Here is a 121,896-nt window from a genome sequence, read left to right as displayed (position 1 = left end):
GGATAAGGCTGGTTTAAGCAGATCCTTGGGTTTTCTCAGCTATACAGGGCTCTGAATGAGCAAAAATCCAAGTTTCTGCCAGGAACAAATGTGTGTTTGCACAGATGGGAGGGTTACCTGGTTCTCTCCATCTGAGATGGGTTATTTACCATAAACATGTTTGCACTGGAGTTGTGAAATGAAGGCATGCTGATTGAAAACCTTGGAGCAGCTGTTGTCTCGGCATCCCCCAGGAAACTGTCACTGCCAGCTTTTCTTCCCATGGAAGTGACACTGCAGATCAGTCTAGGGAATGAGTGCTGTGTTGAGGAGGGGCTTCTGTCATGCTGCCAGGGGAATAGCAAATTCCTTTTTGATGCATTAAGCAGCATGTAAAAATTTAATCAAACCTGCATTTATTATACATGATAGTGGGGAAAAAACCTGGTAAGGGCTTCTACTCTTCATTAACTGCCTTTAAATGACTCAAGAGGAGAGGGAAAGTGCTTCAGCTTAGCAGAAAAGCTTGAAAATAAGAGTGTTGCCATTAGTATTGTTGAGGTGACCCAAAAAGCGTTTGGAGGAAATAAACTCCCCCTGGATAAAGTGCAGTTCCTGAGCCAGAGGTTCGGAACAACCCAGGGGATTGGGGTGCACTGGGGTCCCTCCCTTCTGGCTGGTCCCTCCTGTGTGGCACTGGCTGGAGCAGGAGAGGCTCTGTCTCTGGAATTGGCTTTTTCCATGCTGGGTGCAGTGGCACGGGCACAGCCAGTGGCTGTGACTCCCTGGGTGACTTTTGCTTCTCCTCCAGGAAAGGCAGAGGTGTCCCCAGGCTGCACCAGGTGTGGGCAGGTCTCCTGCCTGGGCTCAGGGTGATCTCAGGTGGAGGATAGGGGGCTGCCACTGCTGCTCACAATCCCCTGGGTGCTTCTCCAGCAGACAAAAAGTCTCATCCCCCTTGTCTGGCAGTGGGTGGACTTGGCTGCTCCTCTGCTCTGTTTTAGCAGAGGTTTGGTGAGCACGGTAACTGGGCAAACAACGTAAGCTTAGGAAGGTAAATAACTGTTATTCCCAAGGTTACAGCTGAGTGGAGGCATGGCAGCCACCTTCATTGGTGGAAGGGAAAACCAGCAAGGAAGAGGCTCTTGGACTAGCTCAGAGCAGAGCGAAAGGAAGGAGGCAGAGCCTGGTGAGGGATGAGGGTGAATGGAAATGAGGGAGGTCTCCTTGGTGGCACTCCTTGTGCTCAGTTTGTCCCAGTCTCCTTTTCTCCCTGGAGCTGAGGGCCCTGAGCCTGGTGCTGTGGAGCCCAGGGGAGGGGAGGGCTCATGCCCAGCCCCATCCAGGCACTGCCTCACCGGGGGTGAGGAGCAGAACCTCACGGGAAGCCATTCCTGGGAAAGCCTCCTGGGCTGGTGTCCATCTTGCTGGGACAGCAGGAGCATGTCTCCAGCTTCCTGTAGGGATTTAGGCATGGACAGGAGAGTATGGAGCACAGGAACTCACTTCTGGCAACTGCTGTTCTGTCACCATGATGGGCTCAGAAAGTATGGACAGGTTTTTATGGAAAGGGTAGAAGCCTGAAGTGCAGATTGGAATTGTTAATGGAGCACTGCCATAAGCCTCTTTCCTCATGTATGCAGCAGCATTGCCAGGGCTGAGAGCTGAGCTGTGCTTGTCTGAGCATGGCTCAGACGGCTGGAAGGGTCTGGAAGGCTCAGCCTGTAGGAGGGATCGGGGCAGCTGCGGTGCTCCTGCCCTGCATCCCATCAACCATCAGATCCCCTTCATGGGGTGAGAAAGTGCCCTCTCCTCTTGAATAACCCCCTTTGCATTCCCTCCTCTGCCTCCTCTCTGCGCCTGCCGCCCTGGGGCAGCAAGGGAAAGGCTGGGGTTGGCACCACTGAGAAATCAGATAAATCAAGAAAAGAAAACTTTTATTTTTTTCCCAGCAGTTAAAGAAAAGAAAAAAAAAAAAAAAAAAAAAAAGAAAAAAGAAATGAAAGGAGAAAAGCTGGTGAGAGGAAAATTAATCTTGAAATCAGGTCTCTAGGAGTCAGGGGGAAATTGTTTTGAGAGAGAAAATTATTGCAAAATACTGCATGAATAGGATTTTACCCTGTCAGACAAAAAATGCAGCTGAGGGAAGGCTGGGCTGGTGGCAGTGGTAATTGGTTCTGACTGTAATTTAAACAAGGCAGAAGCTGCTGGAGCGGGGCCTGGCGAAGGCAGAATTCTCCTGCTTGTGAGAGGAACTGGGTGGCCTATTGCTGGAAAACAACTTTGCTGAAGTGTTTAATTTTGTGTTTTTTTTAAAGGAAAACAAGCCTATTTCTCTTTCCAAATTGATGTTCTTAAATGCGATGTGGGGTTTTTTTCAGAATAAAATGAAACAAACCCCATCCCAATGAAATAGTTCAATAAGAAAATGGTAATACTCCTATTTTGGAGAAATCCAGAGTGGTTTTATTTATTTTCTTACTTTAATACTGGGCTGAAAAAGAAATACTTTGCCTTGATCTGGTGTGTGTTTGTGGGGGTGGAGGGGTTAGCTGTGCCAGCTGCAGAGTCTGAGAGCCCTTTCTGTACTGAGGGGAGAAAATGTTGAAATGTAGAAAACACATGTCAAGAACATGATGAGGGGTTAGGAGGTTGTTTGGCTCTGGCTGTTTTGTTGGGTTTTCATCGGAAAATCAATAATAATCTTGTCCCCATGTGTCAGCAGCAGCCACTCAGTCTCTTGCAGGTCCATGGGGATGAGCTGGTCAGTCAAGTCATCTAGATCTAAACCCTTGGAAGGTATGTGGAGAGGGGGGAACTCATTCAAGGCCAACACGATGTTAAAATGTGTTTTATTCTGCCAAGACTCCATGCCAAGGGATCCCTGTCCCCACCACATCCCTTTCACTCCATCCCTGACCCCCTTGCCTGGAGCTCCCAGCCAGCACCAGGCAGACACAGGAGCTCAGGAGAGCTGTGCCCAGGCACAGGCCCCTGACCAGCACAAGCCTTTGCTCCAGGCCAGCAGCACCAGAGGGCTCCCATTTCAGTCCAGTTTCACACACGGGGGTTTGGAAATCCACGGATGTGTCCATGCCTGTGGTGGCAGCCGGGGCTGTCACCAGCCTATGAATACAAGAGAGAAAATTTTTATTTAGTAGCAACTGTTGCCATAAAAGATGGAAATATGGAGTGAATGTCCCAGAACTTCATCGCTATCCATGGATTTTACTGAGGGAAGTTACTGCCACGGCTCATATGCAAAAGCTGTCTCCTGATGACTCCTGGGCAGAAGCAGTGCTTTTTTGGTTTAATCTGATGTCCCAGCACAATGCCATCAGAAGGAGCCAGAGCTGTTAAATCCATCCAAGCCATGCTTCCCAAAAGAGGTCCTGAATTTCCTTTCTCTCTCTGTGCTATTTATATTCCTTGTGCTTATTGCCAGAACTCAGCTCCAGCGCTGCCTTTTCTGCAAGTAAATAAACCCTCTACTTTTGTATTCCTTTTTTTGTTCCCAGTAGGCCTGAAATAATCACTCGGGCAGCAGCAGCAGGGTGCAGGGGCCTGTGAGCTGGGGCTGAAGGGGTGAACTCCCTCTCTGTCCAAAGGGATTAAGTGAGAGGTGTGTCACAGCCACGCGTGCTGGAGACCCCAGGGCTGGTCCACCAGGGCTGGGAAGGATGCAGGAGAAGGAAAGCCCGTCACCCCGCTGGAGCTCATCACCCCAGCCCGGCCCCTCTCCTCATCTCAGCCACATCTCAGCCATCTCTTCACGGGCAGAGCCCCTGGAAGCCGTGGATTAAGCTTTGCCTCCTTTTTTTAATTTAAAATCCAGCTGCCTGCAGATGCATGTGCAGCTTCAGTGACTCCTCGGTCCAAAAAGCTGCTGAGTGGATAAATGGTTTGAAATGGTTGATGCAGAAACTGGGTCTTGGCATTTCCAGGAGGAGGAGCTCCCATGTCTTTTCATTTTACAAAGTGCTTGGAAATGAGTTAAAAGATCAGCTGAAATGGAATGGAAATTGTTTGAAGTTCTCTAAATATGTGTATATGGGTACACACGCAGGGGAAAAAAGGGAGAAAGGGGGAATTCTGGTTTCAACTATTTTCTTTTTGCCTTAGGTATATTAATTTTATTTCAGCTTTTCATACGGTTTTGTAAAAAAAACTCTTACTTTTTATTTTTAATTTTCTTTAAGGTGTTTCTGGGATCAGGACACAGCATCAGCAGCCTGGGGAATAGGGAAGGAGACCGGCACAAAACCTTGATATGTCCTAAGGTTGGTGGTGATGGAAAGTACCTGTGCTAGGAGCTAGGGAAGAAAAGAAAAGCTTTGTGCAATATGAGTGTATCTGTACTAAAGGGTTACACAGCGTCCAGACTAAAGGGTTACATGGCAGAGGTGTGATTATGTGGCTCATGCAATTATCACCATCAGGGAGGTGTTTTCCAGCACAGGGCTGAGGAATTCCAGTGCTGATGCAATTTCCTTCCTCTCTAATTCCTCAAGCCATTAATCTGAACAGACTTTTATCATCCCCTTGGTGCCTTCCTGTGCATGCAGGATGATAAATGATCCACGGGCCACTGGGGGTTGTTGTTCTGTGATTTACTGCACAGCGCTGGCTCTGGGGCTGGGCTGGGCTCTCCCTCCCTGCTGTCCCTGCCACCAGAGCCTCACAGGGCAAGGAACCACCACCCAAGACTGTGTCTGGGGACTGGAGGGGGACTTGATTTTTTTGTCCAGGTAGCAGTTTCTGCTTAATTTTCAAGACTTGGGTCAACAAAAGCATCTTTGGAAGCAATGTAACAGCATCCTGCAGTGATGGCAGATCCGGAGCCAGCGGCACTAAGCTTGGGATGTTGTGCAGGGAAAAAGGCATCTGCTCCTGCTCACCCTCTCTATGGCTCTTCTGTGTCACCAACACCCTGTTTTTTTTCCCCTGTGTTGTGCACCACGTGGCTCATGCCTCCCTGTGCTGGGGGATGCTGTGGGAATGGCACAGGGATCACCATTGCTCCCATGTCACACCATTACTTGCTTAGGTCAAGCACCTTTGGTGATGGAGGGGATTTAAGCGCCACATTTGATGTTGAGCTAAAGGTGGGAATGTGCACTACTTTTTCCCCCCCAAAACCCCCTTTGTGGTAGTTTGTCTCTGTTTAAATCACATTTCTTCCCTGGCAGCCAGCACAGCATGCTGCAACCTCATAGAGGGTTTGGAAATGGGGAAGGATAACAGCACAAAGAGGACATTTCCCTGGCTCCTCCATTTGTGTAGTCCTGTTCTATTTACCAGCCCAGTTCTGTGCTGAACTATTTTACCATCATCCATTTTCTTCCACAAAATTTCATTTATATTGCCAGCCCCGACGCTGTGGATGGATCGGACACGCGTCCAGCTCTCGCTGCCTCAGAGCCCTCCTGTCCCTCACTCCATGGCACAGGGCTGGCCTGTGCCCATCCTCCCTGCTTCGAGGGACACAATGGCTGATCACATATTCCAAATGCCTCGTTCCTCTTCTGGACTCATTTTCCAGCACAGGAACGTTCCCTCCCCAGCATGGATACTGCATACCAAACATGCTGCAGAGCCTCTGACGTGTTCAGTTCAAGGTCTTTTCTCTAACAGCCTCAGGTCTATCTTCTCAAAATCATTCCAAAGATCTCGCTGATGACCTGGGAGGAATGAGGCATGTGCCTGATGGTGTCATTGTGGGTGTGAATCTTAATGGCAACCTGCAAGGTGGGTCTGGCTGAGGGAGAGGTAACACCCCCCTCTGTGCCGCCGTGTACCATTGGTCCAGCGTGCACTTGGGGATTAAAGAGACCAGTCTAATTAAAACGATATAAATCCTGATTTCCTGAAGTTGGGCTGGTTAATGTTGTGTCATGCTGCACAACCTGGAGCTGTGAATTAGCCTGGCTGTGCCTGGCCCCAGCGAGCTGCATGGCCAGGGCTGCCAGCACCAGGCTTTGAATCATCTGCTCGAGGTCTCCAGCAGACTAGAAAGGCTTAATTCCATGGGTTCAATAAATAATGTGTCTATTTTAAACACAGACAGTAATTCATGGCCTCTGTGTAACAGTAGCTCAAAGATCTTAATTTAAAAGGTCTTTATAAGGATGATGCTCTCATGTGCTGGGGAGTTATGGAGTCTCTCATTTTCAAATTACTGGGTAGAACTGAGCCCTGTTTTAATCTGGCCATTAATTAGAGGGAGTAATTGCTGCCCAGTGTCTCTCCAGGCGCTCTAATGTGAACAGGAGCAGTCATTTAGTGTGGTGCTGGTGGACGGAAGCCTGCGGCACTCAGCTCTAATTGGGTCCCAGCCCTGGAGAGGATGGCACTGAGCAGAGCCGGAGGCTCCAGACTGCCTCGTTCATCCCTTTGCTTGTGATGAATTCACCGTCTGACTCCAGTGACCCACGGGCGGGGACGATGCAATCCGCGCTAATGAGAGCCGGGCTTTGCCTGGCGTCGATTAGCGCTGCCGGCACGGGGGAGGAGCGGGCTGGCTCCTGGCAATCGGCTCTGCAGAGCCCCCGTGCCTGCCGTGAGGTGCGAAATTGGCACACACGTGCCCAGGCAGTGGCTGACACACACCGTGCCTCGGGGTCGTCCTGAGTTTGGGACGTGGCAAGGGACAGCGGCTGTGAGGGAAGGGGAATGGAGAGGGAGATGGAGCCGAGGGGCAACTCCCGGGTAAAGGATGCTCGAGCCATGGGGAGCAAGCAGAGCACCAGGACCAGGGAGTGAGTGAGGGTTTGAGAGCTGGTGGGAGGGACTGGGACAGAGAGAGCAGCCGAGAACAGGGAGAGGGACAGGGAGCAGGGACCGAGCCGGGGTACAAGAGGGGATGGAAAGGAGAGAGGAGAACTGGGAGCAGGGAGAAGGACTAGGAGCAGGAAGCAAGGGAGGATATGAGAGGTGATGGAGAGGAGAGAGAGAGGAATTGGGAGCAGGAAGCGGGGGAGGATACAAGAAGCAATGGAGAAGAGCCCATCCCATGGAGCAATAGGATCAAGGATGGTCTGAACACCTGAATGCCCATTTGCCTTTCCTTGCCCTGTGTCCTGGAGGTGATTTGTCAGAGCAAGGGCTCCCTGGCTCCAGAGCCTGGTGCCCAAGCCCAGGGTTCTCCCAAAGGAAGCATCCAAGATGAGGCAGCCAAATCCACACTGTGTGTTCCCATCTCCTTCTCCACTGGTGTTTTTGTCTGATTCCTGTGCCTCACTCCATCCTGGAGGGCTGCAGTGAGTTCCATTGAGCTCCACAGATCAAGGTCCTAGGAGTTACTTGGGGGGAGGGGGGACAGGATGAGCAGAAAAGGCGACTTTAGGAGGTGTTTTTATTCTGCAGCCAAGGTTTCAGAGCTGTGGCTCTCGGCACCCACATCGTCCCAGCACTGAGAAGGGGCAGTGGGAGAGAAGGAAGGCCTTTGTTGTGGGAAATGGCTGTGGTGGGGCAGATATTTATTGAACCCATTTTCACCAGTGAATAGAAAATTTATTTTCATCCTGATCAGGCTGCAGCTTCCTTCCTCTCCTGTCACATGCTCCTGCTGCCACTCACCCAGTGAAGCGCTGCAGCTCAGAGAGGCGGTTCCTTGGAGCGCCCAAATTTCCATGGGTACCTTTGGTAGAGATGGATGGGGGTTGATGGGGGCAGTTTTCTGGGATTTGGGGCTGCAGCTGCTGAATAGAACAGTTTGGGCAGGGACCAGCATCACTGTCAGCACTTGCACCCCAAAAGTGTCTGAAAGTGAAACAGAGTCATTTCCCAGCAGAGGGGAGAGGCACTGCCTGGGGATGGGTCCTGTGGATGTGGCACCTGGGGACATGGAGAGTGGTGGGCTTGGCAGCGTTGGGAGCACGGTTGGGATTGATGGTCTCAGAGCACTTTTTCAATCTGGAAGATTCCATGTTCCTGTGTGCTGCAGGCTTACAGGGAGAGAAGCAGGCTTGGAATTGAGGATAATCTCCTCATGCTGAAAAAATAGCCCAAAATCAAAGATAGAAAATTCAATAATGACAAGTGCAAAGCACTGCACTTAGGCAGCAGGGGGAAAAAAAGTATGCAAGAAGATGAAAGGAGGAATAATTGGCTCTCTAGTGGACTCCCTATTTTTTATTTACTTCCCATTTTTTATAAAAGCAACTTCCCCGGCCTGGGGCAGCAGGGGCAGAGAAAGGTTTGCACACTTGTGGGGAGCTCAGAGAATGGGCAGAGGGGCTGGGACATCCTCTGGGTGTCCCTCCTCTAAGCACCTTGACCCAATACAAGGCTCTGCTCTCCCTCACATGAATTATTTCACAGCCTGACTGTGGCTACAGGCAGCCCTCACCCTTCAGAGAAAGCTCCAGTTTTTGTGATAAAATGATGTCCAGGCTGAGAGGGACCTGGCATCATCCCAAATAGGCCCACGGCAGGATAGAGCCAGCCCGGAGCTGCAGCCCCACATCATCCCTCAGCACTGGAGTGAGTGCAGGACTGGGAGCTCCAGGCTGCAGAGACAGAAGCACCGGAGTTAATGGATGGGGAGCAGGATTCGATGTGCTTTAGTGTCTGTTTGAAGAGTCATGGAACACTTGGGGCTATTTAATTGAAAGTAACTGTGCAAAACCCAGAATTAATTCTTATTAAACATCTGCAGTGACATTTTCTTAAGTGGAAATTAAACAGGGATTAAGGTGAAGCCTCCTAAGACTCTCCCTGTTGTGACCAGGAATATTTTAAGGCACTGGAGTATGTTGCATTTGAAGAAATGAGCTGATCTGGATGCACTTGTGGTTTTCCCTCTCTCTGTGTGGCTGCTCAGGCAAGAAGGGGGAGCTGGAAGTAGAACCATAGCAAATGGAATCATGGAATGGTTTGGGTTGGAAGGGACCTTAAAAAACATCTGGTTCCAACCCTTGGCCGTGGACAGGGACAACTTCCACTATCCCAGGTTGCTTCAAGCTCCATCCAACCTGGCCCTGAACACTTCCAGGGATGGGGCAGCCACAGCTGCTCTGGGCATCCTGCTCCAACGGGAAACCCCACGTGAGCTGTCGGTGTGTTTGAGGAAGGAAAAAGTACAGACAAAAAGAAGGCTGGGAACAAAGGAGGGCTGGGAAGAGTGGCCAGGAGGGATAGAGTGTCAGGGAAAGGGGCACCTTGAAGGCCTTGTCCCTCTCTGGGGCTGAGCCCTGGTCACTGGAGCAGCAGCCACGTGGATCACACTGTTCCACTGATGAGAAGCATGACCGGCTGAGAAGATAAAAATTTGTCTGGACATCAGGGCAGGAGAGCTCCTGCCTTTTTAGATCATTAGGTTCCCAACAGAGGCTGTGTGACACCGTGCCCAGAGCTGGAAGGAGGAGGCTGCTGCCCACCAGCTCTGCTCAGCACAAGGTTCCCAGCTTCCAGGTCCGGCCATCTCCTCATCCAATGTGCTATTCAATTAATTAAATATTCTCTCTTCCAGATTGCTGGCTGAGGGTGACACACGCTTAATGAACAGCTGCAGGTCCCTAATCACATTGGCAATTAGGAATGTAATTAGAGCACTTGCAAATGGTTTTCATGCTGATAAAACATGACAGAATGGAGCATTTTCACTCACTGTCAGCTGCCAGACAATCTGTTACCCATCTAATGGCAATTTAATTACAAATTCCTCCACTACCCTGGTTTCCGGTCACTCGGGTCCGTGGATAATTGGGCATCTCTTGGGTTCTGCTGAGGCATCACCCAGCAACACTGGCCCGGAGCTGGGCATGGAGCAGAGGGATTTTTGGAGAGGAGGTCCAGGAAGTGCTTCCCTCCCACCTGCGTCCTGTTGAGCCTGTCTCCACCTGAGGGAATGGTTTGTGCTGTGCCAGGGAGGGTCAGGCTGGATATCAGGAAAGGTTCTTTCCCAGAGGGTGCTGGCACTGTCCAGGCTCCCCAGGGAATGGGCACGGCCCCGAGGCTGCCAGAGCTCCAGGAGCCTTTGGACAGAGCTGCCAGCGATGCCCAGGGTGGCATTGTTGGGGGTCTGTGCAGGGCCAGGAATTGGACTTGATCCTGATGGGTTCCTTCCAACTCAGGAGATTCTCTGATTCTCTAAGAGGATTGAGGGGATATCCAGGTTAAACACAGTGCAGGGGCCCAGACACACAGGAAGGGCTGTGCAGAGGGCACAGGGGGTAGTTCCCAGCCCCCATGGAACCATGCATGGTAGGATTGGTTACCTTGACCAATCCAGGGGAAAATCCCACCTGGCTGAGGAGCCTTGAGAACACAGGTGTTCCGTATGTGACACCTGATGTACCCATGCCATCAGGGATAAAAGGGCTCCCGTGCCATTAACCAGCCCCAAACTGCTCCAGCACTGCCTGCCCTGGGCGGGGAGGGTGGCAGTGACACAGAGGGAGCAGTGACACAGAGGGAACATCCCCACCTGGCCACTTCCCCCCTTGCCCACCTTCCCAGGCCATGTGGGGCTTTGGCCATCTCCATGCTGGCCACCTTGGGCCCCCGTGGTGGGGACTGGGTTGGGAAGTGCCTGAGGCTGTAGCTGGGGCCGGGTGTGTGCAGGGGACAGGGCTCAGGCTCCATTGTGGCACAAGGATGAAGGTGCTCAGTGGGCCCAGAGGATGCTGCTGTGTATTTGTGAAGTGAGTGAAATAAAATAACAGTGTAATTTTATCATCAGCAGCACTTCTCTCCATCCTCCAGGTGCTGTGTGAATGTTAAGAGAGTGTTTAATTCATTATCAGGTGGAGCAGGATTAAAAAAACCATTTTACAAATGAAGACACCACTCAAGAGAAGTTATTCACATCAGGGTGACACACTGGGAACAGAACAGATGGATTTTAATGAAAAATGAAGGGCAAAGGTCTGCCAAATGATGGACATATTTTGGTACATGAAAGCTCAGAGCCCAGGTATCAATTAAATCATCAATCCAGCTGAAGGTGGTGATGGTTCCTTGCGACCATCAGTAACCACGGCAGCCGAATTCGTGGCTCTAATGGGCCTTGAGGAAACTCTGCAGGTAATTTTCTCATTGTTCTGGTGTTTAGCTTCCTCGAGCCATGGAATGGTTTGGGTTGGAAGGGACCTTAAAAATTATCCAGTTCCATCCTCCAGTTCCTTCCAGTTCTTCCCGCTCTGCCCTGCAGCCCGCTCAAACCACTTCCCCCATGGCTGCTGCCCCGACAGCCCAGCACTGCCCCATCACTCGGGTGATTACTGGCAGGCTGTGGTGGCAGAGGCACCTGTGCAGTGGCAGGGGCACGCTGCAGTCTCTGCCAGGCGCTGCTGAGCGCAGAGCAGCGGCAGCGGCTGCGTCACACTGAGCCAGGCTCCATCCCAGCAGCTGCCTGATCAAAGGCAGCGAGCCCAGCACAGCTCCTGTCAGTGAGCAGCTGTAATGAGGATTTTCACACAGACAGCCTCTGCACAGAGAATCCCAGTGATGGATGTCAGCCTGCTTGCCTGTGTAAATAAACAGGGACAAATTAGAACCAGGGAGGCAGGAGAGCAAGGGCCACGTGGAGAGAAGGCACTCGGCTCAAAGCAGTGGGGAATAAGTGTCAGGGAGGCTGTGGCTGAGGGAATTTTCGAGGCTCAGTTGCTCACTGTAGCTGTGGAGGGCTGTGTGTGCCTCGGGGACCAGGCAGCCCCTGCTCTGTGCAGCCCTGGATCCACTGTCTCGTGCCCAAGTACCCACAGGAGCCTTCCTGTGCCCCCCTCCCTGGGCACGACTGGGACCCTTCTGCTCTCTGTGACATCTGGTGATGGGGGCTCTGCTTCAGCTCTGGGGGTCCCAGAGGGGTGGCCCTTGCCCCCCCCTACCCTGGCTCCTTGTGCCTTATTTTGTGGCTGGTGTTTACTTTTAAAACTCCTGGGAGTGCTTGGCTCCTCGCATCCTGCACTGACCCAGTTCTTGCTCGTTGCCATGGAGAACTGGACCCAATTCCATTAACAGTCCCTGGGCTGCTCCTGCCTGGCTCCGAAGCTTGGAGGATGCAGTGGTGAGCCTGGATGGGATGTTTGCAGGAGAGGGGCCAGGTGGGATTTGCAAGGGCTGATGGAGGGCTGGAGTCTCGAGCTGCCTGCCCCAGGTGGGTCAGGACAGTTCCTGCAACTCAAACTGGGTTCCTGCAGCTCAGGAGAATTCCTGAGGCTCCCCTTGCAGCCATTTTTAGTCTGAGACACAAGCACTGATGTCCTCACCACCTCCCTCCTGCCTCTCTCCTTCCCTTTCACATGCCTTAAACCCCAGAATTATTCAATAAAGGCTTCTGGTCTCATTCCAGGTGTTGTCCACTCCATAGCCAGACCAAGAATATTAAGCAATGCTCAGTCTAATGATCAAGAACACTCAGTTTTAGGGGGTGGTTATTCAGATGAGTATCTAAAATCTCAAGTTCCACTAAGGATTAATTTGGGGCAGCTCAGACTCTAACTCGTTTGCCCTGCACAGTCTTTGAGCAGGTCAGGGTGGCATTTTCTTTTCTGTCCATTTATTTAACTATTGGGTTTTTTTTTTTTTTTTTCCCAGCCTAGAGTGAAATCACCAGTTAAAGGGATTTTCGTTCCTGGATGGGAGAGCTGTAGCATGTATTCCTGGTGAGGATTATCCCACCCCAGTGCAAGCCATTGCTGCTGCAGACAGGACAGATGAGACATCTTGATGTCACTCGCTATATAAGCCCAGTGATTTCTCTTATCTCTTCACTTTGCAGCTTCCCAGAGCAGGGGGAAAGCCCCAGGGCCCCCAGACAGTGTGTTTTTAAGCTTTCTCAAGGGGGGGATTTTTAAAATTTCCTATTTCATGAACTACAGAAGAAATTAAAAGTAAAAAGCCAACACCAACCTTCCCCTCAGTCCCCAAAACCTGCCATTAGCCTTCCCAAGCCCATGCCACATGCTGTTTTTTCCCCTCCTGGCTGACTTGTGGAATGCACTTCTGGTTTGATTTTCAGTATTTGTGGCGCTGAAACCTCTTGTGTTTAAAGCACATTCCTGGAAAGCAGCAGCAAAGCTCATTCCATCATTTCAGAGCAGCCTTTTCCTTTCCATGAAACAACCTGCCATGTGAGTGATGGTTTTAAATTGGCTTTCACAACGAGGGATGCTGTTTCCTAGAAACCCGAGGTTGACAGGGAAAGGCACCAGATAAAGCAGGAGGAGAAAGGGAAGAGCTCCTTCCTGGGCTCATGCTGACACTGGCTGGGAAAGAGGTGACCAGGGGTGACATCCTTTAACCAGCTTCCCCTGGTTTCCAGGAGCTGTGACAGAGAGCCCTGGGCCATCCCCAGCACTCGTGAGGGCTGGAGCAGTGTTTGGCACTGGCAGGAGGGAACGTGGGACCAGTCCCACGGTGGGGATGGCTCTCAGGGAGTTTTGGCCGCAGCCAGAGGACACAGAGGTGACACTGCCACATTTCTTCCCTGGCACCACCTCAGTGCAGGCTGATCCTTTGCCATCAGCTCTTCCCCTGCCCAGCAGCCCCCAGTCATGCCCGCTCCTCGCTGGCACCAAGTGGGCTCTGAGCCGAGCCAGCCTGAGCAGCCCCAGCAGGGACGAGCTCCCGGCTCTGCTGTCCCAGTGCTCCTCATCCCTTTGGGCCTTGCCTTGGGCTGTGGTTTGTCCTGGAGATGGGTTTCAGGTTAATGAAACCCAAGGGTTTAAGGGATAATGAAGTGTGCCTATGGAAAGCCTGAAGGAAAACACATCCTCCCCTCCCAGGACTCATTTCCCCACTCAACATCATTCTACGGCCAATGGAGCAATCTCCGGAGCTTCCTCTCATTCCATCGGGGTGGAGGGAGGAGGGATGGGGCGAGTGCGAGTCCCGGCACCGCCGGGACCCTGCTTTGCCAAGGTGTGCCCTTCCCAGCACGTCCCAGCCCCGGCAGCTCCCCAGGCACCGGGCTAACATCCATCCTGGTGCTCGGCAGCAGCGCCCACTCCCAGCCCGAGCCACCGAGGCAGGAACCCTGCCAGCAGCACGGGGGAGCAGCGTGTCAGACACATCCCTGCAGAGAATTCCTGCCTTTCTGGAAGCTCTGGGTGCACTGAGCAGACGGTCCGTGCTGTGGAGCTGTTGTGACAGCCGGGGTAAGCCGCCCCAGATTAACCCCCGCCGGTCCGGAGGCCCACCCGGGACCGATGGGCGGCACGGGGCTGTTCTCACGCAGTTTCGGGGTGGGCCGACAGCAGAGCCGGGCAGTGCCTCACCTCTCCACGCCGAGGCTCTGCCGTTCAAGTGCCCATTTGTGGCCATTCGGGGAATGATTCTCCTTTGGAAGGTTTTATTTTTCAAAGAAAAGAAACTTTCCCCGCTGTGTCAGTCCCATGGAGAGGGGAGCAGGTCCTCTCCCAGGGACGACTGTCCATGGTGTAAGGAGAGGATCTGTGTCCCCTTCTACCTGGAAATAGCCAGATTTTTGCTCCTATTGTGTCCTTGCTGCTGGCTGGGTGCTCACTGGGCTCCGGGCAGGCTGGGTGGCAGGGCTCCGGGTCTCTCCTGCCATGGGGGCTGCTCACCAGGGTTGGGGAACCTCTGGCTTTTGGGACCTGTGTCAGGATCTGTTGGACAAGGGGCCAGAGCTCAGGACCACCTGCAGATCCCTGCCAGACCCCACACACTTGCCCCAGGACATGCAGCAAACCAGGTTGGAGCAGAGTGATGGGACGGATGAAGGGGACTGGGACAACCCCCTGGCAAGCTGTGGTGGTCTGGGGCTACCCTGCCAGTCTCTGGACCAGGGAATAAAATGTGTGGAAGTGGAGGCTGTGAGCCCTGGGCACTGCAGCGCCCCACTCCTCGGTGTGGGGCCGAGGAGGATCTTTGTGGCAGGAGCACCAGCCCCAGCCCCAGCCCATCACTGCTGTGTGCCACTGACAACCCACAGCAAGGGCAGATCTCTGACCAGTGCAAACGCCACAGGTCTGTTCCTAGCAGAAGCAGCAACTCATCCTCCAGGCAGGTTCCATGTGCTGGAGGTTTATCTTTAACAGGAAAAGCCTGGAGCAAAGGCATAAAGCAAGAAATATTTAATTCCACAGTGTTGGTTTGCACCGTATGTTTTCCACTTAATAAATATTTTAGGCACTTGTGCTCCAAAAATGGGCTCTGTCTTCTGCAGGTTTGTGTGCCTGTGCTCCCCCACATGAGGCTCCTCCCAATGTCCCTTCTCCAGCAGCTTCTGCCCAGTGGCACCATTCCAGCACGGGCTGTGCCCACTCCCTGCGCCCAGTCCTGCCTGGTGGGGCCCCTGGCAGACCCCAGGGATGTGCCCCCAGGGCTGGGGCTGGCAGAGGGGAGCCCCCAAGCTGCTCCCTGCTGGCTGCCAGTCCCTGTGCACGGCAGGGGCTCTGTGCAGAGGGCTGCCACGGCCACTGCTCAGCCCCACCACCAGCTCCATCCCCACCCGCTCCAAGGCAGTGCTGGGGCGAGAGCACCTGGACATGGCTGGCACTCAGAGATGTCCAGAATCCCTGCGGCCACCCAGGACTGGGGAAAGGGCAAGCGAGCATACCCAGTGTCCTGGATAATGGGATATCACCCAGGGGCTGGCAGCAGGGTGCTCGATATCTATGTGTACAGATGGTTTTGGATGGAGCTTTAGCACCCCCTGTGCCTGGCCACCCCGCACAAGGAAAGCTGCTGCTGGGTGGTACCACAAATCCCCTCTGCTCCTGTGGATGCACGGCCATGTTTTGCCAGGTTTGGGGAAGGCTGTGATGGCCAGCAAGAAGATCCCAGGGCTGTCCTCACCTTATGGCCTCCCTCACAAACAGACATACCCAGTAATGTATATATATTATATTATATTATATTTTTTATATATATATATATATATATACACACATGTTAACAAAGAAGTTGCAAAAAAACCAACAAAAAGGGAAAAACCCAACAGGAAGAACAGCCCTCCCCCCAAGTAAAACGGAAGCAGGAATGTTACACGTGGAAGGGGAGGCTGAGGGGAGCCAGGAGTCCACACATCCCGAACTTGAACACTGGTGTCACCAGGAGCAGAGGAACCAGCAGCAGCACTCTCAGCCCCCCTCCATGTCCTAAGCAGGGCCCAGGGATGGGGCTGCTGCTCCCCAAATCATGGTGACAGTTGGGTGGGCTCTGCTTTCAGTACCACAGGAGGACAATGTGGGTGACTGGGAAAGGCCCCCAGCCCCTGCTCGGGGTGTGGGGCTCCCCCAGCCCCCGTCTGGCTGGGTATGAGACACGTGTGGGGGCCAGGGGTCCCACAGTTAGTGCAATTTCATCAGGTGCAAATGTCACGTTAAGGGCTCATGGTGTCTGAGCTGAGGATGCTGAATGCTCCCTGGGCCCATCCCAGCAGTGCCAGCGCCATCCTCGGTACTGCCAGGGCCAACATCCCCCTCCAGTGCCTGCATCCCTCTGGGGTGACACAGGATCAGCAGCCCCATGGGACCGGCACGGACTTCCATGAGACCTTCCCATGAAAAACATCCAACTTAAAAGGGTGATTTAACCTCCCAAAGTGAAACGGGGCCATGAGCCAGGCTGTGGGGATGGCAGGCGTGTCCTGCTGCACCCTCCCTGAGCTCCTACACTCCGGGCTGGGAGGAGCAAACGGAGCTGCTCGTCTGCTCAGGAGGAGGCAGAAGGAGGGGTGTATCCCCTATGCCCTGCCAGGCACCATGGGGAAGCAGCCTGGATCAGAGGGAAACTCCTCTCAGCTTGGTAGGGCTGGCAGCAGGTCCTTCTCCGAGGTGCTGCCCACCTGCCTTTTCCAAGAACCACAGCCCAGACACACAGAGAGATGGCATGCTGGGAACACTCTCCTCCTGGGCAAAGCTGTCACCACCAGACTCACCAACATACATCCCCTTGGTCACCAGATGAATTCTGATCTGGCCCCAGATGAATTCAACCTGTCTCTGGCACAGCCCCCATGGGCTGAGCCCCAAGAGCCCTGTCCAAGCCAGCCACTCACTCCCAGAGCCTGGGCTTTGGAATCACAGGATAGGCTGAGTTGGAAGGGGCCCATCAGAATCACTGAGTTGAACTCCTGGCCCTGCACAGGACACCCCAACAATCCCACCCTGTGTTTGGGAGCATTGTTCAAATGCCCCTTGACCTCTGACAGCCTTGGGGCCATGACCATTCCCTGGGGAGCCTGAGCAGTGCCTGACCACCCCCTGAGAGAAAAACCTTTTCCTGACATCCAACCTAACCCTCCCTCGACTCAGCTCCAGCCGTTTCCTTCAGTCCTGTCACTGGTCACAAGAATGAAGAGATGGGTACCTTCTCCCCCTTGGGGGGAGTTGAAGATGACAAAGAGGCCTCCCCTCTCTTCTTTTCCAGCTGAACAAACCAAGTGACCTCAGCCACTCCTCCCAAGACCCCTCCAGACCCTTCTCCATCCTCACAGCCCTTCTCTGTTCACTCTCTAATAGCTTCATGCCTTTTTTATATTGAGGTGTGCAAAATTGCCCTCAGGGCTCAAGGTGAGGCTGCTTCAGCCCAGAGCAGAGCATGACAATCCCCTCCCTGGCCCAGCTGGCCTGATGCCCCCAGTACAGGGATTTCCCTCCTGGCTGACTGAGATCCAACTGGCCATGGACCAGGTACCCCAGGGCCCTTCTCCAGCTGCTCTGCAGCCTCTTGTTCCCCAGTTCATACACACAATCAGGGTTCCCCATCCCAGCCACAGAATCTACCACCTTCCCTTGTTAAACTTCACATGGTTGGTGATTCCCCATCTGTCTAATTTGTCTGGGTCACTCTGCAGGGCCACTCTGCCCTTGAGAGAGTTGACAGCTCCTCCCAGCTTAGTGCTGCCAGCAGACTGACTTAGTATCCCTTCCAGTCCTGCATCCAGGTTGTTAATGAAGATGTTGAAGAGCACAGGGCTGAGGATGGAGCCCTTCAGAACCCCACAAGTGACTAGTGCCAGCCTGATGTCACCCTTTGTGCCTGACCCATGAGCCAGCTGCTCAGCCACCCCATGGTGTCTTTATGCAGCTGTAGGCTGGACATTTCGTCCAGAAGGATCCTGTGAGAGACTGCTGAAGACTGCTAAAGTCCAAAAAGATTCCATCTCATGGTTTCCCTGGATCAATCAGGTGGGTTACCCTGCTGTAGAAGGAAATCAGGTTCAACAAGCAGGGGTTGTTCCCTATCAGAAAGCTCCACAGGGAGAGGCTGGCAGAGCTGAGTGGTCTCAGCTCAGTGGTCTCCAGTCCCACTGAGGCACCACATCTAGAGGAGGAAAAGGGGTTTCAAATGTCACAGAGCAAAGGCCAAGCACCAGCTGCCTTGGGCTGCCATAATGCCTGAAATCCTTGCCCCCACAATGTCCTAGCCACTCACATGCCCACTAGCCCCAAACTGTGCCACAGACCCCCATGGTGGCAACAGTGACAACGTGTGTGCCAGCCCAGCTCCTCCTGGCCTCTTAAAAAATTTTGGAGACTGGAGCTTGGCCAGGGGACTTGATGCTTGTGGTTACTGGGAATACTGGAGACAGCCAAAGAGCTCCCAGTAGCCAGGGTCTCCGAGCTGGAGACAGACTCAGTCCTGAGACAGACTCAGTCCTCTGCCGTGGAGTAAACAGGATGGCTCCACACTCACAGCACTACAGAATCATGGAATAGTTTGGGCTGGAAGGGATCTTTAAAATGCACCCAGTCCAATCCCCTGGCATGGTGGAGAACAAACCAGAAGTCAAGATTCAGTGCCATAAATTGAGATTTTGGGTCACAGAGCATAGAGGTAGTCTTTGAGCAGGACTCTACTGTGGGCTCAGAGTAGGAAGATGAGTTTCTGCTGCTGGGACACCAGACAGGACACTAATGGAGACCTATGTGGAGCAGGGCACTGCTGGCCAGACCCTGTGTTGGGAAGGAGCAGCTGCCAAACCTCTGTGCCAGGAGCCAAAGCTTCTCAAGATGCAGGCCTCCCCAGTTACTGGGAAGCTCTCAAAGGAGCACATGGTGGGCTGGGGGTCCGTGGCTCTCCACTGCAGGACCCTGAAAATTATTAGGAGCATGCCATCTGCAGCACGGACGGCCACCGGGAACACCCTCAGTGCCCTCTGCACTCCCACAGACCAGCGCCCTCCTCCACAGGACCACTATCCATCACACCACCACTGCCAGTGTCACCGAGCCCGAGGGCTCCAAGCCTTATCCACCCCACCAGGGAAGCTACCTCAGCCACATGGAAAGTGTCCTCCCTGGAAAGTGCTGCTCAGTGCTCTGGGTCCCTACACCAGCTGTCAGCGGGCTCCAGAGCCCATCCCTCCCGTCCCAACCTGCTTCTCCTGGTACGCATGAGCCATTCTCTGACCACCATGGCACCTCAGGTCACCCTGAAACACGCCCCGGCCTTTCCAGCCCACCAAGGGAAGACAGAACCATCCGGGTGACAATCTTCTTGGGGAGAGATGGGAGCAACCACCAAAGAGCTGCTCCAGCCACTCCTGCGCACCCTGGAGCTCACCAACAGCAGTTGATCTCCAGCTGTGGTTCGAGGTTCTTCCACTTTTTCCATTAAAGTAAGATGGAGCTGGGTGTGCATGGTGCTCGACCGCTTGGGCGCCACAGTGGCTCTCTGGCATGGCTGCCAGCGGGCAGCACTGGCCACCTGCACCCACTGGCACAGCCAGTGCTGCCACGGGGCACAGGCAGGCCTGGGCAGCCTAGTGACAGGCTTTCATTCCTGACACGTACGGGGACTCCTGGGGCCGGCAGTTACATTCCTGCTGCTCGGGGTAATCGATGAAATCTGGGGCAGGCAGCCCCGAGAGGATCATCAGGGATTTGTTCCAGATGGTAAAGGTGGGACACACTGGCAGGATGAAGGAGACTTCGAAGGTGTGGAGGTGGAGGGAGTTGGCCGGGTCGTAGAAGGAGAGCGCGTTGTTGTCGTAGTCCAGGAGGACACCGAGGCGCTTCATCTGCGGGTGCACCTCCACCAGCATCTCCTTGTTGTTGTGCCGCACCACGAAGTTGTTGTTGCAGCGGGAGAAGACCCAAGAAGAGGAGTTCTTCCCAATCCACTCGTTTTTGGGGGCTGACTTGTAAGCCACGCCGATGGCATACCTGCAGGAGAAGAGAAGCTGTGCTCAGCACCCTCCAGCCTCGGCACAGCACCAAGCCCAGCCCTGATGGCTACGGCACCCCGTGCTTTCAGAGCCCACCTGCTGTAGAAGGGCACAGGGTGGGCATCTCTGGCACAGGTCAGACTGGAAAAGCATCCCCCCTCACACAGGTGGTGCCTTACCAGGTGGAGGATCCCACCACCACCTCCCAGTAGTGGCAGCCGCTGTCGATGAAGACGTTGCCGGCCGCGCCGTAGCAGCCTGTCCCGCTGAACCTCTCCGGCGTGTGGCTCTTCTTCAAGGAGCTCTCGTCCTTCTCCATCTGCAGCCCATCATTGGAGATCTTCAGCTTCTTGTGAGCCATCTTGGGGTCCAGCTTGAATGGCTGACCTGTGAGGAGGACACACATGGATTAGGATTTGTGTTATTAGCACCATGGTGCAGGAATGATGCTAATAACACAAATTAGCATCATTTCTTCTAATGGGGCTTCTTCACATCCCATGTTCTCAGCTTTGCATATTTAATGGTGGTTTGCTTGGGTGTTTTCCCCAAAACCAGACCAGATCTGGGTGATGTCCCAGAGCTCCAAACAACCTCCTTTTTTGTTCATGATTTCCCTCTGAAAGTCCCAGACTATCCCTGGATTGGCAAACAAAACCCCAAGATGCTACAAAGAAGCAAATTGAGTTCAGCTGGGTTTTGCTGCTGTGTTTTCACATGAGATGCAGTAAAACAGTAAAGTGCACACAGGCCCTGGAGAGCACTTCCATGGGGTTCACCTGCTTCAGGACAAAGCAAATGACAGCTGCAGAGAACACCCCAAGTCCTGCCAATGCCTTCACCCTCATGTTTTGGTACCCAGCATGGGGCTTGACTTGCTGTGTCCTCCTTCACACTCCCATTTTTGGCTACAGACACAGGGTCCCAGCAAGAAGAAACAATGACATCACCACGGCAATTGGGTCCTGAACTTGGGCTGGGGACCCCCAGAATAGCCAGGAAACCCTGGAAAGCCAGGAAACACACAAGGAGAACCCCAGGACAGCTGGGAACATCTGCAAAGAGCCGCAACATCATCGACCATTGCAGCTGCAGAGCGGAGCTCATCTATGCTGTGCTCTGTAACCTGATGGTAGCTCGTGCTGGTTTTCCTTGGAGCCCAATTTGCTGAATAATTGAGTTGAGAAGCCTGAAAGTAAAGCTGCAAATTGGGAGTGACCTGCCCCCTCCTTCTTCTGGCTGCTCTGATCTTTCTGCCGTATCTTTTCCTGGCAGTAATGCAAAGAGACAAGCTCTGAGGAAGTGAGGTATAAAAATACTTGGCTCCATCAGAAGAGAGACACTCACAGCTCTCTTTCCAAAGGCAACCCCTTGCTAAGGTCGGTGTGAAGAAGTGGAGCCCAGCCCTTATCACTGGTTCGTGCTGCCATGTCCTGAAGCAAGTGCTTGAGCTGCATGCACAGGCAGTGAGTGCGATGGGCAGGCTCTGAGGGTATTTCAGAGAACGCAGCCAGGCACCTGCTACCCTTCCCAAAATCTCACTCTGGCACTGGGAAAAAATTTAGACTTCACAGAGGTCATAATGATCCCAACCTCAACCCCCCAGCATGGGAGCTGCCAGAGGAAGGGGGATTCTGACTGCAGCCTTCACTCCCTGCTCCCCCACCATCAGCAGCCTCTGTGCCTCCCAGTCACTGTTCTCCAGCCCTCCAGCCCTGCCCTGCAGAGAGCTGAGGCTTGCGATGATTCCTCTCATCACTGATGATTCCTCTCATCATTAACATTTCCTCTCATCATTAAAGTGTAGCTCCTGGGCTGGTCACTCAGATTACCTTTATCCCACAAATTCAGCTTGCTGGGATATTCCTGACAGCCTTTTGCTGGTCATCCCTGCATGAGGCTCGGGAGCCGTGGGGAAGCAGCTGCCTTCAGTGCTGGACACAGCTGGCTGCACCTCTGGAGCATTTATCAGCTGGATCAGCCCTCCCTTCCCAGCAGAGCCAGAGTGAGCAGAGCAGAGGAAATCCTGTCTGGCACTGGGTGTGAGGGAGCAAAGGGGAGGCAGCCAGGAACATGGTCAAGGTCAGTGGAATGCAGGGATGGAGCCAGGCAGAGAGAGGTGTGTGCTGGAGCTGCATCCCCATCCTGCAGGACCCCAGACACCCACCCTGCTCCCCTGGACCTCACAGGGCTCCTGCACCCATCACAGTGAGCAGGGGCTCACCGGCTTGGGACGCTCGTGTCACCCACCCAGAGGGACAGCGAGGACAGGCTGCCTGCTGCTTTACATAACAGCTACAGAAATAACTGGAACGAGATCCCCGGGAGCAGGAGACGACATCCAACACTCGGCCAAATCCGGGACAGCAGCCCAGCCCACTGGGGGTCAGTGCAGGGGTGCCCCCGGTGCCCTGCAGCACAGCAGCTCCTCTGTGCCCTACTCCTCTGGCTGCAGGGGCACAGGGACAGGGCAGGGCGGAGAGGGCGGACAGCTGGTGACTGCATTTGGCAGAAAATGTGTGGAGAGAAAGGAGGGATGGATATGGATATGAACTCTGCACCCAAGGATGCTGCAGGCACCCACCACGTTCTGCCCAGAGAGCAAAGAAAGCTGCAGGGACACAGGGACACAAAGCCAGCCCCTCCTGCATTCTGTCCCTCCTCTCTGCCTGCAGTGGCAGTATCCCTACGACCACCAGCCATCCAAGATGCAACTGTGGGGCACAGGACACCCTCAGAGCATGGCTGCCAGCACCATCCTGTCCTCCCTGAAGACATCACCTTCGGCAAAGAAAGAAACAAAGATGCAGCACTGTACTGCTGAGTCATCAAGTCATAGGAAAGCCATAAATCCATCTAAATTTTCACAGATTCCCTGCTGGGAAGCTTCTGCAGGGATCATCCTGCCCTTCAGAACACCTGCACTAACATGATTCAGTCAGTAATAGTGACCTTGCAGCCCACTGCTCAAGCATCAAACCCAATCCTGACATCTCACATGGGATGTGGATGGAGCCATCCTGTAGCACACTAAGGTGTTGCAAAGATATGCAGAAATTAGGAAAAGCCAGAATTGTCAGGGAAAATAAGACCAGGATGCAGTGGCCAAGGCAAGGGCTGTAAAACACATTTCCCTGCACTTTATTTATGGCCAGAGCTGGGCCTGTCCCTGCATTCCAGCACTTTCAGCTGCTTTTGGACACTTGCTCCTAAATAAGTCCTGCTTAGGCCCAGCTGCAGCAGAGGATGGTCTCTCTGTCACTAAACCAAACCTGTTCTCCCAAGCTTCTCTGCTCAGGAGCACAGATTTAGTGCCAGCACTGACAGCGCTGATGCTGTGGAAATCGATGTGTCCTGACACTGACCTTCTGGCGATGGAGAGAGCTCTCCAGACATCCCTTCAGGAACAGAACGGGCTGTGAAATATGTTAATGGTGAGCTGCTGTTTCTGTGTTGAGCCTCTGACACTTCCACCAAGGTTACAGCAGTGGGAAAGCATGGGTGTGATATCCTCTGGATATTGTCCACTGGAAAAGGAGAAACCCTGGTCCCAAATACCAGCAGGAGGAAAAGCCAGTGGGGGCAGGCTGGGGCTGCAGCACAGGGCAGCAGCACCACTGGACACCCAAAGGAGCCCTTGTCCCCTGAAGCTGGCCACAGAAGGAAATAAATCAATATATATTATATCCATATATATGGCTAAATCAAACTTTCAGGAATTCAGAAGTTTCCACAAACACAGATGGCAGAGGAACCAAACTGGTGGCAGAGTGGGATGTGCCCATCAATGCCACATGCCTCTCCTGCCCAGCACCTGAGTGGGAAGTGAGAGATGGGTCCTTGTGGAAAGGGGTTTTAGCACATGCAAACCCACAATCACACATAACCTGTGCAATGTCTCAGGTGGGGCTGCTCCAGGTTTCAAACATGCAAAAGGCTGCTGCAGACACATCCCTGCAGCAAGGGGGGCTCAGCACCTGACTGGACTCTGATCGAACCCAGTCCATCCCCAAGCAGGAGCCCTCGGAGCTGTGCTGGCAGCTCTGGTGACTGGCACTCAGCTAAAATCACAGAGAGCAGACCCTGTCCAACGGCAGCTGCCACCACGGCCATCCGCCCTTGCTCCCAGCTTCCCAAACCACCCATTCCTCACTCCCAGAGCGAGCGCCTGCCCAAGCTGGGGAAGCACCGAGAAACAGCAGCTGCAGGAGGGATACATTTTTAATGAACAGGCAGATTGGGTTGGAGTTTGCTCTTCAGCAGCTCCCTCAGCTCCACTGCTTCAGTGTTGTTTTATGCAGTTTAATGTCGCACAAAGAAAAGGAGGAGGTAGAGGTGATAAATCACCATGAAAGCCTTGCTCAGGCAGAAGCAACTGTTGGGAGAGGGACAGATGGGAGGGCTGTGCTCACCAGGAGCACAAAGAGACATGCAAACACTGGGAAGGCACGGGCACGGGGCAGGCAGCCTGGAGAGACAACTTATTCTTCCCCCAACATCTCACACTGTCCCTCCCGTGTCACCCTTCAGGCCATGGGTGCCACTGCTTCTGCTGTCTTTGCTGTCTTTCAATGGAAAAAGGTTTCCCGTCACAAACCCTGGAGCTCTGTCTCTGTGCCAGGACAGACAGGTCTAGCTCCGCTGCTCTCAGAGCTCAGCTTTCCCTAAACACATTTAACCTTCCTTGGCATCCCCAGAGCACTGGAAAGAAAAAACTTCTGCTTTGTGTGTGGCTGCAAAGCCCCATCCACCACCATGGAGACACTTTTCAACCTTATGGCTTTCCAAACCTGCGCAGGCTAAGCCACACACAAGAACACAGTTGCTCTGCGACTCCTTGCATCAGCCCCCAAAAGTCCAGGGATGTAAAGCCACCTTAAGAATAGACCATTACGACCCCAGGGATGGGTGCTGACAGGAGCAGAGCGCTGATGGGAGCCCCTGGCACCACATGGGGTATCAGGAGACCATCCCTGAGGCAGGGAAGGAACGGAGGCACCAAGGGGGATGGGCACTCCAGTGATTTAACAACACAGTGTTTCCATCCCACTGCCAGCCACTGCCCGCTCCCCAGGAGCACTCAGCCATACCCCAGGCACCCCGGAATCTCTCCTCCCCCACCTGCCAGGGCCAGCTGAGTGCCTGGGCACCTACTGTTGGTCTTGAGGCGGGCAGGCTCGCTGTTCCGGCTGCCCGCCTGGTTGATGGCCTTCACCAGGAAGATGTAGCGGGTGCCACTCTGCAGCCCGTGCACTGTGTAGTGGTTCTGCTTGATGTTGGGGACGATCATCCAGCTGTCCATGGAGTTGTAGAGACCTGCAGTGCAGGAGAGGGGCAGAGATTTATTCCCAGGAAAGGAGAGAATACAAAGCCTCTGTGCTGCTCATGCAGAGCTCATGACCGTGTGTCCCTCAGAAGGATTTACCACCTGCCTGGGAGTTGAGAGTGTCTGCAGGGAAATTTCCAGAGATGATAAATCCCAGCAACACAGAATCTTTTCCGTTATCACACAAAGGCAATGTTGGTAAGGCAGGACCAGGGCTGCAGCGCTGGCATCTTGGGATGCTGCCATGGGAAGTGATGGGGAAAGGGTGCAGAGAAAGAGAAATGAAGCCAGCAGCAGCTTCCAGCCAGGGCAGATGGCAGAGGAAGCTGTTGGTGCCTGGGAGGGGGTGATGGTCACCATCCTCCCACCACCACCCCACCATCACTCTCTGCCATGTCTCTGCTCCAGCAGGACAGCCTCCCTCCTGCTCCAGGGCCCCAGTATGCAATCCCAGCAGCAAAAAGGGATGCATTTGCACCCACATCGATGTGTTTGCAACTGAATCTTGCTCCTGCCCCGTCCACAGTGCTCCAGGGTGGGAAGTAATAATCCATGGCTAAGGGAGGCTGATGCTTGGCTCCCTGAATAGACTGGTTTGCAAAGTAGTTCAAACAAAATGAGCTCCCAGTGAAGGGATCCAGACGCTTGGAAACCATTCAGCAGGCTGAACTCTTTCTGAAAAGGGGAAGGAATGAAGAAGCCAAGACCATGGAGGTGCCAAGCTGACTGCTGCAGTGATTTGCAGTGTCTGAGCCTACAGGGCCTGGCATGTGTGGAAATGTAGTGCTGTACCTCAAGTGGGGTGACACAGTGCTCCAGGAAAGGGGAAAAGCCTTCCGTGGTGCCACAGGCTGTTCCTGCCATCTGCATGACTGGGATCAGGATCACCTGCAGCTGGCATGAGCACCTGAGTAGCTGAACTGGGGGACAAAGATGCTCTGGGGCTCAGGGGAAACCAGGGCAGCTATCCCAGCACAGGGGTAGGGCTTTGAGCCAAAAGGAATAAGGAAGCGTGGAAGAAGTAGCTGGAGGCTTCCTAGATCTGGCAAGAGGTGAGGAGTGCATTGTGAATTTGGGGTGACTGGAGGGGGGATTTCAACATGTGCAGGGCTGGGAGGCAGGAGCTGGGAATGCTCCACACCTCTTTTGCAACGGCTTCCAATTCATTTCTCTTCAGTGGCTGGCTCAGCCGCAGGACAAGGGCAGGTTGCAGTCCTTGTCATCCTGAATTTGGTTTGGGATACACATGGGAATGGCCGAGGGGCACAGAGGAGTGTGATGTGAAGTAGAAAATAAAACAGATGTGATTCTGATTGCATCTGCACACAGAGCTGCTCTCGTCGGAGCGCACAGCTTCCAGCCCGGCCTGGTCGGTGTCACCTTCCTGCAGGAAGGACCAGCTGGGGATGCTCCATCAGGAACAACGAGGTGGCTAAGAGAGGAGAAGGACTTGACCTTCCAAGTAGGTTTCTTTTGCAAAACAACCTCAAAGATCTTGGCCTTGAAGACTAACCTGCTCGCTCCTACCCTTGCCAAAGCTTAAAAAAATCCCTTTCATTGTAGCATTCATCATCCACAAAAATGTCTGCCTCTTGCCAAACTCTTGGGTTTGATGGAAGCGTGAAGGGGATGGGTTCCACAGGCCAACTCTGCACACCTTGCAAAGGTATTTCCTCTCCTGGTCAGGCTCCCAGCCCCTGCTCAGTGTCCCAGTGTCTCTTTACATGAGTTCAGCCAGAGCTCACACGGTCCCAAGACCCAAACTATGCTATTGCAAGGGACAATAAGTTATTAATTTTCTTCTCAGGGATTTAACTGATGTTTTCTTCACTCCTCCTACAAAGAGCAACCTGGAGGTTGCTGGCTGGCCAAGAAGGACACTTCTGACAGGTGACCCTCCAGGCTCTCCTCCAGCCCTGCCCTCACTGTTTCTCACCCTCATGATCTCCACAGCTCCCACTTTCCCAATGCCTGTGCCAGACCTCAGAGGTGGGCAGGTGGCTCATTCCCAAGTCCCTCGGTCTATGGGACTCCAAGCCACATGTGGCCAAAGTGGCACGTGGGAAAAGGTGAGAGCCAGATCCTTCCCTGGCATCGTCCCAGGACAAGGGCACAAGCTGCAGCAGAGGAAATCCTGAGTGGAAAATGGCAAAATCCTCATAGCTGAGGGTGAGGAAGCACTGGATGCTCCATCCCTGAACAGTCCTTCCTCAAGGAGCAAGCCCTGAGCAACCTGCCAGCCCAAATTGCACAGAGCCAGCACAGCGACCTTCAGACATCCCTCCCGACCAAAACCACGCGGTGACACCAGCAAGTCCCCATCTTGTCCACAGCTGGAAGTGCAGGGGACGTGGAGCTGGTGGCCACCCAAGAGCAGAACCAGAGAAGTGCCTGAGCTCTCCAGGCTTGCAGAGGACAAAGTGCTGGAGACAACGTGCTCTAGCTGGGAAGCAGAGGAGAGCCAAACAGGGCGGGTCTGGCTGCGGCAGCACCGGCACCCGACAGCCACCATGGAAAGGAAACACATCATCTTGTTTTCCAAAACAAGGGCAAAGGCTGGGCTGGGGCTGGGGAGGTGAGATCCAGCTTGGAAAGTCACAGGGAACTTTCTCTGGCAGCTTCCTGCACATTTCAGAGTGCACTGAACAGCCTTCCGGGGCCGTGACACCGTGCTGCCGGTGCCAACGTCCTTCCAGCCCGCAGGACAGACTGACGGCAGCCCAAACACCCGCTCTGAGCCACCCTGTCAGCACTTCTCACAATGGCAAGTGCTGCTAGGAAAACCAGGAATAAAACTTTCTCACAAGCCACAGACCATCAGTGATTCTGTCCTCAGTCCTCAAATCAAATCCCATCCCTGTGAGACAAATCTGTGGTGGTGTGGAAAACCAACTACCTGTGGCAGTAATTTTCATGAAAAATTACCTGGAAATATGCCTCAGAGCTGTTCCAGAGGGTTTATAAACCAGCTTAGTTATCAGCCATGGAGCAGCCAGCACTGCCCTGTGTACAATCCCAGGTATCCACGGATTTGGGAGCTGTGAGATGGACAGAAGTCTCCAATGTTCCTGAGGCTTCACCAAGTTGGGGCTGATGACACCAAGCGCAGACCAGATCACCTCAGGGATGGCCCCCCAACATCAGGAGGCATCCATTGCTCTGATCCACCAGCCCTTGGTAGATCCTTTGCTGCTGTTTCCTCCACAAATACCCAGCCTTTAAAACGACTGATGAACCTAAGAACCTTTTCCTTACAGAATCCCAGAATGCTTTGGGCTGGATGGGACCTTAAAGCTCATGCAGTGACATTCCCTGCCATGGGCAGGGACACCTTCCACCATCCCAGGTTGCTCCAAACTGGCCTTGGACACTTCCAGGGATGGAGCAGCCAGAGGTTGTGTGGGCAACATGGGATTCCTTGCTGAAGGGGAGTGTGGAGACTTACTGATGAAGTTGGCCTGGCCGGTGAAGATGGTGTACTGGAGCTCGTAGGAGCTGACGCTGAACTCGTCCTCTGAGATCCAGTGCACGGTGATGGTGTCATGGGAGGCTGTGCAGAGCTCCTCACGGACTGACGGTGGGTTCGGGGCTGTGGGATGGCACAGACCACAGACTTTGGTCAGTTTGGGCTTTCCCCCCTTAAAAACCCAGGGCTTTTCCCCTCATGTGAGGACTGAGATGGGCTTGCGGCAGGAGTAGTCTCTCAACACCAAAAACTCTCTCATTTAATCTGTCATGTGTTTCCCACTGAACTAAACTTTTTAGTTTAACAAGGCATCCAGAGGTCAGAGCACAGGGTTTTTACTGCTGCTCCATCAAGTCTGACACCCCCACCCTGAAACAGGCTGAAACCCACTTCCAAATCCACTTATTTCCCTGCACTGGTTGTGCAGTAAGTATTTTATCCCATAACTGATCTGGACATGCTTGTGCTAATCTTTCACTGAAAGCTGATCTGCTTCATGATGATAAAATCGGATTTGGGTGAACGAGGATGTCCTTGCCTCCCCGGAGCTCTCATCCCTCCAGTGCTCCAGCACAGGCTGATCCAGCAGCCACTGCTGCTCCCAGACCACCGAGGGCAGCGATCAGTCTGTGCTGGGCATCAGGGCAGCACTGAGGGGCCCACTGAGGTCCTGCCCAGAAGGGCTCGTAATTTAGGACCAAATGACCCAGAAAAAGGGTGGGAAAAGGGAAATGTTAAAGCACAGACTGCCTTAGAAGTATAATAATTAATTCATTCATAATTCCTCTTCTGTAATCCTTATGGACCCTCATATAATCCTTATCCCTCTTGCATCCTTATGGACATCAGCCTCCCCCACCAGGTCACGAAGACCATAACTATTAAGCTTTCTGATCTTTTCCATGGGTCCTCCAGGAACAGCAGGGTCAAACAGGAGGATGGGGACACATCACTGTTCTGGGGACAGCACAGGCCCTGCTCTGCCACAGCTGACCTGGCACTTGTTACTGGTTAAGTCCTAAAATAGGTCTGCCAGCCCTTGGTGGAGCACAGGGCAGGGGACTGAGGGGAAGATACAGAGTGGACACTCACCTGTTAGATAATCCAGACCCTCCAGCAGCTTCTTCTCTCTGGAAAAATCTAAAGCAAAGTTTTCAAAGGCATCATTAAAATTGATATCTGGTATCAGGACTTGCGAGGATGCGGTTGCCATGGCGACCCTGGAAGGAAAGAAGGGACCATCAGTATGCAACAAGGTGCACAAGGGAGGCACAGGGATGGGGACAGCCTCACTGTGCCTCACCTGCTGTCAGGAAAACAGCTTGCACCTACAGACCCCTGCCCCTACGCAGGAAGGTGGCCTAGCCTGGGGACAGGTTCTCTGAGAGTGGGGGGGCTCCATCCCTGGGGTTTTCAGCTTTGACTGGCTCCTGAACTCACTTTGGACTGGCAGTTCCACCACCTTCCTACCCCAGGGAAGGGTCCTTGCTTCCACAGTATTGTTAGGACCTGCCATGCAGCACCTGTCCTGTGAGGGAGAGGAACCTGACCCTGGGGTTTATTTGGGGACAGCACAGTGGGAGGCTGCAGGGATGGCTGGGGATCTCCAGCGAAGTGACTGGAGGGGACTTGGGTCATCTCTGGGCAGGGACCTACAACAGGGGCCAGCTCCAGCAGCAGAGTCCCGAGCCCAGCGCACCTCTCGGCCACGTTCCGGGCAGTCTGCAGGAACCGTGCGTGGTCGTTCTCCTTCAGGATGTGCTCGGCCTGGTTGATGAGGACCGTGGAGCGCTCCAGGCACTGCCGGCAGTTGGCAACCTGCTGGGCCAGCTTCCGCAGCTTCATCACCTGTCGGAGGAGCAGAGGGAGACAGCGGGGCTCAGAAGCTTGAGAGGCACAGAGGGAACCCCATCCTGAGCCAGCAGCTGATCATGGCGAGCAAGGAGTGGTGAAAGGGCACAGGAATGTCTCAGTGGCACTGGGGAGGGAGCACAGCAAAGCACTTTCCATGTTTAATTTTGCTGGGGGTGGGAAAGCCCCAGGGCACAGCCTGTGCCTGCTCTGAGGGTCCCATATGTGATGGACCCTGCAGAGCAACGCATCCTCTCTCCACTCCTCCTGTGCAAATACAGTGTCCCCCCATGCCAACCCGAGGAGAGCAGGCTGCCATGAAACTCCTGCCAGTCACTCAGCACAGGGCAAGGGAACCTCAGGAACAGGAGAAGGGTTTACAGAGCCGGTGGAAGAGATCACATTCACAGCTGCTGAACTGAACTGAACTGACTGCTGGGTGACCAAGGTATGAGGGAATCTGCATGTTCTCCCCCTCCCTTCTCCCAGGCTCCATACGTCCATTGGGCCATTTGTCAGGCAAAGCAGGGCAGAACAAATGGAAAACCAAATGGCAATCCAGCAGGAAAGCAGAATTCCTCGCTCCGCAGCTGGAGCACTTCAAACCAGCCACAGCCTCTAGAGGTTACTCCTTTCTCCACTGCTTCTGCAGAGGGTTTGGGCACTAATCTGTGCCCTTCGCCTCTACCCAGCTGCCAATTGTAGGAAAACAACATCTTGGAGCTTCCAGGTCCTTCTAAGCATGGCTGGAACTGGACAGCAGAGCCTGGAAGAGTCAAGGAAGAGGGTGGGAAGAGCAAGCAGACAGACAGATGGACTGGCAGACGGCACCGTTACATAAAATATGTTCCCTGGAGTGCTTGGGGTAGAAGCAGGGCTTCAAAGCTCCCACTGCTGCCAGGCTGTCCTGGAGCCATGCCGGTGGCTCTTCTGCCTACACACACAGTGCGACCTGCTCCCAAACTGCCTGGGCAGCATCTGTATTTGGGGCTTGGCCACGGGTACCACGGTGGGACCCAGTGCACACCCAAGCTCAGTGAGAACAGCAATGGGGTCATGCAGGCTCCCCTGGGCACCCTCAGAGCTATAGCCCTCCAGCCTTCTTGCTGCTGGATGTGGAGAGCCCAGAAGGTGAAGCTGATGTCTCAAACACCAACAGCTGGGCAGCTGCAGAGCCAGCTGAGGGTTGTTGGAGCTGGAGAAGGGGCCCCAGGGAGGTAGGGCATCACCGTCCTGGGACAAACATCCTTGCTGCAGCTCTTGGAGATAAGCACAACACAGCACAGGAGTGAGATGAAGCAGTGGCATGGACTGTAGGGGGATCAAGACCACGAAAGACCCCTGAAGCCTCTGACCCATTTCCAGAAATGTCTGGAAGAATGGACTGTGCATGATAACTGATTTGCAGAGAAAGTGAGAACTCTGCAGGAAAGGCAAAACTTATCTATAAAAAGGTCCCCCCCAGAAGCACAGACAGTGCCCCCAGGACCCTGACCCATTTGTCATTCCTTTCAGTCATGAGCATCTATGAATCTTGGGTCCCTTCCCCTTTGGGGTGGGATGCTACACACTGAAACCATCGGGAAACACCTGGAGCCACTGGAGGAAAGGTCCAAACACTCCCACAAAGATGAGGGTGAGAAGCAGCTCCCCTTCAGCTGTGCTGCAATGCAGAGCATGCAGCCTCTGCTCTCTCTGCAGCACTGGACTATAGCCCTTCAATATTAATTCCACATTATTCTATTAGAACCACAGTGGTGAAGAGCCCTGAGGAAGCTGTCTGGAGTGATCCAAGCCTCTGCACCAACTTGTCACGCTAACCAACACACTTTTCCTCCTCCAGCCAGCACATGCTTTGTCCTCGGCAGAGGAGCCCTGGGGCAGCAGCACTGATGGACACCTGGATATGGAGTGGCACGGACACCTGGATATGGAGTGGCACGGAGGGCAGCACGAGGGGACACCTGCAGTTTGGACAAGGAGATGCACTGATATGCTCAAAGCAAATCCTTCATGGCAAGGCAACACACGCTGCTGCAGCTCCTCTGCCCGAGGCTGGCACGTCCCAGTGTCACTGGCTGCAGGAGGGCTGTTCCTAGACAGGAGGGGCAGACCCTGCAGTGGCCACCCCGTGGGCACAGGAGGGGACCTGTGACCAGAGACACAGGAGCTGGGACCCCTCACCTTTGTCTCCTTGATCTTGACGGCGATGACCTGCTTGCGCTGGCGGATGATCTCCATCAGCTCATCACACTCCTCCATCAGCTTGGCCTCGTGCATGGCTGTGTTCACCTGGCCAGGAACAGCAGCACACACGTGTTGGGAGGGACACACAGCACACAGGCGTTGGGAGGGACACAGAGCACACAGGCGTTGGGAGGGACACACAGCACACAGGCGTTGGGAGGAACACACAGCACACAGGCGTTGGGAGGGACACACAGCACGCTCTCATGGCTGTGCTCACAGTAGTGCACACACAGAGTGCAGTGGGGGCACAAGCAGAGGTTCCAGTCCTCTGCCTCCAGGGAAAACCAGTATCCATGGGAGGATGGACAGGACAGGACAAGGGGGAATGCACTTCATGGAAGAGGAATCGAGCCTTAGCACTTCGTTAAAGCACACACCAGGACAGAAATCAGTTTTCCTTATTTTATACTCCCAAATCCCTCTGAAACAAGGCAGCCTTGAGTGAACCACATTTTTGCTACAGGATCTTTTTTTAAACCTGGCCAGCAGATTATGCAACACTGGAGTGGGAGACAGCTGATGGTCTGCAAAGAGAGCTCCACTGAGGAAGAACAGTGGAAAATCTTCCCAATCTGCTGCATGTGGCGGAGGGGTGGGGAACAGCCCCAGGGTTTGGAGCCTGCAGCAAGCTCCTGTGGCAGAGCTGCTGTGCTGCTGTGGCAGAGCTGGCAGCACCCTGGTCCCTCAAAGCTGTGTGCCCACAGGGATGGCTGTCACTCCAACCTCCCAGGAGCACAAACCTGGACTCCCCCTCTCATTCAGCTTCCAGGACACATGAGGGTGAGGGAATGTGAGGCTGAAGGCTGTGCACAGCAAGGGGCAAGAAAGAAATGTTGGGCCAAAGGACAGAAGGGGAGGTTGGGGTACCTCAGTTTGGCCCTGGGTCCATCCCTCCAACCAATGGTCCAGCTCAGACCTGGAGTGTTCCCCTTCCAGGATGGCTACAGGACAAGGTAAATCTGTAGCCATCCACAGCCTAAATCTGAACACCTGCCCAGGGCAAGAAATCTCCCGTCAACCATGTTGAAGTTCTGGGGGGCTGAAGGCAGGTTAAGTTGCAGAGGGCACCACAGTCTCTTTCCCAGTTGCTTTCTGCCAAAATAGGAGCATTTTTGAGGCTGGGGTTCCCCCAAAGGGCCAGCAGAGCATGGATGGGGTACTGCAGACCAGGACTGCTCCACTGGCAAAGCCCTGGCTCAAGAACACCTGGACACTGGCCAGACCACTCTGTATGGATGAAGCAGCTCCCAGGTAAATGCTGGGTTTGGGGGTGAACACTCAGCAGGTGCTACGGCTGCAGGAAAGCTGGGCAGCTCTTAGTTGTAACAAGGGAGAGAAAAAATATTTCACCCACCTCAGTGCTGGGGGGGAATGTGCTAGGGACAACAGTCCTAGAATAAACCCAGCTCTGGGAAAAGCCTGTCCTGCACCTCGTGGGGATGAGAAGCAGCATCTCAGCATCTCAGCCCACAGCCTGACTCACACACAGGCAAGCCTCCTCCTACACACCCTGGCAGCTCGGGGATGGAGCAGAGGACCCCATCCCACCTCCACAGTCCTCAACAGGTTTTTGGCTGGTTAGCAGCTGTGCCCTGGGGACACGAGGAGCTCACACTGAGGCTGCTGTGACACAGAGACCACAGTCCCATGGCACACCTGCGGCTTCTGCTCTTCCCCACAGTGGGACATTGGGCTGGTACCATCCCTATTTTACAAACTCAGCTCCTATGCAGGGTTGTTATCTGCCCTCCTTGGCCCACATTTCCATCACTGCCACAGGGTTTGGCCATTTTGACCTCTCTCAGTACAGCCCCCCATGCACCAGAGTCACTCTGAGGGGCAGCCCAGGCTCAGGGCCTTGAGGACACTTGCAGTGCCCTTCCCTGGGGTGAACCCCTGTGCCTCAAGGTGGTGGTGGCACCATTCTCTGGACATGCCATGAGATTTACACTGAATGTTTCTAGGGGCAGAGTACATGGGGATTGCATGTGCTTGCCTGTGTGCATGTCTGCAAATATCTCAGAAGCAAAATTCCCTGGAATCAGATTGATGGAGAGCACAGATATTTTCTGCTTCACAGTTTACTGTGCTCTCTGCGAAGGGGCCTCCGAGGGCCTGGCTGTGCATTCAGCATAGCTGAGAAATGTTATTTGAACTGTTATTTTAAGCAGAGCGTCTGACAAAGCTGAAAACTCACAAACTCTGTCAAAAATGACAGCTTAGAGGTCTCAGACTCTGAGGATCAGACAGAAATACCAAATATCTTTCAATTTATCCTATGTCAGGTCATTAAGACATTGGAGCTGGATTCAAAGGAATGGGTTTGGAAGGACATCCAGCCACATCCCTGGTGGGTTCTCAGAGCCAAATCATGGCCCATCAGAGCAGCAAGGGCTGGTGACTGTCACCAGAACTCTGCAAGGGCATCCTGGCTCCTTCTCTCTCTGCCAAACATCCATGCTATCTGTATTCCCAGGCTCAGTCCAAGCTCACTGAGCCCTGGGGAAGAGGAAGAGCCCAGGAGAGACATTCCCAACAAAGCCATTCCTACTGCAGAGTGATGCACAGGCAGAGAGAAGCAGGACAACACCAGTGACACAGAAGGCCAGCAGTGCTGCAGAGCCAAGTGGGATTTTTCTGCTCCTTATTTTGGCTGGAAGTTCAGAGCATCTCAGCCCCCTCCTCCTTCTCAGCACATTGTGACAGTGGCTGCCAGCTGCTGGTGGCACACTCAGCCCTGCTGGCACTCACAAAAAGGGCTTCTGCACTCACTACCTCTTGCCAGAGCATCAGGACATTATTGAGGGAGTGAAGAACAAAGCGCTGATGCTGCCTGCAGAAACCACAGGGCTTGAAACACCTTCACAGCCCCAAACCCCGGCTGCTCTGAGATGCAGGTGGTGGAGGACAAGCTGCAGCTCCCTGGGAAAATGCATCATAGATGCTTTGCTGTGGGCAAGTGGCTCCACCCTGCACAGGAGGATCCCTTGTGCTGCTGCAGCATCCCTGCATCCCGCTGCAGCGTCCTTGCATCCTGCTGCAGCATTCCACCACAGCATCCCTCCATCTTACTCGCAGCATCCTGAGGCAACATCCCCACATCCCACCACAGCATCCCAGCATCCTGCTGGCTGCTGGGCCCATGGGATGGCTTGGGGGAGTGCAGGGGAGGCACAGGACTTGCATGCCCTACAAGGCCTGGGGTGTGAGGCTGAAGTAAACAACTGCTGTGTTCTCTCAGGCAAACTCCCCCTGGATCCATGGCAGCAGCCTGGGGTTTAGTTCTATGGGAAGCTGGTGGTTCAAGGAATTGCTGCATGCTCGGTGTCACCCAGCTGAGGCCTCTTTGCAGGCTCAGTGTCACCTGGCTGATGAGCCTTGTTACAGGCTCAGTGTCACCTGGCTGAGCCCTGTTTTCACGCTCAGTTTCATTCTGTTTTCCACCAAAGGCGGCTGCTGCCCCCAGCACAGAGCAGCGGGCAGGTCCTCCTACCTGCAGCCAGCTCAGCAGCCCATGTCTCTTCTCAGTGGCTCCCAGTCATGACAACTTCAGACCCCTGGGAACCATCCCTATGTCTGACACTGCTTGGGACTACCCCCCACACTCATCTCTGCTCCCAGGGGAGCCCCAGGAAGGGACTCTGGGGTGATCCATGCATTGACTCTCTAGAGGAAGCTGCCCCAGACACCTCCCCCAGCCCCCCCAGCCCTCACCCACCTCCACTTGCTGGCAGATCTGTATCAGCTTGGCCATCTGGTTTTCCAGTTCGCTGTTGCGTTTAACCAGGTTGGTGAGATTTGTCTCCAGGGTTTGCTGCAGGTCCAGAAATGGGAGAAAGAGGAAAAATACAGAGATCAGCAAAGCTGGAGTGTCCCCAGTCCCCTGCCAGCAGCTGAGACCCTCTGCCACCAAGCACATTGCCTGAGGGAAGGACACTGGAGTGACTTTGGGCAAAGGCTCTGGGGGTCCTCAGCAGCTCCTGCCCATGCCATGGGGGAGACACTGAGCCCAGCACCGCGGTGACCCTGGGGTGTCACTAGCTGGAGAGGACAGCGTGGGTGTCTGCCCTTTGCCACTCCTTTGGAGAGCAAATTTTGACTATTTTCATCATCAATTTTGTTCTGCACAGGGTGAGGGAGATGAACAAGAGCCTGATGAGCCATGGGAGAGCGATGTCTTCTCTGCCAATCACTTCAGCTGGAGCTACCATGGCACAGGCAGGGAGAGCTCAGCTGCACTGTGCTGGCTTTCATTCCCCAGCCACGCTGCCCTTTGCTCGCCAGAGCAGATCTCAGCCGGCAGATCATGGCTAGTGGACTGCAGCCAGCAGATCACAGCCAGTCGATCTGGGCCAGAAGATTATGAGCAGTGGATCATGGCCAGTGGATCCCAGCCAGCAGCTCTTGACCAGGAAGTCGTGACCAGTGGATCATGGCCAGCAGATCACGACCTGAGAGGACAGGGATTCCTGGGCCTGCTTTGGTGCCCACAGGCTGCACTGCTTTGGGAGAAGATAGGGGATCCGGTGAAGCACCGATGAAGACCCCACTTGAGGGGATATTGATATCCGTGGCCACGGGGGGAACACGGTTTCTGGGTGTTAACAATTTCGGAGACACAGCATTGCCAGCTCCACGTGCTCTGCTAACGGGAATGCCTTATAACAAAGCACTTGCTACCTGTTGCAGCGCTTGTCAGGAAATGATATCCTATTAATATTTTAAACTCCAGGGCTGGAAGAGGGTCCCTGAGGTGGTTCATTCATCTGCAGGTAGGAACTGCAGTCTGAGGCCTTCATCTGACTCCAGCAGGCCCATAAACACGGCCCCTCTCCGTACACATGGGTAATTGGGGGCTACTGAGCCAGGAGAACTTGAATTACAGGCACGAAGCACAAGGCAGAGCACTCATTCCTGAAAAACCACTGCCTCCTAAAATATCCCAAGCTTGTTGCAACCCTGAAAATTGCTGGCCAAGGGCAAGTAAGGCAGAATGCAGGAACAGGCTGGAGAAATGGAATAAAATCCAGAGAGCCTCAGTTATGCCAGAAGGGTTTGCAGAGTGGGGCTGTATGGATAATGGAAAAGCCAGCTGCTCCCGCCCCCCTCTCCTCATAGCCCAATATTATAAACATCATTTCACTACAGCAACGAACATTTCACTTGCTAATTACCTCCCTCATCACCAGCGTGGCTGCACTGAGGTTGCAGCTTTGAACTCGCACCAATCTGCTTTAATCTTCCAGGCTGTGATGGAGGCCAGGGCGGGGGGGCTGAGGTACAGCTTTGAAGCACATGTGCCCACACCCCATTTGCAGCATCCCAAGTTTTCTAGGGGATGGCATCACTCCTCCCATCCACAAACACAAGCAAACCCTGTCCCCAAGCACCAATCCCTTCATCACACATCCTCTGTGGCAATGCTGAGGCAGTCAGAGGTGCTGTACTGGTGTCAGTGATGGTTCCACAGCCCTTTGCTGCTCCCCTGCCCTCAGTGCACCCACAGACCCTCGCTGCCAACCCCTCTGCATCCCAGGAAAACACAGATGGAATGCTTCCATCTGTTTGATGTGCTGAAACGAATAAAATGGGCTTGAAGCCTGGATCACACCAGCTGGTTATTTTGTAGGTGTATATAAATTACAGCAATTATAGGGGCTGGGTTTTAATTGCTTTATTAAATGCCCGTCATTTCCCCAAACCTCCACCTTCTGTCCTGAAATACAAATAGGTGATTTCTCTACAACTGGGGAGACAAGTGAGAAAAAGTAACAAAAAGGCCTTGAGCAGGAGTCACTGGCACTGTGTGGGAAGAAGGGTCACCCAGGGACAGCGGGGCCAGAGAGGGAAGTGCCCAGGCACCCTGGGACAGGGGCTGAACCTCTGAACCTCCCCCATGCCGAGTGTCAAGCATCCACAGGGTCAAACCTTCCCACGACTCCAACAGAGCAGCTCAGCACCTGCACCCCTTTGCCTGCCACTCACCAGATACACAATAAATCCACTCCCACCCAGCCAGAGGAGAGCAAGCACTGACCTGCAAGTACCAATGCTCATGTTTGTTCAGTTATGGGCACAATGGGCAACAACTCGATTTTCTTTTTCCTCCAAATACCAAACAAGCAGTTGAACTAAACATAGATTTATTTCTCTGTCTGAAGAAGGCATCAAGGTTGCAGGCTCAAGACAACTTCAGGAACTATAAATGCATGGTGTCCTCCTTGTCCCTGTGCTCATCAAACACGACCTTGCCTGTGCCTGGCCACAGATGCCCTCCATGGCTGGTCCCCAGCTCATCCACCAGTCTGGCAGCTGGTTCACTCTGAGAAACACTGTCAGCCTTGTGGCTTTAACCAGCTGAGAGATGGGACAGAGCAGGCTCTGAGCCCCAAGCAGGTGGCCAAAGAACAGGCTCCCCACACGTCACCCAGACCTGAGGGGGGTCCAAGTCCCCAGGGGTTTGGGGACTTGGACCCCCCTCAGATCTCCTCCAGTGGCATGAACCTGTGGGTGTGGGCTGGGAGGACCTGGAGAACCCTGGAGCTGGGGAAAGCCCTAGGGACAGGAATGCAGGGGTGGTGGGTGGCTGCTGCCATCCCTCAGCACTGCTGAGGGGCAAGAGACAGCCTGGCACAATGCACAGAGGATGTCCTTTGGCTCTGCCTTAGCCCAGACAGGTTCCTGCATTTATCTTCATGGAAAGGCAGCCAAAACTGGAGAGTGATACTTCCAACGATTTACTCAGGGCTTTTCTCATTGCCCCTGTTCATCTATAATCACTTCCAATAATGGAGGTGAATCCCTGCCCCGATCCTCCTGCGCACCACAAACACAGATCATGTGTGCATCCACAAACCCACGTGCAGGCATACAGGCACCAAGTCAAACCCACTCCAAAATGCTCCCTGCCTGCCAAAGCGGCAGGAAAACCAGTTCCTGGAAGCCACCAACATTCATCAGCCTCACCTGGACAGGGCAGGGGATGAGCCCCTGCAGCAGCCATCTGGGATCGCTGCCACGCTGAGGATGCACAGTCAAGCCCTCGGGGCTGAGGATGTGCTGCCAGGTCCCAGCACGAGCAGGATTCCTGCTGAGTGTCCTCTGACTTGTTTTGGAGCAGCACAGGGAAGCCAGATGTCACCAGGACATCGCCCAGGGCATCAGGAGTCTGCCATGGAGCTCCTGAGGGAGCTGTTCATTTTTTAAAACCACAACACTGTTGATAGCATCAGGCAGAATTGCACTGGAGCTGCGGGAATCTCCACTCATGTCCGTGTTCCTGACCAAAACACGGCTCTGGACTGAGCTCCTGCCCCAGGCACCCACTGTGGGGATGATGGAATTGACGTGGTTTGTCTCAGGAATGCTGGGGCAGCTTTCTGGGGAAGCAGCAGCTGGACAGGGTAACCTGCAGGTAGCTCCCACCAGGGTCATTCCAACCCCATCTGCTCTGGAGGGGTTTTGGAGCAGGACAGTGACAGTGGGGTTGGTACAGCATGTTCCCACTCCACTGGCAGCTGCCTCTGCGCTGCCAAACTAAAATCACAGGGGTTTGGAAGGGACCATAAAGCTCATCTCATACAACCCCTGCCATGGGCAGGGACACCTTCCACTATCCCAGGGTGCTCCAAGCCCTGTCCAACCTGGCCGTGGACAGCACTGCTCAGATCAGGCTCCTCTCAGTGGCCACAGCAGGTCCAGAGCCTGGCACTGCTCCCATGCCAGTGGATGCTCCCACTGCCACCTCCCACGGCTGCACAGAACATGGCACTGCTCACCGCCAGCCCTGGCAGCAGCACATCCAGGTGATTCAGACTGGAAGAGGGGAAATTTAGGTTAGCTATATGGAAGACATTCTTCCCTGTGAGGGTGGGCAGGCCCTGGCACAAGGTGCCCAGAGCAGCTGTGGCTGCCCCTGGATCTCTGGCAGTGTCCAGGGCCAGACTGGACACTGGGGCTTGGAGCAGCCTAGGACAGTGGAAGGTGTCCCCACTCAGGAAAAGGGGTATAACAAGATGAGCATAAAGTCTCCTTTAAGCCAAACCATTCTGTGATTCCACAATTCTATGTTTAGAATAAATTCCCACCAACAAGAAAAAAAAAAAACAAAAAAACAACTTTGGGGAAAAATATGCAAAGCCAGTCAGCTACTGGGCTTTGCTCAGAGAATGTCCCTAGACAACGGGACAAGTGACAAAGGGACACAACTGAGCTGCCATGTGTGACATTAATGCATTTTAAGTCACTTTGGAGTCAAAGAGACTGAGTAAGAGCTGAAACCTCTGCCAGCATTCGGGGCTGCTGTCGCCCCACTGGCAGAGCTGACCTAGAAACCAAGCGGCTCTGCACAGCATGGGGGTGGGGGCCCTGATGGTGCTGAAGAGGCAAGAGCCAGAGCCTGAGCCAGGCAAAGAGGCTCTGGCAGTGACCCCCGGCATGGAGGGGATGAGGACCAGGGGGATGCACTCAGCCAACACATACCTGAGGGTGCGGCGACATGCCCCATGTCCCCTGATCAGTGTGAGCAATAAAAGAGCAGCTCCAAATCCATTAATCACGTTTAATCCCTGATGATCTGTTAGGCTTCAACCCTGACTTGCTCTTTCTACGCTCACCTTCAGTTGGGAAGCAGCTCCAGAGGGAAGCTCCCAATGGGGAGCAGGGTTGGGGATGCAGGTGGCACAGGGGTAGGTTTGTCACAGCCAGGGCTCCCAGCCACAGCCACCATGAGCCCTGTGGTGGGAGTCACCCATGCTACCTGGGTACACAGTGCTCCAGCCTTGTCCCCAGTGCCCAGCCTGGGGGTGGCCCCAGCCCCTCCCCTTCACCTCACAGAAAGCACAGAGTAATCCCAGCCTGGCAAGACCTAAGGCTAGGTCCTGCCCACAGTGGGGTAAATCCACCACTTCAGTGGCCACGCTCCAATTTGTAAATGGGACGAAAGAAAGGAAGGAACCGTCAAGAGCCCATAGGAGCAGCTGTGCTGGGCTGAGCAGGGACTGGGGGGCAGGTGGGATCCATGCTCCTCCACACAGCATTCCAGTGTGGGCTGCATCAGTACATACTGTGTCTTGTGTTTCCTTGGGAATTTAAATTGAGGAGACAAAAACTAAAGCAGAAAAGCTCGAGCAAACAGGGTGAGCTGAGTATGGGATTTGCAGCCGCTGCACGTGCTGCTGCCGAATCAGCACATCCCGGATTTGTGTCTTGTCGGCTGTTCTGCAGCATCTTCTCTCGGGCTGAGCCAACCAGCATTGCCCAAACCTGCCTGGTTTTGGGGAGTAAACCTGTTGCTTGTCCCACCACATGAGCTAAAAGCACACTCTGGATCTGTCGTGCAGCTGCCTCACCCCATGGGGAGGTGTCACTCATACCCACACTCCTATGGGACACCATTACCAGTGCCACACATCTCTGGCAGCTCCAGCATTGAATTACGCCTGCAGAGCTCCTCCCTTTCTAGGGTACATCTCAACTGAAGAAACGAGAGGGACAGAAATGGCTGCAGGTAGAACCTGCTCCATCACCTGCCAGTGGAGCGACCTAGGGTCCCACTCACCTCCTCCCAGTGCCTCACTCTTGGGCCTCTGTTACCCAGGAATGTGACCAGATGTTCCTGCTCCTATGGACAACCTGAGGGCTGGGGAGTGCTGCTAGTTCTCCTGTAAATCAAAGCTGTCCTGGGGAAAAGTCACAAGGGGGGGAAGTCACACAAATTATTTTAATGTTGTTGTTTCTCCAAAGTTGCTGATTAGTTGCAGACCTGGTCTGAGCATTGTTTTGGCAGGGTTTGTGTCTGGCTGCCTGGTGCAGCTCCAGGGTGCGCATTCCCTGTTCCTCATTTACCCCTGTCCCTGTGCTACTTAACAGCAGCAGGGGTTTTGCTTCCAAAAATATTCCTTCAGGCAAAATACTGTAAGAGCCCGAACACCTGGAAGTCCTTGGCACGGGCTGTCCTCCCCAGTGCAGGGAGAAGAGAAATGGCTGGCGGTGGGAGAGAGCCTCTGCAGCTGGAGCTTGGCACGCACGCGTGTCTCCCATGGGACGAGCTGTGCCTTGGGTGTCTCCCATGGGACGAGCTGCTCCTTGGCACACCACACCGGGCTGCTGTGGCAATCAACACACACAGGTAGCCAGGCAGACACCAAACCACAGTGGAAATGGCAGGAGTAGATGCATCTCATTACCTGTCTAACAACGCTGGCGGCACAGACACGCGGGGACACTGCTCCTTCAGGCTCAGCTCATCCCAGCAGGCAGGGCTGCCTGCCCCAGTGCATCATCACAGGGCTTTGTGCACACGCAGTTTATCACAAGGTGTTTTTATGGTCTCTCTGTCTCCCAGCAGGAGGCTCCAGCATGTCTGTCAAAGTGTGTTACCCCCCTACACAGGAATTCTGCTTCTCAAAACAGGCAGACGATGAACAAAACTTGGCATAATAAATGGGAGATTTCCCACACTGATGTTCTTAGCATTCCCAGCTGCGAGGTCACTGAGCACAAGTATTCCTCCTCACCAAATCTTCCGGTTTTAACACTTTCCTCCCAACAGCCGTTTTCCTGGCTATGAGAGAAAGGATGGGAATAAGGCAGCTCCCTGCTAGGGGGTGCCCAGACCTCCTCCTACATCGTAAGTGTGCGGCTCCACCAGGACATCAGCACAAGGCAGAAGCCTGGCAAAGCACAGCACACTTCTGCAGATCCTGGAACTGGAAGGGAAAACCAGGAGCTGCCCAAAGACAAGTTCAGCTTCCACACTTCCACCAAATACACTTCCAGCAGAGGCGGGTTCCCTTCATTCCTGTGACACAGCACAGCAGCTTCGGGGCGTTCCCTCTCCTGCATCCTTCCTTATCAACCAAGACCTTTTGGGACAGATCCTGACGCCCACTTCCAGGCCATGGAGAGGCAGGACATGTGGCAGGTCAGCTCCTGGGCCCCAGCCCCCCAGCAGTCAGGGGGCACGTGTGAGGCACACGGCTTCTGGAGCACCAGGCTTCCTCCCAGCCCAGGGAACTCCTGCGAACAAGCCAGGTGGCAGCAGCTCTCCCAGGACACCCAACAGCCTGGAGAGGATATTTTAATACCACCCTGCACTGCCTGCTGCCTCGATGGGTATGATGGGGCCAGCAGCACCCAAGGCAGCTGTTTGCAGCTGAGCAGGTCCTCCCACTCCCCAAGCACTCACCAGAATCAGTGAATCCCAGAATGGTTTGGGCTGGGAGGGACCTTAAAGCTGATCCAGTTCCAGCCCCTGCCATGGGCAGAAACACCTTCCACTAGACCAGGTTGCTCCAAGCCCCTGGCCTTGAACACTTCCAGGGATGGGGCAGCCTCTGGGCATCACAGAGGTTCATCCTGGCAGAAATGTGTATGGCTGATTTAGGTCCTTCAGTCTTTACATCCTTTAATCTCTCCAAAGCCATTCTTCTCCGCTTGCATATTATCCTGGTTTTCTGTACCATTACAGAAGTATTGAAAATTGTTTAAATATTTTATTATATTTGTCCTCACTGTGACAAGCCAGTTTTTTTTTCCTGAAGTCATCTAAGCATGATCTGCTTGTTGGAGCTGTCCTAGTTAAACACTAAGATTTTACTCCCCAGTTCAGACCGTGTGTTTTTCAGCTTAAAAGAATGTGATTTTCAGAGATCTTATTAAATGTGCTACATTTGCTATAAAAAAATCCCAAACTACAGCGAGCCTGGAGCGTATTTGTGCATTTCCCACTATTTTTATTTATTCCTTTAAAAAGACAGAGTAGAAAGAAAAGATTTCCAGTGCTCCAAGCAATGTCTTTTTCCAGGAATTTTTCTCCAGTGAGTAATTCCTGGTTCCTTCCAAACCAGGAGTTATAGAGGGGTCATTTTCTGATGCTCTGCTGTAGGAACCACCACAGCTGCACAGCCCGAGGGGGAGAAGGGCTGGGGAACAGCTCCCCATTTCCCCTCTCTGAGTTCACTGCAGGATGGGTGATGGTGAGCAAAAGAAGCCAGTGCTGGCAGCAGCCCCAGAGCTCCCCACCAGCTGTGGACCCCCCCACTGGCCCCAGAAAACCCCAGGGCTCATTTTGGGAGGAACCCAGGAAGCAGCTCTGCTGTCCTCAATGGAGCTGAATGTCACTGGAATTCCTGCTTCCCTGAAAAATCCCTTCTGCCAGAAAAGTAACCCATTAACAATGATCCTATTTTATTCTGCCACAGTGATGAAACCACAACATTTGAGCAAAGAGAGAAAAAAACTGAAAGGAGATGCTGTGGATGTCCACCTGCTCCTTCAGTCTCAACCTTCCAGCCTTCCATCCTCTCGGGTTTCTGTCTCTCCTGTGCAGCAAAAAGGACTCATTTGTCACCCCTTTGGGTCACTGTGGCCTTGGGGATGATGCCCAAAGCCCTCCCTGCACAGGAGGATCGCTCTGTGGAGGCTGCAAGGGAGCAAGTTCCTTCTGCCTCTTGGGGCTCCTGCTGCTGGAGCTGTAGGATCCAAGTGCTGGCAGCAGTGCAGCTCCTTCCCAAGATCCTCAGTGTCCTAAGGACACCCAGGTGAACAAATCCCTGTTGCACATCCTGCCAGATCTGGGGTCTGCAAGACCCCCAAGGGTGGATGGCTCACAGGGTCCCATGCCCAGAGAGCTCCACCAGCAGCACTTCGGGGGAGAGCAGCCCAGCAAGCCCTAGGGCAAGGTCAAGCAGGAGTCACCCACAACCCTGGGAAGACAGAGATTCCAAAGGACAGCACAACCCACAGCCTGAAACACAGAGCAACAGTCTCAGGCATGGGGAAGGATTAGAAACCAGAACACACCATGTGCCTGGAGGGGCTGTCAGAAGGCAGAGGGACAACCAGAGGACAAACCAACAACAAGACAGCTCAAGGAGAGATCAGACCATGAGACATCTTGAGAGCCCCACATTTGAGGATCAGCTGTCAGGCATCAGCCAGCATCCTGGCACTGCTGGCTCTGCAGCCAAAGTGAACAAAACCCTTTAAAAGTATAAAAGACAGATAAAGCCTCATTCCATAAATATGTATATCCTCTTGGAAGAGCTGACTGGTGGAAAGAAGATGTATCTTTTGAATGAGTTCTATGAATACATGGCAGGCAAAGAACACCATCAAAGTTTTCCTCAAAAGAGAGGAGTGGAGAGGAAAGGAGAGGAGGGTAAGGGAGGGAAGAAGAGGGCAGGTAAAAGGAAGGAAGGACAGGGCAGAGAAAGGCAGGGCAGGGCAAGGCACTACACCAGTGAACAGCAGTCTCCAGGGATACTCTAAGGACACTGCAATCATGTTAACTGCTCTTGCTGCAGGTAACTGTCTGGCTGGGAAGAGCCCTTTGGAATACTCTCAGGGTGTGTGAGAATTCAGAGATGGAATTTCCAGGGAAAAAAACTGACACATACTGACATGAGGTACAAAGGTGTGTCTGAATAGCAGGAGATTCAGTGTCACCGACAATTACTAAAGGCAGAAGAGGACAAACTCAGAGCATCATCATGCACTTTTTCCATTAAAGTTTCCTTTTCATCCTCTGGGCCTCTCTGTGTGATTCACAACCAGGAGTTTCATTAGGCAAAGCCCTGTGATATGGGATGTGTTCTCAGGAGCCATGGAACCACCCCATGGGCACCTGTGACACCTGGCTCAGAGCATGGCTGGGGTTCCACAGGCTCCAACAGCTTTTCCAAGCAGCAATATAATCTCAGGGGCAAAAACACCCATCTGAGGCTGCTAAAGGAAATCTGGGATTTGGCAAGTCATTTATGCAAATTCCTATCTGCACTTAATAAACAACCAAGCGTCTGTGGCAGAAATGAAGGGATGCAATTCAAAGGGAATGCACTGAGCAGGGAGTTTAGTGCTAGAGAGAAACTCATGGAAGATTCATACATTCCCAAAGAACATCTGGTTCCATTCAACATCAAAAAAGCCACTTTGCGATTTTCACCAGATAATGGGTTTATCAAAGATTTACTAATCACTTCATTCAATTCCTATCTCACCTCCCAAACCAAATTAGCAAAATGTAAGCAAAAAGTAAGGAAGAATTCTGAAGAAGTTACCTGTTCCCCACCTCCTCACTATCTGGGCTGCACATCAAGATTGAGATCTGGCTGCTCCCAAACTGAATGGGATACACAAAGTGGCTGCAAAGCAGAATTCACGCCTAAACACCGGGAAGAAATGGTTTGAATTACAAATACAAAGTTAGCTGGAGAGTGAAGCTAAAGCTCCTGCATTTTAACTTACGGCAGGAGTCATAGGAGCTCATTCTGCAGGGATCAGTCAGACCTGGCACCAGAGATCGGTGACAAGGGACAGGAGTGACACCAAGCCTGACTTGTGCTGTGAGCATGGCACAGGATTTGGCTTTATTGAGCCAAAACACTGCAGAACACAGTTTTAATCTAAAATATTAATGGGCAATAAATGCATAAATTATGTCTGCAAGTGGTTCGGGCTCCAGCCCGCCTGTTTGTCCCAGCCTGAGGTTTGTTTGGTGTCTCAGCCTACTCATGCTTCTACTGCCTCTACCAGCACCTCACTGTTACCTGCCATGGCACAGGCATCCAGCTCCTGTCCCTATGAATTATTTCTCAGTTCCTCCATCTGGGAGCTGGGTACAGGCAGAGCCTGAAATCAGACAATCCATGCTGGAATGAGATGAGATGAGAGCTGGAAGTGGATGGGGAATGAGGGCCAAGGAGGAGGAGGAGGAGAAGGAAGACTAAGAGGTGCTGGGTGACAATGTCCAAGGATGGGGAGGGACCATCCGAAAGGAAAAGCTCAGTAAGAAACACAAAGGGAAGGAAACCACCCTGCCTACATTCATCTCTGGGGCTGTGAGACCCATCTTGGGGCTGTGACAACTATCTCTGGGGCTACAACAGCCACCTGTGGGCTGTGACAGCATTTCCAGGGCTGAAACAGCTCTCTGGAAGATGTGACACCCATCTCTGAGCCGAAACACCCATCTCTAGGGCTGTGATACCCATCCCATCTCTAGGGTGCATCCCACCAGCAGGAACTGAGCTGGGTAGCCAGAAGTACCAGCACCATCTGCCCCAGAGAGCCCCCTCCCAGCATGACACAGGGCAAGCGAGTCATTGCCAAGACTCCAGAATATGACTCCCTCAGCCCTCCTTTTTCACAGCTTCCCCACCCCACACTCCCCATCAGGGGCTTGTGCTGGAAAGGGGCACTGAGCTGGCTGCCAATGCCTGATAACAGAACACAGAGCCCGCGCTCGGGAGCCTTCTCTCTCCCAGCATGCCCTGAAAATTCATCTTCCAGCTCCGATGATCAAACAAGCTGATCAAATGCTCCAGCAGCTGGGTTTTAATTCCCTGTTGATCCAGCTCCTGCGCACACTCAGGAGCCTTTTCATTCCTTCCCCCACCTCTGCAGCAGCAGGTGGAGGAGCTGGAGCCTCGGGACAGTCGGCTGAGGCAGAACAGCAGGCGGGAGAGTGTCAGCAATCACACGCTTCTCTTCCCCTGTCCCAGATTGAAGGATTCCTCTCAGTTTAAAACCTTTTCCAGGCACAATACCGGAGAAGCTCCTGCAGATGCCAGAGCAAAGATCTACTTGCTTTATTTTGGGGGGCAGGATCTTCCAAGGATTCCCTCCCTTCTGAGGGAGAGTCTGATGGACAGGAAACCCCCAAAACGGGGAAGATTTCCCAGAGAAACATCCCTTGCACTTGGTGGCATCACTCTCAAAAGCTTGGGCACGTGGGGACAGTTTGCTAATGAGGATTGCAGTGATTAGGAGCATCAAATTATCTTCTGCAGCACACAACAAACAATGCTAATGGTGGGATAACGTCAGGCAGAATCACAGTGGATTGGAACAGCACTGAAAGCACATGTTAAGCAGACATATAATTACCACTGTGGCGCCTCGATAATATTAATAACACTGCTAATTAGACTGATATAAATAGCAAGATTGTCACAAAACTTCAGTGTCAGGGTTGAAAGGCAGCTGCAAACCTTGCCCTTGTGTCAGCACTCGGGCACTGGGTCCATAAGAGACAGCACCCAGCACTGATGGTACCCAGAGATTTCTGGTTGCACCTGGCGGCACCTGGCAACACCTGGCCCCGATGGAGGGAGCTGGCATGAGACAGGCAGCAGCAGCAGCAGGAAGACACAGCCCAGCACTGAGCAATACAGAGTCCTCCCTGTCCCAAAGATGCCTGAACACCCCAAGGACAGCCAGGACAACCCTGGAGCATGTCCCCACACAGCTGTTCTTCCATTGGGGCCTTGCTAAGTTCCTGCCCAAGTGAGCAAGAAGAGCCCCCCAAGGATGGTTTAGAATCCCACATCCCACTGCTGGGAAAGGCAGGACAGGAGTAAATGGGGACACTTAAGCCAAATGTAGCCTGTGGAAGACCTCCTCTCTCATCCACAGTTGGCTCCTGCTGTGAGAGGCTGGCATGGAGCAGCACCAGGCATAGGCTGGAGGGTGACACCACAACCTGGGTCTCCCTTCCTCGCCTCCCCTATCAGAAGAACAAATTTGGATGGAAAAAGTGGAGGAGCTGGCCAGAAGGGGTGGGTCCCTTCCAACTCAGGATATTCTGTGATCCTATGAAGTGCAAAGCCTGTGGAGACTGCCGCATAAATAACCTCCTCCCAAACTCCTGCTTTGGGTGGGACGTGCCTGCACTTAACCAACTTTTCCACCTTCTCAGCACCAGCACGGTGCGAGAGCTGCCGGGGGCACGTTCATCCCCACCTTCAGCCGGGCCATCCCACATTTCCCGGGGAGCCTGCCCTGAGTTTCTCCCTGGCTGGCTCCGAGCCACGCCGAGGGGAGTGGGAGCTGCTTGGCTGGGTGAGCTCTGCGGGTGCTCCGGGCTCCCTGCCCCAGCACCTGGCTGCGGGGGCAGCAGGCAGATCCTGGGAACGCGGGGAGCCGGCACGGGGAGCGCTCCCCGCTCCCGGCCCAGCCATGCCTGGGCTGGCAGGTCTCGGTGTGGGCGCTGCCAAAGCGCGCAGCAGGACGCAAACCCCTGGGTTTCTCTGGGAAGTAGAACCAACACGCCAACAACCGCCCGGGATGGGGCTTATTTTGGCTGATTTGTTGCTTATGTAAAGCCAGGGTGAGACTGTTCAAACCAGCGCTGGAGATGCTGAGATAGATGCACTCGCTGGAGATGCTGAGATAGATGCACTCGGTACAAACTGAGCCTCAGGGTAAATGTGCCAACGCTGGAGAAGGCTTTAACCCCTTGTGCACATGCAAGCAGAGAGTCACAGTCCTTCTGCCTTTACCCCTTTGCTCTTTTGCTTCTGGAAAAGTAAACATAATGCCTAAACTACTGAAAAATCACCAAAACCATCACCAAGCAATGGCACAAAGCATTTTTGGGGTTTCTTCCGTGGCCAGAGCCTTGGTGCTGCCTGGGGACTCCTTTTGCCCCTGCAATGCATGGGGTGCTAGACGGGACTTGGCAGAGATGTGGAGGGGACAGTGAACTTCCAAAGCCTTTGTATCCCAGAGTCCCACCAGACCAAGTGGCACCATGGCTGCCACAGAAATCCTGGCCAGCAAAGCCTGTGCACTTGCCCCTGCACAGCCAGGGCACCCCTGGTGACTCCGATGGGTTGAGGCCCACAGCAGCCCATGGGTCCGAGCCCACGGCCTCCTCCAGCACATCCCAACACGCTGCTGGGCTGCCCCGGCACAACGCCAGTGCCAGCTTATCCAGCAGATCTTGGGCACCAGCCCCATGGATTGCTCAAGCTCCAACGTCTTACGGCAACAGGCACGAGAGAAAATGCCTGAACACGTTTTCCCTCCTGGAGCAAACAGCTCGGCCTGCCGTGGCTGCCCTGGGGCCGGGGACACTGGCGCTGCTGGCAGGTGCCCCAAGGCGCCCCAAGGCAGCGGCTCTGGGCAGAGCAGAGGGAGCCCATGTGCCCAGCCCTGCCTCCAGCCAGCCCTGTTGCCCTCCTTGCCCCCCCAGAACCATGGCAATACGCCAGCCAGTGGCGCCGAGCACCCCAGGAGCTTCCTACCCCGTGCCATGCCGCTGCCCAAGCCTCTCTGCAGACCACCTTCAGGAACGAGACCGGGAACCAACCCAAGGCAGACTTTTCCAAAAGTTACAACATCTGGGCAGTGCGGAGGGGAGGGACCACTGGAGCCTTCGTGCTGAGCACAGGGTAAATGCTCATGCCAAAACCTGCTCCAGCTGCTTCAAACTTGGCTAAAGCTGCACCCAGTGAAGTGCAAAACTCCCATCAGCCCTTGTTCACTGTTCCAGAAAAAGCCCATCAATTTCTGATAAAAGGAAAAGTCTCCTTCCCTCCTCTACCCTAGGAAGGAAACAGATCTGGTCTATGATACAGCCAGTAGAGGGGAGCCTCAAGCATTGTAGGCAGGACTCCAGGGCCACCCACGGACCCTCGGGGGGGGTTGATAAGGGGGCAGTGTCGCTGTCACCCCCTCCTCACAAATGCAGACCATCTCCACAGGCACAAGATTTCCCAGGGTGGACCAAAAGCATCCAGCTGTTTCCCTGGGAGAGCCCTGGGTCAGGCTGGAGCCACCATCACTGGCACGCAGCAGCAAGACACGGGCTCTTGAGGGGCAAGCAGCAGCCCCCAGGCAGCCCCTGGCCCTGGGTCCCCTGCCAGCCCCTGCCTACCAACTAGGGCTGCCCAGCTCAGGACTTCCATTCCATCCCAGTGAGTCAGAGCCCGAGGGAGTCATGAGGCTGGCTGGAAAATCCCAAGAGTTTCAGAAAATAAACAAACACCTTGTGGGTTCGCTTTTTTTTTTTTTTTTTTTCCCTCCCCCAAGCCTTTGGAGTGGATTTGAGTCAACGTTTGAGCTTCTCTCCAAAGTCTCAGCATAACACACATACCAGCCCTGGGATGCTTGGTTTGACATGGTTTTGATTTCACATCCCCTCTTCTCCCAAAGAAGGGGCTTCCCAAATCCCCTGGGATAGCTGGGATGGTGCTTGATCCAGAGGCACCCTTCAGCCCAGTACGTCCCACTGGGGCCTGGCTTGTAGGCAGCAGACTGGCATCAGCAGCACAGGGAGCTGCACAGAGCATCCCAGCTCCTTGGGGTCTTGGCCTGACTCCCAACTCCCAGTGGAAGGGACAGTCTGGGAACCCCAAAGGTCCCTGCAGCAGCTCCCTATGAAGCTCAGCATTGGAGCTACACCTCAGGAGGACTATGCACATGGAAGGAAGAACAGGAATTCCCACATCCAGGAAAATCACAGCCTCACCTCTTTGTACCCTTTGCCACCACACCAGGAGCTCAGCTTCATCCCAAAACCCTTGGGCCATTCTCTGCAGCAGATTCTGAGTTATTATAGTGAAAGGCTGACACAGGGATCCTGCTCCCTGTCTGCTCCTGACCCTTCCCTGCCTGCTCCTGGCCCCATCTGGCTCCAGCAGTCCCCTTCCTGCTCATCCCCCGATGGGTCAAAAGACACTTTCAACACTGAACGCTGTCAAGGCACAAGAGTAACCCTCCCACACTGATCCCCCTGGCAGACCCCAACCCTGGGGGTCACTCACTGAACCTTGATCTAATTTGCTTTTCCTCCCTCGTTTCCCCTGTTAGTCCCCTCATCTTTCTTTGGAGACTATCTTTGCCAATGGGAATGTTTTGTTCCCTCTGACGCCACAGATTTATGTGCTGGCAGGGCTGCTGCGAGCAGCAGCTTCCACGAGAGGCCTCGGCCTGGGCTCTGGAACAGCCCCATCAGAATTTAATTTCTAGTTTTTGATCGCGGTGTTTTACAACGGTTAAAAAGTAGCTTTTGAGCACTAAATAACTCACCACAGATCATACTAGAGGCGTGCAGGATCCCTTCACTTACCCAAGGTTACACAAAGCTCAGCCGTGGGCAACTTGAAAAATAAACTCCCTGGCTGGGCATGACTTGGATTTAAATTATTCCAAAACCGTCACGTTTATTACGCTCTATTCTCCTTAATTTTCCCCGCTCTCCCAGCGCCTCAGCCCAGCAGTGAATGGAGCTCAGTGCCAGGGCTGCCTCTCTGGCGGGACCCCCAGGCATCCCCTGTTCTGCTCGGCTCACACCCAGTGTGGATGAAAGGATGGGAAACCCCCCAGCCTGGCCCCTGCCGCCCAACCTGGGGGCAGGTGGAGCAGAACAGCCCCTCCTACCTTCCTGCTGCCCAGGACGGGAAGGGTGTGGTTCCCCCATCAGCTTCCCATGTCTCTTTCTCAAGGCTCTGGTCCCATATAACAGGGGCTTTGTCCCTGCTGCTGTATTAGAACCACGGAAGGGTTGGGGAGGACACGGGTTAGTGATGAACAAGGTGCTGGTGCTGGCTGATGGCTGGACTCGATCTCAAAGGGCTTTTCCAACCTGAAGGAGTCCATGATTCAGCGTCTCAAACCCACACTCGGAGTTTCGACCCAAATGCACCGCTCACCCCACGCCCCTCAGAGCAGAGCCATCACGCAGGAGCTGCCCATGCATTGCATTAATTAATCCTGAGGAGAATATAAAATAACTCAGCATCAGTCTGAGGCACAGCCCCCATCTGGCACAGCCTCCGACCAGAACCCAGAAACAAAGCAAGAGAAAATTTAAAAAAAAAAAAAAAAAAAGAAAAAAAAGGAAGAGAAAAAGTGGGAAGAAAATGGATTAAACCTCAGAGTTCAGGGAGTGACATGTTTAATTGCTAATGTGGCTTTGGGATTATTCTTTTTAAGGGTTTTTTACCAGCCCAGCTGGTGTCATTCTCTAATACCCAGCAAGCAGCAAACAGATTGTGGGAGATGAGTTGCGCTCTCGCTGCGCTTTCTGCTAATAAATAAATAAATAAATAAATGCAGATCAAAGAAGTGAAAAAAACCCTTCTGGTAATTTTTTTTCCCTTCTGTTTCCCAACTGGTCCCAAACATATTTCCTGCTGAGACTGACAAGGAACACTGTGAAATTCAGAATCACAGCTTTAAGAACCGAGTGGCATCAGATGAAACAGAAATGCTGGGTTTGAGCAAGGGAAGAAGGGGTTGAGCAAACACGGTCCAGGGCAGAGGCCTGGCCTTCCCAAGGCAGGGGCATTGCAAGGGGTGAAGGGGGTCCCTGCTGAGGATGGAGGCCTCAGCCTCCCTGGGACCAGCCCCAGGCTGTTCCACACTCCTTCACCCTCTTCCCCATCCTAAACTTTAATAGATTTTTTCCCAGTGGCCACACGATCACTGTATGGGAAGAAAAACAAGAAATTTCCCTCTCATTTCATCAGGAAAAACAGATAAAAATGAGCTCAAGACAATAATTTCTCTTCTTCCAGGGCATTAACAACCACGCTGCACCTGAGGAAGACTGCAGGGCTCAGAGATGGTGATGAGGAGGAGGAACACAGATGCCCAAACCGTGGGTCCTGGCTGCACTTGCCACCCCCAAACCACCAGCAGAGCCATGGGGATGTACTGCTGGGAATGCTGTCTGCAGGGTGGGCTTCCCCGAGGGGTGCTTGGGAGATGCGCCCAAGGAAAGCCTGAGCATACAGAAGACCAAGAAATAAATAACCAGCACTTTGTCTCCAGCAGAAGCATCAGCCAAAGGACCAACACCAGATTCCTCTCTGAGCACTGCTCTGGTCCCCAGCAACTGGCACTCCTTGGCATTAGCAAGCCCAGCATGGCCCATGGGCATGCTCTTAGGGGAAGAGAGAGCATTCCCAAGGGAAATGCTCTGACCCCTTGGGTGAGAGGCTGCTGCTAGGGAAAATGCTCTGACCCCTTGGGTGAGAGGCTGCTCCCAAGGGAAATGCTCTGACCCCTTGGGTGAGAGGCTGCTGCTAGGGAAAATGCTCTGACCCCTTGGGTGAGAGGCTGCTCCCAAGGGAAATGCTCTGACCCCTTGGGTGAGAGGCTGCTCCCAAGGGAAATGCTCTGACCCATTGGGTGAGAGGCTGCTCCCAAGGGAAATGCTCTGACCCCTTGGGTGAGAGGCTGCTCCCAAGGGAAATGCTCTGACCCTTTGGGTGGAGAAGCTGGAAAATCGCAGCTCACACCTGGGACTGGACAAATTGCTGCACACTGGGAATCTTCAGCCTTGCACACATCACCTGTAGCCCGGCTCTGCTAAAAATTCACCCTTTAGTCTCGTGTCTTGTAACATAAAAGGAAAACCCCAGGACTCCTCCAGCCCCAGTGGAACAGCACCAGCCCCCTCCGAGCCCGTGGCACTGTGAAGTGACCCACAGCAGCTGTGAATCTCCCGTCTCTGATGCACAGCTCAGAGCTGGCATTCCAAAGGGCCAGGAAGCCCAGGAGCATCCAGGAGCAATCTGCTTCTGGGACGGCATCAAAGCAGGGGCTTGCCAAGGCCCGCAGCAGTGTGATGCCATGTGGAAGCCACACCACAGATACACAGAGGCTGTGGGAGTGGGCAGAGCCTGACCTTGCCTGGTGAGAGGACACTCATCCCATGCCCTGCTCCATGGCCCCTGGAGATGGGCTGAGTCCTTGGTTTACTCAGCTTGCCCGTGTCCCACCACTTCCAGAGCCTCCTGAGCTGGAGGGGTGGCTGTGACAGTAGGAATTGTAACCCCTTGGCTTTTGCCAGTAGATTGATGCTTCCCGAGGGGCTGGAGAAGAGATACCACTGCATCCTTTTCTCCAGCCCTGCCACTGGAGGACAATACCTCATGATCCCTGTACTGGTGCCTGAGAGTGTCTGGGAGGAGAATGCAATGAAAGCCACCACCTATGTCCCACCTCCATCTCTGCAATAAATAACCTGCTCTGTCCTCACCTGGCACATTCCAAACAAAACCAGTAAGTTTATGTTCCAAACAGCATTCCTAAAACACATTCCTAACCCCCCCCGCCCCACTCCCGCTGCTTTCTCCTCAACACCCTCTCTAAGCATCCTTCCATTTTCCAGCCTGCGTGGCTTCCTGCTGGATCTGACTGTTGGAAGCAGATGTGGCTGAAAAGAAATTCATACTCTGCCGCCTTTAACCTAGTCATTAGTCTCTGAGAACATCAACGTTCTTGACTCCACCATGGGCTCACAGCTTCCCAACATCCTGGCTCAGCTTTATGCCTGCAGATGCCATCAGGGAATAGCCAGCTTTCAACTTCTGCACCCAATAAACACACAATCCTCCACCCAGTGTTCATAAAAAATGGTTCTGTGCACCAGTTATCCAGGAAAAACACCATTCTGAGCAGTATGGAAATACTCAGGGTGAGTTATTTTGAGATGAAACTTCACAAACACACTTCAGAAAGAGGTATGGGTTTTGTCAGGCGTCATGCTGCAGCTCCATTACCCCTGAACCACTTGGAAACCTCTCCTTCTCCATAGCACTGGGAGAGCTTCAGGCAGGACACGACTCCTTCCCTGGCAGGCCAAAGAAGGGGCTTGTTTTTTTCATGTTTTCCATTAGAGGTTGGATTTTTATGGATCGCTCTACCACAAGCATCCGACTCCAGCCAGGACACAAAGCTGCAGCGAGCACATCCATCAAGCTCTCTTGTCTCTCGACCTTTAGTTTCCAATTACCATCATCATAAAAATAAACAAACAAAGCCAAAGAACTCATGCTGAAAGACAACCCATGCGTGTTTTCTTTTGGATACCGGATGTCTGATTCCCAAAAGCCCTTTGGAGAAACAAGGGAGGAATCTGGATTTATCATTTTGGCACATCCTGCATGACACACACCTTTTTGCACATTATTTGCTGAGCTTATCCCAGAAACAAAAAGATGCCCACAAGAGCACAAAGGGATTCAGCTGGCTCACAAGTATTTGGCTGCATATTGTGATGATTTTGAACACGAAAATGCCCAAATCCCAGCCTTTCACAAGCAGATGTGAATGCTTGGAAATGCCGGAGTGCTCAGAATGGGCTCCAAAAGGGCCATGCTCAGAGGAGGTGCACAGGATAGCAGGATGCAGATTTATCCAGCAGCTTTCTCAGGAGGAAAAGGTGTTTCCTGCTGGGACATCCCACCCGATTCCCCAGCCACCATGGCTGCTCACACCTCTGGCCATGGGGCAGAAGCCTGTCCTGCCCTCGGCTGCCCAGGTCTCTCCATCCTGGAGCACATTTGGTGAAGCCCCACATGCACAGAGCTGATGGGGTCGGAGCCAAGGGGAGCTCATGCTGGTGGTGGTGTTTGATATCCCTCCCAAGAACACTGCTGGGCATGTTCCCATCAAAGCAAAATACTCTCCCAAACCAACCAAACGAAGGGAGGGCAACCAGCAGGACCGAGAAATGCCTAATCCATGCCATAGGGACTAAGAGGATTGGAAATATCTCTGCTCCTCGTATCTGAGACTCAGTTTGCTCCACACAGCAGAGCCAAGGACATTGATCCTTGCTCCAAAGAGCCTGGCTCCCACAGACACTGTGAAGACCCAAAGACAGCCCTAATCCCGCTGTGCATGAGCAGAGCCCAGCACAGGGGACAGCCACGTCAGGGGGACTGGGTGCCTCATTAGTGTAACAAGTCAGCAGGAACTCTCACTCGATGCCATTCCAGTGCTGCCAGCCAGCCTGGCTGCACAGCCTCCCCTCCCACCTCCTGACATAACGCTCTACCTCACATGTACGGACTTCATATGCTCCCACTGCACATCATACAGCACTGCAGGGGCATGACACCCTGCAAGAACAGCTCTCCAGCTGCTCCAGATGTGCCCTCCTATGACCACCCAGCCAAGAGCTCAGAAGCAGAATCAGAGGTGCAAGAACTTGTTCATCTGGAAGCCAGCTCAGAAAATTTTGGGGACACACCTCTGCTTTCCTCATCACAGACCCACCTGTTTGTTGATAGAGATCACACCCAGGTGGGCTGATCTGCCGCTGCTCACAGGATCCTTTGGGGTGGAAAAGACCTCTGAGGTCAAATGAAAGGTCACAGCTCCCATGGGGAGCAGAATCTGTCAGCTCTGGGGGATGTGCCCAGCTCCACAGTAGCCAACAAGCACCTTTCAGCAAGAGGACAGTTTCCCTGGAGATCCTGAAAGCACAAAGCAGGAACTGGGCCACGCCATAGAACCAGTCTACAGCTGGTAAGGTAACCCCCCCTCCTCCTTCTCCAGGTCCCTGAGATCCATCTCCACTCCTGACATATGAGGATTTATCAGCAGATGTGCTGCTACCGCATATTGATTTCTACAAAAAGGCACATCAAACTACTTCAGTTGGATATTCAAAGTTGTTTTTTTAAAAAAAAAAACACATCAGCTGTCAAGGTAAAATCACTTAATTACACCTGTCAGGTGTTTCACAGGCTAATGTGATAATAATAGCAATATTCAGTATCAGAGAGCAAGGCTTTGAGCCTTCTGAGAAATTCATCTGACACTCAACTGCACGTACCCGACTTTCCAAATTACTCAAAGCCACTGAATGTTGCTGGGACCCATTTTTCAGGGACACACATGCCAGGAATCACCAAGCAGAGCCTGAGGAGAGCCAGCCTCACCCCCAGCAGCATCAGCTGAGCTCTGCTCATTCCCACTCCTGAATATTCATTGTGCCCAAATGCAATATATCCTGAATGTTAAACAAGAGCTACTCAGGGCAGGAATATCAATCCCTCGGCAAAGCTGCTGGTTGTTTGGGGAATGGAGGGCTGCCAGCTGTGGGGAGAGGGACAGCACTGCTGCTCCTCCACCTCCCAGGGAGGTGGTGCAGGGGGAGGAGGGCTGGCAGCCTCGCAGCAGCCATCCTGCATGCAGCCCGGGAGATGCAAGGGCACACAGCCCCCTCCACCCAACCCTGCAGCCCAGTGCTGCTCCCGGGCCAGCACTGCTGCCCAGCCTTCAAGCAGGGCTCTCCAAAACTGCTGGCTATGCATTGTTTTAAAGCAAAAATAGACTTTGCTTCCCCCAAATGAGGTGTTCACAGGGTGGCACCTTCCAACGTAAGCAGCTCGAGGCCCCTTGTCCCATCCCACTGAGCTGTGCCCAGCACAGCCTGCCTTCAGGCAGGGCTGGTCACTGACATGGCTGAAGTGCCAGGAGCAGAAAGAGGGAGTAAAACCCAAATAAAATAGAAAATGCAGCAGCTGTGAGCTCTGCAGAAATGCAGCCATTGGATGGGGAAGGATGGAGACTCACACCCTCCACAGCCCCTCCGTGCAAGAGGGTTGCCTGAAAGGGAGCCCTTTCTGAACAGCTCAACAGCCCACAGAAGGGAAAAGCAGACAGGTAACCACACCCTGCTGCAGAAACACAGGGACTTTGATCAAAGAAGGTGACACCTGTTATTTAAAAAGAACCACATCTGCAAACCATCTTTCCCCCTCCAGAGAGCTTGGACTCCAGTTCTGGGCTGCCATCTCCCAGGATACAAAGGCTAGAGATGAATCCTCCAGCCTCATCCCAAACACAGTGTCACCAAGGGATTTTCACACAGTTTTAGGCTTTCATTTTCCAACTCAAGCTGCTCTTGAGATAGCAACGTTGAAATCATCTTGGATGTGAATGTAGATTTGGAAAAAGTGAGAGATTAATCGAATCAAAGCACTTTGCAGCTCTGCTATCTCAATATCCATAACAGCTTAGTTATTAATAAGGTAAAAAAGGAAAACCTTCCCTAAAAAGATTTCTGGGAAGCAAAGCAAATGAACAAAGATCCCAGCTCTCAGAGCTGGTTCCTGGCCCCTGTGACCTCCAAACAGTCAGTATTTAAGCAGGGATGAGGATGATCTTCTGGGTGTTCAGTGTCAGCTGAGCACTTGCTGCTCTGCCCCTGAGGGCAACAATGGGAATGAGAACCCTGTGGTGGGGACCGTGGTGTGTGGCACAGGTTCCCCTGCTCAGGGAGGTCACTAGATAACAAACTATCTCTGAGATAACACTAAAAACACCCAGAGCTGTTGAGAAGCTCGTGGCTGAGCTGGGGGGTCCAAAGCCCCCTTGCCCACACAGCTGAGGCTGTGGCACCTGAGGGGACACGTGTCCCTTCCTCAGGTCCCCACAGCAGTGGGGGGTTCCAGCCTCCACCACCACTGACCCGGAGTGAGCCTTGGCTGGGGCTGCATCCCCTTCTCTCCCCTTCTGGAAATAAAGCAGCCAAAGCTTCCCTGCTTCAGGGCTCAGGGGCCAAAAGCTCCGACACCACCAGAACCCTGTTCCTGCTGGGAACTGCCCCCATCTGTTCTGTGGGAGTCTCAGCAGTCACAACTGCAGCCCTTGTCCTCAGCTGACTCTTCTTGGTGTGAAGAAATAGAGATATACACACCAAAACTCCTCTGAGCCCCATGGCAGTGCAGTAAATTATAAATCAAGCAGCGATCTGTGACTCACCCTGCACTAGTGGGAACACACTCGCAGCTCCCAGGTGAACAAGTCCCATGGGGAAGCGTGATGGAGGATTTTCCTCAATTTTCTACCCTACCACGCTCCTAAAAGCCTTGGAATTACTACCAGTTCTCTGCACAATTTGTCAGCACAGGGAGGCTTTGTTAATCCCGGTCTCACTCCCACAGCCCCATGGGAGGCAGTGCTGTTCTGACAGGTAACAGAGGATGGGTTTTCCACCTGGCTCATGGCTCTTTCTCCAGCAGAGAGCAGATGTGTTACAAAACACCACACTTCTCTTTCTTTTGCATATTTCCAGCCTGTCACTCTACAAAAGACTCAGCACCAGCAAAGGAAAAGCCTCCTCGGAGCTGGTCCTTCTCTGGCTCTTTAAAGGGAGCAGAGCTCACAGAACAGCCACCGACAGTGGCCAGTAATTAAGGCAAAATCCTTTCTTCAAGTACTCCTTCCACCAGAAATCATGGATGGAGGAGCCAGCTGGAGCTCTGCACACAGAGCTGCTCTTGCTGTGTCCCCCAGTGTGACCCTGCCCCAGCGCCGCAGCGCGGGCAGGACCCAGGCAGGCACTGCAGACAGGATGCCAATGACAAACTTCAAGCAATCTGAATTTATAATTGGCTGAGATTTTACCAGGCAGATAATGCACTGCTGTCCTGGGCACTCGCTGTATCTAGGTCAGGCCATTCGTTTTGCTCTTAATCCACACACAGTTTTAATTTCATCTTTAATGTCGACTTCCAGCCAGTGCTCAACATCTCGACCTCTCCTACACCCACCAAAAGGGAAAACAAGCACCACCATCCTGGTGTTTGCTCCCAGGCATGCTCACACAGCGGGAGCATCAGCACTGCGGGCTGGAATGGGGAATCAGAGAACCATGGAATGGTATCTGCAGCTGATAACCCTTGACATGAACCTTCCCAGGGAAACAATGTCACCGCATCCATGCCTGGCACCCCAGCTTCAGAAAGCTCCTGGACATGATCCAGCACTCCATCCTCTGCCCCATCCTGCCTGGCATCCGTGTGATCCCTGCTCAAATCCCGAAAACTGCTCACACCGGCTGGAATCGTAATTTATGACATAAACAAATGGAGTTGAAGATGCACAAAATAAACCCATCATGTGCATTAAAGGGATTAAAGATGGTTCCTAAAGCATCTGGAGGTGTATAATACAGTATGGATGGATCATTACAGAGCATCCATAGGGAAGTCAGGCTGCTGGCACACACTGGAGACTTCAGTTGTAAAACCAGCTTGGAAGACAGGGGAGCACTGGGAGAAGGTTTCTCACTTACACATACTAGTCCAGTTTCAGGCACTCAGCTCTTCTAAAGAGACAAAAAAAATTCCCCACCAACAATTTCTGTGGAAAGCACAGCCCTTCTGACAACAGGAAGTTACTCACTTCAAAAATCCAATTTTTCATCAAAAAAATCTAACATGAAAGGCGTTCCCAGCTCACTCAGGATGCGGGATCAAAGCCAGGGATTAAGTGCATCTGCTCACTGCTGGCTGCCCGAGAGCATTGCAGAGCTCTGGGAGCAGCCACCGAGCTCACCAGTGACGACCTGAGGAGAGGACAGAGGGGCAGAGCCCTGCCATGGGCACGGGACATGGGGCAGGCCCATGGGAGGCAGCAGCTGCTCCACTGGCCACAGATTCCCAGGCAGCAGCATCCTATCAGCCCATATTTAAGGATTTCAAGCATTTCAGGTACTTGCAAGGATTTTCATTGCTGCCAAGGAGCACACAGTGGTCGGAGCTTGGACCGAGGCCATGTAAGGAGGTGGCACAAGATGCCAAAACAAATACTGGCTCTGTTGGTGAAGCCTGGCATTGATCCTGAGCAATCTCTGCAGTGGAAGCAAAGTGTCAGGAAAGAGACACCCAAAACCAGCCCTACCAATGCACAGCCACAGGCAGGGATATGCTGGAGGATGAAGAAGAAGGACACACATTGAAGTCCTCTCCAGGTAGCTGTGGCCACCCTCACCCCTGCTCCCTCAGCAGCTTCAGCCCTGCAGAGACTGAGGAGCTGGGCAGGATGAATGGCACAGGAAAAATTATTTCAGCAGAGGAGAGCTTCCATCCATGGCTAAAATCACTTCACTCTTATTTAAAAGGAAAAAGAATAGTGCTCTGGCAACCTGCTAGGATTCCTCTAAAGGATTTGCCTGGCTGGCACGGGCTGGATCAGGGAGGAATATTCCAGGGTTTTAATTTCTCTGCCCAGGCTTTATTGCATGCAAACATACATGGTCACTGCTTTCGAAGGTTTCCAGTTTGCTAATTGAGACATTTCCTCATGGAAAAAGAATGTCCTGGACTATGGACAGGGCTGCTGGCGCAGCTCTGCACACCGGGGAAGCTTAGGTGAGAATGATGAGATGGGAGACGGGCAGGCAAAGCGAGCCTCCCCAGGCCCCACTTGGCAGCACTAACCCAAAGCCAAACCTGGTGGCTGGAATATGAGGAAGAAACACCCAGGACATTCCCATCCCATTCCTCACGCCATCAGGGGTGTTTAATCACAGCACTGGGCACCTCGCAGCAAGTTCAGGAGAGTCTGGAGACAGGGAGGTGGGAAACCAGCCCAAGAAACTAGACATCTAGGAAAATTTCTTTCCAGGCACCAGTTTGTTTAAAAACAAGGAGGAAAAAATAATATGGTCTGTGAAAAAACAACCCAAGTGTTCTGTGTTTTTGCTGGAGAATTGAAGTATTCCTTCTGCCCTCAAAATACATGAGAGTAGAGAGAGTGATTTTGTTCTGAACATGAACAGGTCAAAGATCCCAGAAAAGCACTTTTGGGGCAGAATGAGCCTGGAACATGAAGGGAGAAAGGCCAGAGGAAGCAGCAGCTGAGAAAGGCATGAGCAGGGTTCTAATGGGAACATGACTGCTGCCACAGTCACGCCTCACCAGCATGACCTCAGATGGGAGTTGTAGGTTTTTTTAATTAAAAAAAAAAAAGGAATGAAAAGTGTTTTACAGGCTTATTCAAAATGCATGGGGGGCAGAGGGGGATTTCAAACTTCATACAGGGCAAACATCATCCACGCAGGTTCACATCACATTCACTGCAACCCCAGCTCCCACATAAAGACTGAGCTTCAGAGCGCTCTGGAGGAATCCTGCATCCTTACCTTCAGCTTCTCGAAGCGATCGCTGAGCGATGCCACTTGGTGGTCCCGGTGGCGGCCCACCAGCTTACATAAGGCACAGATGAGCTGGTCATCAGCGACACAGTACATGTTCACCTTCTCGTTCTCGTGCTCCAGGCACGTCAGTCCGCGGAAGTGCGCGTCGGGCACGGGCTCCACCAGCCGGTGGCTGGTGAAGGGCTTCTTGTTGGGGTGGGTGGCCCGCAGGCAGCGGTCGCAGTAGGACACCTCGCAGGTGATGCAGGTCTTGACGGCGTCGCGGGGCGGATCCTGCTCGCAGAACTGGCAGGCGATCCTCTCGCCGGCCACGGACATGGTAGGGCTGTTGCGATAGGTCCTCTCGCGGCGGCTCTCGCTGGGGGAGTTGGGGCCGCTCAGGGACGCCTTCTGGAAGCGGTCGATGATGTTCTGCAGGGTCACATTCCTCTTGAGGCCCTCCAGGCCCCGGTGGTTGAGGGAGATGACATAGCGGCAGGTCGGGCACTGGAAGGCGGTGATGGGCTCGATGGACTCGCTGGAGGAGCAGCTGGACACCAGAATGCGGTGGGCACAGCTGAAGCAGAGGCTGTGGGCACAGGGCAGCAGGAGGGGGTCCTCGAATAACTCCAGACAGATTGGGCAGGTCAATTCTGACTCCAGTGTTTCCATCTTTAGTTAACGCAATCCTGATTCAGCATCAAAAACCAGGGAAGGTGGCCAGGAACCTGCAAGGAAGGAGAGCAGAGATGTGAGACTACAGGTGCACTCCTGGGCTGCTCCTCTCCTCCAGCAGCAGGTACCTGGGCAGTTGGACACGTCAGCCCCACAACACCCTGACACCCTCCGCATTCTGACGCTGTCAACTCCAGCCCTGCCAGGCTGGAGCCATCTCACCCCACATGGAGCAGAGCCTGCAGCCGCAGCGGGACAGGAGACGAATGCAGGGGATGGGAGAGGAGGAGCAGCAGCTCCTCTCACACCTTCCAGCCCAGCCAGGGCAGGACCTGGACCATAAGGCTGGAGACAAAACCAGGAGAAACCTGGTTTTTTCGTGTTTGTGTTGGTATGTGCTGCCAAGACTGGGGCGTGGCCGTGCTGGCGTTCCACGCAGAAGCACTGCTCTGCATGGCACAGATAAACCTCTTAACATCCCCTCCAGCAGCTCCAGGCCTGCTTCTGGTGAAGGAGAAAAGGCAAATCAAGTCGTGGAAACTCTGAGCAGAGCAGGTTGGGAGCTCTTAACATCCCATCCTGCTCCCTGCTTTTCCTGGCCATTGGTTTTTGGAGGAGGGTGTGGAGGGCATAGCAGCAAAATTATAGTTGGAAAACTTCCACTACTGGCTGTCCTCTGCTGCACTCCACAACAGCCAGGGATACCTAAATCAACTCCAGCTGGAGGCAAACAAGCTGTATTTTTAGCTCCCTTCCCTTGCACGAGGCTGGAAAACAGCTCCCAGCAGGCACCTCAACCTGCTGCTCCCAACTCTGGTTTGCAGAGCACCAGGAGCTGCACCCCAAGTGCTACCCAGCCTCTGCCAGCATCCCAGCACGTTCCCAATCAGCCATGTAGTGACACAGAACCAGATGCAGCCTCTCCTTTCTCACCCACCACCCAGTGCACAAGTGGCACCTCCTGGTTTCCTCAGCCACAGCAAGGCAGGCTCTGAGTGATGCCCACTGTGGTGTCCCTCATCGTGGATGTGAGGAGAGCCCTGTTCAGTCACAGCCACAGGGACCCCTCACCCTGGCACTGCTGCAGGAACTGACCCTGTGGGAAGCAACGTGGTGCCCAGCCCAGCCCTGTTTTCCCCCCTGGAACATCCTTGTGTAGTGCACAGGCTCTGCTTGGGGAGAAGAGGAAAAACACTTCTCTGTGAGGGTGGCAAGGCCCTGGCACGGGTTGCCCAGAGAAGCTGTGGCTGCCCCTGGATCCCTGGAAGTGTTCTAGGTCAGGTTGGAGGGCGCTTGAAGCAACCTGACATAGCAGAAAGCGTCCCTGCCATGGCAGGGGATTGGAATTGGACGAGCTTTAAGGTCCCTCCAAGCCAAACCAGTCTGGGACTCTGTGAAAAAGGGCTGTAACCAAAGTGTAGGGGGATGACCCAGCAGCAGGAGAGGGTCTGGCTGCTGGAAGCCCCAGGCTGCTGTTAGCACCTGCAAATGGCAAATAGCACAGGTGCCACACTGGGACATGCCCACCCCCATGCTACCATACACATCAGTTCCATCACCCCCACCCCAGTGCAGCACCTCTTCCCCATTGCCTGAAACAGCCTACGCAAATGCCTGGAGGAAACCCTGAGCTCTTCCCTGCACCAGCTCAAGGGGCTTACAAAATAAAACCATTGGATATTTTGATACGTTCATGCTGAAGCAGCTCTTGCTGGCCAAATGCAGCCTTGCGCACACACACACACACACACACACACACACACACACATTTAAAATTATTCTTCTTTTCCCCAAGAGAGACAGCGGGGAAGTTGCTGGATCCAAACAGGCAGAGGAGCACGAGGGCTCCCAGCAGCTTCCTCTGCACAGCTCACAGAGGGGTTCTGAAGGCTCGGAGCTGCCGCAGCCATGGGAAAGCAGCAGGGAGGAAGCGCTCCTGGCCCTGTGCCTGCTGGCTCTTTGGGCTGCCCTGGATCCAGTGGGCTCCCCAGGCTGCAGGGCTGGCAGGACGAGGGGTCCCAGTACACTCCCAGGGCTCTGGGCACCTCCTGGCACTTGGGCTGGCAAGCCTGCCACGGCAGGAGTGGTCCCTCCTGTGCCAGAGCTGGGGGCGCAGCGGCTGCCTGGCCCTAAGAGCCCCAGACCCTGCTGTGCACAGCCCCTCCCGCCTTCCCACATCACTCATGGGCTCTCTCCAGTCAGCAGGCACAAAGACAAAAAAAAAAAAAAAAAGGACAAGAACAGGATTAGTTTCATAGCCTGACTGAGACTGGGAAAAGAATTTAAGAATCAGGATTGGCGTGAGAGGCTCCCAACACCTCGCCAGAGCCAGCTGTCCCAGGGAGCAGCATCTCACACTCCCACATCCGACTTCAGGCTTCACATGCAGCTCCACTGCTATCCAAGGGAAAACAATGCAAAAAGTTTAAACAGCCTTTGGTTCTGTTACTGAGGGACATCTGTACATTAATCTTGTTTTCCTTGCTGGGACATATGCATTTCCTTTTACCTGTGACATATGCAAGAGGAGCCTCAGGCTGGGACAGGAGCAGGAGCCCTCTCGGAGGAGTGGAGGAGGCCCAGGAGCCTGCTCAAAGGCAGAACAGCAGCAGAGACAGGAGCCTGCCCGGAGCTGCAGGAACCCTGCTGGAGGTGCGGGAGCCCCCTCGGAGGAGGGAGGGGAGCCCTGCTCCAAGATGCTGCACCTGGCAAAGCAGCCATGCTGCCATCAGAGCCTTTCATGCCTCTCACTTTGATGTTCTCTTTGATGTCCAGGACTGACACAGCTCAAGGAATAGTTGATTAGATTAAAATCTGCTTTCTTTAGAGTCATTAACTCCCTAAATATAAAAGTTATAAAATACTAACACTGTGTAAGACAGCCCCATGTCCCTTGTGCCCAAGAGTCAGTGTTCCTGTCCATGCTGGCCTGTAATGACAACATGCAGCAGCAGCAGGTTAACAACACATGGCATCCAACCACACATTTTTTGGTGTTGATCTGAGCTTTGCCCAAAACCGAGGGAAAAGGGGGAGGGGGTGGGAAATCAATGACTAACAGAAGAGATAGGGAAGGGCAGCAAACCCCAGGGTGGGCAGAGCTGAGGATAATCCAGGGCCAGTGCAGAGACAGTGCCTGGTCCTCTGGGACACAGTGACTGCTGCTTTTATTTCCATCCCAGATGGTCTCCAAGCCCTGTGTGCCAGCCTGGAGCAGCAGGAGTGTGGTATGGATGCACGGGTTACCCTTGGCAAGTTACACCAAGGGTTCTTGGATACAAAGGTTCCCCCACCTCTTCTCCCACATTATTTTCACAATATAAAAGCATTTCATCACTGCCTCAAGCTCATGGGTTTGTCAGGAGAGATGCAGAGGTTTGGCAACAAGGGAAGAAGGAAGAAGAGACATGGAAGGAAGGATGCTGCCCACATCACCCCATCCATACCTGGGAGGGGGACATCCTGGTGTACATCACCTGAGGCCACAGGCAGCCAACCCAAAATCCACATTTTCCCCTCGAGCAGCATCCAGACCTCATTTTTACCCATGTTTTCCAAGTCCACATAAAATTCCCTCTGGTCTCCCCCAGCACCAACTCTGGGCAGAATTTGGCCAGCCTTCAGAGTCTCACATCAGGATATCCAGACATGTTCAGACAAATGTTAATTCTGCAGGTTAGTATTTTCCACAACAAATATGATTATTTATTTCCCCTTCCCCTTTTTATCCCTCTTTTTTAACTTCCCCTCCCCCTCAAAAAAGCTCCAGCCGAGATTGCTCAGCCCCTTCCAAGAATGAGGCTTTAGAAGAGCTATGCTGCTCCACCCGTGCATTAACGAAAAAAGTAATAAAATATGGCAACCCTTTCCTTAATTGGCACAGTGACAGCAGGATACAAAATCTGGGCAGCAGTTGTCTCCATCCTTTTTGTTGTCCTCGGGAAAATGAGTTCAAAACTGGATCAGTGTTGAGGGGAGGACAAAACAGCCCGTGCAGCAGGCACATCTCGTCTCTCTCACTCCTGAGGAGCCCAGCGCAGCCCCCACGGCAGCAGGGACCCGTTCTGCAACTCCAGGGACAGAGGTCCCCCCTCCATTTCCCTGGAGGGGAATGACCCTGCACTCCTGCCAGCTCAGCCTTCCCAACCAACTTGCCTGAATCTGCCCTTGGGATGGGCCTGTCCAGGAGAAACAGGGTCCTAGGAGGGAACACAGCCCCAGCTACGTAATCAGCAACAGCTTCTGACCTAAGGAAGGCACCCCAGGGAGAGGGGAGGCTTTTAGGCCCCTCCAGCCAATTCATATCCACCGTTATTTACTTTTTCTGTGCTTTATTTCCATCAGCTGTGCATATTTAACACCAAATTTGAAGCTCAAAGCTGCAGCCAGCACAGAGCATCCCTCAGCCAGGCCAGCACTGAGCACCCCTTGGCCACATCATCGCCTCTACTCCTCCTTCCCAGAACACCTGAACACATCAAACAGAACTTGGCCTTTCCTCCCACCACTCACACCATAATAATGCCACAGATTTGTCTGAGGCTTACTGAAAATCCCAATGATCCATCTCCCAGCTGCCCTCCCCAATCACTTTATTGCCATACTAGAAAAAGAACACCGCCTGCTGCTGTTAAACTCGATTCCCCCTATAAAAGCCTGTGTTGCTGTCCCTAATCCATCAAACTGAAACAGCATTTCCATACCAGCTTTAATTGTTTTCCCAGCCAATTTGCTTGTTGCTAAAGCAAGGTTGCTCCACAGAATTTCCACTGCTCTCCCTGCATCTCTTAAATGAAGGACAGAGCCGGGAAGCAGGGTTTCCATGCAGCAGTTCACTTCAATGACAGACCCCTGTCTGCTGGCAGTTCAGTTGCTTCATTCTTAAACCCTCCAGAAGAGCCACCAGAGCCCAGCAGGCACTGGCCATTTGTGCTCTTTAACTCCTCCATTTGCACAGCACCTTATTCCCTCTGGGAATTTCACCTTCATCACTGCCTTCACAGATGGGATGAGACCATTTTGCTCCATCACAAAATCCCCTTACTCCTGAATGTCTCCTGTCAGGCTCCAAGGCTGGGAAGGGCTGTCTTGGGTTTCCTGCACGGGACAAGGATGCTCCAGCTAAAGCCTACAAGGTCTCCACCTCACTAACCTCCATGATGTCAGAGGGGCAAGCACCAAACAAAGATCCTTTGTTTGATCTCCAGTGATATCCTGGTACAAGGGAAAATCATGCCTCTTTTCTACAAACAGTGTCCAGGAAGGTGACAGCTCCTGGAGTGCTCACACAGGATCTCAGCACAGCATGTGTCCAACCAAGGGCTCCCAGGGGATGCGGCATTTTGGAGCCCTTGAGCCGCAGGGTGGATCAGGAAGGGATTCCCTGCAGTTTGCTCCCCAACTCCTGCAGCCATATAGCAGGAATCATGCCACATGGATTCCTCATCAGCTGGAGGGGGTTGAAGACATCCCAGGCAGCAATGGCACACACTGTTCTCTGGGATACTGTGGGGCAATTCCCACTGACACCGTGTGGGAACCTTCCCCTGCCATCTTCATCAGTGGCCTGGGGGTTGACAGGACACAAAAGGCCCAGGGCACCTCTCCACCCTCTCTGCTGTGGCAGGTGCCTGGAGCACAGCACAATTGCTTCCGATTCCTGGGGAAGACAGCAGCTCCCCAGGGTCCCCAGCACTTCCCTCCCTAACCCATGAAACCTGGGGCTGCACCAGCCAGTCTCAGGCTCTGGCAGGTCACAGCCCATGGCAACCCTCTATCCCACATACTGCATATGTTCACCTGTCTGTCCGTCCATCCGTCCATCCATCACCCCTGCAATGAAACCCACAGTCCCTGCCTCTCTGCCAGCATCTGCGCCCACAGCTCAGGGGCTGAAACCTCAGCTGAAGCCAGGGGGTCACAGTGACACCGAGGGCTGGGAGGGAGGGGCCGTGGCACTGCCAGGGCCAGCTGCAGGTGCGTGGCTTTAGCAGGAGCAGAGCCACCTTCCCAAGGCCATCACAGAAGTGAGTGACCCCCTTGCAGCCTGACCCTTGAGAAAAGCAGCTGGGGACTGGGCATGCCACCAAAGTGGCACATCCAGCACTCACACAGCCCTGGCAGCCCTGCCACCCCCCGCAAATCGTCCCTCCCCTCCTGCCAGAGGACTCCACTGCTCCAGGTCCCACCACCCCCTCCCCTCCCTTACCTCTCCTGCAGCTCTGTGCTCTCCTGCCACCCTGCTCTGCCAGCCTCTCCAGCTGATGCTGTATGGCAGGCGAGCAGACCCAGCACTCATGTCTGCACCAGCAGCGCCTGAAAACAGCCCCACTCCCAGCTGGCTCCTGCCAGACCACACATGGCAGCAGCCTTTTGAGCTGAGCCTTTCTCCAGGCGCACCCTGTGGCTCCGCATCCTTCCCCTCTTCCTCAGCCACCGCCTGCAATGCGGCTCCAGCCCAGCCTCATCCCTACCACAGCCACCAGCCCCCGGCCCAGCAAGGATGAGGGAGGGCATGGCTGCAGTGGCAGCTGCTGCTCTGGAATAACCTTTGGGCTCCAGAGCAAGTCATGGCCCTTATCCCCCAGAAGGATGCTGCAGAGAGGCACAGAGGTCTGCCTCGCTGAGGAGTGCGCTGCAAGGCAAACCCCTCAGTCTCTCCAGAGGCTGGAGCAGCAGCAGCCAGCTCCTGTGCTGTACTAGGGGACTGGCATCCTTCAGGGTCTGCACCCCACAAGGCACACCAGGGTTATCCCCACTCCAGTGCTTCCCAGAGGACACCAAGCGCAGGACACTCACACGACTCACTCACAGAAGAGTGGAGTTCAAAGAGGTGCAGAGACATGACCACAGTGAAGGCAAGGTTGGGCTCATGGCAAAGCCCACCATGGGGAACATCCAGGAAACACAAATCCAGACCTGGGAATGTACCGGTGCTGCTGCCACACGAGTGTGACCACAGTGAGGGGCCAGTGCACCCCAGCAAGGAGCTGGCCCTGCAGCAGTGCTCCCCAGGGCCCCTCCTGCCGTGCAAAAGTCAAAGCTCTGCTGCAGGGATGTTTTCGGGGGGATGGAATAACAACAGATCCCCAGCCAAAGAAGGGGCATTCCCCCTGCACAGCACAGTCCCACCTCAGCAGAGGCACAGAGCCCAAGAGGGGCATCCCACCTTGGTGCCCCCAGCCTGCTCTGGGCATTGCCCCTCTGCACCCCCTGACTCATGCTGGGAAGGGAGAAAAAGCCAAGGGAGCAAGTCGGGCTCCAGAGGGGACAGGAGCTGCTGTCTGAGCCAAAGGCTCTGTCACCTCCCTGCTTGCCCAGGGTTGCCGTGTGTGCTGATGGAGCTCCGTGGAGCTCCGAGGAGCACATGTAACCCCGGCACCACGCCAGCCGCCAGCGCACGGGAACGCACGCTGCCCATGCCATCGCTTCAGTCCCACTTTGCTGCTCAGGGGGCAGCAGGAAAGCAGCAGTTCCGACCCCCTGGCAGATCCCGGCCTCACTGCATGGGGGCTGTGCGGTCAGCCCCGAGCCTTGTCGCTGTCCCGACCCAGCGCCCTCTCCAACCTCCCCGCCCCAAAGCGACAGTGCACTTCCCAGAGATACCGCAGGGCCGGGAAATCCCAGGGCCATTGTGCTGCTCCGTGCAGGGTTAAATATATCTGCACAGCTCCTTGGGCTGCATTCCTGGGAGGCTGAAAGGATAAACAACACTTCCTGCAGGAACTGGAGACAATGGGGGGATAATTAGTGCTAATGCCCAGTGCAGAAACAAAGCAGGTAGCAGATATTTTGGACTTTTCCACCCTCCTCCTTCCCTCTGCCCCCCCCCCCCCGCTCCCCCCACAATGCTTAGAAAGTGGCACTTTGACTGGCATAACTGGGCTCCCGGGCCAGCTAAAAAAGCTCAATGATTTAAAAGGAGGAAAGCTGCCGCCGTCGAGGGCTCAGCCTGGGGCTTCACCATTCCAGGCTTCCAGGCGCAGAGGACAAGAGACACGCTTCTGCCAGAGCCAGCCCAGCTCGAGCCGGGCCCATCCACTGAGGGTCCCAGCAGAGGAGGTGTGGAGGTGCAGCTCGCACCCCAGCCCCGCTTCCAGCAGGGCACAGCTCCGGGTCAGCCACGAGCGAACGGCAGGGAGAGCTCCCACCGCTGCGGGAAGGGACCCACGGCACCGCCAGCCTCCCTCCGCAGCCAGCCAGAGACCTGCTCTTGCAACGTCACCTCCTCTTCATTGCAGCCAAGGCCCAGCTAGGCCTTGTTTTCAAACTACAGCACTTTTTAAGCCTTTTTCCTACCCCGGTCCCGTGGGAGTGCTCCGTAGACCAGCCACATCTCCCAGTGCCCCTCCCGTGCTGCGGAATGACAGCGCGGCCCAGCGCTCCCCGGACACTTTTCCAGCGCATTACACAGGTCATTTAAAGCCTTTCAAGACAAAATGCTCCCACGCCCTGAGGTGACTCAAAGCCATTAGCATCTCTTTGGGGAGGCCTCTCCACTGCTGCACAGAAGCACTTTTACCCGTCATCTCAAAATAAAATACACTTATAAACAAAAAAAGCACCAATTCCCCTTGGCTCAGCCTCCCCCTGCAATATCCCCTATCAAGGGGCTGGATCTCTAGAGAGAGGAGGATGAGGCTCCAGCACACAGAACGGACAGCTATGGCAGAGCCACTGGCTGTCCCCATGTCCCGTGGTCTGCTCTGAATGTCACAGTGGTGCTCTTCACACTTTATGAAGCACATCAAAGGATGCTCCGCCAGCAATACCTCACTGCATCTTCTGGGACCAGCCCCAAGCTCACTCCCCCAGCCACCCAGGAGGGGTTTCCTGAGCCAAGGACACCAGCACAGCCATGCCACTGCAGGACTTGGATTCCCATGGCTCGTGCCAGGCTGGGGACTAACTGCTGAAGGCAGGCACGGAGCTCACAGAGCCAGGGGAGAACCATGCAGCTCACCCCGTCACCCCTTGGATCAGCCTGTGGCAATGGACCAGGGAACAACCCTGAACCCAGCACAGGCTGCATCCCAGAGCACACTAAACAAAAGTCCACCATCCCCACCCAGCTGGGTGGAGGACTTGGACTAGGCTGGTTGCCTCCACCACACTGCATCTCTCCAAAGGTCTCCTCCCTGCTCTGAGGGGCAGCCAAGGTAATTTTGGCAGCATGCAGGAGCTGTGGATGTGCCCGCCATCCCTTTCAGCTCTGCTCAGCTGCAGTTCAGGACATGAAGCAGCTAACTACAAAGGTAATTTCCTCCTGCCATCCCCGCTCCCTCCCTGTGGGCTGCCAGAGGGAGGCAGAGGCTTCTGGCAACAAGAGGCAGGGCACAGAAAATACCTGCTCTCACACACTGATAAGTTCTTTAATGATCTGAAAGGAACCCAAAACGTTCCGAATTTTGCATTTGTCATGATCACAGACGATTCCAGAGCCTCCCTGGGGGTTTGACACACCAAGGTGCCTCCAAGAGCACCTGACACTCCTGATTCCCCGTGGGAAACGGCTGCTGCTCCACAGACAGGCAAAGCACACACCTCCTGAGGAATGACAAGTGGACACAAATTCCTGTGGTGCTGGAGAGAGCACAGCACTCTGCAGGGTCACTCCAGGACTGACCACAATGGTGGCCAGAGGCTTGGGAAAGTACTGATGGGAGCAAAAGAATTAAAAAAAAATCCACCTTTAAAAAAATAATAGCGTTATATGTATAGATATATATTCAGTCTGGCAGGCCCTGGTCTGCCTCATCCAAGTGCTGGAGCACTGAGCAGCACCACAGCCAGCAGTGCCAGCATCACAGTGTCACGCTGGGTCCCAGCATCAGCTGCGGGTGGCAGCCTGAGCCAGTACTGCATCCAGCCAAAACCCCAGCCTGCTCCTTAGAGAAGTGTTGAGCCAGGTCACCCTGCAGCTCAAAACCACCCCACATTCTTCCCCCCCAGGAGGCCCAGGGGGCAGTGAACGAGAGCAGCTGCCCACAGCCCCACACCCTGAGCTCAAGGGCCGGTGCTGCTGCCCCAGGCCAGCCCTGCTGGGGTTGTTGACCATCCTTGAGACCACCCTTCCCTGCCTCACTGCATTCAGTCCTGTTATACAACCAGGTTTGTGGGGTTCTTTGAGGATCATCCACAAAATGCATTTAAACTGCTCTGTGTCTCTTTGAAAAAGAAAGCTAATTTATTCCTCAGTATTGCTGCTGTGCTGTCAGAGGATGCTGCAGGCTGCACCTTGGAGTTGGCAGCTGGCACATTGTCACCTCCCCTGTGCCCCCACAGAACCCCACTCCAGCCAGGCCTCTGCCTCTTGCCTGAATGCAATTTTTCCCCTTCAGTCAACCAATTCAAAACTGGGTTTGTGTAGTAGTCAATTTCCCGCATCTGCAAAACAAGAAATAGACTGAGCAATTCATTTCTGAGACACAAATCTCAGTTATAAACAATAATGACATTCTGCAGAGGCATGGAGCCCTTTCATTTTGGAATCCCACGGAAAGTGTGTGAAGCTGGGGGATCCCTGACACAGCTGGCACATAGGCTTGCTGTATGTGTTCCTGCATGGATACAGCACGAGTCCCTTGGATCTGCCCTCAAAGTCTCAGTGAAGCAGCAAGTTTCCACTTATTGCTCACACTGGCTTTTCACAAGCCTGTGGGTTTTCCTTCTCTAGCAGCATCACCAGACTGTGAGATTTATAAAATACAGTTTTGAGACCTGAGAGCTTGCAGCATCCAACTGCAACATCTGTAAAAAAATCCCAGAAAAATCAAAAACTCCAACTCTTAAAAAAAAAAAAAAACAAAACAAAACAAACCCCACAACTCTCCTGTTTTCTCCCTCTCCTCCATTTCCCTTCAGTCACTCTACTGAGAGTAAAAAACTCGGAAGCTATTTAACCCACACAGTGACAGCAGCATCCCCATTCATTCACAGGCTGCTCTGGCTGACATTCCATTCCAGCCGGATCCCACCCGCACCCTTTTCCTGTCCGAGGGCGGAAATCCCATGGGAAATGCCCAAAAGGAAGCAAACCAGATGCCACCACCCAGTCGGGAAGAGCTGGCGGCAGCGTTGGGCTCCGGCGGCGTTGGGCTCCGGCAGCAGCTCCTCACTGGGCCCTCCCAGCCAGCCTCCCCTTCAACAATAAACAGTTTCCATCAGAATCACCACAAGCCTTTTCCACTTGGATTTAAGAGATTCCCCCAATTCAGCACAGTCCAAAATGCTCCTGGACCATGCCAGGGCAGCCTTGGCTGAGGTGGGAGCAGACACAGAACACACCGGGCTTTTCCACACACCTGGGCAAGGGGGGCCCTGATGGCACCTGCAGTGTCCCCTCCCCAGTCTTGGGCTCTGGGAACAGTCACTGGTGTAGCACCAGGGGACATCTGGGACAGCCCCTATGAGCAAACACGCACAGAAGAAAGGGACATCATTTAGGGGGAGGGAAAGGGGGACAGGGACATGATATTTAGGTTGGACATCAGGAAATGTTTTTTCACCCAGCAGGTGACTGAAAACTTGGACAGGCCCCCCAGGGAAGTGCTGATGACCCCAAGGCTGCCAGAGCTCATAAAGCACTTGGACAATGCTTTCAGGCAGCTGTTGAGATTCTTGGGTGTCTGTGGAGGGCCAGGAATTGGACTTACTGATCCTGATGGGTCTCTTCCAACTTAGCCTATTCTATGGTTCCATGAGAGGGATGACAGCAGCACTGAAACACAGGGAACTCCCCAGGCAGAGAGATATCCCCTGCCCTCCTGGCACCCAGGGCACTTCAGGTTTGTTTGCTGGGGGAGGAAGCCAAGCCCACAGTGACATGGGGATCAGTGAGCTGCATGAAGGCTGACTGGCACCACAGAGCTGAGACTGCATGAAAAGAAGATAAAAAGTGGTCCAGCCTGACTCCCCCACCAGCATCCCAGATTTTTGTCACCCAGCCCCATTCCCACACTGGAGCAGGCCTGGGGGCCAGCAACCCACTCCTGTCCTTGCTGTGTTAAAAGGCATTACTGGGGGCTGCCTTCCCCACAGCAGTGAGCTGGCAACCCCAGAAAACAAGGGCAAGGGTGTCCCCACCCTGGCCACAGGACCCACCTGGCCCCAGGGCAGGAGGCCAGAGCAAGACAGAGTGATGGACTGCCAGCGAGCACAATTGGCTGTTTCCTGAGAAAGTGCAGCACATCCAGAGGCACAAAAAGAGCAGTTCTGCCACTGGCCGTGCTCCCTGGGCCAGGGGCTGGGACAAAGACAGGGAAAGGGCAGATGCTGAAGCCCCCACATCCTGCCGATGCCGGCAGGGCCCCACCACTGGCACCCCAAAAGCTGCAGCATGCCTAGCTCTGCCCCGCATTCTCCCAAGGATGACACAGCCACAAGCTCTGGGCTCAGCACCGTGCCCTCCCTGCACCCAAGGATGAGAGGCACGTCCAGGGCCGCTGGCACGAAGGTCCAACCCAGCGTTTCCAGCACTGTGTAGGAACACACGCAGGCGCCCAGGATCCGAGGGGTGAGACGCTCCCTGCACGCCACTGGAGCCCCCCGGCCTCGCACAGCACAAGGCGCCTTTCAGAGCCACACAGACACACCATTCTCCCGCTGGTGACCTCCGTGCCCTGGCATTTTTGGGACCCAGGCTCCACAGTAGCGAGCGATGGCGTTGGAAGCAGCAGCCTGAGGCCGGTCATCAGCATGCCCACGAGGGTGCTCGCTGGTCAGAGGGGCTGCCAGGGCTGCCCGTTCACACAAGATGATTGCACTCATTAGGCTGCAACACACACTCGCTTTCCAGGCAAAGAACACTAAAAACAAGGGAAAGCAGCAACACAGGCTCCAGCCTCCCCAAGGCTTTTGTCCCTCTCCAGAAGGGAGCTCAGGGGAGCAGCCAGCCTCCCCTCACAATGAGGGGAGCACCAGCCTCAGAGGGGTTCTGAGCTGGCTAAGGTGGGTTTGTTACAGAAGGCGTTTGTAATCAGCAGCAGCAACTCCTTCCAGAGGAGCAAAATAATCACACTGCTCATCAGCTTCCTTTAATGAACCAGCTGTGCAGCCTGCAGAGACAGTTCTGGTTCCAGCATCTCTGATGGGACAGCCTTGGTCCTTCCAGTGACCAGCCTTCAGGATGCTCCAGTGCCCTAAAGCCAGGGCTTGACCCAAGAGCTAAAAGGCTCAAGGTGCCCCTCCACACTATAGAAGCCACAAGTGACAGCTCAGGAACCCACAGAGAGCCCAGGGGAGTCGCAGTGTGGGTTTGGAAACACCACTCCATCCCTAGAGGGGATGGAGCAGGAGACATAATCCTGGCTTTAAAAGTAAGTAATTCATCAATCTCACATGGTCCCAGGGCCAATCCCACTCTGCTCACAAACAGACACTGACACACATCCCTGTACCTCGGAGGCCAGCACAGCTCACCCGGTTGCATGCTTTGCAAGGCAGGGATTTATCACCCACTGCAGCTCCATTTCCTTTGCAAAGCAGCACTTCCAAACCAGGCAGGATGTGGGCTGTGCACAGGCACGGCCGCCATGGAAGGCTGCACAGGGCACAGACCCAGCTCGGATCGCAGCAGCCGGCACATCCAGGGCTCTGTAGCCACCTGCCTGAACCGAGACAGCTGCTGCTGTCGTTGGCATCAATTCATCCTTCCTGCTTGTAGTGCTATTGCACTTACTGTCTTTTCCCAGGAGCGCCTTCAGGGAACATCCCCTCGGTTCGAGGGTATTCCAGCACTGCTGCCTGGGCCAGCCTCCCTCCTTCCCTCCCTCTGTACTGTGGCCAGTTTTACTACCCCTTGGTCAGTGTGTGACCAAGCCAAGCCGCGAGTGTGCTCCTCGACGGCGAAATGCAGCAAAGACAAGCTCGGCACAGAGCCCCTGACACCCGGAGGAGTGGAGGTAGCTCTGCACAGCCCCTCCAGCACAGACCGGGGGTCACCGCCCGCTGCAGCCGGGGTACAGGAGGGAAGGGCACTGCAGAAGGGTCTAAGAGCAGCTCGAGCCTACACTCAACGTCCCCCCGGCAGGCCGGCAGGTCGGTGGCACCTCCCAGATTTGCCCGACACTGCCCGATGATGCCACCCGGGAGCCAACAGTGCCCTGTCCTCCGCCAAGCGCCGCTGCCAGCTCCCACCCGGCTGCGGCAGCTCCTCCGGCAGAGCCGGTCTCCTTGAAGCCGCCTTCCGACAACAAAAGCCGAGCCGAAACCTCCGGGCTGGCTGGGGAGACCTGGGCGGCAGCCAGGAAGGGCAGGAGCCATTAACGCCGGCGTGTCCGGACTTGAGGGAATGACGGAGCAAGCAGAGCCATCTGCCCTCGCCGGAAACTCCGCAGACCGCTGGGCAGAACGGCCCTTCACCGCACTCCAGCCCTCGCCAGCTGTGCTCTAGCCCTCGCCAGCTGTGCACACAGGGGCGATAAACCTGCGGTCGGGATGTTTTTTGAGGCAAAACAGGAAAATAAAGCGCGAGAACGAGGTGTCACTTGGGCGCGTTTTCCAGCAGCTGCACAGATCCTCGGCGCAAGCAAACACACTCCGCTGCCAGCTCAGCAGTGACACCCCAAAGTGCGGGCAGTACCCCGGAAATGTCTCCCGACCCCCGGTGCCCCGGGGGGCAGCGCTGGCAGACCTCCCACACGTGGCCGTGTCTCTCCTCTGCGGCTTCCGAAGCGCCGGTCACGGAGCCCGCTACCGATTAACTTCCATGGCCCTGGAGTTCAGCAGATTCCAGGCGCGCTGGGGGAAGGGGTGCGGGGGGGCCAGGAGGATCAGGGCAGCGCCGGCCCCGCACCGGCTCTGCGGCAGCGACGACAGCCCGGCACCACAAACCGCCGGCGAGAGGGACACGACACTCTCCACCGTAAAACCCGGGGCTTGGGGGAAGGCGGGGGCATGACGAGGTGGGCGCGGGATCCCTAAAGCCACGGGCGGGGAGCCGGGAGCCGGCGAGTTCCTATCCGCTCCGCCCGTAACGCACCGCCGCTCCCCAGCGGGACGGCTCTCGGCGAACCGGGGCTACGGGAAGGCCGCGGGAAGCGCCGGGCGGGGACAGGCCACCCGGGTCTCCCCGCCAAGCGGCGGAAGGTGCCGGAGCGGGCTGGCAGACGCACTGGGCGACGGGGAGAGGCGATTGGGAGCGGGGGGAGCCTGCAACGGCTCCCGGGAAGGGCGGCAGTCCCCCGCCCCGGCACTTGCTGCAAATCCGCGGGAAGGGCCGCGCCGGGGCCCCGACGGCCGGTTCGGTGCTTCCTCCCGCCCCGGTACCTACCAGTGGGTCGCGGCATTCCCTCCCCGACTCGGTGCCTCCTCCCGCCCCGATGCCGGTACCTACCGGCGGCCCGCGGGAGCCCCCCCCCCGGCCCGCCCCGGCGCGCCCGCCCGCCCCGGTGCCGCCGGTACGTACCGGCGGCCCGCGGGAGCCTCCCTGCCGCTGCCCGGGCATCTTGGAGGCGCGGGGACACGGCGGCGGCGGCGGCGCGCGCGGGGCGGGCGGGGCGGGGCCAGTGAGAGCGCGCGGCCCCGCCCCTCCCCCTGGCCACGCCCCCCCGCAGGTGAGGCCGCGGGAGCGCGCGCGGGCCCGGCGGCACCGCGCGGGGCGTGGGGACCGCCCCGTGGGGACCGTGCGTGCCCCCGTGGGGACCGCCCCGTGGGGACCGTGCGTGCCCCCGTGGGGACCGTGCGTGCCCCCGTGGGGACCGTGTGTGCCCCCGTGGGGACCGCCCCGTGGGGACCGTGTGTGCCTCCGTGGGGACCGTGTGTGCCCCCGTGGGGACCGCCCCGTGGGGACCGTGTGTGCCTCCGTGGGGACCGTGTGTGCCCCCGTGGGGACCGCCCCGTGGGGACCGTGCGTGCCCCCGTGGGGACCGTGTGTACCCCCGTGGGGACCGTGTGTGCCCCCGTGGGGACCGTGCGTGCCCCCGTGGGGACCGTGTGTACCCCCGTGGGGACCGTGCGTGCCCCCGTGGGGACCGTGTGTACCCCCGTGGGGACCGTGTGTGCCCCCGTGGGGACCGTGCGTGCCCCCGTGGGGACCGCCCCGTGGGGACCGTGTGTGCCCCCGTGGGGACCGTGTGTGCCCCCGTGGGGACCGCCCCGTGGGGACCGTGCGTGCCCCCGTGGGGACCGTGTGTGCCCCCGTGGGGACCGCCCCGTGGGGACCGTGCGTGCCCCCGTGGGGACCGCCCCGTGGGGACCGTGCGTGCCCCCGTGGGGACCGCCCCGTGGGGACCGTGCGTGCCCCCGTGGGGACCGCCCCGTGGGGACCGCCCCGTGGGGACCGTGCGTGCCCCCGTGGGGACCGTGTGTGCCCCCGTGGGGACCGCCCCGTGGGGACCGCCCCGTGGGGACCGTGCGTGCCCCCGTGGGGACCGTGTGTGCCCCCGTGGGGACCGCCCCGTGGGGACCGTGTGTGCCCCCGTGGGGACCGTGTGTGCCCAACTGGGGACAGTGCGTGCCCCCGTGGGGACCGTGTGTGCCCCCGTGGGGACCGTGCGTGCCCCCGTGGGGACCGCCCCGTGGGGACCGTGTGTGCCCCCGTGGGGACAGTGCGTGCCCAACTGGGGACAGTGCGTGCCCAACTGGGGACAGTGCGTGCCCCCGTGGGGACCGTGTGTGCCCCCGTGGGGACCGTGTGTGCCCAACTGGGGACAGTGCGTGCCCCCGTGGGCACCGAGCGTGCCCCCGTGGGGACCGTGTGTGCCCCCGTGAGGACCGTGCGTGCCCTGTGGGGACACTGCATGCCCCTGTGGGGTCGGGGCAGTGCGTGTTCCCTGGGCTGGGGACACTGTGTGCTCCATGGGATCGGGGACACTGTGTGTGTGCTCCCTTGGGCAGGGGACAGTGCATGTTCCCGTGGGGTGGGGGGCACTCCGTGCTCCCGTAGGGTCGGGGACGCTCTGTGTTCCTGCGGGTTTAGGGGCAGCGTGTGTCCCTGTGAAATGTGGGGAATTGTGTGTTCCCATGCGGTGGATGGCACCGTATGTCCGTGTGTTTATGGTGAGACTTGGTACCTTGACAGCCTTGGGTCTTTCAGCACATTTATTTTTTTCAAAGTGAAAAATGAATTAAATGGGGTTTTCACCACTTGGTTCAGCATCACAGGGACGTCCCACCCAGCGTTCTCCATACAGCAAACCAGCTCTGGGTGAGGCTGGATTGTTGTATGCAAAGTGCACATATATATGTATCCACAGCAATAACATCAAAGGGAAACATGGGAGGGGGAACCCAGAACTGTAATTTATTCCTTGGTAATATGGGGACATGTGGCACAGGTTATTTATATTTGAAGGCTGCCCAGAGTGTAAAATGAGCCGTCTTTTAAAAATAAACCTGAGGAAAAATACATCCAGGCTCCTGGTGCATCTGAAGGTGAGGCCAAGCCGGCAGGTGCTGGAGGAGGCGCTGTGAGCCGGGAGCAGCAGGGCCTCCTCCGTGCCCTGAGTGCCATCATCGCTGCACACACACACACAGGCACCGTGTTGGGCCGGGCGGACACGGAGCACACGGCAGCTGTCCTGCTGTGGCTCTCCAGTGAGACAGGACAGATGCAAGGCCGCTGAGCAGCCAAGGCTGCCACCACCACCGTGGCTGGCCTGGTCCTCACCTGGTTCACTGTGCAGAGGGATCACAAATGCTTGCTTGCAGCAGGTCTGACAACACGGGGGTTCATATGCACCATGTTGTTTGCATTAAACCCCATCTCTGATTTTCTAGCAGTGAAAGCACAGCCCGGGCAGCTGTGGCCAAATCACAGAATCTACAGCTGTCCTGGGACCAGCCTTTGTCTCTGTACCTGTGCAGAGCAATGGGAGGTCAGTGAACAGCCTGACCAGGGCCCCATTCTCTGACCCTTGGACAGGCAGGAAATTAAAGCCACTTTTCCAAATTCAGAGCCACCCGTAGCCCACTGCAGGTAGCCAGGGGCGGGTTCAGGCTTTGAGCAGAGCCGGAGCCCATGGCTGGGCAACAGCAGAGATGTGCAGCCCCCAGACATGGCACATTAGGCTGCAGGGAACTGAGACCAGTGACAACAAGCAGATGGCTGGAGGTCACAACAAAGTCCCACCACCAAGGCTCTCTGGGTGACAACCTGACTGCCCAGCACTCACTGCAGTGCTGGAGTGCAGATACCAGTGGCAGCTCAGCCCTGATCTCTGAGAGCCTCAGCCTTCCTCCCACAGCAGCCAGGGACACAAAGCCCAGATGCGTGGTGGCCAGCTCCATAGTGTGCCCCGTGTCCCTCTAGCTCCAGTGCCAGCCTCACTGCAGAATGAGTAAGGGCAGGAGCAGCTGCAGGGATGGCACCGCAGAGATCAGTCTCAGTGTCTCCTCTGCACCCTGGGAACCAGCTCGTGGGGCTGGAGCAGCTGCTGGGATGCCACAGTGGAGATCAGCCCCTGTGCCTCCCCTCTCTGCAGGGTCTGGCTGTTGCTGGCACTCCCAAGCTGAGGGCTGTGGTGGATGTGCACAGCTGTGGCCCCAGCTGCTGAACAGACCCAATGCCAAGGCCCAGAGTGGGCTGGCACCCACCAGACCATAGCTCAGAGACACAGTATATTTAAGTTCCTCAGACAGTTTTCCTCATGGATCGCTGCAGATGCCAGCCTCCCTCAAGGCCGGATGGGCACTGGATTAGCTGGGATCCTGCATTAATCGGCAGAGTGGCAGAGGTGACCTTGGGCAAATATTTACAATTACTGAGGTGTCATGTCTGTGCATGTACTCAAAACACAGAAGGGGTAGGGTTCAAATGGCATTTTAATGAGCTGCGGGGCAGCAGGGGGGTAGAGCTCCTCACACTGATGTGCTGAGTGGTCCAGGGTGGGGAGATCATCTCCATCTGCCCACAAAGGCGTGTCGGTGTCGGAGTGGCAGGTGCTCAGCAGCCCTTCTAGGACCTGTGCGTTTTGAATAGGGACCATCTCGGTTTCTGCATCACATGGCTGTGAGCATGTTGCTTGGAGCCAGGGAATTGCAATTTTCCTGCCCAAGGCTGGTCTGCACTCACATCCACATTGCACAGACAGGAATGGAAACACTCGAGTTGTGCCGTGTGCCTGGGATGCTGACTGAATAAATAACACGAGGTTATAAAGCAGGGTTCCCCCTTGAAAATTTGTTCTTCCAGTGGAAAACACAGAGGAAAAAAATCCTTTTAAGTTCTGCATTCCTCTTCCCACTCCTTCTGAAGAGCAGGCAGGCAGTGTGGAGATGAGCAGGGCTTGATGAATGAATTACCCCAGAAGAATTTCTTCTCGATTCTTTTCTACATTTTGATGATTTCATTTCTCCAGCTCTCATCAGCACCTCCTTCATCCCCATTTCTTCCCCAAAGGCATTCTGCTCTGGCTCCCTCCTGCTGCGGAGGGAGCGGCAGAGCAGGGATAGAAGTGGATGCTGTGCACCACCTCATGTTGAGGCCTGGAATTTCAGAGCCTGATACCAGCTCCGGCTCTCTCCCGTGGCGAGGGAGGAGGAGTACTCATCTGCCCCGGAATTTACTCTGCTGGATAAGAGCGATGCCTCATCCTCACACAGGGGCTCAGTGGCAGTGTTAAGACCTTTGTTAAAGCCCCGTGGTCTGACTGACCTGCCGAAGCCCCAGCAGCCAGACGAGCTGTCCCACAGACTCTGAGGGCTAATTTCTGAAGAGTAAAGTCTGTTTTCCCAAGTTTTCCCTTTTCTGCATTCAGACCAACCCTGGATGCTCCCCCAATCCGGTACAGCTCTTTCAGAAGGCTCACAGGATTTTTGTGTCACCCTGTTTGTGAGCAATCCCCTGCTCTGGCTCCCCTCCCCAGGACCCTCAAGAGGGAAAGGAGGCAGGCTTTAACAGGTGAGAGCTATCCAGCCAGGTTTCCAGCCATCTCCTGCACATCTCTGTACTGCCAATGCCGTTTGCACTCTCCCATTCCGGAGCTCAGCAGCAGATTTGCTCACAAAGTCCTGTTGTGCCAAGGAAAAGGCTCCTGAGTCCCTCAGGTCAGGCATACAGAGGGATGACACACTGCCTGTCCTTTTCGCTGGCATCCTTGGGCTGTGGTCCCCGCTGTCACATATTCATGTTGGGAGAACAGGCACGGTGCTTGCAGAGCTCAGGGCTCAGTGTTACACAGCTGTAGTTCTGCATTCTGCACAACATCCCACGCGCAGAGCCTGCTGTGGTGGCCTGAGCTGCACCTGCACCAGCCCGTGGATGGGAGAGGGGCCCAAGCCTATCCAGCCTTGCACCCAAGGGTGGCGGTGGGCAGAGGTGCTGAGTGCCACCCCCTTCCCAGAGCAGCGTCTTTAAAGAGACGTTCTGGGCGCACAGGCACGTCTCGCTCTGGCCGAGGGATTTCAGCCACGAGCGATGCAGAAGGAAGGGACAGAGCCTTCATATGGGGTGACACAGGGGGTCTTTATTGAGCTCCTACGGCAAAGGGGTCCAGGCAGAGAGAGCAGAGGTTTGTGTAGGGATGCCGAAGGGTGGGGCAGAACACCAGAACGAACAAGGCAGGGCACAGGAGCAGAACTGAGGGGAAGGGCCTATGGGATACATGGAATCAATGCACGGCAACATGGCGTTCTGGGGGAAGCTTTTTTCCCTCACCGTGACCTGAGGTTCTTGCTTAAGGGTTGCCCCTCCAGGGGAGGAGGGTAAGTTTGTTCCCAGCCAGTTTACCGGCCTCCATACCCAAGGACACGATTTTGACCCCTAAACAATCAATTAAGTAGGAAATAAACCAAGAAGGAAGTACAGAAGTAACTCCCAAGGTCGCACACTGCAGAACACAGCACTGCACCTAGCAGGACATGCACTGCAAGGGGCAGGGCAGTGCTGCTGGACTGTTCCCATGAACTTGATTTCAGGCTGCAGGACCTGCTCAGTGGAGCATCCAAGGGGAATATTGGCTCTCAAAGCGCAGAGATTTCTAATGCGTTTTTATGAGAATTTCTCCTTCCTCTGACGTACTTCCAAAGCTGCATTTGAGAATGTCCCTTTGTACACGCACATCCCTGTGATAGCACAAAAGGGAAAGGGAGTTTACACCACACCTGCATTCACCAGGTCCTAGCCAAGGACGGCTCAGGCTGCTGTCACGGGGCTCCCACAATGACCACACTGGCTTGGGGAAAGCTTCAGGTAACCCCTGTGCTGTGCAAAAGAGAAGCCAGCTCTCAGCAGCCAAACCAGCCTTCCTCAACCCCAGCCAGCTCCTGGCATCACCAGAGCTGCCCTGGGGAGCATTCCCCCTCTCCAGCTCACAGCTCACACACACTCAGGGCAGCCCTTCCATGTTCACGTGAACCTCCCACTTTCTTTGAGCCTCACACACTGACAGATAACAAGTATTCCACCACTATAGTTTTTCCACCCCAGCATTAGGCTATCTTAGCAATTAAACAAAGCAAATATGCACTTAGTAAGACCTAGGTCAGGCTTATAACCAGAAAAAAGCAATATGCTCACTCCAGAGCACTCAAAATTTCCTCAAGAGTCATCAGCTGCACTCATAGGATATCAAAGACTTTCCAAAATGGAAAGATGTGCTCTCCCAGCTTATATATTCCCCTACCCCCTTACCTGCAGCACTCAGCAAGTGATTCCTCCTCCCTGTTCACACCTCATCTGCTGGAAGTCAAGAGAAAAAAATGAATGCTGAGCTTGAGTGAATTGAAGGAGAGACAAATGACAGCAGATCCTCCCTTGGGGTTCACAGTTGCACCTCTGGGTAGGAGCACATGCTGGGCAGGGAACTGGGAAGACAGGACTGAGGTTTGCCAGAGCAGGATCCCCGTTTTGGCTGAGCAGGTGCCCATCCCTATGTGTGGAGCACACGAGACTGTCCTGAGCCCGCTGCCCACCCTCAGTAAATAACTCATGTTCCTAAACAGTGCTGTCTTTGTTACTGAGGCAGAGGAGGGAGCAGAAGGCGCATTGAGGGCATTTACTGAGTCAGGTTGTGAAACAGAGGCTGCGTGGTCTCAGACATCACCGTGGGCTGGCTGCCCACAGTCTCTCCCCAGAGGTGGCACGGGCAGAGCGGCTGCCAAGGCACAGGTGTGGGGATGGCGAGACTGCAGTGGGTGAAGCCCAGATGTTTATCTGGGCAACAGGAGCAGGCAGGCCTCCTGGGAGGCAGCTAACCTTAGGAATGAGTGAAACCCAGGGAGAGAGCTGGACACAGCCCTGGGTAGGGAGTTGGTTCCTCTCCAGCAGGGAGAGAGGCCAAGAGCTTTTAGGCAGCCTGGAGAGTGGAGCTTGCCTCACTGTGTCCCACTGTGGCAAGGCAGTCAGACGAGACTGGGGCAGGCCACGCAGAATAGAACAAAATGCAAATCAGAGCGAGAGAAGCTCATCTCAAGGATAACATGCTGCTGTTCAGTGAGAAGAGCTGGGAGAGCAACTGATGCTGAAAGCACAGCAGGTGAGGCTGCATGAGTTGACAAGGACACTGATGGATGTGGCTGAGCCTGGCAGGAGAAGACCCTACCCATGAATACGGTTGCCACCTCATTACAGGTTGTCAGCCCTCAGGTCCATATGCAAGGTTCAAGTGAAGCCTCCCTGAGCTCGAGCCCCTTCTTCTCTGCACCCCTCCCCCAGCCAGCTGTGACTCCCCGGTGTCAGGAGAGGAATTCCCTGTGGAACAGGCACCTGGCCTAGCAGGTCCAACAGGGTGCACTGCCTGCTGCTCTGCTCCTCCCTCAGCAGGTGTGGGGCTCAGGAGAAGTGTTGTGCGTGCTGGCTCCAAATTAAAGTGATGTTCAGGCTTGATGGGAAATTGAAGTCTGGAGGAGGAAGAGGAGGAGGTGGAAGATGGAACCATGCACAGGTGTACACATACACTGACTGTCTTGCCCGCTCCATTGCTGCTGGGGCTGGTGAAGGGAAGGGGCATCCCACATGGGAGATAAAACTATGCAGAGAAGCTGAAAAGCTGTGGTGATGCTTCAAAACTTCAGCTACTTCCCATAGCAGAGGCCATGGTGACACCAGTCCAGCCCATGAAAACCTGCATGGGGAGCTGGTGCTGAGTGGGAAAAGCTTCTTTCACCTAACACAGGTCTGGCACCAGAGCTGAGCCAGGAGTCTCACCCAGCAGTTCAGAGGGGAAACACAGTCCACTCAGCTCATTAGGAGGGCGATTAGTTACTCAAAGCATTTACTGAGGATTGTGGTGGGAGCTCCACCACCAGCTCTGAACACCCACCAGCCCGTGCTTCATTCCCAGAGAGGTGGGACCCAGAGCTGAGCTGATCAGTGTGGTGAGCTGCCTGCTCATCCCGGCTGCCCCCGCTCTCTGGGGATGGTCCATTCAGCTGACATGGCAAAACAAAAATATTGTTCATTTGGATGGAGATAAAAGGTAAAAACTTCACATCTAAGGGCTCAGAAGTGTTGTTTTGGAGGTGTTTTATCTCCTTGTTTTCCAGAGAGGCTCCTGCTTGACCAAACCACTGTGCAGCTATCCGAGGATCTCAGTCTTCAGCTGGCACCACATTCCTGCAGAGCAGGGAACTCACACTTGTTTTTTTTATTTTTAAAGCTCCAATAGGATTGTTATACTTCACCATCTACTTAAAGTAAGGCAAGTTTCTCGCCTTCCCAGCAACTCACAGATGCAAAGAGAATGTCAGTATAAGGTTTTAAGGGGATCTGATGCTTGTTTGATGGAAGTAGCCTTCCCAACACAGTCCCTTCATGCTGGTCACATCCTGCGGTTTGTGGAGCTGCTTTGCTGTTGCTGGAAAAGTTGGTCTCATTCTCACACAGCTCATTATTGTAATTGCAGCTCTCACGAGAAATGTGCTCCTTCACAGGCACATCCATCCTAATGGCTTCTGCCTCACTGCCAAGGATAAATCATCACAAATCAGGGCTACGAGGACTTTTGGAGGGCACTTCTGCTTCAGGTGTTTCACTCTGTCGGTGAAGGAGCCCTCTGAGACACCCATCAGCCAGCTGAGAGTTGTGTTTGGGGAACACATTGCCGGCTCGACAGAGTGAGGGAAAACCGCTTTCAATTCACTCTCACAGTGAGCAGAAGGTTCAGAACCGCCCTGCCCGGCACCCCCTGAGCAGGCAGCCCCAGGGAGTACCTGGGTCAGTCCTCACAGGTGCTGCAGTGCACTGGGTGAGTTTTTGCAACCTTATAAGCCACTCACAAAGGTTTACAGGTTTGAAAAAAGTATTTCCACCAGCTCAGGAGGGCAGGAGAGCTGGCTCAGTGCATGGGATGCTGCTTTCCTGGGGGGATGTTGCTATTGGAAGGGGTTGGTGCTCAGTGGGCTGGGCAGAGCTCAGCACCTCCCGAGGCATTCTGCAGGAGATGGGGGTAGGGGAGCTGTTGGGAACCCCAGGGTGTTGCTGTGTGGGCTGCAGTGGGCAGGGGAGCTCCAGGGCTGTCCATAGCCTTTGCAGAGCATCGCCACAGAATGCCACATGCTCCCAGGGCCTGCCTGTCCTGATGGGAGCAGCAGCACAACCCAGAAGAGTCCCAGGGACTGGATGTGTGCTGAGCCCAGGCACAAACCACAGATGGGAGACTGAGGTGATGGAGGTGAGCAGATGTGTGCTTTGGCCTCATCCTCAGCCTTCATCTCCATCCCCGCACAGAGAGACATGTGGGGCTGGGGGAGCAGAGCCCAGGGGTCACCTTAGTGGGACCTTGCCAGAACAGGGAGCCCAACCTTGTGCTGAGCACAGCAGGGATGAGCACAGTGGATGTTTGCAGAAGGTCTGGCCGAAGGTGGCCTCACCCTCTCCATGTCACTGGTGGGATTTGCCCAGCAGGACTCCCCCAGGGGCCCTGGGGATGCACTTGGACACCCACAGAACAGTGCTGCACAGCCCTGCCTGCTGCCTGTGCCAGAATCGGCCCTGGTTGGGTTCCCACCCAGTGCTGCCACTATCTGTGGCTGGGATCAGCTGGTGCCAAGCCCTTTTTGGGTGAGAGGCAGCTCTCCTGGCTTTGGGCCACAGCAGGAGCCATGCTGGGAACCAGGCAGGACGAGGGCACTGCAGGGCAGCTCCCTGCCAGCCCCTCACCACTGACCCCGGCCGTGGTGCCTGCCCTGTCCCCTCCAGCTGGACAGACACCAGATGGGTGCGTTGGATGGCCACCAGAACCACCCGAGGCCAGCCCAACTGCCAGTGTCCCTGCGCACGCTCCGCATCTCCCTGCACACAGAAGCACAGGTTATCCGCCCTGCTCCACAGGAACCAAGAACTGGAGCTTTCCAGAGACCTCAAGGGGCTCAGAACTCTCCCCCACAAGCCAGGACATCAGCGATAGCCCCATGCTACTGCCAGGAGTGATTGTCCTTCCCACTGACTCATTCCCGCAGGCACAGATAGATTTGAGTCCTTCCAAACTTTGCAAGAGTCATGGAGGGTTTTCCAAAAATCATTCATCAAAACTTCTGCAGATAATTATGAGTTTGTTGCTCATTTATTAGCACCAGGCTGTAATTACTTGGTATCCAGATGATTTGCTACACAGATGATGTGGTGCTGAGTAGGTCAGATGAGTACAAGGCTCAGATTAGGATTTTAAAGTGTGTTTTTCCAGGAAAGCCTGCAATGCATCCCTAAATGCTGCTGAGCTGTCAACAGCACATCTGTGGGAAGGTGGAGGCAGACATAGGGACTTTGGGATAAATGTGGAGAAGCCTTTATAGATAATTTTGCTCTGATTTGTCCGGCTATAGTAATGTGGGTGCAGGGACATTGCTTTGTGTTTTCCAGGTGTGTGACACATGCATCCTGTGACAGTTTGCCTGTCCCCAGTACCTTTTCAAGGCATTTTGCTGTTCAATGGCCGGATGCCCCATGTAAGTGGCCAACAGCACTTGGCCAAAGCCCTGCCCCTGTGACCCTGTGGTGACACTGTCTTCAGCCATGGTTTTGCTCCCCATTCTTGGGACCAGCCCTGCTGCCAAAGCTCCCAGCCCCAGGGCTGTGGTTGTGCCTTTAGGGGGTGCAGGTGGCACTCCCTGTTTTTAGGGGAGAAGGATGCCCTGGTGCTGGAACTACCCAGGAACACAGGGAGCAGATATTTTTGGCAACAGCTGCCCTTCCTGGCTCTGTTTGGACACTATGGCTGCCATAAAGAGCCTGTCCTGTTGCCCACCCCCACAGCAGAGGCAGAGCAGGAGCTGCCTCTCCAGCTCAGAGGGGAACAGAAACCCCGGGAGCTGTCAGGCCTTTCAGGAGCTCTCACATGGCAGGTGAAGCTTAGCTGGTGCTGCCGCTTTGTGTCAGGGCCGGTAGCAATGGAGACACAGCCCAGGCTGTCCCGGGCAGGACATTCCCTGTGAGAGCTATACAAGACCCCCCCTTATTGTGGGGATGGGCAATGCCATCTGCTCAGTATGCCTGGAGTCCCTCTGCACGGCCTTGGCTGGGCTGGCTGGGCTTGGCAGCACAATCTGTCCCAGCACTGGAGCAGGAGAGGGGCTTCCTCACATGAATGAATCACCTGCAGAATCCAGGGAGCTCTGGGCTGCCTTTGAAGCACTGGCTCATCTCTTTTTTCAGCACCGTGTGGGGGACTTGGACATCTCACATACCCCAGACCAAAGGTGGTTTGAGGGGAACCGAGGTGGGATCACTGCCTGCCTTTGTGTGGGGCAAGTCAGGATAAGCTCTAGCACCTCCCAGCCCCGAAACTGGCGTCAGCCTGCTGCCCACAGGAGTTTTGCTCCTGGAAACCACCCTCATGGCTGGCCACAGACGCCCCAGCACCTCCGATCCCCAGCACAGTCTGGTCCCTCCGCGGTGAGTCACGTCCCTCCCCTCCCTTCCCATCTCTGTGTGCGTGGGGCATGTGGGGCTCAGAGGGTCTCCAGCAACCCTACACCCTGAACAGCAGTGGGTGCTCTTTGCCTCCGGCTGAGCAGGTGTCAGTGTGGCCTCCTGAAGGGCACATTAACCTCTGGGAATGCTGCCAGGCATGGAGAGTGAACCATGCATCCCAGGGAAGGAGTTAACTTCGGTGTCTGTGGCTCTGTCAGGGCTCATCCTGTGCTCTCCACAGCATCTTCCTCCTTCTCCTGCTCTCCTCTGGGCAGAGGATGCTCCACAGCCTGTTCCAGAGGCAGCACATGTGACCACACGAGCTGTTTCTTCCCCTGTGTGCAGCTACCTGGCCAGGAGCTGTGGTCCCATTTGAATGACTTGCCTTCAGCAATTAAAATCCTTTGGCCAAAATCCTCAACTCCTCAAAGGGCTGGAGGGCAGCTGTGAGATTCCCTGAGGAGCCTCAGCATGGGCAGGAGCAGGGAGTTATGCCACAAGCCCAGCTGCGGGGAACAGGAGCCCTGTGTTCAATGGCTTGGAGGAATCAGCTCAGTCACTTGGCACGGGGGACCAGGAGAATGGACCACCTCCCACAGCTGCTGGATGGGGTCCCCAGGTGCAGCTCCTCTGCCTGTGGATAACAAGGAATGTCACCACTCCTCACCCCTTTGGTCACACCATACTGGTAGCACATGGTGGAGGGGTCCCTGCTGTGGGACACCTCTCAGGAAAACGGTGAGGATGATGCCAAGATCTCTTTGGAATTATTTTTTAGAGCCACCAGAAATACATGGGAAGATGATATCCTTCCCTATGGCAGCTACCTGGGAGACACATCTTCTGGTTCTATCCTGATGGCAGACAGGGGTGCTGCCTCCCCACAGAGTCAAGAGCCCTGCACGTGTCCTACGCAGACCAGAGAAGTACAGCAGGGTGAGGGGTGTTCCAGTACCACCTCTGGCAGTTTTACTGCAACTTAGAAATGAACAAAACCAGACCAACACCAAAGGTGCTGGAACACTCACCTAACAGGAGGCTTTAGGGACCTCTGGGGTGAAATATGAGGCATTAATCACCATTGGCTCTTCCCATGCCAGTTCTGTGCAGACTTTGGGCCTGGCAGACTGTGGGCATCTCCTGCCAGTACCAGCAGCCACCTCATATGAGATCCTGGCTTCATGAGGGGATGAGGCAGACCTGCCGGGGCAAAGAAACTTCAACTATTTCTTTTTTGGATACATCTTCCATTTGTTATTGCTATACCCATTTCCCAGTGGCTGCTGCCTTGAAGAGGGAAACACTCTGATGTTGTTCCAGGCATTTTTCACAGGGTTGGGGTATTTTGCTTTCAGGTTTCCATCCAGATTTCTGGTTTTAGATAAGAACTAACAAGCTGCTTGTCTGGGCCTGGCTGGCAGCGCCCGAGATGAGCAACCACAGGCTTTTACACCTTACTCCCAGTGCATAGACACACTGTTCCAGAGCAGGGTGCCGGGAGCAATGTGACCTCCCTCCCTGCAGCTGGACACAAGGTCAGTGGCACCACACAGGTGATTAAGTGATGGACCACTTGATAATGAACTTGCTAGTGGTGCAGTGAGTGCTCTGGGACGCACACACCTGCTCAGTGTGCCAGGTGCTGCTCTGCTGGTACTCACAGGTCTGTTCTGTATTCATATCCTGGGGGTGCAGCACGGGACTGTTGGGTCTCTCCCAGACCCACAGAATAAAAAGGCTCTAAGCTGGTCTCTGCAAGTGTTCCCACACCTTGTGATCAAGTCTTTGATCAACGCACCCCTCCAAGGAAATGCAGAAGGGGCATAAAATGAGCCCTCTGGAAATTTGGAGAGTTGTTGGTGTACATTGCACATCCCCACAGCCCATGGCAAGGGGAAGGGAGGAGCAGGACACGGTTTATGCCTTTCTGTCAGCTCAGGTGTGCTGGGATGGCAAAGACCCACCTGTCCCTCCTGGCCCCGCTGGCCAGTGCTGGCTGCATTGTGTGGAGCACAGCTCTCAGCTGGACTGGCTCCATCACTAACCACAGGCATGCAAGTCAGAGTAAACACCATAAAAAAGAGAAAACCTTCACCTGTCCCGGGGCACACCTGGGGAAAAGATGGGTCAGAGACAGAGGTCTGCATGACCCTCGAGCCCAGGTCCAGCTGGGTCCCAGCAATGTCCGTCTGTTTCTGTCAGTTCTTGAGTGCCAAAATACAGGGGTGTCTGGGCTAACAACTCAGGCAGAGACAGGAAGCTGTCAAGAAGTGAAGCAGGAGGATTTCCAGCTCGACTGGGCACCTTGGGGAATCTTCCATTAGCGGCTTTAAAAGAGATGTGTCGATAGTTCTTTCCCTGTCTCTTTATTTTCTTCTCCTTTCTTTGGAGAGAACTGAAACATTCCAGGATTAAAATCCCTGCAAAGATCCCTTTCCACTCTGCAGCTTTAAAGCTGATCTGTCTGTACAAAGTCCTCCCTCCAACACACATGGACCGAACCTAAATTTTTGTAGAATCATATTTATGGCTCCTAGTTAGGGGAAGAGCCATTGCAGAGAAGAAGAAAAAGCAGACTCAGATCAGGGGAAGTAGGTGTCCTGGAGATGTGCACAGCGGGTGAATGCACCAGACATGGATGGCCAGCATGAAACACTCTGAAATCCTTTGTGCTGTGAGCAGCCCATCCCTTCCAGACCTGGAACATAAGCCTTCAGGAATTATCATCACTGTTCCAGTGCTGCAAAACTCCAGGATCTGGGGTTTGAGGAGTTAATTTGAGGCATTTTTTGTCTGGAGCTCCAGTGCACAGTCTGCATCCCCAGCACTAATCCAGGGCTGTCAGGTGTCTGGCACAGGAGATGCCAAATGCTTTCCGTGTTTCCTGCCCAAACTTGACATCAAGGGGAAAAAAAGATGGAATGCTGAGGGCAGGTGGAGCAGCAGTGTTGGCGCTGCACAGCTCCAGCACAGAGCCATGGCAGTGCATCAGCTGGATTCTGCCTGTGCAGATGCCATTTTATCCCAGTGCATCCCTGGATCCGGGCTGTGTATCTGTGGACAGCAAGTAAGTTGGTTTTTTAATAAATGTGAAATTCTAGCTCTTGCTGCAGTACTCTGTCAGGGACCGTGTTATTTCATGTATCTGGGTCAAGCTTATTCCTTCTTCAGTAGCATATTCAAGGGAGCTGAAAGTGCTGCCCTTCCCCGACATCCAGCTGTGCTTCACTGCCATTTCCTTCCAGAGTGATTCATTGGGACAAAACTCTCCATGGAGCAGTTCTTTCCCAAACAAGGACTCACAATGGGAATTTCTCCTAGCACACCTAAGCTCAAACCTTGAGCCAAAGGTGGAATCAATGCAGCAGGGACTGAGCACATCCATGAATCCCCTGGCGTGCTGGGCTCCACTGGACTGCTCTCTCCCAACAGGAAGATGCTACTGAGGAACCAGGAGGTCTGTATACTCCTCCAAGGTCTTTGCCAACTTGCACTTCATGCTCACAGCAAGGAGACATCAACACCCCTATTTGGGGCACTGTGAGGTGGGGGATGCCCAGTGTGGAGCCCTGCTGGGCTCAGCCTGTGTGTGGGAGCACTGGGAGGTTGGGATTCAATAACCCCCCCTCATCAACATGCTGCTCCTTTCACCAGCTCATGCAGCTTGTTCTGGGGGAGCTAAAAATAGGGCAGTGAGCAGCTTCTGATAGCACCAAAAATTAAACAAAAATGCTGGGTCTTGTTTTCATTGAAAAGCATTTTTGAAAATCCTCGTGGCTGTGTCAAAGATGATAGACAGTGGATGGGCCTCAACAGAAAAGTTTGACCCTCAAGGAAGATGTGTGGGGCAGGCGGGGCAGGCTCAAGCCCTCTGTGGGGCAGCTGGGGCTGGTGGTTTAAGCCCTCATGGGTGTCTTGGCCTGGCCAATTGGAATTCATGCCCAAGAGCTGCTCGCCCCAGTGCTCTGTGTAACGCTCGACTGCCAGGGATTCCTTAACAAAATCTCTGCAAAGAATGTAAAAACAAAGCCAGGACCTCACACATGTGGAGATGGATGCTCAGGAAGGAGATGGAGGTGAGTGCTGTGGTGCTGACCTCCAAGACTGCCCACATCCATCTGGCAGAGGCTGGGATTCAAAGCCATGCTACTGACACATGACTCAGGAATGGCAATGGTCATGTTGCACATTTTATTCTGTTTTCTTAAAAATCCCTCGGTCTGTGCATGTTGAGGCTGCAGCTGACAGCTTTGATTGAACTCACCATACAGCTGGCAAAAAGCTCTTCCCAGGTACCACAGAATCACAGAATGCTTTTTGTGGGAAGGGACCTTAATGTCCGTCCAGTTTAACCCCCTGCCATGGGCAGGAACACCTTCCACTATCCCAGGGTGTTCCAAGCCCTGTACAACCTGGCCTGGGACACTACCAGCGATGGGGCAGCCACAGCTGCTCTGACAGGTAGATGCACCTCGTGTCCCCAGCTTGCTTGCTAATCTCCTTCCGTGAAACATTTGTAAAAGCAGGTTTTCCCACTCCAGAGTTCATTTCCCACTTCAGAAAGCCACACGGCTTTCTGGGGGTGACGGCAGACATGCGTCACCTCAATCATTCGTCACACTTTTGGTCACGCATCCCTGGTGTAAGAAATCCCATAGGAAAGCTCTTCAGGCAGGATGGAGTCCTGCTGCTCTTCCCCTCACTGCACCGGAGTCCTGGTCAGAAGTCGTAGTACAGGGACCGTGTCAGGCACTGACCTGAGACCCCAGGATGGGACCAGCAGCCACCACCACTGCACAGAGCACTCCCTCTGCAGTGCTGAGGCAGCACAGTGTGCTCTGAATAACTGAGAATAGTGAAAGAATTTCTGCAAATCAAAGCACTTTTTTTCTGATAACCTGCAGACAGAATCGCTGCCTGAATTCATCAAACAAATCACTGGTCCTGATGTGTTTCTCATCTCTGACACTCTTACTGAACCTGTTCAACACCGGTTCAGAGAGACTTCCCTCTCTCAAACAGGGGTGCAAATGTGCCACAGGTGCCTCCTGCTTGGAAGGTGGCTTTCCAGGGCACGCTCAGTGCCCATCTCAGGGCTCACTGTGCCAAGACTGACACATTCCTCTGCTCCTCTGGATCCCAGCCCCTCTCTGCAGCTTGTTCTTACAGTAGTGATGCTCTTTCACAAGGCTCCAGCTCACGTGGATCCTCAGCTTGGTCTGACAGTGATCCTTCTTTCCAGCCCTCAGCATTCCCACTGCTCCCATCCTATGCACCCAAGTCAGTTTAATTCAAAAGACAACTCTGGAAGTGGATCCCAGCACCAGGATGAGCTGCTGTGTTCTCCAAGGCCAGTGAGCCCTCCAGAATGCTGTGTGACATGGGTTATTGACATGACAGAGCTGGTCAATGCAGCTGCTCCACAAGAGTGCAGATTTAAAAGCTGAAAAGCCTCAGGGACTTAGGGAAAGAGTGGGGGAAAAAAAGAACATTCATACAAAATAATTCTCTGACTTTCACATCACCCCCCTGGCCCCACGAGCCCCAGGCAGTTCTGTTCTGCACCATGAACTAACAGCTCAACCTTTTTCAGCTAAAGCTGAAACAGTCTGGAGCTAGAGAATTGTCAGGAGCACGTCTGAAGCAATGTGTGCCCAGCTCCTCATCTCCTCCACTGCTGTTGGTTATGAAACATCTTCAGTTACCTGCTCTGCCCTGCCAGGCGCTGCTCCCAGATGTGTGTGGGGCTGTGCAGGCAGTGAGTGCCTGCCCGGGGGCTCCACACTGGCACACAGCAGATTGTCCCCATGTTATCAGCCCTGACACCAGCCCACGGCCACGGTGACCTGGGACGTGCCACCATTTGACTCAGTTCTAAGGCACAGATCAAGCCAGGGGCCACACTGATTCACATGTGGCCAGTAAGGGTTGTAGCTTTGGGGACCAGGCAAAACCAGGCTCCAAAAATCTCTGCGAGGCAGGTGATCTCCAAAACCCCCATTATCCACATGCCTCTGGGGACAAGAGTCATGGAATGGTTTGGGTTGGAAGAGACCCTAAAGCTCATCTTGTTCCACCCCTGCTGTGGGCAGGGACACCTTCCACTATCCCAGGCTGCTCCAAGCCCTGTCTAGCCTGGCTTGGGACACTTCCAGGGATCCAGGGGCAGCCACAGCTTCTCTGGGCAACCTTTGCCAGGGCCTCACCACCCTCACAGGGAAGAATTTCTTCCATATATCCAATCTAAATTTTCCCTCTTTCCATTTTGATGCAGCACTCCCTTCCTCAGGGATGACAGAGGGACTGACTGTGCCAGTCTGGGGGGGAAATCTCCTGCACCTGAGCATCCTTCTGTGTGTCTACCAGGGGACTGGACATGGCAATCCACAGGGATTGGCAGGGAGCCTTCCAGAAGCATCACAGATGGTTGCTAGCCTGGGCTCCCCAGTTATCCCAATTTCTCACAAGTAAAAACAAGAAGCTGACAAGACCTCAAGAACTGTATCCCATGACAGCAGCAGCTCAGCTGGGCACAGCTGCCTGAGCTCAGCCAAGCATGCTCTGAGTCATTCCAGATATCATCCTGTGGTCATCTCCAGACCCTGGGAATAAAATCATTGTGGGGTCTGGCTGCTGGGCCAACATCCCCAGACAGCGTGAGCAAACACACACTTTGGCAATCCTGCTTGCTGAACTTTGCCTTCACACCTTGGCCCCTGTGCTGGCAGGGCTGGGTTGTGTCCATCTGTCCTGCAGCTCTGCCCCACAGCACATAACCTAAAGGGATCAGAGAAACCCCGTCTCCAGAAAAAGCTCCCAAAAGCAGTATGGTGAAGGCAGACACGGGGCGAGGGCAGTGTCTCCTGTTTGGCTCCCACAGGATGCTCCTCTCCAACATTCCTGAGGAGTCCCTAAGGGTTTCAGACACAACCCCCACAGCTTTAACCTCTGGGTTTTTTTTTCACAGCTCATGAACCCCTCAGTGAAACGGGCAAAGGAGGTAAAAACAGAAAGAGAAGTTTCCAAGTTTAATTTTTTTCCCCAAAATTTTGCCCATTTGTTCTGGGCATAGGGCCAGAAAGCAATAAAAATCTGTTCTGTTTAGAAACAGCTTAGAAACATATAAATAACTGCAGTTTGGGGTGGCGAGAGCTGCAAATACAGCGAGTTGCAAGTTCTTGAGTTTATTAATATCTGAAGGGGATAACGAGAGCTTTATAATGTCTAATTGAATTAAACACTCCAATTTGGGAATGTAAAGTTTGCCATCATGAGCCATAATTATATACCTTCCTGGCACTGTTGTTGTTTCTCTACAAATGAAAAACTATGAGGAAGTGGTGCTTTAACTGATGTAATAAATGAATTTGTGCCCACTGCTCAATGATTTGTAGGTCTGGGGAGGGCAGCTGTGACTGGGGCTGCTTGGACAGGGTGTGCAGGAAGAGAAGGGGTTCCCAAGCACCCCAGATTCCTATCTCCTTTGGCCAGCAGGGACACTGCCTTCAGCACTCAGGCCTGACTAGCTATGGTCACCTCTCTTGTACTAATTGAAGCAAGATCTAATTTTTAGCCAGGCCAGGGACAAAGGTCCTCATTAGTGGGTTGCGAACGTTTCAAGCCCTTGGAAGCCCTCACTGGAGCGCAGGAAGGGAGGGCAGCCCCAGGAGAGGGGAAAACACATGAATATTTGCGAGGAGGACAGGGGAGCTAATGCCACCAGGGCTGAGGGACTCTGCCATCTGCTCCCAAAGAAAGCTCCCACCACCATAACCAGGCACAGCTGGGCTGGCATGTGGCGCTGGGAGCCAGGGCAATATCTCACAGCAGTGGGGAACAGGAAGGGCTGTGAGTCTGCTGGGCAGTCTGCGTGGAAGGCCAAATCTCTGCCAGTGCTGGTAATACCAGAAGAGAGCAGACCCACTGCAATTTAAACCATTTTCTCCTCTGTCCAGGTTTTTTATTTCAGTCCAGGTTCTTTGGAAATAAACACACATCAAAGGCAAAAACCAGGAGTGCTGGCCTTGGCTCTGCTGCTCGCCCACGCTGGGCTTGTTTCCCTCTACGCTGGTCCCTGGCACAGCGAGGTGGAGGATGGGGAGCTGCTGTGTCAGACTGGCCATCCCACACATCTGCACTGTGGGCCAGGGCCGGGCAGGGAACCTCGGGAACCATGCACAAAGAGCCCGCTGGAAATGCTGCCCCTTCTCCAGGTTACATGTCCCTGGTTTAGAAGAACACTCAGTATCAGAGAACTGGGGCTAGAGTCCAAAAACCAGTCCTCTTTACTGGTGCTGCTGTGATCCTGGCAGTGATCCCTCTCCATTAGGATACAGGAGAGCTGGCTCCTTGTTTCCCAAGGCACAGCAGCTGCTTTGCAGCATTATGCCAGTCCCCAGGGTTAAAACAAAAAAGATTCAAGTTTAATTCCAGTGTCTAGTTTCTGATCATGTTTCTGCTGACTCCTTTCAGATCACCATCCTGGCAACACCTCCCTTTCCAAGGCAGATCCATTCTTCACACCTAACGCCCTCACTGAATTCTCAGGAAATACAAACATTGGGAACATGTCAGGAATTCCACAGTGCCATGGGCCCCAGCCTGGCTGCACTGGCAGAGCAGGAGCAGAAGGAGGATGGTCAGCAGCTCTCGGTCAGGGCTGCTGGAGTCACCTGGTGTCTGGGAGACAAGCCCGGCCACCCAGATGAGCAGACACTTTGCCCAGGTAACAAATAGCTCGTTTTCTTTTGGCTGCTTGAGGTCCCTGGCTGTGCCATCCAGGGACCCAGCTCAGGGCAGGATGGGCTCTAGGAAAGAAGGGTTAATATTTGCCACTTTGCTTCAAACCTTCCCCAGCCCAGACTGAATCTATGGAGCTGCAAAAGCAGATAGAAAATTAAACCACATATGGCTTATGTCAGCCATGAAATATAATCAAATTTAAATTAGAGCCACTTACATGATGAGTGGGTAACTGGTGACTGGCATCAACCACAGGCAATCAGGGGAAGGATGCTGCTGGTAACAGATGGTGAGCACTTATATTTCCCCCTGTTTTCAGGATGGATGTCTAAAAACGCAGACAGCAATACCCCAGGGTACAAATAATAATCCAGGGTACAAATCTCATGATATAAATGATAGAACCGTGGAATCACAGACTGGTTTGGTTTGGGAGGGGCCTTAAAGTTTATCCAATTCCACCTCCCTGCAATTTGCAGGGACACTGTCTTCTAGACCAGGATGCTCCAAGCCCTGTCCAACTTGGCCCTGGAGACTTCCAGGCATGGGGCAGCCACCGCTTCAAATACCACAGGGTACAAACCCCAGGGTGCCAAAGCCTGCTGTCTGTGCCCCAAGGGCTGGCTCTGCCTCTGCCTGCAGCCCAGATTCAGAGCCTCCTATCCCTTCCGGAATTCCCACTGCGTTTGTGTGCTGGCTGAAGGACACACTGGGTGTCAGCTGGGCTGGAAAGCCCTGGGGTTATCACACTGGCCCCCAGCCCATGCCCCTGTTCCTCTTGGCACAGCTTGGCACAGACCTCCCGTGGCTCCAGGGACAGTTTGAGGAGTTTGTTCTTCTGCTGTTTCCAATCCTTTGTGACCTGCAGCAGGGGCAAAGCATTGTGAACCAGAGCAAGGACAAATCCAGCTGAGAAATAACCCAAAGAAAAAGAAAGGCAAGAAAGAGGGGTTATTTTTTGGCTGTCTGATTTCTCAGCTTGGTTCAATCTGTACTGGCTGGGTCCAAGGACAGGGAGGAGAAAGGGACTGTGAGCAGGGCTTGCTCTGGACTGACTCCGTTCTCCCCCTTCCTGGACTGTTCACAGCCCAGAGCCTGGAGCCAGGAGCTGCCCATAGGCTGGAGCTGAGCCAAACTCTAGCACAGGTTGTGAGCTAAGGGTCACCTCTACCCCTGTCCATAGGGAGAGGCAGCTGTGAAGGAACTCAGTTACCTGGGCAGTTCATGGGTTACAGATGCCCACTCCTGGTCATCTGTAACCTCCTCCCACCACATCACCTGCCAGCCATTCCTGCGTGGGATCTGCAAGCAGGTGTGCTGTGTGCTTCTGAGGAGAGACATTTTCACCATTGACAGGCACTGAATGGCCTCTCACAAGAGAAGCTTGCTCCTTGCTCCTGAGCAAAGGTGATGGGATGTGCAGTGTTAGGGCAGCAATTTACCCACTGAGGTCCCCAGCTGTGATGCTCAGTGGGAGCAGAAGTTTGCCGAGGACTCGTGGCATGATTTAACACACAAGAGGCCAGTGTGGGGCTTCCTCTCCACTCTGTCCCGTTCTCTTCTTCCTTCACCTGACATTCAAGTGGCTCATTGATCACTGATGGGTAGTGCTGGGGCATGTTAGCAGCTGAGCCTGGCAGCGAGGGCTGTGCTGCACAACATCCCCACCCTTCCAACCAGCATCCCCAGCATTCCCACCCCAGCACTTTCCCAAACTTTTGATTTTCTCAGTGCTGATGGCTCTGATGACAGTGACTGGCTTTGAGAGAGCAGCAGGAGAGAGAGACCATTTGTGCTGCTGTGGCGCAAAGAGCACAGCGCAGCCCCAGGGCAGCAGCCTGCACCCTGAGCTCCTCTGCTGCCCACGTCACTGCCTGGTGCCAATGGTACCAGCAGCACCAGTGTCTGTCTCCTGGCCCCCCCGGGCTGCCTTCCCTGATAGCACAGTGGACTGACCCACCTGTCTCCAGTCTCTGAATAAAAGGTCTTAAAGACCTTTGTGAGAGAACATGATGCTACTGGGGGCCAAAGATGCACTTTTCATGTGTCAGCCCCTTCCCAGACCCGGCAGAACCTTTCTCCCTGCACTAAGGTCATGTGGGCTGCTTGTTCCTTCCTCCCAGGCAAGTCTTCTGGGAGCAGGGAGCAGTTCTGCCCCACATAGAGCTCCTGTGTTCCAGAGGATGGGTTTCTAGGGAGTCTTGCTGTCCCTGAGCAAGGGTTTGTGCTCCTCCAGCTGAGGGTGCCTCTGCCCATGGAGCTTCAGTGAGGAGGCAGAAGCGGGAGGTGAGCCTGAGAGCACGGGAGCAGGCGGTGGGACGCAGCGATGCAGATGGTCAGCTGAGCCCCAGCACATCAGTCCTGCCCCTGCGTCTGTGCTTTCACAGACTGACGTGAGTCCCTCTGACAAGCCCACCCTCCTGTCACTGGCTTTTAAGCCTCTCCCAACTGCTCAGCATCTTGCCAGGCGCAGGACAGGCACAGGCGTCCTGGCTCCGGAGCAAAGGCAGGAGCAGCTGGATCCTCTTGCACCGAGTGGAGCTGCACCCACACCAGTGGCCAGTTCTGCTTCCCTCTGGCTCCCCACCACACTGTACACCTGCCCTGTTTCTATTGATGTTTGAAACTCCAGCAGCCTCAAATCCCCCCTGAAAACCCCTCCTTCCTTCCAGCTCACTGACAGAGCACTCGGACAGCACTCAGTCAAGGAGAGGGTCCCCTTGCAGTATGTCCCCTCAGCGCGATCCCCTCTGGCTCATAAGCAACCTCTACCAGCTGGGAAAGGTCTCATGGATTTGGTCTTTGGTACCCCAGTGGCACTGGGCTGGAAGCTTGGCTCTGGCACATGGAAGGGAGCCCCTGGACCCTGTTCTCCTGCAGCCCAGCGCGGGGGACAGGTTCCATGGTGAGCTCTCTGAGTGCCTCAGGGCCAGTGGCTCTGTGCTGCAGGTGGGCTCTTTGCAGCACCCGTGCAGACAGTTCTGCACCCACCACTTTCAAGGGATTGGTGATGAGCACGTGTCCTCCTCGTCCCCAGTCTTCCAGAGGTGGAAGCACATGTGTTCATCCTCTCAGCCACACGTGAGCACCAAAGGTGCTGTTGCTGCAAGTTCACAAGATGATGGAGGGTTCCATGGACACCCTCATTCTGAAGGCAGGGGTGTAGAGGACAGCATGGCTCCAGACACGCCCCCAGTGCCACTGTGCCATTAATCCACGTCACACTCTGCTGAGCACATCCTGAGTCACTGGTCTGGCCCAAGGGCCCTGCTGTCCTGGGCACACAGGGAATCTGGTCCCCCATGGGTGTACTGCCCTTCACCTACTGCCTCTCACGGATGGGAACGTGCAGCAAACCAGGGCACCAGAGGATCTGGGCTAGAAAATAAGCTGCACTGATTTATTTATTAACCTAGATCTGCAAAAGCAGGAAGAGAAGCTGCAAAAGGCAGAGAAAATCCTGCCCTTCCTCCCTGCTTCCCTGGGGGTAAGATCAAACACAGAAGCAAAGCCCAAGTCCTTGGTTTAGGCCAGAGGTTTCCCCTTGAGCATCGTCACTGACTCCATTCAGTCTCCTGCCTGTCCCCTCCCTGTGCCCTGCTGCTGCAGCATTGGTGTGCAGCTGTATCCCCACACAGACTGCGGAGGATTTGGGTTAAAGCTGACTGGGCAAAGCAGAAAGGCAAGTTCTGCTGCCGGTGTGTCCTGGCACTGGGTCACACAAGGTCACACAGGCATGTCCGTCCCCAGGGAAGGTGACCCCACATCCTTCAGCAGTGGAGTTTTGCAGCATTCCAGGCTTTTTGACAGTCAGGGCTCATGGAACTGCACAGGACTGATGGCTGCAGCTGTCAGCAGCTGTGGTCCTGCCCTTGCCCTATCCCTGGGCTTGCTAGGTCTTTCTAAGCCCTTTGGGGCTCACCCTGAGAGCTGCTGCTGCCAGCCCCGAGCCAGGCCCTCACTCTGTGACAAATGCCTTTTCCTCTTTGTGTCCTTCCCTCAGCAACATCATTTTGCATATAAACCCTGAAGGAGAAAACATAAAACCTTGAAGGAGGAACCATAACTCTCAGAGCAACTTCTGTTATTTGAAGAACTGTAAGGATGTAATTTATTTCCTTCTCAAAGACTGCTGTTCTGCAGAAATGATGTGTATGTGACAGGACATCACAAGGAACAAGGACTCCAGACAAGAAATCTGGGGCAACGATGGGTTCAGAAATAATAAATGATTTTTCAGAACAGAAGATTACTGCTGCAATCTATAGTGCAGGGAAACAAGATGTTTAAAGGAATCCAAGAAATGCGTTCAGCACCAATACTGCCTACTACATCTTGGCAAAAGCAGCAGGGAAAAGGAGACCTAATCCAAGAGTCCCTTTGACAATGATCCGTCAGATGCCTTCGCCGGCAGGATAGGGAGGGACAGGGGCTGGAGGATGGCACGAGTGACCACGGTGGGGTCGGTGAGACCCTCTGCCACGGCAGCAGCCACCAGTGAGCCCTGCGTTCCACTGCAAGCCTCGCATCACTCCGTTGGCTGGGAGTGGATGTGGCTGCAGCCGAAGCGCGGAGCGAGCGCAGCGCTCAGCAGGAGCCCTGCGAGGGCCTAATGCAGCACACGCGTGCCCTCTTCTGTATGCTCCGGAGGGAGCGTACAGCCAGCCCGAGGGAACACCGAACAGTCATGAAAGCAAGTGCTTTTGATGCTCGAAGCTAATCCCTTTCAAACAGGGGCTGGAGAGCGAAAAGCAGCTCAGTGTTGGAGTGTCGGCAGACAAGCTCCCCTGCCATCCTCTAGGAACGGCTGGGAGCCCTTTCCAGAGCCAGCTTGTCCCTGCACATCCCCACCTGTTGGAAACTGGGGGGACACTGGCTCTTCACCACACATTCATACCAAATCTTGGGCTGGGTGAAACATTTGTTTCTTCTTTGGAAGGAATCTACAGCAATATTTCATGTATTTTGATATGAAATGCTGTTTTAAACCAAAGTAATCTTTCCAGAGAATTTGAGGCAGTATATTTCATTCCTCTTGAGCTGTTCTCATGAAAGCTTACACTACCCATGGCACAGAGCCACCTCACTGGGATGCCCAAGTGCTGGGCAGTCTTAGAGCAGGCAGGGGACTGTGGACAGGTGTGGTTCCACCATGGCCCTTCTGCCCCAGGAGCCGCCAACAGCCACTGACAGTGTTCTTTATGAGAGGATTAAGGAGAGTAACAGCCTTGCCCCCATATCATAATAGCTTTTCCTAATGCCAGAGAAAAAAAAAAAACCAAAAAAGCTATTTCTTGTTGTAATTACAAGTAATAAAAAGCTCTGTGCTGACAGATATACAGCAGCCCAGTACCTGCCTCTGTCAGCCTGGCCCCAGCAGCACTAATCACCGTCACAATCCCACAGGAGCTGCATATATATAGGGATATATGCATGTATATGCATATATGTCAGGGATATAAGGCTTTCCCTGACATACCCTGCTCTGCATGTGTTCCACTGCAGCCCCACCCAACCTGTCCTTGGACACTTCCCGGGATGGGGCAGCCACAGCTTCTCTGGGCATGCTGTACCAGGTCCTCAGCATCCTCACGGGGAAGAATTCCTTCCTGTGAGAAGATTATTCTTATCTGGCAGCAATGTCTTGAGCTGGGGTGTTGGGGTGCCTGGCTTGTAGAGTGTCTCCTGGCTGGTGGTGACCCGGGGCATCTCTGGAGCTCTTTGAGAGATCCTGTCCTTGAGGAGTACTGGGAAATATGATCTCGGACAAGGAAAGTTCTCAATGTGTCCTTTCTTCTCCCTGCCAAAAGGAATAGGCCTGCTTTGCACAGTGCAGATGTGTGTGTGCCTCACATCTGGTGAGCAGGTCTCACCAACACAGGCACCCAGCACACCGGGTGCCAACACCACCCTGGGTATCACACCCCACCCCGGGTGCCAACACCACCCCGGGTGTCACACCCCACCCCGGGTGGCACACCCCACCCCGGGTGCCATGCTGCCTGCCCCAGGCTGTCCCCTGCAGTCCCACAGCTCCTTCCATTTGGTATCCCTGTGTGCCAGAGTGCAGGGACAAGTGGGTTCCCTGGGAGCTGGTGCTGCTGGTGCCAGTTTTCCTCCCACTCCAGCCCTCCTCTGCTCTCCTCCCTACACCCGCCTGTCTGCTGGCTCCTATTTGCATCTGCATATCATGCATATTCATGACAGATGTAGCTAATTAAATATTCATGTACACAGTCGTTGAACTTGCAATTAATCTGGAACTTGCTGTTCTTCTTCCCTCTCCCCCACCCCACAAGGAGCCACAGGCGGCTCTGGCTGCTGGAGGATGCTGGGCTTCCCAGCTGCTGAGGGCTAAAGCCCAGAGGAGAGGAACCAGCACATCTCACCCCCTTATTGACCCACTTTCCCCAGTCCATGCTGTTGTGCAGGGAGGAAGATGAGAAGAACCATTAGCTACCCTTCTTGCTCCAGGGAGCCCATGGTGCCTGCTGGGAGCACAGAAACAGGGCAGCAAAATTCCCAGCACTGCAGGTGCAGGAACTTTGCCTCCAAGCATGGCTGGTCTTAGGGTAAAGCTGTGCCCACCTACCACCAGTGCCTATGGAGGTACAAGTGGGTGCAGGGTGAAGGCAAGGGTGAGGGCTCTCACCAACAGAAAGGACATTGCCAGGGTTTTATGGATGCTGTAGCTGCTCCACAAGCCCCAGCCCCAGTATCCCAGCTGCTGGCCCCTGCTCCAGGGTGCTGAGGGGCTGGAGCCACTGGAGCTCCTGCACATAGCCCCCTCCTCACTCCTGGGGGTCCCAACTTGCTACCAGCTCAAAGCTGCTCCTGCAGCATTTCACCACATCTCCCACTGCTCCTGCAGACCCTATTCACCACGTGCTTATGGTGTATCAGGAGCCTCTGCTTTAAACCACAGCCAGCCTGACAGCCCACCCTGGAAAAGAGCTTGAAACAGCCAGAGACTGACAGAAACAGAACAGAGATAGGGTGGGGTGCTGAGGAAGGGGGAAAGGTGAGCACAGGGCTGCGGAGGTCCCCAAAACACTTGGTCAGCCTGTTCTGCCAGCACCCTGAGACTGGAGAGCCCAGGGTTCTGGACTAGTTCTGCAGCCACATCCCCCCTGCACCCCACACAGCATCCTCCCTGGTCATGTACAGCATCAGCCTTGTACTTATCCCTGGACCCACAGGGCCCCACAGCCCTCACGGTCCTCAGCACCCCTGATGAGACCCCTGGGGTCTCATCACCCCCAGGGTCCCAAACCTTCCTATTCACCTATTCAGACCTATGTTAGAGCAACACAAGTGACCCCCAGGGTGACTGTGACCCTTTGAACAGTTTCTGGAGCTGTTTTATTAGTAGTAGCCAACAAAAAATGTGGATCTTGTTACCAGACTGCTCTGGCCAGGACACACTGATGTGCTGGCTGTGCTGGTCTCCCAGACAGCAAGAAATTGTTAAAACCATCAGAAGTGTTTGTTAAAATTTTCTCTAGTAAATCCCTCTGTGTGTTTTGGGGGCAAGAATTGAGCCCCTAATGGCCATCACAGGTGACCTCTTAGAGCATCCTGTGGATAAATTGTAGATGCCTTCAAAACACTGGCAAAGCAATCCTGAGCATCTACTCACCTAAAAAACTTTTCCAGCAGCATTCACACCCTTCCCCAGGCCTTTTGTACTGTCAGTGATATTCTCATCTACTGCTCTTCACTATACAAATGGGTTTTGAAATCATCTCCTTGAAAATCCCTTGTTTAAAGCAGGAGAAAACATTTGGCAGTGAAACAAATTGTCTGTGGACTGAAGATTGGAGGTAGTTCAGCTGAAAGGGAGTAAGGTGTTGAAAGGGCTTTTTGAGGAGCCCAGGCACAACTCAGAGCCCCCCAGCTCCCTGCAGTGGTGGTGACAGCTCTGCTGCCCTGGGGCACTGCCAGCTCTCTCTCCAGTTCCCCCCAACCACTGCCCACTCTTGAGCTGGTTCTCACTCTTGGCAGTGCCCATCTGCCTTGTGGCAGAAGTGATGAGAGCTGGTGGTTTTTCAAGGTAATAAAGTTGTTTTCTTCCTGTCACTCACTTAAAATCACCCAGGGAACAGGTTTTATATCAGCACATATGCAGGAGGCCTATTTCTGTGGGAAGAGCAGCTCCAAACACATCACAGCTCCCGGCAGTGCAGGGCAGTGCTCTCCTGCTGCACTCCATGTTTTAGCTTTAATTATCTCATCAGTGCTTGCTGCTGCTGGGTAAAGACACTCATAGCAAACCCAGCACCTGCAATGGCAGGACTGACTTGCAGAGCCCCGGGTCAGCCACACTGGAGCAAGACACGCTTGTCCCTCTGCCCAGTGGCACATCCTTGTCCCTGGCACTGGCCATGGTGTGTCACAGCACAAATCACTCACGTATGTGTAGATGTGGGTGTGGATGTGGGTGCATACCCTTCCCTGATTCCCGTGCTGGCTGGTGAATAAGACCTCAGTGTGAGCCTCAAGGTGCCCAGTCACACCCAGGGCAGTGACAAGAGGGGGCTGCTCCCCACTTCCCTTCTGGAATGGGAATGGAGATGGACCCCAGATCCCAAAGAGGGCCTGAGTGGTAGTTCCAGGCTTTCCTTACAAACTCTGTCAGTACTGGAGTGGCTCAGGGGAAGTCTGAGTGGGCTGCAGAAGGAACTCTGAGCAGCCAATTAACAGCATTTTGGCAATGACAAGCGCCCATCCTTCCCTCCCAGTGCTCTGAAGGCAGCAGAACACAGCTGGGGTACTGCTGGGATTTTGGGCTGTGAGGAGGAGATCCCAACCTGGTTTGCTGCAGGAGAAACAGGTAGTGAGGGACACAGCACGTCTCCTAGTCCTCTCTGCAGGTCTTTCATGGAGCCCTAAGCCTTCCCCAGAGCTGAGAGGGGTTTGGTCACTCCACAGCCTTCAAGCAGCGATGGACACGGGCACAGCAGTGCACAAGGATGGACCACGAAAATCCTGGTGAACCCCACAGTCCTGAGGCAGTGACATCCCTACTTGGTGCCCTCTGTAAGCCATGTGAGGGCCTTGGGGTCACATCTACAGTGGACAAGCCAACCTGGGGATGTGCTCCACAAGAGCTGTGCTGCAGCCCCAGCTGTAAGCAGCTTCTTAGGTGTCTGCTAAGGAAGGCAGGAGCCTCCCTTGAAATGGAAAATGTAAACCCCCTCTCTCCAAATTATTATAATTTTGAAATTAAGGGGCTCTCAGGCAAAGATATGTGAGTAGGAATAACAGCTCTTTATTAGGAAAAAAAATAGAAAATATAAAAATAAAAATGCAGTAATACAAAACAACACTGACAGTCAGCACAGGCCCTGACACCCTGTGGGTCAGGGGGGTGGCAGCAGTCCCATCCCATGGTGGCTCAGCCCTCCTGCAGTGCCAGCTGTGCTTCTGCTGGAGCAGGGATCCTGCACAAGGGTGGAGTTTTCCTCTGAAGCTCCAGGGCTGCTGGGGATGGGCCTGGGCTTCCTCTGGGAATGCAGTGGGGAAGAAAGCTGCTCCTCTGGGAATGCAGTGGGCAAAGGCTGCCTGTGGCATTACAAACCTCAGATTGTATCCAGGTAGGAATGCTTGGCTCTTCCCCCTGGGCAGAGCATCTCCCAATGAATGATGGAATTTTCTCAGCCATGCAGGGACACTCACTGGCCCACGAACAGAAGAGATCTCCTGGAGGGAGGATTGGCTGTGGGAGAGATAAAGAAAACTGCCCAATGAACAGAAGATAACTGCCCCATGTCTAAAACAGATGGCAATAGAATACACATCCCCAGCCACATCTTGCATTTCCAACCTAAGACACAGAGTCACACCCCACTATAATGGTCCTTCCTGCCGGCATTGCTGAATCCATTCTGCATGACTGCAAGCATGCTGCAGTGAGCTGCTCTGCTGAGCTGCTGCAAAGACATGAATGCAAATAAATCCACTCAGAGAGTGGAGGCTGAGGAGCAGGAGCTTCAGGGCTGGGGTTTCTTCCTTCTCATTATAGTAACATGAACATCTGGCTTCATCTGCAGCACCCACTGCTCTGAGCTGCCCCACGTTCTCTCTTGCCTTGTGCAGATGCTGCTAACACAGGTCAGAGGATCTTGCACTATTTGTCATTGTTTGCTGGTGCCTTGTTCCTGTGTTCTGTCATTGTTGAGTCACAGATCGGTGGATGTCGGAACCTTCTGGAAATACCAATTAGTCACTACAAGTAAATGGCACAGGAATCAGGGATGAGGCTGCTCCTGGGAGATGGCAGGACCAGGCACAACCTTAGGACTGGAGGCTGGCAGAACCTGGGGTCCCACCAGAGGACCCCACCAGGAAGAGCCCACTATGGGCAGCTGTACATGCACAGTGCTGCAGCCATAGTGATGTTACCATTGTGACATTAACATCCTGATGCAGTCCTCCAGCTCTCCCAACACTGGAAAAAATTTGCAAGCAGCATTTGCAGGGATTTACTGTCATGCATAAGTGCCAAGGCTCTTTGCAAAGAGTGGGGGTACACCACCCCCGATGAGGACAGCATGAGTCCCAGCTTGCTTGGGCAGGAGGAGGGAGGGCTCACAGCCACAGTGAACAGGATGGGGACCTGGGTCAGGATGGGCCTGGGGCATCTGCATACCCCTCCTGAAGCCTGAGATATCCAGAAACCTCCTTCCCACCTTGAATCAGGCCATGCCCAGAGACTGGTGATTCAGAGGGGATATAAGCATCAAGCCACCCTTGCCCAAACTGGTCTCAGCAGGAGCCAGTGCACTGCAGAGTTGGGTATCACATCAACTGATGCTTTGGCTACAAGCTCGGAAGCACAAATAAGTCCTTTGTGGCCGTCCTTGTCATCCTCACCAGCTGATATGGGAGGAGTGCACAACTCCCCACTGACCGAGCCTGCCAGACAGTTCAGTGCCCAAAGTGCCCTCATCTTCCCCACCAGACCAGGCTGGCCTTGGCAAGATGCTCTCAGAGTCCAATCAAACTCACTTTGTGGAATGGTAATGCTGCTCTGGTGGGTGTTTAGACATTTCCAGGCTTAGTGTGGTGTTAGGGGCTTTAATTTTTTTGGGGGTTCTTTTTTTTTTTTTTTATCTTTTACTTATAGAATTTTTTTTCCCATAAGGTGCTAAGAAACTAACTGCTGGGTACCTATGGATACTTATGGGTACTTAAAAAAGACAGAAGACTGTGTCTGAAGTCAGGAGAAGACTAGAGCATCTGACTATACCTTTTTTTCTTTGAAAGGTTCTCTGAGGTACAGAGATACCGCGATAATGAAGGACAGGTAAAAAGACAGAGCTGGGGCAGCTGATCTCTCGCTCTTTGGCATCAGAGGAGGATGGCCAGGCCGTCGCTTACTGTGGGGACAATTCACTGGCACCACCGGAGCTCAGCCCTGAGGGACCCATCACCGTCTGCTCGTGTGCCCCGGGAATCCCAAACCTTGTGTGTGCTCCAAGAATCCCAAACCCCGTGTGCCCCAGGAATCCCGAACCCCGTGTGTGCCCCAGGAATCCCGAACCCTGTGTGTGCCCCGGGAATCCCGAACCCCGTGTGTGCCCCGGGAATCCCGAACCTGGCCTCTCCCTGTCCTGCTCGGAGCTGGGCTGTTGCTGCCCAGCCCCTGCTGTTTCCTTGGTGCTGCTCTGGGTTTCTCTATGCTGTAGCCGGCCCCGTCCCACAGTTCCAGCTACCACTGTGGAACTTCCAACACATCTCATCCACCACGCCAGGATTTTTGCTCATTCCTGCCGGCTGTGACGGTAACTGCACCAAAGGGGAAAGTGCCAGTGGCCGAGAATGCTTTTACTGGGTCCCCGGTTCTGTTTGTTGTTAATGTCATAATTATTGTTGTTTTGTTTGCCTTGTTATACATACTAGTAAAGAACTGTTATCCCTATCCTCATATCTTTACCTAAGAGCCCCTTAATTTCAAAATTATAATTCAGAGAGGGGGGGCTTACATTCTCCATTCTAAAGGAGGTTCCTGCCTTCCCTAGCAGACACTTGTCTTTCAAACTAACACATGTGGCTTAGAAACGAATATTTGTTATTAATTCTATTCTTTCTCTGGTGCCATGGCAAATCGCAGGATAAATCACTGCTACTTGGTGATAAAGAGTTCAGGAGCCAATCTTTAGCTTTGCCTGCGATTTATGCCCATTTGAAAACAAAGATCCTGACAAAAGAGACAGATTTCCTGGCATGGAAATAACTCTGCCTAATTAGTGAGATGATTCATGTTTTCAATCACAGTTTATAGCAGGCCCTTTACAGTCAGCCATAAAGCAGGAGACTGCAGTTCTGCCAGGCCATCAAAAACAACCCGTGCTCCCTGTGGTGCAGGCACTGGCACACACAGCTCTGCAGGGATGGGGTCACCGTGCCAAGGGGCCCAGCTGGACCCAACACCTCGACACCTTCACCAGAGCCCCTTCCCAGTGGGTCTGAAGCATGGGAGAGACAGACACCCCCTCCTCCCTACCTTCTCCCATGCCTCAGCCCTGGTGTGAGCTCTAGCAGGGAATTCTCTCCCTTCCTCATTCAGCCCTGGGCTGCTCCTGGACGGAGCTTTGCTCTCCAGATCTCGTGTGCTGGCTCCCAGCCTCCCTGCAGCCAGCAGCAAGGGGCTCTGCTAAGTGCCACTGCTGTCCCTTGGGGGCCATTTGGCTCACAGGTGTAGGGAGCAGGTGGAGGCTGGATGCCCCTCTATGTTCTTCCCAGTGACATCATCGTCAGGGACACCCTGGGACTGCAGGGCTGGGCAGAGTGCTCTGGGCATCCCCAAGCTCAGCAGATGCTGCTGGAGAAGCTCTTCCAAGCTCCCATGGCCATGAGAAAGCAAATCCACTCTGAAGTGGGTGAAAAGGTTCTTGCAAGGTTGACAAACGATGGGTGAAGCAATGTCATGCTGAGCCAGTCCCTGGAAACAGGGACACCACTGTGGAGCAGAGCCTGTTCCTGGGATGTGGTGCTTGGATGTGAGTCCAGCCCTGTGGGACCAGCTGGGACAGAGGCCCAACTCAGCCCTATTTTCCTCCTGCTCAGCTGAGAGGAGTGAGAACCAGCCTGGCAAGGAGGTTAAGTGACGTACCAGCCCTGCACAGGGCCACCAGCCCCACACAGGACCACCAGCCTCTGACTGGGCCACCAGCCACACTCACAGCTAGGGCTGTCTAGACTGCCCCAGGAGCCAGAGACTGCCTTGCTCTCTGCGCCTTCACCAGCACAGCCCAGGCATTCACTCAGAAATGAAACAGAGGTGGCCAAGGCCCATAAAATTAATTAGCTCTCACTTTAAATTAAACATCTCAAATGAGTGTTTCATGGACATTTAACTAAAAGCCTGAAAGTTACACTGTAAGGAATGGCTGGAGCAGTGCCCCAGGATGGGGTGGGGGCACAGTGCTGGGAGCTGGTGCCATGTCCTGGCTGTGCTGAGGTGTCCCACTGGCAGCACGAGCTGCTGTCTCCCTCCTGGCATCACCAGCTCCTTCCTCCTAAGCCTGTCCCTGAGGGGCTTGTGTCCCCAGGGCTGGACACAGTGGGGTACGCAGCTCTGCAGGAGTGACACCGGAGTGGCACTCTGACAATAGCCAGGGGCTGCTCTGAGGCAGAGGTGATTGGGAGTCTGCCCCCATGATTCAGCGTGGCCCGTGACACCCTCCTCAGCACCAGAAGATGTGGGAGATCCAAGAGGAGTCCTACACTGGGAAGGCATACCCAGAGCATGCACTAGCATCACCAGGGGCAGGAGGCTGACTCTGCTCAATGTGGGATGTGTCAGGTCCATCAGCATCACCTGAGGTCCCTTGTGTGGGATACACCTGATGCTGAGTGTGCCTTGGTTATGCACCAGCAATTAATGGACAAAACAATCTGTGCTGAACAAACCTTGACTAAGAGCAGCCCTCACCCAGCAAGATGTCTGCTGCCACCTCACGTCCATGTCCTTATGCTCTGCCAGTAAGTCCCCTCCAGGTCAGCCTTAGCAGGACTTCAGATGGACACAGGAGTGTCCCAGACAGCAGCAGCCACAGCTCATGGTGCCAGCACACTGCTGAAACTTGATGCTAATGGAAAGGAAGCAGTGGAGAAGGAAAAGCAGGTTATTCCCACCGTTGACGAGCCCTGAGGATGCTTGGCAGTATATCCAAGCAAGAGCCGTTTCTGATGGTAAGGCTGAATTCTGCCCTTCTCCCTTACTCCTGTCTCTGGACCCTCAAGGAATTTAAAATGGGTTTACGTGAGCCCATAGGAACGGTGCAGAAAAATCACCTTCATTTCCCAGCCAGGTGCCCTCCTCCCCAGGTACCCCCCTTCCTAGGAACTCCCCAAAGCACTCAAAGGTGTGCTAAAGATCAGGGTGCCAAGGGATTCCCTTCGCTGGGAAATTGCAAGGGCTTAAAACCCAGCAGCTCTGAAATATGGGAGCTGAGACCTGGGAACAAGGCCCTTCCTGTGGGTAACAGCAGTGCTGAGTCCCTGGGATAGCCACAGCCCTAGTACCAGTCTGGGTCTGGGAACTCCATCTTCCCATGGAGACAACCATCCACCTGTGAGCCACCCCCATTCTGTGCTATCCCTGCAGTGCCCGTGCTCCCAAGCAGCCTTCCAAGGGCAGGACACTGCCAATGGACATACAGCCCAGCTCAGCTGAGGTTTGTCCTTTATTTGGTGTCAGGTTGTGATCTGAGGTCCCTCGCTGTTTAAACTGAGGACCTGCAAGATGTCTAGCACAAGCCTGGCTGCAGCAGACAAGCAGGGCTGTTTCTACCCCAGGGAGCAAACAGGGAGCAGGCAGGATGTCCTTCCAGAGAGAGGGACTGGGACCAGGGCTGTCCTTCAGGGACCAGGGCTGTCTTTCCCTGCTCATGCTGACCACCACCAGCTCACACATCTCCCAAAGCAGTGCTCGAGGAAAGAAGTTCTTTGGGGTAAGGAAGGTAATTTCCAGCTTCCCAAGGTGCCCACCTTGGGGAGCGCTACCTTGGCCAGGCACCCTTGTGCTACTGAGGCCAGCCTGGCAGCACAGCAGCAGGGAGGCTGTTACACAGCATGCCATTGGAAAGGGCTGAACATGAGGTTTAGCACGTGCTGTTGACACCAAAACCAGCCCTCCAAGGCCTCCCAGGACCCCAGCTTCTAAGGGGCTCCCCTCTGTCTCCTGGGGTTTGGCTCCTCAGATGAAACCCCACTCTGGTGATGAGCTGGGGGCTGGGGACAGGCTCCTTTGAAGTCATCCTGGGGAATCCATCAGGGCACAACCAACCCAAGGCTTTCCTGTGTTACAGAAACTGGATGCTTAAGATCCCAGTTTTAACATTTCTCCCAGGAGACCACTGGTGCTGGAGCCGTGCTGTTTCTTGATGTTCTGGTTTTTGAAGATGAGCTTGAATTTGAATAATGAGGCTTTGACAGGAAAACATCCTGCGTTGTCTTCTCTCTTTGTGCTGAGACTATTCCTGTCCCTGGGGAGACCCAGCCTGGCTGTTGGAGAGTGAGAGAGGCTGTGCTCAGGAACACAAGTACAATCACTTGGGGTGCAGGTGCTCTCCTCTTCATGCACCCACCCACGCCACAGAGGGATCCCAGCAGCTCTTACTCATAAAGGCCACACAGATAAGACAGGCCCAAAGGGCATTGTTACATGTCCATGTGTCACCATTATGTAATGACTAATTTACCTTAATTCTATTAAACTTAAAACAAACTTTCACTTCATTCCAAAGTTATTTATGCTATTTATTCTTTTGCTCTGCCCCAGCCTTCTGATGAGCGATTCCCAGCTGGTTGAATAGTGGCCCATCACAGCACAGCCTGTGCTACCTGGTTTACTTTGCCCTGGGATTTTTAATCTCCATACTGCTAACAACATGCCAATCCCACCAGTGCCTCAGTGACCTCATCAGCACTTTGGGGGTGTTTGTGAATCCCACACAGCTGCAGCCAGGCTGGACTCTGCCAGCTCTTCCAACCACCACCTTCCTGCAGCCACTCATTTACCTGGTTCCCACGCCTGCTGTTAGAAGTGACATTCTCCCTGATCCCCTCAGATTCACATTCCATTCATGAGCCCATTAATTCATGTCTGAGGCTTAGGGACATCACCCAAGAAAGAGAACTGCAGCAGCTCACAGAGTCCAAGCAGCACCAGAAATCCAGGTGCTGCCAAGAAGCCCTTTGCAAAGGTCCAGTGGCCCACAGAGCTCCTCCCTCACTGGTTTCCTCCCCACCATCTCCCTGGGACTGGCTTCCTGATTTCCAAAGCATGGGAACAAGGGATTCTGCTGCCAGCAGGACCAACTTTGCAATGCTGGCCTGGATCCTTCTTGTCCTTGCTGACCTCAGCTACAGCTGCCCTGAGTGCTTTTCCCAACCCTTCTCAGTTGTGAGAGCACCTCATCATCCCAGAACCGCCTCTGGGACATTTCAATGGATGCAAAGAGCCTTCATTCTCTGATCCAAAGTGCCCTCTGCAGCTGAACCAGCAGCATCCTTCATTTGTTGGAAGCGTTTCCAGAGGAGCTCCATGTTCCCCTGGGTTCCTGCAGCCAACAGCCTGGGACCTGATTTTCTCTTGCCAAGTCCAGAAGTGCCAGAGAGGTGTGAAACACCTGGATCAGACTGGGGTGTTGTGCTCATGCCTGCACAAAGACATCTTCCTGTGCAAAGGCCATCTGTAGAATCAGAAGCCGTTTGCTACAGAACCTGCTGGAAGACTTTAATTCCTTAGGGCTGTTCTCCCCCCGGTGTTTGCACAAGCGGCCACCAGAGGGATGGCAGCCGGAGTGCTTTCAGTGCGTCTACAATAATTAGGGTCAAAGGCCCAAGAGGCTTTGTGAGCCAAATAGCACCAGGGCAGTGCTGGGCTAATTGTTGGACTCAGTGACCTCAGAAGTCTTTGCCAACAAAAATTACGATTCTATCATTCCATCCCTTACACTGTGGTACCTTGTGCCCCTCGCCTTTGGGCAGGTGGGTGCTGTGCCCCTGCCCCTGGGGAAGCGTCCAGCACTGCGGGCTGTGCAGCAGGACCTGTCCCATGCCATCTGGCCTCCGGGCTGCCCATCGCCTCTGCCCCTGCCTCTGCTCCCTGGCTGTGCCGCTTCATGGCTGCCCAACACTCATCCTTCACCTTCAGATCTAGCAGGCTCCATAAAGGGCACCCTGGCACCAGGACAGTCCCGGTCGCCCGGTGGGCCTGCCCGCCCCCTCTCTGGTCCCCGCATGCTGCCCACGGCCCCGCTCCCCACGCCCTGTGCCCGGCACCCGGCAGCCGCGCTCCTGCCGGGGGCCCTGGCGGCAGCGCCGGGGACTTGCTGCCATCCAGCGGCTGCTGCCGCGGCCGTGGGAGCGCGGCTCCGGCCGCCCCGGCGCGGGGAGTCCCCGCGCGTGTCTGCGGCTCTGAGCGGCAGCGTCTGCACACAGCCGTGTTTGTTTCTGCCGTGCGTGCGCCGGCTGTGCTGCGAGCAGGGACAGGGACCTTCCGTGTACCTGCCACAGCTGCTGGCTATTAGAGGTCCCAGCTCATGTCACCACCTGCACCTGGGGACAAGTGAGGTGCAGAGGCACGTCCAGAGCAGGATGTCCTCTCCCAGAAGGATCTGGGTGGGGGACAGCGCAGGTCAGCCATGTGGGTGTCGCTGGAGCACAGCTGGTTCCACAGCAACTCTGCAGCTGGATGCAGGGTTTGGGACGCACCCTCCAGAAGAGAGCTCAGTGTGTGTGTCATGTTCTAGCTCCTGCTACTTACCCGTCTTCCAAGGTGGGCATTCTGGTGTCATAGCCAAGAAGATGGCAGCCAGTTCCTCGTCCCGGGATGACTGTAGGCATCTCCAAGGTGGGAGACTGCCCCAGCACCAATGGGACAGGCAGCCCCACTGATCCCCTCCCCAAAAGCAGCACGGGGACATCATTAATTAGTACAGCTCCTTCTCTGTGTGACCTCGAAGGACTGTCCACCCTTGCTGCTGCTGGGAGCCCCCGACTGGCCGGTGCAGCCAGGCCCCATTCTGCCACGGCACTGCCCCACGCCAGCCAGCTCAGCATGTAAGGATCTGGGGTGACAGGTTTACTTTTCCCTGCCTGGCTGTGAGCAGGACTGTCCCCACAGATCCCCATCACCTAGACACATTTAGGCAGGCAGCTGGGGCCACAGGTCTGCATTTGATTCCTGCATCCAGAACAGGCTTACCTCATCTCCACAGCTTGGCCAGCCTCCATCTTCATCCTTGACCATGGAAAACTTGGCAAGGGCAAGACTTTGTCCACTCACTTGGGCATCCACTGGGTAAGCGTTGAGCACGATTAAATTGTTAAATTGCCATAAAACAACTTCATTCATATTAATAAAGCCCCATTTCTGCAGTCACTCGAGTGAGTGTTTCAGGAAGGATTTACCGTGTGGCAGCTCCAGGTACTGCTACAGCTGGGCAGTCCATCCGCAGTGTTAATTAAAGGCAGAATTGGAAATTGTAACCGTGGCTTTTCTGCTTCTGCTTTGTGATAAGTTATAATCTCTCCTGTAAATTAACACTTATAATGTCTCCCATGAATTAACTAGTGTAGGGAAGACGTTATCCCAAAACTGCAGGGGCTTTCCAGGGAAATGAATTGCTTTGCAGAGATGATTATTTTTTAATATCCCAAATTAGGTGTTTTTGGAACAGCTGCTGTGTCACACCTCCTCCAGCAGCAACTTTTGACACTGACGCTCTTCCACCTTCACAGGAGAAACTGAAGGATGGAGGCAGTCATCGACCCCAGGAGAGGGGTGAGGGGGATTCTTTTGTGCTGAGCCTTGAGCAAACACCAATCCCTGGCTGGTGCCAGCAGGCTGTGAGCACAGGGCAGATGGGGGCTGAAGGAGAAGCTCCTGTGTCTTCCAGGGTGGCCACAGGTGAGGGCCAAATCAGGCTCTGCTCCTTGAGATGCTGCCACAGATCTCCGGGGCAAGAAGGTCTCCAAGGCTGCCTACCTGCTGCATGCCCATCATGGCAATTTGAGGACAGGTATAGGAGATTGGGCAAAATAAATGGGCTGAGGGAAGGGTCTGAGCAGGGTGGTATCCCCAAAATCCCTCCAGACAAGGCTCAGAGTCTGAGGGCCTGCTTGGGTACCGAGCCAGGAGGAAGCAGGACAGTCCAATGTGCTCTTGGGTCCCTCCAAACGAACATACCTGCAGCCCACTGTGCTCCCATCATGTGACCAGAGATGAGCCTGGAGGATCTGTTGCATCTCCAGCAGCATGCCAGGCAGCCCTGCCAGAGGAGTGGGACATCAGCACTAGGTCTGTGGTGGCACCAGTAATGGGTTTACCTGCAGGACCAGCAGGTGCCAGGCTATAGCACCTCAGGCTAAATCCACTGCTGCTGCTCCGAGCCGGCAGGGTGGGTGTGTTGGCAAGCCCTGAGCTAGCACTCACACACCCTGCTCCCCCTTTCCCAAAAGGGCTGGAAAGAGGGACTCACAGCCAAAAGCACTTCTTAGTTCAAAATGTTCAAAACTGGAGTTGATTGCTGGGAGGAGGCAGCTCACAAGTCTCAGGGGAAAGATGTAGTATCTCATTGAATATTTGGACATTCTTCTAAATGCCGCCAAAAATAAGACATTCCTGGTACTTGCCATGACTGCCAACACCAGCTGCAGCACGGAGAAGCCCCACAGAGGTGAGGATGAGGAAGGGAAGCACACACACACACATCCACTTGTGCCTGGGAGGCTGTGTCCTCTTGAGTCCACTGCAGGAAGGAGGGATGGCTCCCACCGTCTCAGGTATCCTCTGCAACAACTCCACTGCTCCATCTGTGCCTGACCTGGGATGATCCTGGTAGGGTCCAGCATCCCATGTCCCACATGCTGCCATCCCACCTCCTCCCCAAGCTTCCGCCATGCCCTGTGTGCTCTGTTCCAGTGGTGCAAGAGGCAACAGCTCTGGGACCCGCCGGGTTCATTTCACCCGGGCCAAACAGGAACAGGGTTATTCCTGACACCACCGGGGGAGCAACCTCCCTGGACACCTGGGAACATGTTGAGAATCACAGGCTAGGAATGAAGGCAGGGAAGTGGGTAAGTGCAAAGCTCCAGGCATAGGAGATGGAGGCATTACCTGTGGGTGGCATGGCAGCTGGCTCATCACCCACAATCATTGTCAGAGCAGTGGGCACCCGGGAAGGGTTTTTCACTGTGCCATGACATGTCTAATTGCAGACATGGACTTTATCCCCCTGGCACAGCAATTCTTCCCCACCAGAGGGAAGCATAGGCTATTTTACACACACACACACCAAAAAAAAAAAAAAAAAAATTAAATCTGAAAATACCCAAACAACCAGTGTGGCTCCATCCCTACTGAACCTCTATCCCCAAACCTGTCCTTTGCTGGGAGTGCCCCCAGTCTCAGACCATGGGCAGAGATTGCTCAACTCCAAACCCCAATTTCCAAACAGGCAAAGTGGCACAGAGCTGAGCCCTGCCTGCCCGCCCCATGCTCTGCCAGGCTGGCCAGCAGCACCCACACTCCTGTGTGCCATAATGACTTCAATACTCCTCCAGTACATCCCTGCAGCTCCTATGACCCTTTGCTGTGCTCCTCACAGAGCCTGAAGATGGTTTCTTGATGCCAATTAGTGCTTGCCATGTGGATGAACAGGAAGTTTTACCTCTTTGTTGCCAGACAACCTCAGGCTTTTATCAATCCTGTGGAAATGCCAGCTTGGTTTTAATCCCTCCCCAATGAGCTGAAAAGCCTTGCATTGGAATAGCTCACTACCCTCTGTCCTAGTAGCAAATGCCCCTTGACAATACCATTGTGCCCAGGGCCACTCCCAGGGCTGTGAGAGTTCCCATGCTGAAAGGAGAGCAAGCAGCCCCACATGCCACAGGTCGCCCTGGCCCAGGCTCTCAGGACATCCTATATGATTTACTGAAGTGTCACACAGAGAGGAGAAAACATCCCAGCCTGGTTCTGCATGACTCACTGCCTGGGAGGAAGGCTCTGCACAATGTCTGCCCTTGGTAGGAGCACAGTGTACCTACAGAATCCTCTCTTCAGAGCCTGGGCACAGGGGCAAATGCAGCTCATATGGGTTCCAGAGGAGAAGCAGCAGCTCTGCATTCCTGGGGAATAGTCCAGGTGGGACCCCCCAATAACAGAGTGGCAACAGCTGGAGGCCATCCCCAGCCCACTCCTCTGCCAGCTGCAGATCTCTGACTCCACCACACATGAAGCTCGGGGAGCTGCGTTGGTCTTTGTGGCCCCATATACAGGGGAAAGAGCTGCTCTGGTGCTCAGGGGAGCTGCCCCACACACTGCTCTGCACCACCCCTGGGGTGGCTCATCTCCCTTAATGGAGATTCCAGGTGACTGAGCCTTCTGTGTCCCCATCCCTCTGCAGGCAGGAAGGCAGAGCTACTGTCACCAGCCCTGGGGGCTGCCCTGATCTCCCAGGGGTGCTGCAGAGCTGGGGACAGGGTGTCTGTTTGTGGAACACTGGGAAAAGCAGGACAAAAGAAAGGCAGGCAGCTCCCCGTGTCCCCATGCTGGGCGCTGGGCAGAAGTACCTGCCCCTGTTCAGGTCGGGGTGGGGCAGGGGAGAGAGACAAGACCCCTCCTCACAGGCACACGTGGCCCCCAAGACTGCCCCCCCATCTCCCCCCATGGCTGGTGACTTACGTCAGGCAGCAGATGGATCCTGTGCCCAGCAGGCTGGCATGGGGGAGGCACTGGCGGTGCCTGCAAATACCACGGCTGCTGACGGCGCTGGTTATTCTTAGCACCCGTGGAGGCGCAGGGGGGGTCGCCTGGCAGGGGGCCTGGCACTGGTGGGCTCCCCTGGAGCAGATGGGCCGGTGGCATGAGCCAGCTCTCACCGCCGCACCAGCGGGGAAGGAACAGGGGAGGCAGGACAGGCACCCAGAGCCCTGGCTGGCTCTGACCCAGCTGCAGCGGGGTCTTTGAGGAGAGGAGGTGATCTGGATACCACCCGAGAACAGGACAGGGTGCTGCATCTTCTCTCCCAGACTCCACAGGGAAGGACTTCCCAAAGTGAGCACTGGGGAGAGGGGCTGTGGCTGGGGGACCTGGACAGGCACCAGACAGACAGATGGCACATGGCTGGGGATATGGCTGGCACAGAGCTGCCTGAACCCAGGCCCCCACAGCCCCACACATTCCCCCTGTTCTCTCCCTCCCAGTCCACTACCCCCTCTTGTCCAGGGGGCGGCAGGAGAAGTCGGGGCAGGACTGGAGTCCCTG

The 121,896-nt window shown here is 54.3% G+C and overlaps 1 protein-coding gene and 1 long non-coding RNA gene across 6 annotated transcripts; one reads left to right on the top strand and one right to left on the bottom strand.

Moving 5' to 3' along the window:
• Positions 1-11,842: 11,842 nt before the first annotated feature.
• On the top strand, positions 11,843-12,134 carry LOC137482259 (uncharacterized). Its single transcript, XR_011003969.1, has 2 exons — positions 11,843-12,026; positions 12,089-12,134. It is a non-coding gene; the product is annotated as an uncharacterized lncRNA (long non-coding RNA).
• A 6,984-nt stretch (positions 12,135-19,118) lies between these two features.
• MID2 (midline 2) lies at positions 19,119-79,620 on the bottom strand. Of its 5 annotated transcripts, none has more exons than XM_068205025.1 (10): positions 79,491-79,620; positions 63,416-64,137; positions 36,674-36,769; positions 32,890-32,997; positions 30,554-30,702; positions 29,947-30,074; positions 28,834-28,977; positions 25,217-25,378; positions 20,242-20,449; positions 19,119-20,060 (listed from the first exon to the last, which is right to left on the bottom strand). In XM_068205025.1, exons 2-10 carry the CDS (start codon positions 64,079-64,081, stop codon positions 19,658-19,660), a joined length of 2,064 nt encoding a protein of 687 aa, XP_068061126.1. In that variant the 5' UTR covers positions 64,082-64,137; positions 79,491-79,620; the 3' UTR covers positions 19,119-19,657. The 5 variants fall into 5 exon arrangements, with proteins under 5 accessions (XP_068061126.1, XP_068061128.1, XP_068061127.1 ...); XM_068205027.1 differs by having other exon boundaries at positions 79,419-79,539; XM_068205026.1 differs by lacking the exon at positions 79,491-79,620 and adding an exon at positions 79,356-79,474.
• Positions 79,621-121,896: the final 42,276 nt, after the last annotated feature.

This window comes from Anomalospiza imberbis, chromosome 14 (assembly GCF_031753505.1).
Source record: "Anomalospiza imberbis isolate Cuckoo-Finch-1a 21T00152 chromosome 14, ASM3175350v1, whole genome shotgun sequence".
Taxonomy (NCBI): domain Eukaryota; kingdom Metazoa; phylum Chordata; class Aves; order Passeriformes; family Viduidae; genus Anomalospiza; species Anomalospiza imberbis.
Note: the sequence above shows the minus strand (reverse complement) of the source record. Positions and strands in the feature narration are given on the sequence as shown.

Coding starts and splice junctions, on each gene's coding strand:
- MID2 (XM_068205025.1), bottom strand. CDS start 64,081: ATGGAAACACTGGAGTCAGAATTGACCTGCCCAATCTGTCTGGAGTTA. Junction 32,998..36,673: donor AGATCTGCCAGCAAGTGGAG/GTGGGTGAGGGC, acceptor GTTCCTGGCCAG/GTGAACACAGCCATGCACGA. Junction 20,061..20,241: donor GTGGTGGGATCCTCCACCTG/GTAAGGCACCAC, acceptor CTTCTCCTGCAG/GTATGCCATCGGCGTGGCTT.